Genomic DNA, 121,896 nt, shown 5'->3' on the forward strand with positions numbered 1-121,896 from the left:
CGATGGTCTCGTGTTGGCTGAATTTATGATTGTCACGATGTAACATCTGCCTAACAATGTTGGTACCGAATACCCATGTAAGGCGCACATGCTCCTTGGCTTTATTCCAGACTGCGGTGCCAGCACAGAGCGAGGCAGCTACGGCACGTTACCTCAAAGTACAGGGTGTACAGAAGTGGGGAACACTTTCAATTATTTACTTCATAAGAACCAAACATTGTACAGATATCATACATATGTCCTTCTGAAGAGAAACACTGAAAGTTTTTTAAGGATACCGCCACAGCGAAATTTGGTAATTTGCCGATAGTCAGCGCTTGTCGCAAACATGGGAGTTCGACAAAAACAAGTGTGCTACAGCTGTTCAACGGATGTTTCGAGCTAAGTACGTTAAGAAGCCACCAACAAGGAAGGCCATTCACTACTGGCACCACAAATTCGTTACGACGGGAGAGAACACGGGAAGCGACTGTCACAGTCGACGATGCCATGCTGGGACGGGTATGGCAGGAATTCGATAACTGTATTGACGTCTGCCGGGTCACTCATGGTTCGCACATCGAATATTTGTAAAAAATAAAAAATAAAAAAAGTTTCAGAGTTTCTCTTCAAAATGCAATATGTATGACATCTCTATAATGTTTAGTTCTTTTGCAATAAATAATTGAAAGTGTTCCCAGACTTTATATACACCCTGTACACCCAGAATGAATAAATGTATCGAGGCTTGGTATTCGCCAAGTTATAGCGGACAATACGGCGAGTTTCCGGGCGTTCGCAGGTAATTTTGATTGTTTATAGTTGTCGAATTACGACGCGACTTCGGTTTTACGGTTCAGTGCCTCAGTCTGTAAAAACGAAGTCATGGGATCGCTTTATCGTCGGTCTGTCTCTCCGTCCGACTGTTAAAAACCTTTTTTGTCAGGAACGGCCAACGGCCTTGCCACAGTGGATACACCGGTTCCAGTCAGATCACCGAAGTTAAGCGCTGTCGGGCGTGGCCGGCACTTGGATGGGTGACCATCCGGGTCGTCATGCGCTGTTGCCATTTTTCGGGGTGCACTCAGCCTCGTGATGCCAATTGAGGAGCTACTCGATCAAATAGTAGCGGCTCCGGTCAGAGGAAACCATCATAACGACCGGGACAGCGGTGTGCTGACCACACGCCCCTCCTATCCGCACCCTCAACTGAGGATGATACGGCGGTCGGATGGTCCCGATGGGCCACTTGTCGCCTGAAGACGGAGTGCTTTTTATTTTATCAGGAACAGTTAGACGTATTTAATTCAAATTTAATGAAACATATTAAGGTCTGTGGTCTCTTGGCAGTGTAAAATTTCAAGCTTTTAAGTCACTTCAACCAAACAGTACGACTGTTTGGATACCGTAAAACTCACTCATCAAAACCTATAGGGTGCTTCCCATTGACCTAGAATCATAAAATTTGGCAAGAAACAAGGTTTATCAATCAAATTGTAGTTATATCACATAAAAATACCTTTGGCCATTTCAACACACATTGCTTTCATCATCCATCAAGAGCATAACAGATGACCATTACTGTACGAAAACATAAAATGTAAGTTGCAGTCATGTTTTAGTAAGTAAATAAAAATGTTTTACTGTATCTTCTCTCTCTAGATACATAAACTGGAGTCCACTGCTCGCTTCTTTAGTATGTCCGAGATAGTTCGAGGAACTACTGTAGTGATTTTGATACAGTACTGGAATTCCAGGGACGAATGGATGAACTATCCATCCTGGGAATTGAGAATCTCAACGATTTTTGCGTGTTATCGATACTGGCAAGATATTCGTCCTGGGAATTCCAGATGTCTCGACTTCCTAAGATGTGTTGCTGCAGCAGTTATTGGAAGCCATCCCACTGGACATTAAGCGATCGACGTGGTACAAGCATGACGGATGTCCCTGCCGTTTCGTAACTGTAAATGACAGATCCTCTTAATAGAACACTTGCAGAGCAATAGAACGGTCGTTCAGGAAACGCAGATGGTCTGCACACTCTTCAAACTTACACTGCTATACCTTTAGCAAAAAACTAAGATGCCCGAATGCATGAAAACCCTTACAATACAGTTAACTCCAGATGAAATTCAGTATTTAGTATTGATTTTCCAGAATCACTGTATAGGGTACAGCAATGCCCAAGGTCAACATCTGGGGCACTTGGTATAACAGTTGTGACAATAGCACAGGAACTATACCTTAGTTTAAATGTTTGCTTACATTTTTGGTATAACAGGACAGACGTTTGTGGAACCTCCTCTCCTGACGGCGGGACAATGGTTTGTGGTGATTGATATGATTTGCTCATGTCCCATACACTTTATGTTGCTGAAGTTCTCTTCAAAGCTTCTTCCAAATTCCACAAAAATAATGTGCCATTCCACTAGAAAACAAACAAAGTCGATGTCGTAATTCGGCGACTAGTAACGATAAAAATTACTTGGGAATGTCAGGAAACGCACCATATTTTCCGCTATAACTTTGATAAAACCGCACCTCGAGGCATTCATTCGTTCAGGAGACATCTGAGGTGGTCTTTCTTCGGTGCCTCACCCTATAGATTTATTCCTGCATCGCCACTTAAGACGAATGGTCACTACTGACTGCACGGCAACCGCAGCATCAATTTGGGACAATACTGCATCCAGGGTGTCAAACAAGGCCATCAGAGAGATGGCTAAGAGCAAGGGTGACAATCACCAGGCGTTCTATCGCACCACATCATCATTTGACAGTCCAACTCTGGTTATCTAGCGAGAGGCCCAAATAGGAGGAGGAACGCTGGAAAAAATGTGACAGACGAGTCTCTGGCTAGGAGTCACTGATGGTCTCCAGAATGAATCACTCTGCAACGAAGAGTGTGCTGTTTTGAAACTTACTGGCGGATTAAAACAGTGTGCCAAACTGGGAGTCAAATACAGCATCTTGCCTTTTGCGGGCAACACTCTTGCCAACTGAATGCATGGTTTACTTCCATCAAAATTCACTCCTACTTTCCGAACTTCACAGAAACTCTCCTAGCACCGTTGGAAGAAGGGATACTATGGGAACATGGATTTGCCACAACCTAGAGGATTGTTTTCAGTCTTTCACCCTGCAGAGGAGCATGCGCTGTTTTGAAACTTTCAGACAGATTAAAACCGGCGGTAAGAACACTGCAGCGAAAGGCAAAGTTCTGGTTCCGAGTCACAGTTCCAGTCTGACAGTCAATGACGTCTGGTTTGTGGCGTGCTCAACTGCGCGGTCGTACAAGTCCCAATTTTTACACAGTCCAATTTTTTACACAATCAAATCGAGCCACTGTCACGAATGATGATGAAACGATGAGGACAACACAAACACCCAGTCCCCGGGCAGAGAGAATCCCCACCACGGCCGGAAATCGAACCCGGGACCCCGTGATCTAGTGGCAGCAACGCTAGCCACTAGACCACGAGCTGTCGGCTTCTGCCAGTTAAGTTTCTGTGATAGTCATCTCTGAGTTCCGTTCTTGTCAGAATTTTCTAGGCAGCGACATACAGCAGCCAATGAGACATTGTTGTTCAAAAAACTGTATGTGAAATCCTATGGGACTTAACTAAGCTTACACACTATTTGTCATCAGTCTACTGACTGGTTTGATGCGGCCCGCCACGAATTCCTTTCCTGTGCTAACCTCTTCATCTCAGAGTAGCACTTGCAACCTACGTCCTCAATTATTTGCTTGACGTATTCCAATCTCTGTCTTCCTCAACAGTTTTTGCCCTCTACAGCTCCCTCTAGTACCATGGAAGTCATTCCCTCATGTCTTAGCAGACGTCCTATCATCCTCTCCCTTCTCCTTATCAGTGTTTTCCACATATTCCTTTCCTCTCCGATTCTGCGTAGAACCTCCTCATTCCTTATCTTATCAGTCCACCTAATTTTCAACATTCGTCTATAGCACCACATCTCAAATGCTTCGATTTTCTGCTGTTCCGGTTTTCCCACAGTCCATGTTTCACTACCATACAATGCTGTAGTCCAGACGTACATCCTCAGAAATTTCTTCCTCAAATTAAGGCCGGTATTTGATATTAGTAGACTTCTCTTGGCCAGAAATGCCTTTTTTGCCATAGCGAGTCTGCTTTTGATGTCCTCCTTGCTCCGTCCGTCATTGGTTATTTTACTGCCTAGGTAGCAGAATTCCTTAACTTCATTGACTTCGTGACCATCAATCCTGATGTTAAGTTTCTCGCTGTTCTCATTTCTACTACTTCTCATTACCTTCGTCTTTCTCCGATTTACTCTCAAACCATACTGTGTACTCATTAGACTGTTCATTCCGTTCAGCAGATCATTTAATTCTTCTTCACTTTCACTCAGGATAGCAATGTCATCAGCGAATTGTATCATTGATATCCTTTCACCTTGTATTTTAATTCCACTCCTGAACCTTTCTTTTATTTCCATCATTGCTTCCTCGATGTACAGATTGAAGAGTAGGGGCGAAAAGCTACAGCCTTGTCTTACACCCTTCTTAATACGAGCACTTCGGGTCTTCGTAGTTACAGTTACTCCATAAAACATTGGCAAGGTTGGACGTTGCCTTTCTGCCAAGTAATAAACGTCTCTTCATTTAGTGACTGCAATCGCCAACAGCACAATTCTAAGACCCGAGATAACTGGACGTGGAAACTGTCTTTATTGTTTCTCCTCCTACATGCAATGAAGTTATAGGTGTAGTTCCACAATTTTCGTTTTCTTGACATTCAACATTAACCTACCCTATGCACTTTCTTCTTTCTCCTTCAATAACAGGACCATTAACTCTTCTTCACTTTCAGCCACCAGCATATTTAAGATTATTTACAATTATCCCAGCTATTTTAATTCCAGTCCTCCATCTAATCCGGCATTCCAGATAACGTCTTCTACAAACAGACTGAATAACGTGACAATACGCTACCCTATCGTACTCCTTTCTGAATATTGACCCATTTAGTTGCTCCTTGAACAGTTTTCACTGTGGCTTCTTAGTCATACATTTCGCATAAAGTAAATATGGTGATCTGGCACTCCCATGTTTCTCAGTACTTCCTGTAATTTACTGTTGTCTACACATAGATTCAATAATAATCAATAAAGCAGAGTTACAGCTCTTTCTAGAATTCTCTTGTCTTCTCCATAATCCAGCGGATGCTGGCAATTTAATCTCAGCTTCCTCTTTCTTTACGAAATCCAGCTTGTTCTTCGAATAGCTCTCGGTTTATATATTGGCGAAGTCTATTTTCTGAGATTTTAAGCATGACTTTGTTAGCATGTGAGATAAGTGCGACTGGTCGGTAATTCGAACACTCTTCAGAAATTCCCTTCTCTGGAATTGGGATGAATAATGAACTTTTTCAGTATTTTGGCCACTGTTAGTTTCTTCATTTTTACTGACATACAAGTAATGAGGGCAACACTTTCGCTGCATTCCCTTCAATAAGTTTGAACAATTCTGCTGTAATTCCATCATACCCACTAGCTTTGTTTCCACAATGTTTTCTTGGGCCCCACTCGACTTCACTTTCTAAAATATCTGGTTCTGGTCCTAAGATCACGAGGGTGTTTTCATCCACCAGGACACTGCAAGTGCACACACTTTTGACGTTGCCCGATGTATTCTCCCAAATTTTTTAATCCTTTGGGCAGGACAGCCAGTAGACAAGTGTGCGACCACGTCTGGTGCAGCCTATGTTGTCGGCAAGATTCCGTGACCAGTTGTGAAAGCAGCGTGAAGCATTACTCTTTAGACTCTTAACCGACACCTCTACGAACGTATGTAAGCACTATTGCAGGATTGCATGAAACCTAGGCGCATCCATAAGAATGCTCAAACTCTTCTCAGATAATCTTTCAGTAGGTCTATGAGCGTGTGGTTATGATTATATAGACTGCACTACGGATACAACTTAATTCTCGAGAGCCATAGCTTCGTGGTGTTCTTTTTCATTTTCCACTACAGTGTTGCGCTATCGGGCATACTCAATACACTTTTGCAGTTCACTAACTAAACTTGTAAGCGTTGAAGACTGAGCAGCAGTGAAGAAACCTATTCATCTGTGAGAATTTAAGAACTGTGTGTTTGACATTGACGAGACTTAATTATCTTTTTGTTACACAAGACCTAAGAACAACATTGCTATACCATGAACGAGGTTTTTAGTCTTTTTCAAGATCGTCAGCTATCTCCTCCACTAAAGTGTGGTGTGACAATTTTTATTTGCTATTTTGTTTGTGGTTTGCTACCAGGAAACGAAATCTACCTATACTAACTACTAATGGAAAATCCAGAATGGAATGTAACAATACTATGAAAAGGAAAGTTGCTACTCACCATATAGCGGAGATGCTGAGTCGCAGATAGGCAAAACAAAAAGTCTATCACAAATAAAGCTTTCGGCCATCAAGGTCTTCATCAACAACAGAGGGACACCCGCGGCGCGGTAAGGAGGAGGCTGGCGCGGGAGGGGGAGGGATAGTATGATGGGTGTGACAGACAGTGAAGTGCTGCAGGTTAGACGGAGGGCAGGGGAGAGGTGGGGATGGGGGCAAGTAGTGGAAAAGGAGAGAAGTAAAAAGACAGAGTGATGGTGGAATGATGGCTGTGTCATACTGGAATGGGAACAGGTGAGGGGCTGGGTGGGTGAGGACAGTAACTAACGAAGGTTGAGGCCAGGAGGATTACAGGAACGTAGGGTGTATTGCAGAGAGAGTTCCCACCTGCGCAATTTAGAAAAGCTGGTGTTGATGTAAAGGATCCAGATGGCGCAGGCTGTGAAGCAGTCAATGAAATGACAGATGTCATGTTTGGCAGCGTGTTCAGCAACAGGGTGGTCCACTTGTTTCTTGGCCACAGTTTGTCGGTGGCCATTCATGTGGACAGCCAGCTTGTTCGTTGTCATGCCCACATACAATACTCGCCATTAAAATTGCTACACCACGAAGATGACGTGCTACGGACGCGAAATTTAACCGACAGGAAGAAGAGGCTGTGATATGCAAATGATTAGTTTTTCAGAGCATTCACGTAATGTTGACGCCGGTGGCGACACCTAGAACGTGCTGACATGAGGAAAGTTTCCAACCGATTTCTCATACACAAACAGCAGTTGACGGGCGTTGCCTGGGGAAACGTTGTTGTGATGCCTCGTGTAAGGAGGAGAAATGCGTACCATCACGTTTCCGACTTTGATAAAGGTCGGATTGTAGCCTATCGCGATTGCTGTTTATCGTATCGAGACATTGATGCTCGAGTTCGTCGAGATCCAATGACTGTTAGCAGAATATGGAATGCCATGAAGAGCACAGGGTGCAGCCAACTGCAGGTGGTTGCTCACATCGGTACCAATGATGTGTGTCACTTTGGATTAGAAGAGATTATCTCTGGTTTCGAGCAGGTAACAGAAGTGGTAAAGGCTGCCAGTCTTGCTTGCAAGATGAAAGCAGAGCTCACCATTTGCAGCATAATAGACAGGACCGATTGCGGACCTCTGGTACAGAGCCGAGGCTGCAGATTCCTCGACTTGCACCAAAGGGTGGTTGGGTTTCGGATTCTGCTGAATAGGTCAGGTATCCACTATACACAGGAGGCGGCTACACGGGTAGCAGGGGCTGTGCGGCGTGAACTGGGCGGTTTTTAAGGTTAGAGGGTCTCGGGAAAACACATGAAGGGCTTCAATCACAATGGGTGCAGGTCGAACACAGGAAAAACATAGATACAGGAACCATTGGTATAACAGTTTTAAATTGTCGTAGCTGTGTTGGTAATAAAATAATAATAGGATCCTTTTACCGACCTCCCAATTCAGATAAAACAGTTGCTGAAAGGTTCAAAGAAAACTTGGGTTTGATTTCAAACACGTACCCGACTCATACGATTATAGTTGGTGGTGACATTAATTTACCTTCGATATGTTGGCGAAAATCATGTTTAATGCGGAGGTACGTATAAAACGTCATCCGAAATTGTGCTGAACGCATTCTCTGAAAATTATTTCGGGCAGTTAGTTCACGAGCCCACGCGAATAGTAAACGGTTGTGAAAACACACATGACCTCATGGCAACAACTATCTTGAGTTAATGGCGAGCATCAGAACCGATACAGGGATTAGTGAACACAGGGTTCTCGTAGGGAGTTAGAATATTCTAATTCCCAAAGCCTCCAAAAATAAACGAAAAGTATACCTATTCAAGAAAGCAGATAAAAATTCACTTCGCGCCTTCCTGAGAGACAAGCTCCACTCCTTCCAAATTAATAATATACGTGTAGACCAAATGTGGCTTTAACTCAAAGGAATAGTATCGACAGCAATTGAGAGATTTATACTGGATAAATTACCAAACGACGGAGCTCATCCTCCTTAGTACACAAAACGGGTCAGAACACTGTTGCAGAAACAACGAAACAGTTTTAAACAGACGCAAAATCCCCAAAATTGGCGATCTTTTGCAGAAGCTCGAAATTTAGTGCGTACTTCAATGAGAGATGCTTATAAAACAGTTTTCACAACGAAACTTTGTCTCGAAATCTGGCAAAAAATCCGAAGAGATTCTGGTCGTATGTGAAGTATGTTAGCGGCAGGAAACAATCAATGCCTTCTCTGCGCGATAGCATTGGAGATACTATCGAAGACAGTGCTGCCAAAGCAAGTTACTAAATACAGCCTTTCGAAATGCCTTCACAAAAGAAGACTAAGTAAATATTCCAGAATTCGAATCAAGAGCAGCTGCCAACATGAGTAACGTAGAAGTAAATATCCTCGGAGTAGTAAAGCAACTTAAACCACTTAATAAAAGCAAGTGTTCTGGTCCTGACTGTATACCAATTAGGTTCCTTTCGGAGTATGCTGATGCATTAGCTCCATACTTAATTATCATATATAACCGTTCGCTCGACGAAAGATCCGTACCCAAAGACTGGAAAGTTGCACAGGTCACACAAATATTCAAGAAAGGAAGTAGGAGTAATCTAATTAATTACAGGTCCATATCAGGATTTTGGCACATATATTGTGTTCGAATATTATGAATTACCTCGAAGAAAACAGTCTATTGACACACAGTCAACATGGGTTTGGAAAACATCGTTCTTGCGAAACACAACTAGCTATTTACTCGCATGAAGTGTTGAGTGCTTTTGACAAGGAATTTCAGATTGATTCCGTATTTCTGGATTTCCGGAAGGCTTTTGACACTGTACCACACAAGCGGCTTGTAGTGAAATTGCGTGCTTATGGAATATCGCCTCAGTTATGTGACTGGATTTGTGATTTCCTGTTAGAGAGGACACAGTTCGTAGTAATTGACGGAAAGTCATCGAGTAAAACAGAAGTGATTTCTGGCGTTCCCCAAGGTAGTGTTATAGGCCCTTTGCTGTTCCTTATCTATGTAAACGATTTGGGAGACAACCTGAGCAGCAGTCTTAGGTTGTTTTCAGATGATGCTGCCGTTTATCGACAAAAAAGTCATCAGAAGATCAAAACAAATTGCAAAACGATTTAGAAGAGAGATCTGAATGGTGCGAAAATTGGCAGTTGATCCTAAATAACGAAAAGTGTGAGGTCATCCACATGAGTGCTAAAAGGAATTCCTTAAACTTCGGTTACATGAAAAATCAGTCTAATCTAAAGGCCGTAAATTCAACTAAATACCTAGGAATTACAATTACGAACAACTTAAATTGGAAGGAACACACAGAAAACTAGTGGGAAAGGCTAACCAAAGACTGCGTTTTATTGGCAGGACACTTAGAAAATGTAACAGATCTACTAAGGAGACCGCCTTCACTACTGTCGTCCGTCCTCTTTTAGAATACTGTTGCGTGGTGTGGGATCCTTACCAGATAGTACTCACGGAGTACATCGAAAAAGTTCAAAGAAGGGCAGCACGTTTTGTATTATCGCGAAATATGGGAGAGGGGGTCACTGAAATGATACAGAATTTGAGCTGGACGTCATTGAAAGAAAGGCGTTTTTCGTTGCGACGGAATCTTCTCACTAAACTCCAATCACCAACTTTCTACTGCGAATGCGAAAACATTTTGTTGACACAGACCTAGATAGGGAGAAACGATCACCACGATAAAAGACGGGAAATCAGAGCTCGTACGCAAAGATTTGATTGTGTAAATCATGAAATTCTGCTAGACAAGCTCAAGTATTGTGGCATGAGTGGGACAGTGCACAAATGGTTTAATTCGTACCTAACTGGAAGAGTGCAGAAAGTTGAAATAAGTAGTTCTCATAACATGCAAAGATCAGCACATTCCTCAAACTGGGGAACTATCAAGAATGGGGTTCCACAAGGGTCAGTCTTAGGTCCTTTGTTGTTCTTAATATATATTAATGACTTGCCATTCTATATTCATGAAGAGGCAAAGTTACTTCTCTTTGCTGATGATACAAGTATAGTAATCACACCTGACAAACAAGAATTAACCGATGAAATTGTCAATACTGTCTTTCAGAAAATTACTAAGTGGTTCCTTGTAAACGGACTCTCACTGAATTTTGGTAAGACACAGTACATACAGTTCCATACAGGGAATGGTATGACGCCATTAATAAATACAGACCTTAATCAGAAGCATATAGCTAAGGTAGAATATTCCAAATTTTTAGGTGTGTCCATTGATGAGAGATTAAATTGGAAGAAAAACATTGATGATCTGCTGAAACGTTTGAGTTCAGCTACTTATGCAATAAGGGTCATTGCAAATTTTGGTGATAAACATCTTAGTAAATTAGCTTACTACGCCTCTTTTCACTCATTGCTTTCATATGGCATCATATTTTGGGGGAATTAATCACTGAGGAAAAAAGTATTTATTGCACAAAAGCGTGTAATCAGAATAATAGCTGGAGTCCACCCAAGATCATCCTGCAGACATTTATTTAAGGATCTAGGGATATTCACAGTAGCTTCTCAGTATATATACTCTCTTATGAAATTTGTTATTAACAACCAAACCCAATTCAAAAGTAATAGCAGTGTGCATAACTACAATACTAGGAGAAAGGATGATCTTCACTATTCAAGATTAAATCTAACTTTGGCACAGAAAGGGGTGAATTATACTGGCACTAAAGTCTTTGGTCACTTACCAAATAGTATCAAAAGTCTGACAGATAACCAACAAGTATTTAAGAAGAAATTAAAAGAATTTCTGAATGACAACTCCTTCTACTCCACAGAGGAATTTTTAGATATAAATTAAGAAAAAAAAAGAAAAATATTTAAAAAATAAAAAAATAAAAATAAAAAATAAAGAAAAACAAAAAACACAAAAAATAAAGTTGTTATATTAACTTAAGTATGTTGTTAAATTAACCTAATTATGTCATGTATTAGAAAATTCGACTCGTTCCACATCATTACGAAATATCGTATTCATGAGCCATGGAACTAGTATTAATCTAATCTAATCTAAAGATATACGTGTTCGTTCTTTCCGTGCGCTATACGAGATTGGAATAATAGACAATTGTGAAGGTGGTTCGATGAACCCTATGCCAGGCACTTAAATGATTTGCAGAGTAACCACGTAGACGTAGATGTCTCTTATCGAGGTCCGCGACCTAAAAAAAAAATCTGCACTACGCTTCGTAATACTAACAGAAGTATCTTGCAGAACTTGGGTATCAGCCCACACTGGTTATCAAACCAGAGCTTGCCGCTGTTGTTTCCTGTGACAAATGCTAGCACTTACCAGATGCATTGCGTATATTTCATTTGCATGGTTTCTTTTCTATACAGGGTAATTGTAACGGACTTTGATGCTGGTAGAGTGAGTCGAAAGTTATACGCGAAAATCTTTCTGATACTTCTGACAGTGGAATGCATATACTGGTACGGCTGATGCTAAGATTGTAGGATGGGCCTCTTTTGGAGGTTGTAGTATGGGCCAAAACAAAAAAATCTAATAAACATGGGTTCTAAGATGTATACGTCATTCGTCCAGTACACATGGGCTCTAAAATACAGGGGTGTTCAAAAAGAAAGAACAGATTTCGAACATTTATTGCTTCCAAACTACGAAGACAGAAACAATTCCAACAGTCCTGGGTTAGAAAAGTTCAAATTTTTATGCATTCAATGTGAGCACCAGGTGTTATACGACAAATATCAAAACTGTGGCTCATTTTCTGCCACACAAGCAGCAGCATGCCGATCGTTATCGAATTCACAGCTTCACCAATGCAATGTCCCAGACTTTCAAGAGTGTCAGGCATGGGGGGGGGGGGGGGGGGGGGGATTAAAATACGGTCTTTTGCGTAACCCCACAGATAAAAGTCGGTAGGCCTGGGAGGCCACTGGAGATGAAGTTCATCTTCTGCTCCTCCTCTTCCAGTCCAGTGTCCTGGAATGGTGTCACCCAGGTGACGTCGGACATGCTTAGGGAAATGCATAAAATTTTGGAATCTGTTCCTTGTTTTTGAGTAACCCTGTACATGCCTTCAATAAAAGAGATGTTTCACAGTAGTGAAGATAAACAAGAGCCCATAGCTCTTACATTATGCATTTTAGAGCGCATGTTTACTAGACTCACTTCCCTGCTTTGGTCCATATAACTACAGTTGTAGGTACAATTGTATTGGTGCATGTACCCCCTTGTCAGAGGTATTAGAATGATTTTCCCTTATAATTTTCGACTTACTTGTTTCCAGACCGGAGTGCCTTACTAGAGGTTAATACAGTCACTCTTTTCCATGATCCCTGAAAGTTTGTAACATGATCACTGAATCACCCTGTATACAGCAACTTTCTTTGGATTTAGTTAATTTCGTACAATAGGTCTTAGTCTTCCGCATTGTGCAAACTGTCGCACGTTGCGACAGAAAAGAGAGGTCATCGTGGAACACAGTTACGGGCTGTTTCAAAAACGGGAATGGGGGGGGGGGGGGGGGATGGCGGCAACCTGGGTTCTCCATTTGCCAGCGTCTTTATACGCTGTAGATATTATGCCACGTTATATTGCTGTTACCTACAATGGTTCAAATTTACGTTCACTGTTCTGAATAGGGAATAGTACCACATTCCCTGACGAACCAAGGTAGTTTTCCTCGATGGAACTGGCTTGTAGAGTCGCCACTGCTTCACTGCACCTGTCCTGCCGCTTCCAGCGATTCTCTAGTCGGCCAGTTTGTGAAAGCCGCAGGCCCAGTGTAGGTCATGGCAAGCATTAAACGAGGATTCCCGTGCCTGTCTCGACCACAGTAGCAGTTATTTAGTTCTCACTGCTAAATTGCCCATCGCGAGTAGGCAATTGGACTTTTTTTTTTTTTTTTTTTTTTTTTTTTTTTTTTTTTTTTTTTTTTTTTTTTTTTTTTGTTTTGCCGAAGAGTGAGCGATGAAGATAGACTATCATCGGATGTCTATACGACTTTATCCACTAATCATAGAGTCTACGACTTGTTTTCTTAGGCACGTCTGTAGGCCCCGAGTATGGTTTTATAGGGCTGACATCTAGCTAGAGGTGCAGTATTTTACGATCATTCTGATGCTGTGACCCCACCATCAACGATAGTAGGAATCACCTCTCTTTTCTACCTTCCCTTCTGTTGTATCGTTCCTAAAGTCTTAACTTCTGCCCGCCAAAGTAGCATACATTTTAGTACTAGCTGTAAATTTCTCCAAACTGTTATTTATGAAGTACTTCGTAATTGCCTATGACGCATTAATCGAATATTGTTTAATTGTGCCAAACTTTTATGATGCGATCGTGACAGGTAAGACACGTTTCAGAGTCACAATATAACAAATAAAGAAAGAAAGAAAGAAGGAAAGAAGGAAGGAAGGAAAGAACACGAACGAAATGTGTGTGATCCAGTTTTCTCCCCCAACACTGTGTATCTCGTAAGCTACCTCACATTCAAAGAGCAACGTATTTATTTCAGGAAATTTAACTAGAAAATTTCAATGAATTGTGCATCTTTCATGCTGGTCCCAAGGTATTATTAAGGTAGGATAACGCTTGTAGCACATAATACACAGAACCTTCCACAAATGGAGACTTCTCAATGTGTAACAATAAAAAGTACCTTCTGCTATGTACCTTCAGTAATTTACAGAGATTTAGATGTATAAGTTATTGAGATCACAACTAAGGCTTCAGCCTCGGCTGGATACCGTTTCAAACAATTATTTGATATCCAAAGGAATCCTTACATACACAGAATGAATAAAATTATTCGGGGACTAATGTCATTTAGGGTAATATTCTGCATCCAAAAGAAGTTTAATCCTCCTGTGGACATATGAATCTAAATGCTATGTGGTGGAAAGTCACGGCTCTAATTATTAGATTCTAGAGGAAACTGATTTAGAAAGTGTATTGAGTCACGTGAAACACGCGTCGTTCTCTCGACACACAGCGTTTGTATGCACCAAGGCTTGTAGATTCTAACTATTAAATTTCCCCATCCATGAAAGGTGATCAGTCCACAGTTTCAATTCGTATAATGAATTACAACTCACTTTAAATGTCGATCAAGGCATTAACTGCGTATAGGCATTAGTGATTACCCTTTTGATTCTGTCACAAGGATTAAACAAACGAGAAATGCTACGAAGCAATACGAGGCGAGGAAACATTAAATCGGATAAGGGCTACGGATCATAAAATTGTACTGGGTACAGTTTCCATCAATACTTTTCGGAAGGTTCATGTCAAACAACATGTTACTGGCCACATACAGTAGATCTTCCTTTGCTCCCTATTGCAATGGAGCACAAAGTAAAGTGGCTCATAAAAAGCACTGAGTATTCTTCTATGTGTCACGCGCAGTAGTTTTGAGTATGTGTTATTTAAACTTACTCGCATGTGCTCATTGTTTCTGTAATCCACTGCGGTGTCACAGAGACTCTGAAAACTCAGAGCCTGATGCCTCATCTGATTTTGGTTCCTGTGACATTTTGATAATCAGTCATTCTGAATTCCTCCAACATTTCCATCGAGCGAAGTGGCGCAGGGATTAGCACACTGGACTTGTCTTCGGGAGGTCGACGGATCAAATCCGCGTCCGGCTGTCAAGGTTTAGGTTTTCCCTGATTTCTCTAAATCGCTTATTGCAAATGACAGGAAGGTTCCTTCGAAAGGGTACTGCCGCTTTCCTTCTCCATCCTTCCCTAATCCGAGCTTGTGTACCGTCTCTAATGACCTCAATGTCGACGGGACATTAAACACTAATCTCCTCCTCCAACATTTTCCTATCTTCTGCCAAATGAAGGGACTTCTGTTCATTCATTCACACTTGGTAAGCAGATTTTTTTTGTCTTGTTCATACATGTTTTCCGTCACCTCTACGTACAGTAGTTTAAGAGTGAGATCAAACAAATTACGCTTTCTACTGGGCGATCATCAGGCAGTAACTAACATCCACAAAAAGGCAGTGTGGCCGCTAATCAGCTGTTACCCGATCATGGCCTCCTAAGGAGAAACAGGGCCATTTCGATAAGTTTTCCACGCAAAGTAACAAATCAATTGCCCTCTCTCCTCAAACTTTAATGCCATTCCTTGGGCTCTTGGTAGGACCTTTTAAAAATAATTCTAAATCCTAGTGAGCGTGGAAATGGGTTGTTTTCACTGCTTATGATACGACCTGTGTGTCCAAGTTTTACACATGCGCCTCTCTAGTGACCCAAGCAGTGCCTGGGACTTAAACTTGTCCTGCAATATAAAATTATTAGTAATTAACAAATATTAGTGGATAAAAACACAGTTTGTTTTACATCCTTAAAAAGATCTTTGTTTTCTTCTCAATCACTGACTGCAACGTCATTTTCATCGTTTTCTTGCAGGTAACTACATAATTTTCACATGTGCACCTCCAAATCTCTATGGGAGTTATGTAGCCTACAAACATTTTGTTTGTCTACAATTTCCATCCTCTCTTACCACTTTCTGAAGCCTTGCAACTATTAAAGTCACTGAAATATTTATTTTGTGCATATTTCGGTTTCATGTTACACAAGCAAAACTGTATTTAGCATCTTAAAACAGCAGGGTTACAAGTGCTGTAAAGTCTTTTATTCACTGGCAGACTTCAAATTTGGGAAGTTGCTGTAGTCATTGTAGGTCATAAAATGATAATGCAAATAGCTACTTTTAGCACCATCCAGACAATTCACACAACACAACAGAAAGTCCATCATCTCATTTGTGAGTATGCAGTACAGTTAAAGCAACACCGATAATGTCAACTCAGCTGCAAACTCTGAACTCAATCAAAATGTTTAATTTTGACAAGAAAACTTGCAAGGTCCGGGACATGCTAAGATTTCATATTCATGAGCTCAACACCATCTCATTATGGAAGGATGCTGACTCAAGTTTCGCAAACGGATGAAAACGCACAATATAATAATGGACGGACCGAGTGTCGTCATGAACCTAACGACAGCCGGTATAATGTGTGTGTGTGCGTGTGTAAGAGGAATTGGGGGGGGGGGGGGGGCGATGGTATGTGAATAAAAATATTCTTTCAAGTAATGATACGCTTGGGCCTTAACTTTCAATTGTTTTCTTTTTGTCTTAAACTGATATGCATAATATCATTGTAAGTTACGTGGATGAATAAGCAACTAACATCACAGGAAGCTCACACTTGCCAAAGAACATTTGTCTAAAGTAACACTTTCAATAAGTATACAAAATAACATACAGTAAGAACTATAGTTGCCAACTGTTTCCTGACATGGTTAACATTCAGCACAATTGAAACAAAAATGAAATTTCAAATATGCAAAAGCTAAAGAACATTTTTGAGGAATAAAAAACAAAATATTGGTTGATATGGACCCAAAAATTCTATCCCTGTCATTATTTGCAGTATATGTTACTATTCTTAGGAAGTTTATCACAGCAGAAACAGGTGACAAACTAGAGAACGGATAGTACCTACGGCCAAAGTCGGAGTGGGAAAAACTACTTTCCAACAGCAAACGCCCTACCAAAACATAGTGAGAACAAACCAATACACAATATAGCAGTACCTATCTGGTTGTTCGTTGCAAATGAAGGAACTATAAAGAACTGGATTAATAAAAGCAACAAATGTGAAGAAATCTGAAGAAAGCATAGAAAATCACTGTATAGTTTCCTTGGATATCTGCTGAACAATGGCTCACAATTTTCTTGAACTTTTCACTTCTATGAGAAAACCAGAGAACAATAGACACTACATTACAGTGGAGGAAGGAACAGAATGGAGCTACAGAATATATGCACAATATGAACATATTTCTTGAGAGATTAAAACTGTGCTGTTCCAGGACGAAAAACCCTGCATTTCACAAAGAATATACCCAGTGAAACTTCCTGGCAGATTAAAACTGTGTGCCCGACCGAGACTCGAACTCGGAACCTTTGCCTTTCGCGGGCAAGTGCTCTACCATCTGAGCTACCGAAGCACGACTCACGCCCGGTACTCACAGCTCTACTTCTGCCAGTACCTCGTCTCCTACCTTCCAAACTTTACAGAAGCTCTCCTGCGAACCTTGCAGAACTAGCACTCCTGAAAGAAAGGATATTGCGGAGACATGGTAGAGCACTTGCCCGCGAAAGGCAAAGGTTCCGAGTTCGAGTCTCGGTCGGGCACACAGTTTTAATCTGCCAGGAAGTTTCATATCAGCGCACACTCCGCTGCAGAGTGAAAATCTCATTCTGGAAACATCCCCCAGGCTGTGGCTAAGCCATGTCTCCGCAATATCCTTTCTTTCAGGAGTGCTAGTTCTGCAAGGTTCGCAGGAGAGCTTCTGTAAAGTTTGGAAGGTAGGAGACGAGGTACTGGCAGAAGTAAAGCTGTGAGTACCGGACGCGAGTCGTGCTTCGGTAGCTCAGTTGGTAGAGCACTTGCCCGCGAAAGGCAAAGGTTCCGAGTTCGAGTCTCGGTCGGGCACACAGTTTTAATCTGCCAGGAAGTTTCATATCAGCGCACACTCCGCTGCAGAGTGAAAATCTCATTCTGGAATATACCCAGTGATTGAAACTGTTATGTGGACTGTGGAGCTTTCCTGGATGCTCAACCTTTTAAAACCTCTCCACCCTATGCTCTAAACTCTTCACAAGTTATTCTACATACCTTTCTGGAACAGCACAATGTCCCCAAAACAAGTATTTCACTTTCCAGAACAGTGTACACTGTAGTGTTAGGTGAGAGTCTGGGTTCACATTCCTGTTCAGTGTGAAGTTTTTGTATGTCAAGAAGTTGAAGAGCTGTCTGAATTCACCTCAGTACCCCTTAAGGTGACTTAAGTAATTTCACAAGGCTGACAGTCTAACAAAGTATGGTTGAGAGCATATGGAGAGTTTGGAAAATAAGGAAAGAATGAAATAGTGAAATCTGGCTTAGAGCATGACTGGATATTCAGCATGAGACAGTTCTTCCTCCTCTTGGTGCCATTTCATTCCCAAATCACTTGAAATGCATTTCATTAAACTGACCATATATCGAAGAGGCCGAGTCATAGATAGGCACAACAAATAGACATCCTAGATTTTCCATTGTTTGATTTCATTAAACTGACTTACTCAGAACTGATTATAAACTTCTTTGAATCTGAACTGCTATTTGATATATTATACCACATTGGTTTGCCCCTCCCCTACTAGTTTTTTGTCTTAAAAGTGAAATTGGCAACACCAGTTCCCGCCTGATCAACGAAGCTAAGCAATGCTGGGTCCGGCTAGTACTTGAGTGGGCGAAGTTGTGACCAATTTAAAGAATCACACCAGGCCATAGTGCCACATGTCACTTTTTTGTCTTAAATGTTTTCTGCTTTCTTTTCAAGGCGGTACTACAAGAAAGTGTCCACTGCATATCTTTTACCACAAAAGCAAAAGGTTTTAGTGTGTGCAAAACCATATCATAGGAAAGTTTCACTTTGGGTTCAGTACCAGATTGTGGAAAATAAGTAAGACCAATAACTCTGAAAGAATTCGGGGCAAAGGGGGCCACTGACAAGAAAAGAAAAGCACCCAGACAACGTGGTCAGGTGTCACTGTAATTCATGTATGTAAATGATTCGAGCCACAGTTCTCTGTGACAGGTAGAACAGCCACCAGAGTGCATTAGTGTTGTTACCAGGGCTGTTACAGTATATAAGGGGTGTGAACAGCATCAGAGGTTGAGTCAGCACTGAAGGACATGGAGACACATCGGAGACAGCATTATCAGCACCTGACAGGTCGAAAGGGGACCTATTTGTGGATCTTCATTTGGCCAGCTGGTCGAATTGTGCAATATCTAGATATGAGGAGTATCTGAATTTGACAGTGGCTTATTGGGAATGCGAGGGCAACGTTTTGGTCGACCACGTCCGACTGCCACAAAGGAGCATCACTATATTGTGCACCTCCGATCCACATCTGCCCGCTGAGAACAAGTAATGGACTCCCTGCAAAGGTTTGCATCATCCAGTACCTTTGGTCGAAACTAGAGCAGGCAGACTACAGAATTACTGTCATGTGTAGGCTGCAGTGGGCACCGTAACACAAACGTGTGTTTGGAGGGGTGCCGTGATCACCACAGTCTTCTGATGAACAGCAATGCATTGTGTTCACCAACGAATCTTGATCATGGACAACTATTGTCAACAAGTATGGTGGCGACCTGGCGAAAGGTCCTATTTTTCTTATTTTTTGGAGTGACACGGCAGAGCACAATTTCAGGTTGTGGCTGGTAGTTACGGAGGCAACTGACGGCATATCTCACACTGTGCATCGTCATGCGTTACCTCTCGCGCAGCAGTATAGCAGGACAATGCTCGTCCACACGTGGCACGTGTCTCCATGAACTGTATGTGTGATGTTTAAGTACGCCCGTTGCCAGCAAGGATACCGTAATTCCCCAGGTAACATGTGGGACCAGTCAGTGCCTGCATCCAGGCCAGAGAGAGTGCTTCAGCATACTGATATGTGGGTTCATACTCCCATGCTCTTTGTAAATTTGACATGATATTGTAATCACCGAAATAAGATTACATACAGTCTCCATCCGTGAAGTTTCACTTTGTTTCCTCCTCCACTTCTGCGTGCTTCACTTTGTTAGGGAGGTCAAATTCGGTGACAATTCTTAAACATAAATTGCACTGAAATAACAGCAACCATTCACATTCATTAAATGAATTTTATTTCTTTCAAACGTGACAGGATTTTCAGTATCTCCTCCTTGTCTTGTAACAGTTTACAATCAGTGAGTGTTATTAATGCACACTTTGGTTGCAAAACATGATCAATTAACAATTTAATAGGAATAATAATTGCGTAAGATGACAGAAGTGAATATTGCGCCCCCCCCTCCCCCCCCCCAAAAAAAAGACCCACTTACTCTGTAAGTTGCTCATTTCCAGAATATGTTACAGTTAAGCACAACCTGCATCATACTTGTGTTCTAGTACACCCACTACATTACACTACAACGGGTGTGTCACCTGTGCAGTTCACAAGTGGAATTTTATTAAATAGTGTTCAAACTTGAGCAGACTCGTCAGCTATATGTACTTGCTGTCGATGCCCTAACACGGTGGTGCACAACAAAATGTGACTATCCAGAAACCAGTCAAAAGTGGTAATTGACAAGTTTTCTTTACTGCAATTTTACTACAGCACTTTCACACCATTGTAGTGCAACTTCACCTTTGATGTTAGTTAATTAGTCACTTTAATATATTTAGAGAAAAGACAACTTACTAAATATAATTAATATATCAACAAAAATAATAGATGTTTGAACATATAATGTTATCGTATTGATTTAAAATATCTACTCATCAAGTGGTGGCAGGAAAACCACATGAGGTTAAGTAAATGAGCAAGCTTTGGGAGTTAGTGGCTCCTCCTCCTGGCAGAAGGTTGAAGGGGAAGGATGGGGGATGAAGCAAAAGTAATGGCAAGATTTAGAAAATAGAGGGAGTTTGGAGAACTTGCTCAAAATCCTGGGTCATTCGAGATGTACCATCTGGTAAGTTTGCCATGACCCAGGGCATACACTAACTCCGAAAGCTTGCACTTTTACTTAACCTTTGTGTGTTTTCTCCTGCCACTGCTTGGTGAATAGATTTTTTTCTATACAATTTCATTATAATATAGTTAACACTATTTACAGTCATTTTCCACAATATGAACCACTCAATTTATTTTATAATCTTTTGTTTTAGTGTGAAAATTGACATGATGAAGAGGTTAACTGCACGAAACACACACTGAACGTAAGCAATCTGAAGATGTGTGAAATGCTTGACACTGCTTATCATAGAAGGAAAGTTCCAACAAGCAGCTGGTCCAAATGCCAATAATAAACAAGCAACTGGTTGGCATCATTCAGTATATTTGGAAAGCAAACAGTTTCTCCCTGTCTACACATTACTGCTCACTTCTGCCTACATTCATCAAATTGTTCATGACTAAGTTAATATTTTGGGATGATATGCACAAAAACTTTTTTTTCTTATTTCACTGAAACAATCTTGGTTGTCATTTTCTTTGTTCCATTAGGTACCACGATCACATGGAAGCTTTTGCTCTGAAGCTTTTTACTTCCCCCTCAACTACCAATCAAACTGCACAGTTCACAGAAAGAGGTATATTTAACAAACGAGGTAAATATTACACTTCTGAGAAATTTTTGTATATTGAAATTTTAGTGTTAGTAGTTAACACAAGCATTATAGCAGGAAATATAATGTCTTGTGTTTTGAAGCTGTTATCAATAGTGCTCTTTTGTAAGCTTAGTTCTCATACACTATAAATATTATAAAGCACTTTTTAAAGTACTAACAGTGTCTGTTCAATGAAAAAAAGGACGAAATATATTTTGTCCATAGCATTTAGAAATCACACTGGAACCTCTTAACATTACATCTATTTGCAACAAATGACAAAATTATATGTTCAGTATTACTAATAGTGTCAATTTGTTTCCACAATTATGAACAAGGTCTGCACCTATTCTACAAGATTTGTTTTCCATTAAAAACATCCATATTTGACAAGCAAGTGTCATTTGGTCATTATTTTCCTCGTTAAATAAATCTCGGGAACTAAATACATTCAATCTGACCACAAAGTTTGTTTCTGCAGTAATTATCTAACTCCTCTTATAAAGATATTAGATCTTATTGATATACCCACAGTGAAACTGTGTCAACTGATTGGTTCTTTCATACAATTTTTTAACTCTGTAATTGTTTTTTATGGCTATATACCTTTCCTAATGTTCATGTAACTTCTTGCTTGTTGTAACTTCGCATACGTCTGGTTTAGGGTATTATGATGTGAATAGTTGGTCCATCCCAAGTACAATGAATTTTTATAACTCAAAACGAGGTGATGCAGTGATCAAATTACTGAACTCACACTGACGAATTCGTAAACAACATGACATGAATGCCGGGATAGCTCTATTTTAAGCTTGATGTCAATTCATTAATCATCTCCACCCTACCTCAACAGTTTCTCTGTAACTAATTATCTCGGTCTATTTCCAACACTAAACTGTAAACACTTCTACCTATCATCATTGCACAATGTGTACTATTATTTTCCAACAACTCAAATAGCCATCCTCATATCCATGTACCGCACTTGACCATGCATCATCATGACGTGGTGGTCCTGTGCATCACATGGATCTGAGGATTGCCATTTGAGACAGTCAAAAATTGCGAGAGGGAAAAAAAAAAAAAAAACAGTCATCTATAGACAATAAAATTCTCACACTTTATACAATCTCTACTAATCTGCATCTTTTACGTAGCTCATTACGTCGAAACTGACACAAAACAAAATGAAGTTTTGAGTAATGTAATTCTAGTGGTTTACTATACAACGCCTCTTAACATTCAGCACTCAAAAAACATTTTCTTCACATTAAAATTGGTCTATCTAACACCTGTTGCAGAAAGAAGTTTTTTAACTGAAACAGGCTGATTGCCAAAATTTTCCATCAAGGATCAATTAGGTAATTTATCATCACTTCACTTTCTGTTATTAACCTATCACAGTAGTCCACGTACATTAACACAAGCTAGGGCAGTAGGACTGAAGACTTCATTTCAAAATTCCAAAAATGTGAAACACTTACCAAAAAATATTGTAGAAAATATTACATTGTACAAGTCCAAAGAGATAAATGTTACTCATTACTTAGAATTCTGGAGCACAAGTGTATCCCTAACGAACTGTCTGTCAATTAGAATAAAACTCTCGTCTTTATGCCTTTTCTGAATATGCGCTCCACACTATAAAAGAATGAACTGAAAAGACAAGTTAGCACTATTACAGCTGAGGCTGTACATCATACTGACAGTTGTAAAATCTCAGATGACATTCCTTAGAAAAAGATTATTTATATACGACCCTCAACGCATGAATTTGTGTAATACTCAGTGAATCAACTAGAGATGGATTCACACAACACGAAAGTAACCATCAAAAACAATAGTTTGATACAATCTAATTAACAACTTTGAAAATTAAATTAGACTCCTAAAATGAAATTTTCGATTTTCCATATTATGTCAATGTAAACAATTTTATTAAAGAATTCTTGGACATGTTTGTGCGTTTACAAAAAAATTGCATGCACAAGTGGTTCGACATATCCTTTATACTACCAAAATGTTTAGAATTCTTATTATGTGGGGCTACAGGATGAAATCAAAGATTTGGTGTGCAGCCAGAGATGTAACTGGCTAAAAAAAAAGCCACTATAAATTTTTACGAGATGCACCATGAACTTTCACTAAGCTAACATGAGCTGCATATTTTCACTCTTCTTAAAGTGATGTAATACATTAACAGCTTCACCAATACTATAATTTTATTTACTGTACTTTGAACACTGCTGTTGTCTTTTATTCTGTAACTTATAGCTCCTTGTTCCATATTTGACATAAAGTTATATATAAAGTGAATGGTTGCTGTACTAGTACAACAGCATATGATTGAGTATGTGAGATTCAATTTACAAATGGAACAGAAAAGGCAGTATCCTCTGCAATATACAGTACAATAGCTGTCATGGTACCCATGTTAAATTGTTAGTTTCAATACTACACAGACTTATTTCAGAGACGCCTCTAACCACACTATTCCAAACATAATTAGCATGTGGCAGAACAAAAATAGTTATTTGTTATGTCCAGATCCAGTATCGTAAATTCAGTTGCTTAGCAAGTAACAGCTTGGTGGAAATTTTAAAAAAAAGGGGGGGGGGGGGGGACGGCAGAGTTATGAAGTAGCTGTATATGCAAACTTCAACAGGGAAAAAAATATGCATTTCTTAAGATATTAAGAAAATTTAAGATGACCCTGAAAAACACAAACATCTTTCATATGCGTGCTCCCTTTCCCCGTCATACTAAATTCTTCTCAAGTTTTATATGGTTAAACAATTTAAAGGCAACAACATATCTTCACACCAGATAACAGGTCATCAGGTGAATGCAGCACTCCTATCTCTCAAAAGAATGTTTAGCTAGTAGTTTGTTGCTGTGTGGTGAATTCTGCACTGTGAGAGATGGTACTTTATGAAGGCACCAGCTGTTCTCACCTCTGTAATGCTAGGCTACACTCCAAATGGGGACACATTTGTACCTGTCATTCTCTTCTAAAAACTTTATGCACTTTTAATGTTATTGCTACCACTTCTTAACATCATACTAGTTGTGTTGCTTTATACAACTTATACTCCACTAAAGGATGTCATTGCTACTGTGCAGTAATAAAGGATAGCTTGCACTCCTTGAAGTGTAAGCTATGGCAAGATGGGGCAGGCTGATGCTATTAGCTGGTGAGTTGTGACAAACTACAGCTTGTACTTTGCATCACACATTTTTGATCACCCACTCTCAATGGTAGACCAAACATTAACAGAGCTACACATGCTACGTTTGGACAAGTCAGTTTTCTATGGTGTTGACATGTATATTGTGATATTGCTGTGTGCATAATGAGAATCTGAACACCCATATTAATTACTCAAATAACATATAAGCCAGCTATTCACCATTATTAACTACTTATCTCCGTGGACACCATTGCGAACTGACAATTGACAAGTAAACACACACACACACACACACACACACACACACACACACACACACACACACACACACACACACACACAGTAAACAAACAAACAAACACAGAGTGGCTGATGCTTTAAACAGATGTATTTTAAATAATATTTATACACTTGTAAGTCACGACAAAAATATATTGATATGACTCTGATGTATGATACATTCTAATTCAAGAAACAATAAAACACAGTAATCAAATACTTTGTAAAGTTTTTGGTGTTAAAGCTATGCTTCTGAAAACATATGGTCACATCTCAAAGTATAGGTTCATATTAAGTGAAGCTCTTTGTTACAGTCTTATTGTGCATCACGCTGTAAACTATATTTTTCCTGGGGCAATTTCTGCCAATCCTACAGCATAATTTTCAACGAGCTGCATTCGATATTCTACAAAAGCAGAATTAACTATATTCCATAGTTCGGCATTTTACTACAAAAATATTCATCATTTTTCATAACCTTTTAACATTTTAGTATATCATTTCCATATTATAGAGTTTAATAAAATATTTTCAATGTACACAGAAGTGTGCGCACAATATATGTAAAAACTATCAAAAATATAACAGCATTGTAGCTCAAGGTTATCATTAAACATTCATCAATTCTGCAAAAGCTGCAGAAGCGTATGATCTTTTCAAGAATGCACCTATTTATCCTTTCCAAGGAAAAGTTCGTGAAACTGGCTCTAACATGTGCACTGAGACTAGAGGATAAGGCACTGATTAATTGAAGCACTGTACATCAGCACAACAACACAATGTGTGACCCAGAGAATGGCCAAACTAAGTTAGGGCTAACATACGATCATTTACTGCAGTTTTTTTTTTACTTCTAATGCACTGCCACTGGAAACGTGCCCAAAGGCACTACCAAGAAACATGTTATGACTCCATATTCAGATAAGGAAGCATTAATAGACAATACTGATTCTATCCATACAGCTGTTTAAGACTATTGCAGTCTCGTCAAGGTGAGTGAATTTTATCAATAGCAGTGCACAATTCAACAAGTGCTACTTGTAAGTCACCTCACCTACATATGAGTTGGGCAAAAAACTTTTTGAGCCTTACTGAGAAAAATTATTAGGTTGAAAAGTTGGAAATCAAGAGTTGTTTTGACAGTCTGATCTTGAAATTACACCAGACTATGCAGTTCTTTGAGCTACACACAAAAAAATTATTTGCTTACTGCAGCTGAGTTCAGAATAACATCAGAGAGCAACAATTAAAATGCAAGCCCTCATCTTTAAAAATATATCTACAACACACAACAATGGAATGTTTACCACGACAAATATTGTCTTAAATGTTCATTAACTAATGCTTAACTGGAAACAATGTCAGAGACGATTCCAGTGCATAATGAAGATGGAACTGTAATTAGTGAAAAACCCAATTACTATTCAGTATAACTTAACTAAGCATTACATCCCAAACCAAATAAGAAATTTCCATTATTCAATGCAGCGAACTGGAATGTAGACGACCGTTAAAAATACACTAAAAATAAGTTCTTTCCTTCAGATCAGATTTTGTGCGGTTTTTGTTTCACTCTCATCAACAACTGATTGTCCACTCACAAAGTTTGCACTATTTCGAACTTCTTCTTGAAATCCATACTTTCCTTTTTCGGATCGTATTTTTTACGAGATGCAAGTTTCTCTCGCAGTTCCTTTGCTGACATGTTCAGATTAATCCCACTGTTAGCACTACTGCGCTCTAAAGTACTATTGTTACTTCCTGCCCCAGGAGATTTTGAATTTACCTCTTGCACTGTATTGGAATCATTTCCATGCTCGGAGACATGACTGCTACTACTTTTCCTGTCTGTTGACGGAGTAGTATTTGAACTTCCAGCATCACTTGATTTCTTGTCATTAGCGACTGCATCAATCTGACCATCTTCATTATTTCCAGACTTCTTCTCATCTGTATCATCTGAATTGTCTGCGTCTGGCATTGGTGTTTTCAGGTACTTAACATCGGGTGAACCGCTCTTAATAGTGATATTGTTTGCTTTGTAATATTTATCTGCTTCAGCATCAACTACCAAAAGTTTTGTTTCGTTGGGGATTGCCTTAATCCTCTGAACTACCTGCTTATGGTTTTCATTGGCAATATTTACACCATTGACCTCTATTATTCTATCACCTTCTTTCAGACCGGCGGCTTCAGCTGGTGAACCTTCGTCGACTTTGCCGATGTACTGTCCTGGCTTCCCCTTCTCAGCATGTAAGTTGAATCCATAACCATCGAAATGCTTCCACTGTATTATATGGCAAAGCCGCGCAACAGGTGTGTCGGATGACAGTGCTCCGTTAGACATCTTCAGACACCTGAAACCGAAGACGCATATTTAATTGTCAATAAATATATATCCTTCGCTGATAATATTGGCTTCTGTTGCTCACGAAATGCTGAACGCCGCTGAAATCACAGCTTACAATGACAACAGCAACTGAACATCAGCATTCTAAATTCCAATCATCAAGTACGTAGAACTTCGCCAGTCTGCATGTTATGTATTAAAATCGACAGCCTAATTACTACTTACTTTTCTGAAATTCAGCAAACGCTGCACAGCCTAGCACCAACGCGCTTCCACGACGTGAAGCAACCACTATTTCTAGTACAACTTGTGACATAAGTCTCCCGCTGCCATCTTAAGATATAACAATGTCGCCAACAAAGCAAGTCACTTGATCAACATAATACTAATCGTCAGGAACTAAGCCACGTCATGAGTAAAGTGCACTTATTAGACATACACGCGTTTTAATGCTGTTGTGGGCACACAAGAACTAAAGCTAACAATTTTACGCCATTAACATCTTACAAAGTGATTTTGCGACGTTGGTAGATCTTACTTACGCAACTGCTTGAGAAGCGACAGACTTCAGACATTTAACCTTCACTTCTGCGAATTTAACTACAATGATCTTTGTGTATCTAGAAGGGTATGTGTTTACCTATACCTGTTTCAATATCTTTGCCTCGATGTAAATACTTGTTGGCCTGTCACTTGACAGCCTTTGTGGTAGTTGGTAGTAACCATATGGTCATCTAATCGGTGAAACTATAGCGGTCTTTTCGAATTTGGCAAGGTCCACCCGTAAAAGTTCTGTTCGAAAGAAGCAAGCTGACATACAGATAAGTGCAAGAGTACTAAAATATGTATTTGTGCTATGGTGTAGCTTTTATTCTATTATGCGGAAGTGTTACAACCAGCGATCCGTCGAAGAGAACTGCACGTGTAAGTATGTCACTGTATAGATCTTGGTCACCTACTTCGACTTTATGGCGTGGTGTCTAGCGTCCATATGTATTATTTACTTCTTGAGATCACTTAATAACGTCTATAAACGTATAGCGTTCGTTGCGACGTAATTCTCTCGCAACATCCATTAAACATATGCTGAATCCGTTGTTATGTCACCAGCCACTATCGTCTAGAAATTGTATTTTAAAGCGAAATTTACACGTCATTAACCACTATTGTTGTTCCAACCTATGCAGTGGCTTTTGTTCATTTATATTTGTAAAAGCTCGCAGACAATGAATGCTAGTGTTCAAGATGAGTTCACTCATCCTCCTCAACCTGTATGCAGATGGTATATGAAAAGCTATTTTGTGAAATGATTCATGGTTGCCGAAATGATTTATTATTATTATGACCAGAAGATGAAAGACATGTTTGATAGAAAAAATGTACTTTCGCTGTGTCAGTTAGTATTGACAACCGACAGTTTATGGCACTATTTTTGTGTACACTTTTATACTCATTTCTCTCATAAATCTGTTTAATGCTAGTTAGAAACCCCTTGACTCAAATGAATATCACCAATAATGAAAGACGTTCTGTATATCTTTTAAAGTATTTAAATTTCTTACAGTTTTTAAATAATGCATATAATTATTTTTTAAACCCATCTACATATGACCACCCTTCTCTCTGGTTTACATTAATGTTTTGGCTTTAAATTTTAAAATAATAATCCTCTCTGCGTCGTTTTGCAGCGATTTAATGAACACAGAATTTATTCAGATTTGTATTGCCATGTTAACTTACGAAAGGGAAAAACTGCCTAATTTTCACATGTGACAATTTAGTTCCATATTGGAATGTGGAAAAGTTATGGATATGGCTTTAATCCATTAATATGGCTTAGATCTGCTGGAAATGGAAGTTTTTCTTTCTTTCAGGTATGCCTTGAATAAATAAACAATTCTGTAATGCACTCTGTTCACTAATTGTGAAGTATGGTTTTCTAGTCTAGTATAACCTCTGTGATTACACTAACAAAAACAAGATGCAGTTATATGCTCGTCCCAAAGTACTGGATATTTTCAATGAACCTGTAGAAACTCATCTAATCCATGCAACAAGGTTTACTTTGTGGTAAAATAGTGCCCAAGGTGCTGTAAGAAAAAAGTTCAGATGATAAAGGGAGAATGCTTAATTCAGGTGTAGTATGATGAACTTTTTTGTGACTTCCTTCATTCAGGATAATGCCTTCAGTTATAAAAATTTATTTCCTCACTATGGTTATCATATGGTCATTAGTTACTCTTTCCTTCTAATAAGCTAGAAGCACAGCAGGGAGATTTCTCAGCCTAACAGTGGAAATCTTTTTGTGGTTATTATAATTATTTTGTTATCAATGGAGAGACGTCTTCAGACGTTAAAGTAACCTCTGGCGTGCCACAGGGGAGTATTATGGGACCATTGCTTTTCACAATATATATAAATGACTTAGTAGATAGTGTCGGAAGTTCCATGCGGCTTTTCGCAGATGATGCTGTAGTATACAGAGAAGTTGCAGCATTAGAAAATTGTAGCGAAATGCAGGAAGATCTGCAGCGGATAGGCACTTGGTGCAGGGAGTGGCAACTGACCCTTAACATAGACAAATGTAATGTATTGCGAATACATAGAAAGAAGGATCCTTTATTGTATGATTATATGATAGCGGAACAAACACTGGTAGCAGTTACTTCTGTAAAATATCTGGGAGTATGCGTGCGGAGCGATTTGAAGTGGAATGATCATATAAAATTAATTGTTGGTAAGGCGGGTACCAGGTTGAGATTCATTGGGAGAGTGCTTAGAAAATGTAGTCCATCAACAAAGGAGGTGGCTTACAAAACACTCGTTCGACCTATACTTGAGTATTGCTCATCGGTGTGGGATCCGTACCAGATCGGTCTGACGGAGGAGATAGAGAAGATCCAAAGAAGAGCGGCGCGTTTCGTCACAGGGTTATTTGGTAACCGTGATAGCGTTACGGAGATGTTTAATAAACTCAAGTGGCAGACTCTGCAAGAGAGGCGCTCTGCATCGCGGTGTAGCTTGCTCGCCAGGTTTCGAGAGGGTGCGTTTCTGGATGAGGTATCGAATATATTGCTTCCCCCTACTTATACCTCCCGAGGAGATCACGAATGTAAAATTAGAGAGATTAGAGCGCGCACGGAGGCTTTCAGACAGTCGTTCTTCCCGCGAACCATACGCGACTGGAACAGGAAAGGGAGGTAATGACAGTGGCACGTAAAGTGCCCTCCGCCACACACCGTTGGGTGGCTTGCGGAGTATCAATGTAGATGTAGATGTAGAATGAAATATGCAGGTGTTTTTTTTACCTAATCCCCTTGCATGTTATTACAGTTTTTCAAAAGTTTTACCAGCAAGTGTATTCCAACTCCACAGTGTGATTTAAGTTCTTAAAATGCCCTTGTGCATTTACCATAACATCACCATCTAGCCATGAATTTCTTTGTGTTTAATAGTAGGTGGGTGTCATAGGTTATGTATTGTATGTTGTGGCCAGGGAACCTATCATTCAGTTCACTCTCGAAAAGGTTGACTGTTTTAAATTTCTGGGATTATAACTCGATAATAAATTCAGTTGGGAGGGGCATACCACAGAATTGCGTAAGTGCCTAAACAAGTCTCTATTTGCAGTGGGCATGATGTCAGATGTAGGAGATATATATAAAAAAACTTGCACACTTTGCTTACTTTCATTCTGTTATGCCATGTGGGGTTATATTCTGGAGCAACTCATCAAACCGAGCAAAAGTTTTTAGGGTGCAAAAGTGTTGATAAGAATCATTTGTGGTGCAAATTCAAGAACATCATGTAGAAACCTGTTGAAGGAACTTTGTGTTCTAACCACTGCTTCTCAGTATATTTATTCCTTAGTAAAATTTGTTGCAAGTAATATATCTCTATTTCCAACCAATAGCTCAATACATAGTATCAATACTAGGAACAAGAACAATCTAGGCTACATAAAGACTTAAAATCACTTACCTTGGTCCAAAAAGGGGTCCAATATTTAGGAACACACATTTTCAATAAATTGACAGCAACCATCAAAAATTTGGTTTCTGATAAAGCACAGTTTAACCAGAGTTTGAAAGTCTCCTCCTACTCTATAGATGAATATCTTAAGAGAGACTGTTAAGCCAGTTTAAGTAAAAATGTATATTAGATTTCAGTTTTGAAAGCATTTGGTCACATCAGTCAAGATTAGGTATTTTGTGTATGATAAATTTATTAATAGTGCATAACAATGTTTCATTCTGACAACATGTTAATTCTGTAAATATTGGCTGTCCCAGTTTACCACGATGTATTCTTCTGTTTTGACACTCTCCTGACAAAAGATCAGGGTAGTAAGTATTATATTCAAATGTTGTATGTTATACTTTCTGACACATTCCACACCCAGGAAAATCATCTCATTTTTTGGGTCTACGGATCGAAAACTGAATCTAATCTAATCTGTTGTGGAAAAATGTTTGGCAGATGCATTATCCTGAGGAAAGTTTTCTTTTTTTTCCAGATACAGTCTTCAATTTAGAAATGTTTTATCCAGATGATTTAAAAGTGTTTTGCGTGATTAGATAGTTACGATTTATCCTTTTAAAGGTAATCAAAATGAAGAATCTCTTTTTTCCATTCCAGAAAACAGTACCATACATGAAATAACTTCCCTGTCGTTGCAAGGACAGTGATTTCTGCCAACTGTGTGGACAGTCATTTGTGTGACTGGCTTGAAGTAAAATACCCAAATTTCATTCCCTGTAACATATTGGCATGTAGGATTTGAACTTTCTTCTACAAGGTTCAACCTTTAGTAAGAATTTAATTTTCTCATTTATTTGTGGTTGGTATGGTTAACCAAACGTTCACGTAACAACTCAAAAACAGTTATATAGAAGACCAAAACACTACACGTATTAATGTATTGAATGTATGATAAGGATTGTTGTTGTTTAATTGCCAACTGTCATTTTCGTTCACACTCTCTGTTGTTTGGAAGTTTTAATTATTGTTGGGGTATACATTTTGATGTCTGCATCTGCTATGGCGGAAGTTTGAAAAAATTTTACCATAAGGGCTAAGGTTATTTTTCAGGGGAATTTTAAAACTGCTATTTGGGAGTGTCTGTTACAGAAGTCTTGTTCTTCCTGTCACTGCACTCCACTAGTTCCCACTATATCTAACTTCAGACTATTCATTTCCAGTTTTAAATTCTCTAACCTCTGTACCTAATCAAAGGGTCTAACCTTCCATGCTCCGACCCATTGAGTGCCAGTTTTGTTTTTCCTAGCAATGAAATCATCCTAAGTAGGCTGCACCCAGAAATTGGAGTGGGGTACTGTTTTACTTCCAGAATATTTTACCCAAGATGATGCCATCGTCATTTAACTGTGCAGTACATATTCATCCCCTCAGGAAAAATAATTGCTCTAGTTTCTCCTTGCTTTCAGCCATTTACATTACAGCACAGCAAAATCATGTTGGCTTAAGTTACAAGGCCAAATCAATCGATTATGCAGACTTTAGCCCCTGCAGCTACTGAAAAGACTGCTGCCGCTCTTCAGAAACTACATGTTTTTGTGACCTCTCCACACCCATGCCTCAGTTGTGGTTGCACTTATTGTATGGCTGTCTCTATTGTTGAGGCATGCAAGCCACCTCAACTTGGCAAGGTCTGTCTTTAATGTATGATTTTAAAATATAAAGGGATTATAATTCTTGTAATCTAGGGACAGTGTGTGCACATTTTTCATGGCATGTGGACTCCCCTGCTCAAAATCTGTTGATGTTGGAAGACTTCAGTCAATCAATGATTTGTGTGGTGGATGCATCCACCTTTAGCAACCAAATATATTAGGTGCAGTAGTGCTGCAACAGTCATTGTTGATTGCTATGTTTTACAAGGTACGCAAATGGGGATTAGCAATCCTTTTGTGATACTTGAAGCAATCATGGCTGGATGGAAATGGTATTAATAAAAATTAAGTCATGGGCTGTCTGTGACTGTAAATTCTAGATTAGTGATATATTTTATTAATAAAACATATCCCTAACCTAGATAGTAATGTGTAATGTTCTTGGTGGGAGCTGGTCAGTACCCAGCATTTATTTGTCATCAGTATGGTGAGAACATTATCTTTTGGAAATTTGGTGGCACAATCTTTAGCTTGGACTATTTCAATGGACTTAGCAATAGCTAGTGTCCCATCAGACAGATTGGGTTATTTTAAGACTCCAGTATCTGTTTGTGGATGTAGTCCTCCACTGTCTGAGTGATCTGTTATGAGAGCTGTCTGGATATGATTGATTATACCCACACACAGTACAGACAAGTCAAGAACATTGACTAAAATCTTGCAGTGTAGGTTACCCACTGCAAATAAGAATGGCCTTATTGTTTTGTGGAACGGAAGAACCAGAACCACTCAGACATCACGTACACTCATCAGTCTTAATCCCTTGACCTACACACTATCACCCAATTGCCCAATGACACTCATGTAACACAAAGTGACAGTTTCTACATCCTCATGACACTTAACTCAATTTGATATTTTTTTTACTGCTTTCAAGCTCTTGTTGGATGAGTTTTCAAGGGTGTGGGATCTATATATTTTGGGAGGAGACTCCACTGTCGCACGTGTAGTCTCATTGGTAGATCTCCTGCCAACAAGGTCCTTATCTTTTATAAATTTTTGACATGAAATGTCAATTTTTTTGTTTAATTTTTTTTTTTTTACACTAAGTTTTGTAGGACCAAATGGAGGACCAAATCTCTAAGGTCATGGAACATGTCAGTACATGAAGTTACAACATAAAAGTAATAACAGATAAAAATAAAATGTTTATGAACCCAAAGAAAGTCAAGTCATACATTTAAGTAAACACAATCAACAATATAACATTAGAATTGGCTTAAATTTTCAAGGAACTCCTCAGCAGAATAGAGGGAATGACCCATGAAGAAACTCTTCAGTTTAGATTTGAAAACATGTGGATTACTGCTAAGATTTTTGAATTCTTTTTGTAGCTTATTGAAAATGGATGCAGCAGTATACTGCACACCTTTCTGGACAAGAGTTAAGGAAATCTGATCCAAATGCAGGTTGGATTTCTGATGAGTATTAACTGAGTGAAAGCTACTTACTCTTGGGAGTAAGCTGATGAAAAGTTGCCCCAAAATATAATACCATGTGACATAAGCGAATGAAAATAAGCAAAGTAGACTAATTTCCATGTTGAATGATCTCTTACTTCAGATACCGTTCTAATAGTAAAAGCACCAGCATTAAGTCTTTCCACGACAGTTTACTATCTAACGGAATGTCTAGAAATTTGAACTGTTCAGTTTCACTAATCATATGTAATAGTGCTTCTACTGTTTGAAGTCCATACTTGGTGTAATTCTGTTTCTTTTTCATACTGTTTTCGTTGTACAGAATATATTAATTATAAAATTCCATACCAAATGTGTAATTAAAGATTTTTTGGTACCTTTTCAAGTTTTTGCTCATAACAGGGAAACTGCTAATTTCTGATCTTAGCGGTCAGTATCATTCATTCTCCTGTTGTAATCATCAATACATTTTGGTTGGAAAGTGGGGTACCATTGACTTCTGTTGTGTTCAATTGTTTCTACACTTTCTTTGTAGAAGTGATACGAGCATCCAGTTTATCCTTGCACTTCAGTGCTAATATGCCGTTGCAACTTTTCATTACGGATTCCCTCTTTTGTAAATTTTGCTTTAGCGAAGCAAAATCTCCCATAATTATTTTTATTTATTTTTTTCTTTTGAAATCTGCTGTCTCAATGACATGCAGTGCATCTTCAACTGAAGTTGCAAACAGTTTTGGCAAAGAATACTAGTTATCCATGTACAAAATGTGTCCTTTGTTTAGTACTGACTTTGATAACTCCATCACAACTGTTTCAGATGCATTGTAAACAAGATCTGTTTTATCATTTTCTTAGTATATTTTAAATTTATAGCAATAGTTTGAAGCTGATTCTCACAGTTTGTAAAATTTTATCCCAAATCCTGTCCCCTTCGAAGGATTAAAATGTTTATTACACTTGCATTACTTAAATTTCATTAACAATTCATTGAATGCGATGTCCTCGCCCATTACTTATACTTCTCTGAATTTTTTATTAAAATAGTTTGCAGCAAGTTATGATCTTACATAATTTATCCATTGTGTCAGTCATTGTTATTTGCCAATTGTAAAATTCTTATGATTTACACATATTTTTTCAGTGGTATAGTTTTCCTTAAGTTTGGCGTTTCTGTGTCTTTTAGACCAGCTCAACTGAATTTTTTAGTTATTTAATTTTTACTTGAGCCATTATTATGCATAATTTAAAGAGTATTTGAACTTCTTTGTAACTGACAAGTATCCATGTCTCATTAATTTTGTTTCTTGAATTTTCATTGAACTTTGTTTGTTCTGCGTACCAATTCATTTCAACGACAGTATTATCCAAAACATATTGTCAAACATTATATACAAAAAATATATAACCCTCTTGTACTTCCACTTAACTCCTATAAAACTGATACTCTTTATGCCAACTGTCCGTTTATACTCCCAGATTTTTTGCTTTATTTTCTTCTTTCCAAATCTAATGCTTCAGTGGTAGATGATTGATACTGTCTTCATCATCTGTGTCATCTTCAGTGGTTTATTTTCTTGGGCATTTTTGAACAAGAAACAAAATACTGCTACCACCACTATCATTGTCGGAAGGATCTACCAAACCACTGTCTACAATAACAAAATTTTTGTTGCTACTATCATCGTTATTAGATGTTCTTTTTATTCGCATGATAGGTATATGGGTTGGTTAATTATTTTAGGGAGTTATGAAGAACACATGTGAATGCAATGAAGGAGTACTTGCAACTGAAGTTAGAGAATATCAAGAACTGTTGGACCAAGAGTCTGATTTGTGTTGTTGTTGTTGTTTGTCTTGAATGACATACAACGAGCCAGGCTCGTCTTGTTTACGTGTAGTCTGCATGAAACACCATGAGGCAAGCTCATGTTTATTGTTTATGTCCCAAATTCCTTAGTAAGAGTTTCACTCACGGTTGCAGATTTAGCAGTTAATACTAGAGCAGAGTAGCATGTATCTCATCATCTCAAGGGTTAATGAGGAGGTCCCATGTTGACCAGAAATAGATAGAAATTAATAATAATTTCAAAGCCACATAATTCTAAGAAATAGCCATGGCAGCAGTCAGATTCCATTATTTTATCATCTGTCAGTTAGTGACCAACATGTGAGGAGTTACCACTGCAATCCTCGTAGCCACTGCTGATTACCAGAAATGGAAGGAAACCAGGCAGGGCTAAAAAACAGGGACAATGTTGTAAGGTGCACAAGAATTTGTTTGGGAGTTGCTGCTATTTTTGCAATTTCAGTTGTTAGGCTTTCTTCGGGGATACAGGTTGATCACACTGCTAGTAGAGAATCTTACTTTTAGTCACAGTGAAAGTAGCCTATTGTCTTTAGTAGTCACAAAGTGAGCTTTACCTACATGACTTCTACTCCTCCTTTGCCCCCCCCCCCCCCCCCCCCCCAAAAAAAAAAAAATCTTAATTTCTTTCATAGATTTTCTTTTTCAGGATGTAATTAATTTTTGTAAACTGCCTGGTGTTTACCATTATTGTGCTCTATGGCAGTCTAAGGCTGTTACCTCATTTCCAGATTTTTCCATCAGTATTAATTTTCCCCCGTTTTGCCATTGCTCTGTTTTTTGCTTTCCCTTTTCTATTTCCACAAGGGCCCTACTCTTATTTTTCTTATGGCTACCTTTTTCTCGACATTTTAAATGTATTTATTCTCTTGTTTACATTTTTAGTTTTTTTTCCCTTCAGTCTTTCTTCTGCTACCTATTGTCAAACCACCTTGTATGTAATTCACAAATACATTGTGACAGTTGAAAATATGTGCTACACTTTGTCTTGAATCTGGTAATTCATTTGACTGGCTCCTGTTTCATTTACTGCTCTTTCATTCATACCATTTTATGATTCAGACTTGTTTCTTTTCTCTGCATTCGATCCTGCCTCTGTAACTTCCTGTGGTGAAATTTTCACGTATTGAGGTGGCACAATGTTTAAGGAAGTGAAATCGCATTTGAGTGGAGTGCGGATCCAAGCTTTGCTCTGCCTTATGACATCATCATTAAAGGAATATTAAACTACCTTCATTTTTCACTGTCTTTACAATCGTCCACTTGTTTCCTCCAGTTGGCCTTGTACTTGCATCACCCAGTTGCTTATATGTGTCAGTATTTTTACTGCTCCTTTCCGTATCGTCTCTTAGTTGATCACCAACAAACTAAAAAATACCAGGGGAATCCTTGTTGCAATAACTCCTCCCCACACACCATCCACCACTCGCTGCCCATTTGCCCCCAATTCTTTCACTCACATTGTGTTTCCAAGATACCACAGTGATTGAGGGTCATCAGGGATGTGCGGTATTACAAGTCACAAGGTTCTCTTTGTGATGGGATTTACAGAACACACAGTGTGTATGATAAATGGACTTTATCACAGTAATGTAGTGTGATAAACTGCTTTTGCAGATTACGTTAATAACTAGTTATCCTTAAAAAAGTGTATCTTATCCATGTCAGAGGCAATTAGCATACTCTATTTAAACTTAGAAACCTGCAAATTAGTGTCTTGTGTGTTTAACAGAAAACCCACTGAAACAATAATAAATTTAGACACACCACAATAAAAGAAGGCCGGAAACAAAATTTGTATTTCTGGACACAGTCTTCCTACTCATATACTTGCTTTAACTGATCAGCCAATTTCTTGCAGAACTGTAGAGATGGACTCATGTGAGTGAGTAGAAGGAAAGTTCAAATCACTGAGGGCGGTGCAGTGGTGAACCAAAAAAGGCTTGTAAAGCAAAAATCTACCACTTCATTTATCTCATCTGCAAAAACATGTGTATCAGCGATGAGTATTATATTGCATACAAAACACAATGCACCAGAAACTGAAACCTGCTGCCTAATACATTTTCTAAACATACGCTACTTGTAGTTTCTTCACTCTTCTTTAATCTTTTGTTGTAGGTTGCTTTCTTCCCCATGTTTACATTTTGCATTCTAATCTGATAACCTTTCCACATTTAAGAGTTACTTCACTTTGTTCCCTATTTACTATCTTTCCTCCTATGTTAACATGTTTATTTCCTTTGATTTGATTTATTTGCACTCTGTTACACCTTTCAAATGTAGTTTGTGTTTTTGATTGGTTAATTGCTGGTAATTCTTTAGCTATCTGTCAAACAAATAGTCAATTGACTGAAATTTTTGGACAGACACAACCTTCTTTTTTGTGATGCAGCAATAGGCTGCCAACTGTTTGTAATTTGTTGCAATACAAGGATAACTCTTGGCAGCTTACAAATTTACTTTTAGAAATTTTATTGCAGTTTTAAGATTTTCATTTGAATCACCTGTGTAGTTGAAACTTTCTGGCAGATTAAAACTGTGTGCCCGACCGAGACTCAAACTCGGGACCTTTGCCTTTCGCGGGCAAGTGCTCTACCATCTGAGCTACCGAAGCACGACAAATGCCCGGTCCTCACACCTTTACTTGTACCAGTATCTCGTCTCCTACCTTCCAAACTTTACAGAAGCTCTCCTGCGAGCTTCTGTAAAGTTTGGAAGGTAGGAGACGAGATACTGGCAGAAGTAAAGCTGTTAGGACGGGACGTGAGTCGTGCTTCGGTAGCTCAGATGGTAGAGCACTTGCCCGCGGAAGGCAAAGGTCCCGAGTTCGAGACTCGGTCGGGCACACAGTTTTAATCTGCCAGGAAGTTTCATATCAGCGCACACTCCACTGCAGAGTGAAAATCTCATTCTGGAAACCTGTGTAGTTATTTAACAAATATACTAATGAGTTGTGTTTTTATTGTTTAAAGCAGGGATACCAACCTTCATCACTGAGCAATGATGAAATTATCACTATTTCCAAACTGTCAAATACTACAAATTTTGAGGAAGTGCTTGATAGCATATTGATACCAAGAGTAGTTGGAACGCCGACCCATGAAGTAGTGAAATCAGTAAGTAGTCAGAAAATTGTTCTTATATAATTACTAACACTTTATTTTCTTTTTACACAACCATAAAATGTTGATTGGTGTCTGACTACACTAATCATCATAAGAACTGTAAGATAAAGCAGCAAAAGGATGATTGTGGTGACACACGCTCCTTTGCCATACTCGGCTTTGACATAGTGTTATATGTCATTATCACCACCATTTGCCACTTTATTTTATGATTCTGGTGATGGCAAACATAGGCCAATACCATTAAGTTTTGAAGCACTATGTTAATGAATTTAGTCACTTTCATTCTCAAATGACAAAATCTCATTCTTTCCAAAAAATTGCTTTTTGATGTGGGTACATGCGTACAGCATTGTTAAATAGGTTTTAAACATATACTTGTGTTGAATACCAATACTGATGTTATAAATGGCTGAAGTTCACTGAAAACTCTTAGAAATCCTGTACAAAAGTAGGGTTTGGGTAAAACAAGCCGATGTTATTTAAGTTTCTTACTTGACATGTACTGTTAATAATTTCTTCCCTAACCTGTTGTCCTAGACACCTTGAGTGCCAGGTGGGAGGGTTTGTGTACCCCAGTGACACCGAGGGCTATGCTGATGATAGCATAGACTCCGAGTATACGTTTGGGACCATCGTAGGGGATGGTGGAGTTATGTTTTGTATTTCAGGGAACATGGGCCTTGGCTTTACCAGCTGACTGTGTTTTATGTGCTGGTGGGATGTATGGCTGTTGAGGTAAAATAGTCTCTAGGAAGTAACTTCTGGTGTGCCTAATACTCTCCCCCATCCCTCCCGTTATCTAAGACTTGTTCAGGCAATTGTGACATTTGTTTGGGGTTTGACATTAAATTCCCTAGCAGATCATGGGATTCCAGTGGAATGACCTCAACTCGAATCTACTCCTGATGGGATGGGGGTGCTGTCAGAACTGCAGTAACAGAGCACTTGTCTACTGTAACACTTTCATTGTAATCAAGAGAGCAGAGGGAACCTTTGAAAATATCTTCGCTTTCTATTCGCAGTGGGTTGGAGGTTATTTCTGGATTCTTAAAAAGTGATGCAACAGTTTTAGTTGAAACTGTCATGCCCCATCAAATATCTAAACTTCTAGGATGGAAGATCTTAGGTGACTATCCTGTTGTGCCTGAATTGCATAACTTTTGTAAAGGCATATTTACCTACTCTGATATAATGGAAATGGACCGTGAGGAAATACGTGAAGAATGGAAAGACTTGTCAGTCATGGAAGTGCATAACTATATGGGAAGTGTCAACAGCACACGAGAAAAAACTGCTACCTTTATTTTAATCTTTAACACTCCAGAACTACCTGAACATATTCTTGCAGGCTATATCCATCATACGGTTCATGTGTTTGTTCCCAGCCCACTGCTAAGCTTTAAACACCCAAGATTTGGTCATACCACCACAGCATTTAACATGAGGGCTACATGTGAAAATTGTGGAGGCTCAGCTCACAAATCAGGTGATCCTTGTACACTTTCTCTGAAATGTATATACTGCTCTGGGGGTCATCCACCATAGTGCAGGAAGTGTGGAGCTTATAAAATTGAAAGGAAAAATCCATGAGTTGAAAATTAGCTGATACTTCCCCTGTGGTGAAGACAAAAGAGTTTTTAGTGCTATGTAACCTCCAGTGTTTACTATTTTGCCCTTAAAAAGCCAGTTGTAAAATGTGATGCCTATACGATAACCATGACCACAGAATGAAATACAAATAAATGCACTTGCCAGTATAACTGCGGGGAAAAAGCTGGTCTTGACCGCGGAACCATTCGGATGTCATCACTGAAGGACATTGAACCTTAGCCAATACGACATCAGGAGAGGTAGCATTCGGTAGTGGCAAGACTGTGGACATGATGGGTGTTGGTATAAACAACCATCTGTCCAATGGAGCATAAAATGTGATTCATCTGAAATAGCACCAGTCACCTCTCTGTGAACGTCCAGTTATGGTATTGGTGTGCAAATTATAGCCTTTGTGACTAGTAAACAGCAGTCAGCATGGGTGCACGAGCCAGGCACACACTGTGGAGACCCATATGCAGCAATGTTTACAGAATTTTCATTGAGGAGGTATTGTTGGTAGCCCCTTGATTCCTGTGCAGTCATTTGCTCAACAGTTGCATGTCTATTTGCCTCTACACATCTCTGCAGCCATTGTTCACCTGTCATCTGTGGCCTATGGTGCACCACAGTTGCTTCAGTTCGATTTTGGATTGTGCAGTTTTACCATGCATGGTATACCTTACCATGTTGGCATTCAAGTTGTTTATAATTTTAGCCATTTCAGAAATTCTTCCACTTCCGGCCAAAAGCGAATGATCATGCCCTTTAGGATGTCAGATAAATTGCTCTGTTTTTGCATTACGACAATGACTGCACTGTATTCTGTGACACTGAAACGCTTTATGTACCCTCCACTGCTAGTGCTGGCACAAGTTGGCTGAGAGTAGTTATTGCACATTGCCATTGAACATAGGCTGTAGTCGCATTAATGTGACTGGACTGTATGTATTGGTATGACTTCCAACCAGCTGTCCACCAAGATGAATGGGCACTGCCAAACTGTGGCCAAGAGCAAAGTGGACCACACTGTGGCACAGCTTGCAGCTCAATATAATATACTTGTTCTCAATGGCTGCTTCACGATTCAGGCCATATGGATCCTTGCCTTCACCACTGGCTTTTCTGAACTGTGAAGATGGTAGTTATCCGTACAACACATTCTCCACTCCTGAAATCATCTCAGCGTCAACCTGTGGTAACCTGTCCGGCAACAACCACCGAATGGTTTCTGCCCCTTCTGTCCCAAAGTCTCCTCCCAGTTAACATCACCTCACCCTCATTGTGTGCCGCTCTCTACCAACACGCCCACCGATCTTTCCCTTTCTTTGCTCTTCTCCTTTCCACTTTCTACTGCCCCCTCACCACCAATTTTCCAACACTTGCTCCATTGCTCAAGGTAGCCTTGTCATGCCACCGTCTAGTCCCTACAAGCTCTGCCAGGCAGCTTTCACTTCTCTCCCCCCCCCCCCCCCCCCCTGCCAGCACCCTGCTATCCCTCCCCCTTCCCAGCCCACTCCTGATTGCTGCTGCTGCTGCTGCTGCTGCTGGTGTGTGTGTGTGTGTGTGTGTGTGTGTGTGTGTGTGTGTGTGTGTGTGAGAGAGAAAGAGAGAGAGAGCACGTTTCACTGTGTGTCACTCAGTGTGTCATTTTACAGTGAGTAGCACTCTATCCTTTTCATAATAAGACTATGTGAAGTGTTTTATAAAAGTGAAACTTGTAAATACAGAGCTTCGTGTAAAAATATAACCCTATCACAAGAAAATAAAAGTGTAACAAACCTTTTCGAAGTAGCCAACACACTTAACATTTTCAGAGGTGTTGCAGATAATACCATAATATCAAACAGAAATAAGAATACCAAATCCAAAAGCAATAAAATGGCTTAAAAATCTCCATTCTGCAGACATTGATGGTGTCCTTGCAACAATTTTAATGAAAGTGTTCTAAACTTTGTTGAAAAACTTATATGCAGATGTGATCACTCACTTCAAGCAGACACTTTCCCTGATGTATTCAAAGCATGTAAGATAATTGCAATGCATAAAAGAAGCTGAGAGGGATGATGTACATAATGAAAGGTCCGTCACAATTTTCACAGAATTTAAAAAATATCGGAAAAAGTAAATAAAATGTGAAAGTAAACAAAATAAAATCCTATGCAATGAACAACATGGATTCAGAAATAAGAGATAAACTAGAACTGCCATTTATGAGTTATTAAATTGCATACTAAACCTGTAAAAATAAAGAACAGGAATCAATGGGAGTGTTTATTGATCTGTTGAAAGCTTATGACTTCGTGGCCCATGAGATTCTGCTGTCAAAGCTGGAAACATATGGTGTTCAGTGTTTGTCCAACAATTGGATCAGGTGCTTTCTGAGCAATCATAAGCAAGCAGCAAACATGCACACCAATGCTAATCATAAAACTATTTCTGGACAGTTATCAGATTATAATGTAATATAATATTGTTGATGTACCTCAAGGATCAGTAATGGGACTTGTTTGTACTGGGGCGCTATGTGGTTGCTTTTGAATTTTACTCCACCTACAATCTGTCATCTTGATGTGTGTGTGTCAATTTTATCTCATTTTTAATTGCTGTTCACTGTTACCGAATTTAATTCCTTTCGTTGTCCTGCTATGCGGTACCATGGAACTGTACCATCGCACTTCTCCTCGTTGCAGTGTGTGGATGCTGGAAGAGAGCTCCAGTGTGTCAAAGCTAGTAAATGACATAAACAGCTTAGCAGTAGTTCTTCTGTATTTTACACTCTGTTTTTCATATGTAGCTTCAGGTACAATGACTGAAAGAACACAGAATCAATTACTGACGTATGTTGATTACTCATCCAATTTGCAAGCCAAAGTCTGTTCTGATGAACAATGTCCAAATAATCTGACCCAGCATAGACAGTGAATGATACAATGTACTAGAATGCTAGTCCAGAATTTGGAGTGCAATCGTAACTCTCAATCGTTGGCGTTGGTAGGCAGTGTAACACAGTGAAGTGGGATGAACTGGCTATGGCAGGCTGCATGTTCATTTAAATAAGGCAGCTCGTAGAGTGAGCCTGGTGGTGGCCTAAGGCACGAATCGCTTCCAGCTTGTGATGGCTCACACGCTATTGGCCATATCTAAGTCAGCCTGTCTGGCCAGTCGATGAGTCTTCCCACCATGCTGTGGCTAATGTTGGTTGTTGTTGTTGTTGTTGTTGTTGTTACTGTTGTTAATAATAATAGTAATCCCAATCTCTTTGGCTGATTGGCTAAGGTAGAAGTAACCAGACACGGTGCTGTCACCGCTTAGACTGTCCCGCTTCTCATATCTGGCTAGAACGCGAAGTGTTCGTCACCGAGGTGGCAACATGGGTCTCAGTGACCATCAAAGTGCTATGGGATGGTCCAGATGTGGGCAACATCTATTTGCTCTAGCAACCTGGGGTCTTCTCCCGGTGCCGGGTCGTCCATGTCCCGCAATTGCTGCCAGCAGGCTTGGGTAAGAGTGTTCGGTGTGGGATTGCTGTTAGCTCCTAGGAGGCACAGCTCTGGGCACAGGGATAGGGTCGCTGAACTGTCACGGAGTCATCTCCACGTCCGGGATCCCTAGCAAGTTTGGTTCCTGACATGGCTCGGGAGCGAACTGGCTTACGTGAGACAGCTGCTGAGAGTCAGTGAAAGGTGACAGTAGGTTCTGCAGGGGCACTAGATGGGGATGAAAATGAAGGACAATGTAAGTCCAGAGGAGACATGGTGTTGTTGGTAGTGATAGGATGCCATATTTGGAGGCAGGGTGGATGGGCTTGAGGTTTAAGGGAAGCCGGTCACTAGTTGTGGAACTGGAAGTGGGATTGGTGCGTCCGTTGAAGGATGTCACCACAGCAAATGCGAAGCTCAGTGGAGCGGTGGCTAACCTCTTGGTCCCCCAACCGTGTGGTGAAGACCCCCTGCTCTCACAGACAAATGATGGTGGTTGAGGACCAGGGTACCTATCATCCAGACACCCGTGCACACCACTGGTGTGCCTGGCTGGTACCTGCTAGATGGCAGTGCCAGCAAGTGGTCGGGCCGTGACACTAGCAGATGAAAAAGGGTTCAGGGTTGGCGTTCGTGAAGGATTTCAACTGTACTTTTCTTGCCCATCGGCATGAGCCTGTACCAACTCAAGAACAGAAGTAGCACATCACCAGGTACTATTATTCGACATATTTTTTCATATGGGTTAAAAAGTGCATACCACACTCTGCCTCCCCATTCAGTTGGGCTTGGAAGGGGGAGACCGAATATGTCGGATCCATTATGAGTAAAGAAATACTCAAAGGCTTGACACTGGAACTGGTGCCCATTGTCGGAAACTGGAGTGTGAGGGAGGCTCTCAATCAAAAAACTTTGGAAAGAACAGTGATCACTTGTTCTGAGGTGGCAGGCTGACAGTTGACAGTGTAAGGGAAGAGAGAACATGTATCGATAATGATGAGCCAAATTGCGTCAAGAAATGGCCCTGCTAGGACTAAGTGGACTCGTTCCCATGGTGACGTGGCTGTCAGCCAAGTGGCGAATGTCTGGTGCAGAGCTGCTTGATGCGCTGCACAGTTGCAGCATGTTTGTATTATACTCTCGATGTCCTGACTAATCCCCAGCCAGTAGGCAAAACAGCAGTCTAAGGCTTTCGTTCTGTCAACTTCTGAATGTCCTTCATGGAGCAATTCCAGCATGCACTGGCGAAGTGTTGGTGGGGTTATGACTCAGGGTTGACATTACTCAGTATTCAAGAGTATTTCTCCATTCACTAACCACAGACCGTGTCTTAAAGAGAAATAATGACGCAGTTGTTCATTTCCTCTGCTCCGGCCAGCCTCGTAAGATGTACCTTTGTACTACCCGAAAAATGGGGTTTGCTCCTGTGTCCTTGGCAATTAATTCGCCGGTGAGTGTAAAATTATCTAAAGTCATCTGCAAGTCGTCGTCTAGTTAAAAACCCACGAGCTTATCCTGATCGAAATCAGTGTGAGGACAAATTGGCAATCAACATGAAACATCAGCACTGATTTGCATGGAGCTATTCCTAAAGTGTGTTACTTACTGATATTGGGATAAGAGATAAGAATAATGTGCATCTCTGGAGATGGGGAGAAGTTTGGTTTGGAATCTTGGCAGCTGAATCAAACAGTGCAACCAGCGGCTTGTGGTCAGTGGTGAGCTGAAAGGCATTTCCATAAAGATAAACATGAAACTCTTTTAGTGCCATCACAATTGCCAGTGCTTCTTTTTGTACTTGTGAATATCTCTGCTATACGGCATTCAGTGACTTGGCATAAAAGCGTTGTTCTGATGCGTCAACATTGTTTGTGGCCTGTCGTAAGAGGTGACTAAAAGGAGTCTCACACTTTTTGGCCCTATAAGTTTGGGTCTCATTTTATGGTTTGACCTGCCACTTTACAAATTCTACAGAAGTCCGGGCCATATGAGGAAGGATGCCTTATGTGGTGCATGAGTTATCCATAGTACCCTTAGATTCGATCTCCTGGACCTCTTGTCATGGCTTTGCATCTCCACCTGCAATTCAACTATTTGGGCGAGGACACTTTCCGGGGTATGTCATCTTCTGTTGTCTCCTGTCCTCTTTTGCTCCCATGACAATATTGGATTTCTCTGTGCCCAGTATCCAAGTATCCAGCACAGTAGCCAGTCCATTGTGGTAGGGGTGTCGTGTATCCATTTGGTGGTAGCTCCCTGACAACACAGGGATCACACTGCTGATTGATGCCTGAGCTGTAAACTCTCCACATATTTATCCAAAACTATCGCTATGTATTTTCCGTGTCGAAGTTGGTGCCTCCCATAGTTCCCCCCATACCCAGGAGAATGGGGTCCCACAGGGCTCTGTATTGAGTGTATCACTATTTTTGGTGGCCATTAATGGTTTAGCAGCAGCTGTAGTGCTGTCCGTCTCACACTCCCTGTATGCAGACGACTTCTGCATTTCATACTGCTCCACCAGCACTGGTGTTGCTGAGCGGTGGCTTCAGGGAGCCATCAACAAGGTGCAGTCATGGGCTCTCCACAAGGTGCAGTCATGGGCTCTCACCCACGGCTTCCAGTTTTCTGCCACCAAGTCATGTGTCATGCACTTCTGTCGGTGTCGTACCGTTCATCCGGAACCAGAACTTTACCTTCATGATGTTCCACTTACTGTAGTGGAGACATTTCGATTCTTAGGACTGGTTTTCAATGCCCAATAGACTTAGCCACTTCATCTTCGTCAGCTTAAGTGGAAGTGCTGCCAGCACCTCAATGCCCTCTGCTGCATGAGCAACACCAACTGGGGTGCAGATCGCTCTACTCTGCTGCAGCTGTATAAAGGCCTTGTTCCATCCCGCCTTGACTATGGGACTCTGATTTATGGTTCGGCAGTGCCCTCAGTGTTGCGTGCACTCGACCCAGTGCACCACTGTGGTGTTCCCCTAGCAACAGGAGCTTTTAGGACAAGTTCGGTGGCAAGCGTCCTTGTGGAGGCCAGAGTCCCTCCATTGCAGACCCGACGTGCATAACTGCTCACCAATTACGTTGCACACATTTGTAGTTCTCCTGAGCATCTGAATTACTGTCTCCTTTTTGCTCCCGGCAGTTCACTTCTCGCATTGGCAGCCCAGGTCAGGGCTAATGATTGCAGTTCACGTGCAATCCCTTCTGTATGAACTGGAGTCCTTTCCTTTACCACCTACCATCCAGATCTGTCCGCATAAACCTCCGTGGTGTACACCTAGGCTGCAGATTCTTCTGGACCTTTTGCATGGCCCTAAGGACTCTATTACTCCTGCCGCTCTCCACTGTCACTTCCTCTCGATTCTTGATGTGTTCTGGGGCTCTGAAGTGGTATACACTGATGGCTCGATGGCTGATGTTCATGTTGACTTCGCCTACGTCCACAGAGGCCATTTTGAACAGCATTCCTTGCCCGATGGTTGCAGTGGATCCACTGCAGAGCTGGTGGCCATCTCTCGTGCACTTCAGTATATTTGTTCATGCCCCGGGGAATCGTTTCTTCTGTGTACTGACTTCTTGAGCAGCCTACAAGCTATCAACCAGTGCTACCCTCGCCATCCTTTGGTACCATCCATCCAGGAGTCCATCTATGCCCTGGACCGGTCCCGTCGTTCAGTGGTGTTTGTTTGGCTTCAGGACATGTCGGCTTCCCAGGCAACAAACTTGCTGACAGGCTGGCTGAACAGGCTATGCGGAAACCGCTTCTGGAGATTGGCATCCCTGTAACTGATCTGCGATCCTTATTATGCCGCAAGGTTTTTCAGCTTTGGGAGATGGAATGGCATAATCTCAGTACACACAACAAACTGTGTGCCATTAAGGAGTCTTCGAATGTGTGGAAGACCTCCATGCGAGCGTCTCAGGGACTCTGTGGTCCTCTGCCGGCTCGGCATTGGCTGTATGTGGCTACCTCCTGCATCACGGGGACCCACCTCAGTGTCACTGTGGCTCATATATGACTGTCGTCCACATCTTGTTGGACTGCCCGCTTTTAGCCACTCTGTGGCAGACTTTTAACCTTCCCAGCACCCTACCCTATTTTTATCGTACCACCTACGAGTGGGTATTTAGCCTTCTCTGCTGCCGCCACCCTTTTTCCATTTTAACTCTGTTGCACTTTCTTTGCATTTGTTTGTCTTGGTGGTCGTCTTTTTCCTACATATGTTCCTCTCACCTTGTCTTTTTGTGGTGGACATTTTAATGTGTTGCAGAGTGGCTGACTCATCCTCTTTTATTATTGTGATCAGCCAGCCCAGACCATCTGCTCTGTGGTTTTAATACCTTCTTCTACTTTTTCCTTGTGGTGTACGTTTTCTCCATTTTTTGTTCGTTCCATTTATTTTCTTTTTAGGTGTGGTGTTGGGTGTTTTTGTACCTTGAGCCTTGCTTGCGTAAGGAAAAAAAAGACTGATGACCCTGTAGTTTGGTCCCTTTATACCCCAAACCAACCAACCAACCATCAGATTATATTCCTGTAAGAAGCCGAGACAGTGACTTCGCACTTTCATGGAAATTGCTGTGTGTTGTAGCTGACAATTTGGCACCGTGTGGGGGTCAGCTTTGGTAATCTCAATTGGACGTGCATTGGCCAACTAATCAGACTGTCTGTAGTCCCATTGACCACCTGTAGTTAGATGCCATTCCCTTAATTGTAAGATCAAAAAAAGGTTTGGCCAGTGACGAACTACTTTCCTCAATCTTCTTAACATCCGTAGGTGTGCTTTGCTGGGAAAAGGGACGATGCATGTTTGCTCTGCAGGCAGACACTATGTGCTCTCCTCAGTCGCAAAGATCACAAAAGTACCACCAGTATAGGCAGTCATCAAATTGATGTTTAATAAAACAATCAGGGTGTCGTTGGAAGTAGTCACCGGTTTCTGGACTTAGGTTGGAAAGTTCGCTTCCCTCATGGTCCCACATATAAAGCTTTTATAGGTCATGGTTGACTGCTGCTGTGTGTGCCCGTGTTTCTAACCATTTCCTGACACATTCAAAACTGTGTGTGAATGGGCAAGCGCGAGCACCTGTTCTAACATGGGATTAGTTAACTACAGGGCGTCATGTTGGAATTGTTTATCTGGGGCTGATTGAATGATCATATCTCGCACCATGTCATATGCGGCTCTGAAACTTCTTGCACTGATAAAATTCTACCTGTGCCAAAACAGCGTGGCATTGCTTCTGGTTTTAAGCATTGCCTACGCATACATTTCATCAAAAGTTAATGCTGTAGGCTCTGTCAGCAATGCTAATTGACTTAGCAGTTCATAAGTTTGGAGCTTGCACTACCAGAGAGAAAAAGTGATTTGATGGTGTCAGCATCTCCTACCTTGGAGGCTGCAAAGTGTTGGGAAATAGATTTTTAATATGAATCCCATTCCCCATTGGCTTCGTCACACAAAGGGAAAGGCAGTGGTTGCGCCTCCTGTAACAGGGCTTCAGTCATCATGATTTGCATTTGAGCCATAATCACTTTGTAGGTCTGTGCTTGCGCCTTCATCGGTTCCTTTTCCTGTGCCGTTATCTATTGGAGGAGCATTTGAACAAAATGAGTTGAATCCATTATTAGACTGCCACTTTCTGTGTTATGACTGAAAGAACATAGAAGTAGTTCCTGACACATCTTTATTACTCACACCACAAAAATAGAAGTCCAATTCATAAGCCAAAGTCTGTTCTGATAAACAGTGTCTGGATAGTCTGGCCAAGCATCGACAGTGAAGATCGAAACTTTTGATTTCTGATTTCGGTAATAGCATAGCACAGTGAAGGGAGGTGAACTGGCTGTAGCAGCATGTGAGTGCTCATTTAAATAGGGGCAGTCTTTACATTTGCGCCTGTGTGTGTGTGTGTGTGTGTGTGTGTGTGTGTGTGTGGTGGTGGCTGAAGGTGAGATCTGCTTCCACACTGTGATGTTTCACACTTTATCACCCATAACGAAGATGGCCTCTGTGGCCAGCCAGTGAATCTTCCCGGCATTCTGTGCCTAGTGGTGTTGTTGTTAATCTCTTTGTCAGATCAGCCAAAGTAGAAGTAGTTAGATAAAGTTCCTTGCTTGGTCTGTCTTGCTTCTCATATATGGCTGTGATGTGAAATAGCATTCAGTGCACATGCAATAGCTGCCAGCTAGCTGTAGTAGGAACGTAGAGCCAGAAGTGTCCTGGGGAGGGAACCGTCAACAGCTCCTATGATGTGCAGCTCTGGGTGCAGGGACAGTGTCACCAAACGGTGCCGGTGGCCATCTCTGATGGCAGTCCCTGCTTGGCAGCAGGCTGGCTGATAGGAGATGGCTCCTGGGACTCAGCAAATGGTGATGTCAGATCATGTATGTGCTTCACATGGGGATGGGCATTTTCCACTGAAAACAAAGGATAGTGTAACTCCAGAGGAGACATGGTGTTGTTGGGGGTGATAGGATTATGGATGTGGAGGCAAGGTGGAAGGGGCTGAGGCAGAAGAGAAGCTGTACACCAGTCATGGAACTGGGGCTGAGATCATCAGATCTGTTGAAGGATGTCACCACGGTTTAGGTAGAGCTGATTGGAGTCGCAGATGACTTCTCGGTCCCCCACCTAGATGGTGAAAACCTCCGCCCTTGCTGACGAATGGTGGGAACTAGGGTGCCTTTTGTCCAAACCCCGAAGCCCACACTGGTGTTTCCAGCTGGTATATGCTGGACGGCAGGGCTGGCGAATGGTTGGTCTGCGACACCACCAGATGATGGCATCTGTAAAGGACACATGGACCTGTACTCTTTCAAGAACAGAAGCAGCGCATCTTTGGTTGACTGTTCTTCCATGTATTTTTTTCTTTTGGGTTTTAAAAATGCATACTAGTCTCTCTACCTCCTCATTCAAGTGTGGTGGAAGAGGAGAGACCAAATGCGTCAGATCCAATGATGAGTGCAGAAATCCTTGGAAGCTTGGCTCCAGTAGTGTGGCCCATTGTCAGAAACTAGAGTGTGAAGGAGACCATCAAAATAACTTTGCAAAGGGCAGTGATCATTTGTTCTGACATGCTAGACTGACAGTTGACAATGTAAGGGACGTGAGAATATGCATCAATTATGATTAGCCACATGATGTTGAGAAACGGCCCAGCTAGATCAATGTGGACTCATTCCCATGGTGGGTGTAGCTGCCAGCCATGGGGCGAACATCTGGCGCCAAGCTGCTTGACGCATTACAGTGACAGCATATTTGTATCATACTTTCGATGTCCTAGCATATCCTCGGACTGTAGGCAAAACTGCAGGCTACAGCATTTTTTCTGGCAGCTCCCCATTGTCCTTGATGGAGCATTTTCAGCGTGCACTGTCAAGCGTTGGTGGGATTATGACTTATGATTGACATTGCTCAGTATTTGCCTCTTCGCAGCATCGACTCTGGCGATCCTCGTAAGATGTACTTTTGTAGTACCCAGAGTATGGAGTTTGCTTCAGTGTCCTTGTCAATTAACTCACTGGTGAGTGGAAAATTATTTAAGGTCAATTGCAAGTTATTTAAGGTCATTTGCAAGTCGTCATCAAGTTGAAAAATCTTGTGTTCGTCCTGATCAAAATTGGGATCAGTTGCAATAAATCATCAGCATTGGCATTGGTGAAGGTATTCCTGAAGCATTTGCATAGTGATATTGGGATACCTCTGGAGGCCATGAGGAGTTTTGTCCAGAATCTTGGCGGCCACATTGAACAGTGTGACCAGCAGCTTGTGGTCAGTGATATGTTGAAAGGTATTTTTGTAGAGATATAAATGATTTTTTTTTTCTGCAAACACAATTTCCAATGCTTCTTTCTGTATTTGCAAACATCTCTGCTTTGTGGCATTCAATAACTTGGACACAAAAGTGATGAGCTGTTCTGATCCGTTCAAATTTTTGTGGCCAAGTACTGCTCCCATGCCATGGTCTGAGATGTCGGCATCTCCTAAGAGTGGTTTCCCTGGCTGATAACGGCCCAAACATGGTGTGGACTGTAATTATAGTTTCACTGTCTGGCATGCGTGTTCACATTGATCAGACCAGATGAATGAAGTGCCTTTTTTACACAGCTGTTGCATTGGCCTTATGGCATATGCCACAGATCACAAGAACTTCCGGTAGTATGGTACTTGCCCTAAGTTGGCCTGAGAAGTGCGGCTGTAGCTTTTATTTGTTCATAGGTTGGTTGAACCCCTGTGGTGCAGATAATGTGGCTCAAGTATTCAATCTGTGATTTTAAAAAGTTGCACTTCAGTAAGTTGCAGCCTAGCCCATTTACCTGCAGGACCTGGAACAAGGTTTCAAAGTTCATTAAATTTTCTTCCAGTGTGGATCTAGTCATGATAATGTCCAAGTAGTGTATGCACGATGGCACGTTCTGAAGCAGCTGCTCCAAAACACGCTGGAAGATCATCAGTGGGCTGACAATGCCAAAGACCAATCTTTTAAATTTGAAGAGGCTCTGCAGGTATTTACCACTAGAATTTTTGCAGGACCTGTTCCCATAACCCTCCTGACCTCAGTCTTCATTAGTCATTGTTTTCACCCATCCAGCCCTTTCCCTGTTCCCATTGCAGCATTACACAGCCCTCATTCTACCATCGCACCCAGTCTTTTACTTCCCTCCTTTTCCTCTAACACCCCCCTCCCACCACCACCACCACCACCTCTCCCCCCACCTCCGCCTAACCTCCTGTCTGCACCTAGCTGCCCCACTCTCCACCTCGTCCCTGCACGCTCCCAGCAGCACTTTACCGTCCCCGACCGCTACTCTGCTACTCCTCCCCTTCGCCGACCCAGCCTTCTCCTTATTCCCACACGGTTGACTCTCCCATAATGCCCTGCTGTTTGCAGTCTGGCTCTAGCTGCCAGAGACTGTGGTCATGTGTGTGTTAGTTGTGTTTGCGTGCGAATGTGTGTGTGCTTGTGTGTATGTTGTCTACTTTTAACAAAGGCCTTGTTGACCGAAAGCTAACTTTCCGGCAGTCCTTTTGTTGTGCTTTTCTCAGACTCAGCATCTCCACTTATGGTGAGTAGCAACTATCCTTTTCATATATTGTTACGTTCCATCCTGGATTTTTCATTGTTAGACTCTGTGATTAGCCATCACAAAATGGCATTTTCTAAGCCTGTGGAGATCAGCTGCCCACACCCTGTATGACTAGTTAGGAAACTTCGTACACTGATAAAATTCTGCCCGTGCCAAAACAACATGATAATGCTGCTTTTAATACGCACTGAGGACTGTACAAATTTCGTCAAAAGTTAATGCTCTAGTCTCTCTCAACAGTCCTAATTTACCAAGCAGTTTATACATTTGAAGCATGACCCTTGAGAGAAAAAGTGAATTGATGGTGTCGGGATCTCTTATCTTAAAAGCTACAAAGTGCTGGCAGATAATTTTTTCATACAAATCCCATTCCTTGATGGTTTCATCATATGAAGGAAAAGGCAGTGGTTGCATCCGCCATTGCTGTAGCTGGGCTTCCGTCATTATGACTGCCTTGTATGTCTGAACTCTTAATTTTCCTGTGCATGCCTACACTTAACGACAGAGAGCAGCAGGGTTTGTTTAGAGCTGTCAGTACTAACAGAAAGCAACACTGTGTGAAATAACAACAAAAATCAACGTGGAATGTATGACAAATATATCCGTTACGACAGTGTGGCATTAATGTACTACAGCAGCAGGTGACTGATGGGAGTGCTTTTGCTAACAGCGTAATATCACCTGCAGTGCCTCTCCTGGACTTGTGACCAGATCAGTTGGACTGTAAATGAACGGAAGAATGAAAGACTGTGGCCTGGTCAGGTGAGTCCCAATTTAAGTTGCTAAGAGCTGATGGTAGGGTTTGTGTGTGGCGCAGACCCCGTGAAGCCACGAACCAAAGTTGCCAACAAGGCACTGTGCAAGTTGGTGGTTGCTTGCTAAAGGTTTAGGCTGTGCTCACATGGAATATGCTGTGGTCCAATTGAACTGATCATAGACTGGAAATAGTTATGTTTGGCTATGTGGAGACCATTGGCAGCCATTCATAGACTTCATGTTCCCAAACAACAATATCATGTCACTGGGCCACAATTGTTAGCAATTAGTATGAAGAACATTCTTGAAAATTCGAGCAAATGATTCGACCATCGTTGATCACCCACCGTGAATCCCATCGAAAATTTACCAAATTTTATGGGCTAGATGATGCTACTGACTATAAGATTGACCTCAATTTTTAAGCAGTTTGTTAAAAGAATAACATTTTTACCATTTTTATTATTAGATTCCAAAGCCAGCCTAAAAAAATGGTTAGTTTATAAAACTGAGGTGACCTTTAAAATCCGTGAAACTCATTGTCTGAACTTTCTTCTTCTTCTTCTTCTTCTTCTTTCTCTTTGTCACTTTAGTGGTGTGCTGTCCAGGTGTGCACTGTTGTTGCTGGTCTTATGCTCATATATGTTTGCTTTATGTGGGTGTGAACTCTCGTGTCATGACAGGCCCAACTGCCCCACATTTATGTTCCCATCATTATGTGGTGGCACCTGAAGGTGAAGCTTTAGGCTTCAAAGGCTTCAAAATTGGTCATGCAATACATTAAGAAATCACTGGCAACCCTTAAGTGGAATTTTTATTCTATAAATGTGTTCCTCAGTCGCAGATATTTGCGTGATCAAATATTTTGCTTTAAAGTAATATTTATGAAGTGTACTATGTAAATATTTAAATGTATGAAGCGTACTATTTGTAATTTTAAAAATGTATGCATAGAAATCACTTTTCTACCTGTATGTATATAAACTGACCTCTCCAGTGTGTTACGCATAAGCTGCTTTTGTATGCAACAGGACCAAAAAAATTTACAACACAGTTGAAACACACATAGTTGTAAGGAAACATTGTAGAGGAGGCTTTTATGCTGCAATGCATGTTTACTTGCAAGTAGTTGTCTGACCAAATTAGTCGTTCAGTAAAGATTATATGCTCTAGCAGCTAGTGGTGGTCCAGTATGAAACTATTTCAATATTTTGAAGCAGTGCAGCTCTGTCTCAGTACAATGCTGGTGCTGTGGTTTATAATTCATCTGGCAGAGAGCCACTACATAATTCAGCAGATATGCTGAGCCTGCTTTCTTCAAGGGTATATGGTAGCACAATAAGACTGCAAATAATGATACATTAAGGGCAAAAGATCCCTATTTTACACAAATATGTTACAGGTTAAATTGCTCCTAGTAGTTAATTTTAAAAGCATACAATCATTATTTTATTATAAAATATGGTGTATACATATATCGTGTGACTTGTTGTGTAATTAATTTATTCATAAGATGATTGCATTCCAGTTCCATAAAGCAAGGAAATAAAGAAAAATGCCACTGCAGTCTAGCAAAAATGACAAACTGGATCCAAAATGGGAGAGGGAGGGGGGGGGGGGGGGAAGTTAGTAGAAATGTTCTCTTTTTACATCTAGCTGTGCTAATGTAAGCAGTGGCATTTTCTTTATTTCCTTGCTTTATGGAACTGGAATGCAATCATCTTATGAATAAATTAATTACACAACAAGTCACACGATAGATATATATATATATACCATATTTTGTAATAAAATAATGATTGTATGCTTTTAAAATTAACTACTAGCAGCAATTTAACCTGTAACATATTTGTGTAAAATAGGGATCTTTTGCCCTTAATGTATCATTATTTGCAGTCTTATTGTGCTACCATATACCCTTGAAGAAAGCAAGCTCAGCATATGGGCTGAATTATGTAGTGGCTCTTTTAAACTTGAACATATAACACTGCCTGCAGAGACGTGTCATCAGTACAGAATTTCATATATTCATCCTACATACAGATCTGCCATCTTAACTAGCTTGGGCGTACTCATATGAATTACTTAGACTCTGTTGTGGAATTTAATACTGCAATGGTTTTGAAGTATCTGGATTTGTTGCCCTTATATTGGAACTTAACAGTTTCTTAAATCATGTTAATTGGAGCAACTTGGTTTGAGCCGATCTTCTTTGGTCTTGCAGGAGTTGTATTTGAACCTCGTGGAGGATCTGGGATAGTTCTTCACTCATTTTAAAATAAGAAAAGAAAACAACACATAGCATTTAACGCAAAGCAAAACAGAGTACATAAAACATTTGGTAATGGCTGCTGCAAATGCTTGCTGAGATTCACAATGCCATAAATGAGGTAGTGAAGGACATGCATGTTCTGGTATCTAAGAGAACCACAATTCAGAAACCCCCATAAAACTGCCATGTTATGGCTACATCATACCAAAGATTTGATGTTTGGAGCTGTCGTGGCTTATGGGTCAAGGAATTTTAATGTTGTAGGAAGATGACGCATTAGAATCCTACGTAGTATGTCTGATGCACTTCTCTTTTGCTCAGCTCTTTCCATTTTTATGCAATATGCTTTCTTCAAAATTGTATTGTGTGATTTAATTGAAGTCCTGATATGTCATAGAAAGCAGTGGAAGAGAGCAAAAGAACTCTTTGTTCAGATGAGTGAAAGTACAAAGAAGCGAATATATCAATGGTTATTCCAGGGGAGTCAGTTTTTTTGTAGATAGGTTGAAGATAATGTGTGAAACGTAGAGAGTTCGCATATAGTTTTATTATATTGGGACTGAAGATGGGTTCTTGAGGTTGTTGGAGGTAGAGTAAGTCAATGATGGTGGAACTGGAAGAAACTGGTTAGAAGTTGTGGGAGACGAAAGACAATAATGGGTTCTTGGGCTCTCAGAGTTGGGACTAATATCTGGGTAGCATCCTCAGATGATGTTGCAGCTGCTATTCAAACTGTAGAAGAGCAAGGGCCTCATTCTCAGACATGGGATGCAGGAAGTTATTTTCAGAGTTATTAGATTTTGCAAAAGGAGCTGAGGCAATTAAATAAGGTCTAGGTTAATCAGTACCCTGGAAAAATTTTAAATGTCACAAATACTGTGTGGGCTTTGATATTGTAATTATGCATGACTAAAAAGTTGAGGCAGGGAATGGAAAAAGGTATAGATATTTGTGGAAAGATTACTGGCATCAGAAGTAGAGATTATTATGGTTGGGAGTAGTTATTACACTGCCAGAAGGGAATGCTGCCAAAGATTGTCCATCTCAATCCAGCAGGCAGCAGCACCATCTTTGTTAAATTTAAATTCAGAATTTATTAATAATCTAGCAATAGTGCTCTAAAGTGCTGGCCATTTAACTGTTCTTGTATCAAAACTGATTCATAAAAAAGAAGTAAACAAAAAATACTTAATTGATCGATGATGATGGTGACTGAGCTCCATGGCTGTGGATTAAATTAATTGATGAAATACTGAAAGCAGCCAGAGGCTGGTTGCCTATGTTTCAAGTAATGACTGTAAGTGTTTCACTGTTAAAAATGCTTTGGTTGTGCACATCCACATTTGCAGGTACCTAATAGTCTTTAAGTGCTTGCTGTAATTTGTAGATTCAATCTATGTAATCTGTAATATGGTCCTATTCACAGATTTGATGAGTAATGAGTGTCTTTTTCAGTTTTTAGTGCAGACTATGACAAAACTAGGCTGGGATGTAGAAACTGACAAGTTCAAAGCAAATACGCCTGTATTTGGCTCTCTTACATTTGAAAATGTAATCGCAAGATTGAATCCGAGTGCTCACAGTTTCTTGACTTTAGCATGCCATTATGATTCAAAATATTTTCGTGAAGGAGAATTTTTGGGAGCTACAGATTCAGCAGTACCATGTGCGATGATGATAAATTTGGCATATACCATGCAGAAACAATTATCAAAACTAAAAGATAAGGTAAGTTTGATGTTGAAGTGCAAAGCACTATGTAGATGCTGTTGATGTCAATATCTTTATTCTCCAATTTTTCCAGGTTCTATAAAAATATTTAAATAAAAAAGCTTTGTTTATCTAAGTCATGTTACAGGGTTTTAGTTTTCATCTTCATTTCTGTGTGATAATACCAGTAAAAAGTAAATTTTATATGAAACTTGCTGCAATAAGCTAGGCTAGATTTGATTATTATTATTTGCAGTTAATATTGTCATTGCCTCTTCAGTGTGGGTTATATTGATATTGGAAATCTTTCATTGTCACAGTGCTGCCATTTTTATAGTTCTGATATAAAAATGACAGCACAACTCTCTTTCTCTCCATTTTAGCATAACTTAAATAATTGTGATTACCAGAGCTCTTACACGTAAGGTGACCAAATGAGTTTTAGTGCATGTCCTTTGTCCCTCTATGTCCTCCACCCCAGTGCTCTTAGGGTGGAGCTTTTATTGTGTTGCAGAGTGGCTGGCTTTTCCTTTTTATTTCTGTGGTCAATGAGCCACTGTAATCTGCTTCCTTGTTTAACTCTCTTCTAACTGTTTCTTGCATCTCTCTGTTATTTTCTTCTCCACTTTTGTTCCTTTTAGGGTTCATTGCCTTTCCTTAATTCTTGTGGTCTTCTTTTTTTGTGTTATATGTCTTGTCTGTTTTATTCTCACACTTGAGGCATTGTTTTATTAGGAACAAGGGAGCGATGACCTCGTAGTTCGGTCTCTTTCCCCCTCTTTTAAACCAATGAACCAACCATAAGGTGACCAAAATTTGTTATTTTGCATCGAATAAACAAACAGATAGATCCTACTCGGTTATTGTGGTAGCTTTGTATTATGATGGTAACTTTAGATAGCTGCGGAATGTGCAATGAATGTTGAAGTGATTTGATGAAAGTATTATGGTTATGAGATAGTAAAATTTCTCAGAAAATGGGATGTTTAAATGACTTATGGACGCTGGTGAGCAGGTACTCAGTGATTGCACAATTTTTGGTAAGGTACTTTTCATCACTATTGTTCAAGCATTGTGGATGAGAAGTTTGCTGTTTGAGAGTACATACTCCCTCAAGGATTTGTTGGTAACAACAGGGCACATTCAAAAGTAGGTGGAACATTCACACGTTTCATTATGCTCTCCCTCTTCTGGGTAGTATTTCCCATATGTTCCTTTATTTGCCACTCTGTGGAGAACCACCTCATTCCATATCTTATCCTCTGCCTAATTTTCAACATCCTTCTAAGGCACCACACCTTACATGTTTCGATTTTCTTCTTTCCTGATTTTCTCACTGTCCATGATTCACTACCAAGCAGTGCTGTACTTCAAACACACCTTCTCAGAAATTTCTTCCTCAAATTATGGCAGGTGTTTGATACTAGCAGACTTCTTTTGATCAGGAATGCCCTTTTGCCCGAGCTTATCTGCTTTTTAGGTTCGCCTTGCTTTGTCTGCCGTGTGTTGGTATGCTTCCATGATTTCAGAATTCCTTGACATTTTATGTTAAGTTTACCACTGATCTCATTTCTGATACTCCTCAGTACTCTCGTCTTTCTACAGTTTATTCTCAGTTCATGTTCTGTACTCATTAGGTTGTTCACTCCATTGAACAGGTCCTGTAATTCCTATCCACTTTTACTAAGGACGGCAGTGTCATCAGGGAATCTTATCATTGATATCCTTTTACCGTGTATTTTAAATTCCACTTTCATTTCGAACAATGGAAACTCCAGGGTGGAATAATGACAGTATTATGGAGAGGATAGTGGTGATGTTGAATCGTAGATCGGCACAACAAAATGACTGTCAAACAAGTAACACACACACACACACACACACACACACACACACACACAAAGAAACCACAACCACTGTCTCTGGGTGTCCATGCCAGACTGCAGAGAGCTGCGCATGATTGGAGAAGCAATCTGGGTGGTGGGGATAAGGATGAGTCTATGGTGGGCAGAGGGTGTAGGATAGCTGGGTAGGATGGGGGACACTAAAATGCTGCTTGTGGGAGCATACAGGGACAAGGTGGAGGGAGGGTAGGTCAGCTAGGTGCAGTTGGGTGGTTAGACAGTGGGCAGGGCCATGGGGTGCGGGGGAAGGGAGGGGGAGGTGGGGGGGCAGCGGAAAAGGAGAGAAGTAAAAATGCTTTGGGTTCGTTGATGGGTTAGAGATTGCATAGTGGTGGAGTGGGATCAGGGAATGGGATAGGTGGGTGATGGGCAATGAATAACAAAGTCTGAGGCCAAGAGGTTTACGGAACATAGGATATATATTGCAGGGAGAGTTCCCACTTAACACAATTCAGAAAAGCTGGTGTTGGTAGGAAGGATCCAAATGGCACACTGTGAAGAACACTGTGCTGGTAGGTGTGCGTAGCAACTGGGTGGTCCAGCTGTCTCTCGGACACAGTTTGTTGGTGGCTATCTGTGCTGATAGACAGCTTGTTTGTAGTCATGCCCCCATAGATCGCATCACAGTGGTTGCAGCTTAGCTTTTAGTTCACATGACTGGTTTCATGGGCAGTCGTGCCTTTGGTAGGATCGCTGACGCCTGTGACTGGATGGTAGTAAGTGGTGGTGGGAGGTTATATGGGACAGGTCTTGCATCTAAGTCTATTACAGGATATGAGCCATGAGGCAAGAGGTTGGGAGCAGGACTTATTTAGGAATGGTGGAGGATATTGTGTAGTTTTGGTGGGTGGCCAGTTACCACTGTGAGAGAGGTGGGAAGGATAGTGGGTAGGACATTCCTCATTTCATGACACAAAGAGAGGTAGTCAAAACCCTGGCAGAGAATGTGAATTGCTCCAGTCCTGGGTGGTACTGAGACACAAGGGGGATGCTTTGCAGCCAAACGTTGGGACATGGGGAGGTGGGGGGTGACTGGAGAGATAAGGTGTGGGAGATCTGTTTATGTACAAGGTTGGGAGGGTAATTACCATTTGTGAAGGCCTCAGTGAGACCTTTGGTATATTTAGAGGGGGACTGCTCATCGCTGCAGATGTGATGGCCATGGGTGGTTAGGCTGCATGGAAGGGGCTTCTTGGTGTGGAATGGGTGGAAGCTGTCAAAGTGGAGGTGTTGCTGGTGGTTGGTGGGTTTGATATGGGAAGGTACTAATGTAGCCGTCTTTGAGGTGGAGTTCAACATTGAGGAAGGTGGCTTCTGGGTTGAGAAGGACCAGGTGAAGCGAATGGGGAGATGATGTTCTGAAGGAATGTGAATAGGGTAGTGTGTCCTCACCCTCAATCCATTTCATGAAGATATCATCAGTGAATCTCAACCATGTGAATGGTTTGGGATTCTGGGTGGTTAGAAAGGTTTCCTGTAGATGGCCCCATGAATAGTTTGGCATAGGATGGTGCCATGTGGGTGACCATTGCTGTATCTCAGATTTGTTTAAGGGTGGTGCCTTCAAAAGGGGAGTAATTGTGAGTGAGAATATAATAGTCATGGTCACCAGGAAGGAGGTTGTAGTTTTGGAAATGGTCAGTCATTGGGAAAGATTGTGTTTGATTGTGGCTGGGCTATGGGCATTAGGGATGTTAGTGTAAAGGAAGGTGGCACCCTGTGGTAAAGGAAAGGGAACTGTGGAGAGTTAGTTGAGAAAATGGTTTGTATCCTTTGTGTGGGAGTGTAGGTTACGGGTAATAGGCTGAAGATGATGGTACAAGAGAGCAGAGGTTCTCTCAGTGAGGGCACAGTAACCGGCAACAATGGGTCACCCTGGGTGATTGGGTTTATGGACTTTAGGAAGCATGTAGAAGGTAGAAGTGCGGGGATTGGTAGAGGTGAGGGATAGGAGGGGAGGGGGGGGAGAGAGAGAGAGAGAGAGAGAGAGAGAGAGAGAGAGAGAGAGAGAGAGAGAGAGAAAGAAAATCTGGGGAGAGGTTGTAGGATGGGCCTAAGAATCTGTGGAGAGACTAATGATCCTGGTGAATTTCTGGAATGGGGTCACTATGGCAGGGTTTTGTAGGTGGATGAATCTGACACTGGGCAGAGTCCTTGTCCCAGGTAATTCTCGTGGTTCAAAAAAGTGGTGGAGCCTTTGTCAGTAGGTAGGATTATAAAATCGGGATCAGTTTTTAGGTAGTGGATTGTGGTTCTTTCTGTGGTTGTAAGGTTAGTTTGCATGTAGAGGGATTTGGGGGATGATGGTGAGACAAGGTCCAAAGTTATGAAATTCCGGAAAGTTAACAGGGAGTGATTTGGGTGCGTTGAGAATGGGTCAGGGTTAGATGGAGGAGTGAACCAAGTCAGACAGGGTTCAGCATTGGTGTTTAGTTGAATCTGATTGCCAGGGTGTAGGAACAGGAAGAAGGAGAGGGTCTTCAACAAGACCTGCATGATTGAATTTGGGAGTGGGGCAGAAGTTGAGGCCTTTGTAAAGGACCGATACTTGGGAGGGGTTAAGGCTTTTGAAGGAAAGGTTTTGGATTCTGTGTGGTAGTGAGAGGGAGCTTTTGAGTGTGGGGTAAATGTAGTAGTTCTGTGGGGCGGGGTTTATCAAGTATGAGAGGGGTGGGAGAGATTTGGAGGTTGTTGTAGAGGTGGTGGGTAGTGGTAGACCAAGGTGGGACAGGAGGTGAACAGGTAAGAGAGGTTTTTCCCCCTTTATCTATGTCGATGTATATGTAGGGGCAAAAGACTACATCCTTGTTGTACACGCTTTTTAATCTGAATACTTCATCATCGTTAATCCATTCTTATTGTTCCCTCTTGGTTCTTATGCATTGTACAGTATCTGCCTTTCCCTGTAGCTTACTTCTATTTTTCTCAGAATTTTGACATCTTGTACCATTTCACATTGTCGAATGTCATTTCTAACTTGAACAATGTGTCTTGATTTTCCTACGAATGTGTCTTGATTTTTATAAAATCTTTCTTCCATTATCAGTCCCATTGTCAGAACTGTTTTCTGATGGCTTACCTTCACAAAATCCAAGTTGATAGTCATCTAACAGAGCTCAATCAAGTTGATTATGCAAGAGTTCTCACTTTACCAGCTCTAGCTACTTTTGGGATTATGTGGACGATGTTTATTCCAGGTTTCTTATTGACTCATTTCCATTTAAGAATTCCTCTATGCCACAGAAGGAGTTTTAAGAAAAAACAACTTTAGCCTGCACTTGAAAACACTGTTGCTATCTGCTTTAATGCGTAGATTGTCAGACTTTGTAGTTACGTATTTCATCTTTTTCTGTGCATAAATTAGTTTCAGTAGTGGGTAGAGCAGCTCATTTTTCATCCTGTTTTTGTTTCGTGAATGTATCTGTTACTCTCAAGTTTGTGTCGATTGCTAACAACATTATCTTTATCATTCTGTAGATGTGCTGTGAGGCTCTGCTTGATATTCTCAATTTAATAAAATAATTTGTGGATAGATAAACAGTTAATTACCTAAATAAACACACCATGACTGCAACCAGAGTGAGCTCACTGGTACCATAGTAAAGTATTCGATGATTTGTTATCTGTACTCCTTAAATATTTATATTTTATCAAGAACTTCCTGTTTTGCTGTGTTAATAAAATTTGGAGTAATTTTGACATGAGAAAATCTATAAAGGTTATTGTGAACAACATGGCATGGAGTAGAAAAATAGAAGGGTGGTGTGAGTGCAACAGAGGGCGTGGGAAAACATCTCCTCAACACTTGTTCCTCTTCCTTCCCATCTTGAGATGCACCGCACTGCCCCCTCCCCCCAGGGGCCAGTAATCTATGCCCTACTCCCTACTTCCATTTATAGTCCACATTACACAATGTCTTTTATGAAGACTGAAGACTTGAGAGGAGCAGAGATTCCAATAATCATTCTAGTTTACTTAGCTTGTCATGTTGAGATGGCTCCAGTTCTTGTCTCGGGGTCTGAATCTTGAGGCTGAAAATGTCACATCTGGTCCTCATGTTTGGATTGAACTAAATAAATTTTAACATTATTGTTGCAGCATTTTTTTACGTAGATATATTTTCTCACATATTAGTATATCATACAGTATTTTGATTTTTCACGTTAATGAAGCCGAAATTACAGTGTTCACACAAAAATGCAAAAATAAATCTGATCACGACAGAGACATGATTACCACTCTTCCACTCTGCAGAAATAACAATATTCCAAAGGATTTACAGTTTTTCTTAACAAATGAATTCCTAATAATTTTGATTATTATTTCATAAATGAATCCAGAAATAAACATAGTAAACACTACATTGTTGCACAATTAATAATAAAATTTTAAGTGTGTCAATAATTTGTAATTTCATATATTTCTAAAAAAATAATTTTAACTATATATCAGAACTAGTACTTATCGATTATAACATCGAAACTAAAACATTCCACAAAGCAACACTTTCTCCAAAAAAAATTAGCTTGAAATATAACATACTACTTATAAATTTATACGAAAGTTTTCAGAAAAGCAAGTGAGATAATATTGATCTGTCCAGAATATGAAAAATAATACTGGTATTGGTAACTGCTGTTGAGGAAAAGTAATGCTCGAGGAGGATGTCCCCTTACAACATCCCCCTCATAATATGGAAACAGTGTGTTCACAGTATTTTTGTGACCTACTATAAGGTTTGCCAAATGGTGTACGAAATTATGCCAAAATATAGAATACAGATTGTCAAAGTTAAATTCTGAAATTACAAGAAAATTTTAGGTTGTATGGTCATCACTTCCCTATGAACATAAGTATAGGTTGGCTTATGAAGTACTGCAAAAGGTATACACGGAAATATATAGCATATGATAAATTTCTGATTACAACAGACAGAGCTCTTCTTTACAATCTGTCTATAGTCCAAATAAGTGTGAAACCTGAAATGGAAAAATTAACATATGGTAACAATTTCCAAAATTACAGACAAAACTGACATTAAGTTGCTCTAACATAGCTTCATACAGAATGGTCTAATCTAGTGTAATCTTTAAGTCTCTTTCAGTATTGCAATGAATAAGGTTTAAGTGTCTGTTAATGTCATGTAAAAATGAATAATAAAGTACTATAGAAAAATGTTACCATAACAACCTAATGTAAATGAACATATCACAAGTACAATCATAAAGTAGAATTCAGATGTATAGGAGTATCTGATACATAAAATATTATAGAAAAAGTAAGAAAATATCTACTATACAAGTCATAATCTATACATATATGAGTACATGACATTCAAATTTTCATATCTGTGAAACATTCTGTCCAAAAACAAATGATACAAAGACAAAACTACAACATTACAGCACTAAACTATAGATATAAGTGCAGAGGCAATGTTAAGTACTAGAATTACAAATTGCAAGTTTACATATATAAAGTCACACCTTCAAAATCACCAATAGAGAAGAAAAAAAATTCAGAGCCTAAGAGTACGATGAGTGAGCCGACTCGAAAAACTCAAATACGAGTACTGACCAGAAGAATACACTCAGTCACAAGTAGACGTATAGCACAAAATCAGTCAGGATATGTTGACTCATGAAAAGAGAAAATAATGGAAAAATATTAGGGCCTATGTTTACGATGTGGGGACCAACCCATGAATCTAAACCACATCAGGTACACACCAGCAGAAATGTCTAAACACAGCAAAATGAATAATGTTCATAATCATGTATCAGTATGTTCAATCATATGTAAAGAATAATAAGAGGAAGCACCTAGCCTCAATCAGTAGTTGCTCACTCTCCTTGAGTACAAGCACACAGTCCCGATGACCAGGGGTACCCAAAACAGATTTAAGCATGGGTTTGAACACAACTCAAGTTCCAATGAGATACAATAATGCAGTACATAGGATAAATACATATAATGAGAGTCATCAATTGCTTGGAATGATGACATAATTGAGTAGCATGAGGACAAAAATCAGTGTATGGAGTCAGAAATGTATACATCTTGTTATACAGTCTATACACAATTCATGATCACAAACATAAATGTCTTCCACACTATTTGCTTATTGTTCATACAAACTAACCAGTGTGCATAGAAACCTAGAAGATTCGTTTAAAATTGATTAAAAAAGTATTGAATGTTGATACAAGAAAATTCATTGAAATATATAACTAATAATCTAACAGTGCCTAATTTTATCAGATTTTGATAATTATTTGGAGTGTGGTTCATAGAACGTACTCCTGAACTTTTTAAGTTTTCACATTTGTGTTGAACATAACAAATCATCAGTCATATTACATCAACCTTTCACAGCATTATACTCAAGTCAAACAAGATTTAAAGTTAGGTACTGTATTCGGAAGGTAATCCCTACATGTATATGGAATAACACTGTCCATAGCAGTGACTTCTTTTCTAAACAAATAGTTCCTTGAAATTCATTAGATATAAGAATTTTGCATATAGAACAATTTCTTGGCTAACAATTTACAAGTTTCAGTCACAAGACTGATGTAGTTGACAAATGCTTGTGTACATTGCCTAGCACCTATGACCTCTTGAAATTCAACGGGACCAATGAGGGTGCAGCCTTACAGGAGTGTGGGAATGGATCCACCCACATGTTTTAGATTTTTCCCTAGATTTCCCATCACACACTCCAGTGGATAGGTAACTTCCTGTCTAGCTTTCGTGTCGAATCCTGATACATTGTTTAATGTACTAAGTGTGCTATTCAATACCACCCTGTCATCACATGGCATATGTTTTGCATATCTTATATTGAAAAAATTAGTGTTCGGGGTTTATGTCAGAATGGATTACAAAAATGTTCACACACATGGTACATTAATAAACAGAATTAAATGCAATAAAAAAAATTAGTAAGGTATTATACACGTGTATACTAAAGATATCTCAAACTAACATTAACTTAGCAATTAGCAGATTAAAAGACATTATGTACACAAGCAAGACAAGTTGGACTGCACTGACACAGCATCCGACAAATACCTACAACATGAGGTATGGACCATAGTCCACAGTGTACTGACATAAGAATTCTGTGTTTAACATACACATGTGTTTGGTTTGCATGTGTGAAATTGCAAGATACTATTCCTAATATTTACAGTACAAATGAATAAAACGAGTCTTCCCTCAATTTACCGCAACACCCATGACTTCACGCAAAATTGTTCCTGACAATTAAATTAAATCATTTTCTGCGGAGTACACAAGAATAATAATAATATTTAACACTAATAGCATTTTAAAATTAGAAATCTATCACTATATATGTAATCACATTGTCACATTTCAAAATTGTAGAAGGATCTACCCAAAATAGTCATATCATATGGCATATATGTATCAAAATCTAAAGCACAAATCTATTACATAACAGAATTACATGTTCTTTGAACCTGCAAATATAGTGTGGGATAGACTCAGTCAATAGATAAAACAGAACTTAAGAAATCGCATCATCTTGCATACTACATTCCTGACAATGGAGAAAGGAAAAAAAAGATACTTATGGATCATGTCTATAAGCTTCCAGTTCAGTGATATTGCATAATACAAACAACATCTTAGATTTAGGATACACAAGTCTGTATGAATTAGGATGCGAATTTTCAAGAATTTCGAATGATCGTATTTCTTTATCTCAGATGTCAACAGTTTAGATTTCTCTCCTTGGCTTTCACCAAACACAAAATGATCTACCTCAAAATTACAAAATCTGCCTCTACCATCATGTGTCTGCTTTCTCCTGTCGCCCTGCTTTTTCATTGTCTCCATGGCACACTCTTCGCTCTCTTGCAGTGATGGAATTTTACATAGTGGACAATATTCTTAGAAATAAAGTTAGTTGGTCTGTGATTGAACATGATTTCAAATGATGAAACACCCATTGAAAAATGTTGTAAGCTGTTATTATATCCTCAAAATCACTGACATAATCTATCCAACTGGTATGATTCTTACCAAAATATGTTCTAATCAGTCTTCCAATTTTCTCTCAAATATCTTTCTGCAGGATTACTCAATGGATGGTACACAAGTTAGAATATGCCTTATTTTTGCATGATCAACAAAATCTTTCCAAGCTTGTGATGTGTACTGAAAGCCATTGTAAGATGTTTTAGGAATACCCACCTTACAAAAATAAGTGTTTCCAAACGTAGTTTTCTTAAGAGGAAACTGCTTTATGAACTTCGGAGGCACATCAGTCACCACAAAAACATAACAAAATCCATTCTTAGACTTAGACAAAGGTCCATAGACATCCACAGACACGAGGCCTAGATTACTATTAGGCAGTGTGTTTTGTATTTGACCTCTACTTTGTTTGTTTACTTACCTTCACTCTTTGACATCTGTCACAGCTGACAATCTTCTTGACTCTCCTTCCTGTGTTATGGAAATAGATGTTTTCCTGAATCTTTTGTGATCATTTGGTTGATCCACAATGACCAAAACTCTCATGTGTATAAGTAATTAAAGTATCAATACATTGTTCCGACCATCACAGTTTCCAATCATCTGAGTCAGTCTTATGTCTCCTGAATAAAATACTCCTGTGTACCTTATAATATTGTTCAGACTTTTCTCCTTCTTTCTTACCCAACATGCTCTTAACCAGTTTCCAATTTTAATCATGATTTTGATACCTGTGGATGTCGTTACAAATTTTCAAGCTCACTTTTTTTTCCTCTTTTACACTTCTCGAGTACATAATTTTAAACTCTTTCTCTCCTTCTCCAAAATTGTTAGATGATCCACTCCCAAAAGCATCAGCAACTACATTGTCTGTACCCATAATGTATCTGATTTCATAAATGAATTGCTTTAAAAACAAGACCCAGCGAATAATTCGGTTTTGATACAGCTTACATTCCTGGAAATAACATAATGCTTTCTGATCAGTATGGATGATGCCTGATCAGTATGGATAATTCTTAAACTTGTTGAATGCCCAATGTATAGCCGAAAGTTATTTCTCAGTGTATGTCTTTTCAATCTTCTGCAATACTCTACTAGCAAATGCACGTGATCTATGTTCAGTAACATCTTCAACTTCAACCTCCTGAAATAAATGAGCACCCAAACCAACATCACTACCGTATGTCATAATACAAAAAGGAAGAGACAAATCCAGTCTGAACAATATCTGGCGTTGATGCAACTGTCCTTTGATCTCATCAAAAGCATGCTGAGATTCCTGATTCCAATCCCGAACAGTATTCTTCTTCAAGAGTTCACACAGGCAAGAAGCATTCAAAGCTTGGCCGCATGTCCTAAAAATTTTACTTCTTCCACACCAAATTTACACTTACCTATTTTCAAAGTCATACCTCCTTACCTCCTGATTTCACTTTTGGAAACACATCTCTTAACGGATCCAAATGTTGTTCTTATGTCCTTTCAGTGACCAGAATGTCATCAACATATATGATTAATTTTGGACTTGCTTCACTTCCCAAAACAGAATCCAGCTCTTATGAATTCAGCTACAGATACATTTAGCCCAAATGACATCACTTAGTATTGAAAACACTTAATTCCATACAAAAATGCAGTATACTTTCTACAATTAATTTCAAGTGGAATCTGGTGAAATCCAGAAGTCAAGTCAAAATTACACATGAATTTTACATAATCAAATTTGTGTAACAGCTCGTCCATGTTCTCAGGATGGTCATTCTCTCTGATAAGAAACTTATTAAGATGTCCAAAATAATTCTCACTCCACCATTTCTCTTACTTACCACAACCAATGGATTATTGTAAGCACTCCTACTTTTCTCACTTACTCCCCATGTTTCCATTTTCTGAATTTCTTTCTCAACGCCTTTCCTTTTGAAAATGGTATACTATATAGCTTGAGAAAGAAAGTTGATGATCACTAAGGGAAAGCATGATGCACTGATAGCCTTTCACTTTCCCTGGTTCACTGAAGACATTTCTAAACTCCTATAACAAATTTCTAAGTTGTTCCTTTTGTGGTAATTAAGAGATTTAGTTTCCCTCAATTTAGAATCTACTACACTTTCAAAATCCTGATCCTCAGTCTCATCAAAATTTATATTGTCACAAAACATTTTGTACTCACCTTGGTTCACAATGTTTTGCAAATAGTTACAATTTTTCCCACAGTTTAAAATAAAGAAGTTAGTTCTCACACAAGTATTACTTTTAGGTTTCAAAATAAGCAATTCTTTAGCACTCTGTGCAAAGCAAGCCTCGACTTTCACTAACCAATCCAAACCAAAATTATATTTTCTTCCATACTAGGGATCACTAGGCATCCATGTTTAAAGGTCTTGTCTTCTATACTAAAAGTACCTGAGATTTTACCAATTTGCTTTGCTTACCTGTAGCTCCTCTTATCTCTTTACACATACAATGGGCATTTCCACTAAATTCTTACAACACCTGACCTTGTCACTAAGTTATTCAGATATACTACAAATCAGGCTACCTGTATCAATCAAAATGTTGCCATCCCACTGATAAATCTTAATTTTAATGTAAGGACACTCAAAATCCAAATCATCGTCTCTGTTGTCAGACACTTCATGCAAAAGATCACTTTCAATTTCATCAAATGCTCCATTCACAGTCTTCACAAAGTTTTATCAACTTTACGAGTATCATAATATTACTTTGATTACTCATGTTGTGAGGTACAGATTGAACATAGTGGATAGATTCCATGCCGCAACTAACATCACTTGTTACAGAAGGAACACAGAACACATTGCCGTCAAAATTACGCTTCCTGGTTAGATCTTCTTTCAACTTCATTCCACCAATTGGGATACAAATTCTGACTAACCACAGCTATTTTATTTCAGAATGCACCTTTATCTAGGTTAGCATCAATCTGGTCCCATACAAACTTCAAAAAGTTTCCACCCTTATTCTCCAGACTCACAGATATCTCACCTTCACTGTTTGGATCATTACTCTGCATGACATTAATGAAAAACTGTTTACACTCACATGGGCATTCAACAATGCTGACTGGGATACATTTGGCTCTTCCGTTGCCCTTTATATCCTGCCATGTGGAAGTATTGATACATCTGTCTGTCCAGTGCACAACAGCAGCCACTCTGTCAGCATCAGATTTAGGGATTCCCTATTCCTTGGGATCCTCCTGATCGAAGTCAGTATCTTGGGTATCTTGGTAGACTTCAGAAATCACTGTGGCCATTAGAGATTGCCAATAGCTCTCCAATGCCATAAGCAACATCCATTGATGGAGCCCTCACTGCCTTTAAATGGCTCCTTGCCCAGCTCTGCCACCTAATAAAATGACTATTGGACCACTTACCCCTCCTCAAATGTTTGGGTAAGGGTTTGATGCCTCTATGGACATCAACCCATCACATGTGTACCTGATGTCTCCCTAAGTGGTGGTGTCTGTATAGACCCAGAAGCTGTCTATTATTCTCGAGCCTCTGTGTCTGAGAAACGTCAGCCTGCATTTCATGTCCTCAAACAGTAGGTGGAGCGAATTTACTTACCTTTGACTACACATCACCTGGAGCCATACAATGCCCTGTTCAGTGAGAGGGAATTCAGTTCGTCAGTGTCTTAGCCCTTTGCCCGGATGTGACTCCATGTCAAATGCTCAGTTACCTACCTGTGGATTACCAACTCGTGTCCTTATTATTTTCACCCAAATATGGTGTGAGGATAAGTTCCCATCCCAGTGGTGAAAAAGTGTGGTCATTCTCATTACTGAAACTGGGTAAACACACCCATGAGATGGACAGCTGTCACCTGATTAGTCTCAGTAATGTTCTTTGCAAGTCGCTCAGTTGTATGGTGGGCCAGCAGCTGTATTGATACCGATTCTCGGAGTCTTTTAGCTCCATCCAAGGGTGGTTTTTGCCAAGGCCATTCTACTGCTGACAACTTGGTCTGCCTGGAGTGTGTTACTGTGTCAACTTTTTCCGATTTCCACACCCTTATCACTGTTGCCTTTGATTTTCAAATGGCTTATGACACCACATAGCTTCATCACATCCTCCTTGCCATACTTGAGTGGGGTCCCAGGAGCCCACTCCCAATTTTTGTCCAGAACTTCTTGTCATACCGCACTTTCCAGGTTCGAGTCAGTGCTTCCCACAGTACCCCCATATACAACAGAATGAGATTCTGCAGGTCTGTTTATTTTGTGTGCCTTTTCTCTAGTGATGACAAATCGTCTAGTGGCAGCTGTGGGGTCTACAGTGTCACCCTCCCTGATTGCTGACAATTTTTGTTTTTACTATTGCTCCTCCACTGTGGTTATTGTTGAACGCAGACTGCAGGAAGCCTTGCGAAAGGCACAGTCCTAATCCCGCCCTTGGCTTCTGGTTTTCAGTGACCAAGATGTGTTATGCACTTCTCTTGCCATTGTATTGCCCATCCATAACCAGAACTCTTTGTCAGTGACCAGTTGCTCAATGTGGTGGAGCCTTATCGTTTTTCGGAACTGGTCTTCAATGGCCTGTTGATGTGTCTTCCCCATATTTGCCAACTTAAGGGAATGTGCTGGCCACGTCTTAACACTCTTCACTGTCTCAGTAACACCAGCTGGGATGCAGACCACCCTACAATTTCACGGATTAACGCAGTTTTTCGGACCGGTCTGGTATACATCCCACTCACAAAGGCTGGATCCCTCCACTGCAGGTCAGGCATGGCTGTTGCTCAACTATTTGACACACATTAGCTCCTCCCGTGAACATCCGAACTACTTTGTCCATTTTCCTGGTAGAGAGATTCATCTCCCTGAACAGAGACCCAGGACTTCAGTCACAAAAGCAGTTCACGCACAGTGTCTCTGTTCTGAACCCCAACTTCCCACACTGTCACCTCTTGTCAGGCAGCGGTTGCATATGTCCCCAAGACGTGTATCCTGGAGGTATTCCTTTCAAGCTCCTTGCAGTGCGGAGAGCAGTCGGGTTGCCCCTGACGTCATTGCAAGTAGCAGCAAAGGGACTCCAGGCCATGTGCAGCTCCCAAAGAACACTGAAGACTGGAACGTAGAGCTGACCAGAATGTCAACAAAAAATTCAATTGTTTCTCGTGTGAGAACGAGGTTGGTCAGTCCTACTTTACTGTATTTGTCTATGTTTATGAAGAAATAATAAATTGTTATTCCGTTTTTGAGGAATGTTGCTACTTCTTTAGTAGAGCAGTGCGATATGAAGCAAAAAAGTATTGTGCCTAGAATCAGTCAACATCTGGTACACTGAAGATGTAAGATAGTCGAAGATCCTCACACAGGTTGCCGTTGATAAATATCTGGGTTCAAGAGTTGTATACACTGACAACTCTACAGTCGACAAACAAATCAGTTTTGACTACATACACCGAACTATCAGTTTAATAAGTCACAGCTGCAAAATGCTAACGCGAGTTCTTTACAGACGAATGGAAAAACTGATAGAAGCCGACCTCGGGGAAGATCAGTTTGGATTCCGTAGAAATGTTGGAACACGTGAGGCAATACTGACCTTACGACTTATCTTAGAAGAAAGATTAAGAAAAGGCAATCCTACGTTTCTAGCATTTGTAGACTTAGAGAAAGCTTTTGACAATGTTAACTGGAATACTCTCTTTCAAGTTCTGAAGGTGGCAGGGGTAAAACACAGGGAGCGAAAGGCTATTTACAATTTGTACAGAGACCAGATGGCAGTTATAAGAGTGGAGGGGCATGAAAGGGAAGCAGTGGTTGGGAAAGGAGTGAAACAGGGTTGTAGCCTCTCCCCGATGTTATTCAATCTGTATATTGAGCAAGCAGTAAAGGAAACAAAAGAAAAATTGGGAGTAGGTATTAAAATTCATGGAGAAGAAGTAAAAACTTTGAGGTTCGCCGATGACATTGTAATTCTGTCAGAGACAGCAAAGGACTTGGAAGAGGAGTTGAACAGAATGGACAGTGTCTTGAAAGGAGGATATAAGATGAACATCAACAAAAGCAAAACGAGGATAATGGAATGTAGTCAAATTAAATCGGGTGATGCTGAGGGAATTAGATTAGGAAATCAGACACTTAAAGTAGTAAAGGAGTTTTGCTATTTGGGGAGCAAAATAACTGATGGTGGTCAAAGTAGAGAGGATATAAAATGTAGACTGGCAATGGCAAGGAAAGCATTTCTCAAGAAGAGAAATTTGTTAACATCGAGTATAGATTTAAGTGTCAGGAAGTCGTTTCTGAAAGTGTTTGTCTGGAGTGTAGCCATGTATGGAAGTGAAACATGGACGATAACTAGTTTGGACAAGAAGAGAATAGAAGCTTTCGAAATGTGGTGCTACAGAAGAATGCTGAAGATAAGGTGGGTAGATCACGTAACTAATGAGGAGGTATTGAATAGGATTGGGGAGAAGAGAAGTTTGTGGCACAACTTGACTAGAAGAAGGGATCGGTTGGTAGGACATGTTTTGAGGCATCGAGGGATCACAAATTTAGCATTGGAGGGCACCGTGGAGGGTAAAAATCGTAGAGGGAGACCAAGAGATGAATACACTAAGCAGATTCAGAAGGATGTAGGTTGCAGTAGGTACTGGGAGATGAAGAAGCTTGCACAGGATAGAGTAGCATGGAGAGCTGCATCAAACCAGTCTCAGGACTGAAGACCACAACAACAACAACAACAACAACATGCAAAGACCCCCCCCCCCCCCCCCCATGAACCATGGACCTTGCCGTTGGTGGGGAGGCTTGCGTGCCTCAGTGATACAGATAGCCGTACCGTAGGTGCAACCACAAAGGAGGGGTATCTGTTGAGAGGCCAGACAAACGTGTGGTTCCTGAAGAGGGGCAGCAGCCTTTTCAGTAGTTGCAAGGGCAACAGTCTGGATGATTGACTGATCTGGCCTTGTAACAATAACCAAAACGGCCTTGCTGTGCTGGTACTGCGAACGGCTGAAAGCAAGGGGAAACTACGGCCATAATTTTTCTCGAGGGCATGCAGCTTTACTGTATGATTAAATGATGATGGCGTCCTCTTGGGTAAAATATTCCGGAGGTAAAATAGTCCCCCATTCGGATCTCCGGGTGGGGACTACTCAAGAGGGTGTCGTTATCAGGAGTAAGAAAACTGGCGTTCTATGGATCGGAGCGTGGAATGTCAGATCCCTTAATCGGGCAGGTAGGTTAGAAAATTTAAAAAGGGAAATGGATAGGTTAAAGTTAGATATAGTGGGAATCAGTGAAGTTTGGTGGCAGGAGGAACAAGACTTCTGGTCAGGTGACTACAGGGTTATAAACACAAAATCAAGTAGGGGTAATGCAGGAGTAGGTTCAATAATTAACAGGAAAATAGGAATACGGGTAAGCTACTACAAACAGCATAGTGAACACATTATTGTGGCCAAGATAGATACGAAGCCCACACCTACTACAGTAGTACAAGTTTATATGCCAACAAGCTCTGCAGATGACGAAGAAATTGAAGAAATGTATGATGAAATAAAAGAAATTATTCAGTTAGTGAAGGGTGACAAAAATTTAATACTCATGGGTGACTGGAATTTGGTAGTAGGAAAAGGGAGAGAAGGATACGTAGTTGGTGAATATGGATTGGGGCTAAGAAATTAAAGAGGAAGCCGCCTGGTAGAATTTTGCACAGAGCACAACTTAATCATAGCTAACACTTGGTTCAAGAATCATAAAAGAAGGCTGTATACATGGAAGAAGCCTGGATATACTGACAGGTTTGAGATAGATTATATAATGGTAAGACAGAGATTTAGGAACCAGGTTTTAAATTGTAAGACATTTCCAGGAGCAGATGTGGACTCTGACCACAATCTATTGGTTATGACCTGTAGATTATAACTGACGAAACTGCAAAAAGGTGGGAATTTAAGGAGATGGGAGCTGGATAAACTGAAAGAACCAGAGGTTGTACAGAGTTTCTGGGAGAGCATAAGGGAACAATTGACAGGAATGGGGGAAAGAAATACAGTAGACGAAGAATGGGTAGCTTTGAGGGATGAAGTAGTGAAGGCAGCAGAGGACCAAGTAGGTAAAAAGACGAGGGCTAGTAGAAATCCTTGGGTAACAGAAGAAATATTGAATTTAATTGATGAAAGGAGAAAATATACAAATGTAGTAAATGAAGCAGGCAAAAAGGAATACAAATGTCTCAAAAATGAGATCGACAGGAAGTGCACAATGGCTAAGCAGGGATGGCTAGAGGACAAATGTAAGGATGTAGAGGCTTATCTTACTAGGGGTAAGATAGATGCTGCCTACAGGAAAATTAGAGAGACCTTTGGAGAAAAGAGAACCACTTGTATAAACATCAAGAGCTCAGATAGAAACCCAGTTCTAAGCAAAGAAGGGAAAGCAGGAAGGTGGAAGGAGTATATAGAGGGTCTATACAAGGGCGATGTACTTGAGGACAATATTATGGAAATGGAAGAGGATGTAGATGAGGATAAAATGGGAGATACGATACTGCGTGAAGAGTTTGACAGAGCACTGAAAGACCTGAGTCGAAACAAGGCCCCTGGAGTAGACAACATTCCATTAGAACTACTGACAGCCTTGGGAGAGCCAGTCCTGACAAAACTCTACCATCTGGTGAGCAAGATGTATGAGACAGGCAAAATACCCTCAGACTTCAAGAAGAATATAATAATTCCAATCCCAAAGAAAGCAGGTGTTGACAGATGTGAAAATTACCGAACTATCAGTTTAATAAGTCACAGCTGCAAAATACGAACGCGAATTCTTTACAGACGAATGGAAAAACTGGTAGAAGCGGACCTCGGGGAAGATCAGTTTGGATTCCGTAGAAATGTTGGAACACGTGAGGCAATACTAACCTTACGACTTATCTTAGAAGAAAGATTAAAAAAAGGGAAACCTATGTTTCTGGCATTTGTAGACTTAGAGAAAGCTTTTGACAATGTTAACTGGAATACTCTCTTTCAAATTCTGAAGGTGGCAGGGGTAAAATACAGGGAGCGAAAGGCTATTTACAATTTGTACAGAAACCAGATGGCAGTTATAAGAGTGGAGGGGCATGAAAGGGAAGCAGTGGTTGGGAAAGGAGTGAGACAGGGTTGTAGCCTCTCCCCGATGTTATTCAATCTGTATATTGAGCAAGCAGTAAAGGAAACAAAAGAAAAATTGGGAGTAGGTATTAAAATTCATGGAGAAGAAATAAAAACTTTGAGGCTCGCCGATGACATTGTAATTCTGTCAGAGACAGCAAAGGACTTGGAAGAGCAGTTGAACGGAATGGATAGTGTCTTGAAAGAAGGATATAAGATGAACATCAACAAAAGCAAAATGAGGATAATGGAATGTAGTTGAATTAAGTCAGGTGATGCTGAGGAAATTAGATTAGGAAATGAGATACTTAAAGTAGTAAAGGAGTTTCGCTATTTGGGGAGCAAAATAACTGATGATGGTCGAAGTAGAGAGGATATAAAATGTAGACTGGCAATGGCAAGGAAAGCATTTCTGAAGAAGAGAAATTTGTTAACATCGAGTATAGATTTAAGTGTCAGGAAGTCATTTCTGAAAGTATTTGTATGGAGTGTAGCCTTGTATGGAAGTGAACATTGGACGATAAATAGTTTGGACAAGAAGAGAATAGAAGCTTTTGAAATGTGGTGCTACAGAAGAATGCTGAAGATTAGATGGGTAGATCACATAACTAATGAGGAAGTATTGAATAGAATTGAGGAGAAGAGAAGTTTGTGGCACAACTTGACCAGAAGAAGGGATCGGTTGGTAGGACATGTTCTGAGGCATCAAGGGATCACCAATTTAGTATTGGAGGGCAGCGTGGAGGGTAAAAATCGTAGAGGGAGACCAAGAGATGAATACACTAAGCAGATTCAGAAGGATGTAGGTTGCAGTAGGTACTGGGAGATGAAGCAGCTTGCACAGGATAGTGTAGCATGGAGAGCTGCATCAAACCAGTCTCAGGACTGAAGACCACAACAACAACAACAACATGCAAAGTGCATTGAACTACGCTCCTTGCCAAATGGATGCAATGTATTCATTGCAGAATTGGTGGCCACTGCTCAAGCCCTCAGTTACGTTAATTCGTGCACCGGTGAGACGTTCTTAAATTGCAATGACTCTTTGAGTGATCTTCAGGCTATCAATCAGTGCTGCTCTCTTCACTCATTGGTCATTGGTTGTAACTATCCAGGATGACCTCTCTGACCTCCAGTAAGTTGGATGGACGGTCGTCTGTGTCTGGACTGAAGGTCATGTTGGAATGAACATGCTGACTAGTTGTCAAAGTTACCTACATATTGCCGACTTTGGAGGTGGGGGATATTGGAATCAGACCTTCAATTGACTCTGTGCTATCAGTTGTTGGTGGCTTTGAACATGGTTTGGTGTACTCTGGTTTCTCCCAACAAACTGCAACCAATAAAGGGGATCACAGCCATGTGGCAGTCTTCCCTTTGTGCTTCTCAGAGGGAATGCACCATTCTGTTGGCTTCACTTGACTGACTCTTGACCACATCCTACAATGTAAGGATCCGCCCCACAGCTTGTGTGATGCCTTTCTGACTGTGGTCCACATCCCTGATTTGGTCACCTTATGACAATATCTTAAGCTTGCTGATGCACTACCTTGGGTACTAGCAGAAGGTGTCAAAGCAGCTGATCTGGTTTTATGTTTTACCTGTGAATGTGGTTTCTGCTCTTCTCTGTGAAGTAGGGCACATTGGTCTCGTCGACCACTGGAGGAATTGGAGGATCCCCCATCACTTACTCCGAGCTGGGGGCCTATGGCTGACCTTGTTCGTTGGTTCAGCCTGGCTCCTGCCCTTCACACCTTTTTAATTATTCTTATTCTGTTACATCCATTGTTGATTTACTGTCATTGTTGTCGTTCCTGTTCTCTTTGCTGAGATTTTATAACTTGTCTGTGGAGCAGCTCACCCACCTTTACCCTCTTATCCCTCTCTCAATTCTACTTGCTCGTATCATTTTTATTGAGTCTCTGTTACAACCGTGTTCATCAGAATTTGTTCTTAGTGTTCTTTCTCTCTGAGGACACTTCCTGGCTTGACGTGTAGGATAGAAGGACTGATGAGTTTGTAGTTTGGTCCCTTTACCCCGTCTATCCAATCCATGCCCACCCCCTTGCCATAAGCTATGAAGAAAAAAGACTAGGTTAGATTGGATGGATGTCTTGTTTGATAGATCCTAGTGAAGTGATTGTCAAGAGTGTAGAACATATCATAAAATAAGAAAATATATTATCAAAAAGAAAGAGAAGGTGGTAGGGGGGACATTGTAATATCCCTGAGACAGATCCTAAATGAAATGGTCCTCATGGATGTTCAATAAGACAAAAAAACCTTCTAGTATTTACAGGTTTAATACTTACATCTGCTTTCATTTAATCTATCATTCACACAGTAGCTAGTTAGTTGGCTATTACAACCAAGTATTATCAAAAATTAAAGTAAATTATTCACTTCAGTGATCCTCAGTTAAGAACAGTTATGTACAAGATTTAAAATCAAACTTCCACTATTTACAGACTTAAAACTTACATCTGATTTCCATACATCCATCTTTCACACAGTACATAGTTACTTCGCTGTTACAACCAAGTATTGTCAAAAATTAAAGTACAATAAATTTTCATTAAAATGGTCTACTGCAGATGTTGAGAAATTCATGGATGGAATAGAAGGAATTGGCCACAAAAATAAATTATGTTTAAATTGTGCCTTGTCTGAAACTAAACTCTCAATGGTTGCTGGTAACTTATTGAAAGTACATGTTGCTGAATACTGGACACCTTTCTGGGCAAGAGTAAGTGATTTTAAATCTTTATATATATTGTTCTTATTCCTAGTATTGATACTGTGTACTAAGCAGTTAGTAGGAAAAAGGGATGTATTATTTACAACAAGCTTCATTAAGGAATAAATATACTTAGAAGCTGTGGTTAGTATGCCCAATTCTTTGAATAGGTTTCGACATGATGTTCTTGGATTTACACTGCACATTACTCTTACTGTACTCTAAAAAATGTTTTCTCGGTTTGTGGAGTTCCCCAAAATATGATACAATATGACATAATGGAGTGAAAATAAGCAAAATATGCCAGTATTTTTATATTTATATCTTCTATGTCTGACATCATTCACATTGCAAACACAGACTTGTGTAGGCACTTTAGCAGTTCGTTAGTATGTTGCTCCCAACTGAATTTATTATCTAGTTGTAATCCCAAGAATTTTACACTCTCAACTGTTATTTCCATGTCGTCATATTTTATACACGCACTACAAGGAAAACTCTTGGAAGTCCTGTACTGCATATAAGGGCCTTTTTAAAGTTTAATGACAGTGAATTGGCTATGAACCACTTATTAATGTCAGTAAAAATTTGATTAGCTGCCCTTTCTAAATTTATATTTGATTTACTATTTATTGCAATGTTTGTGTCATCTGCAAATAAGACAAACTTGGCATCTGGTAATGTAACAGATGACAGGTCATTAATATACACAAAAAAGAGTAGTGGACCTAGTATGGAATCTTGGGAACACCACATCTAATTTCTTCCCAGTCAAATGATGTCTGATTGCCTACCGCTCAAGTGTTACGTAATGACACCCTTTGTTTTGTATTAGTAAGATATGACTGAAACCACTTTGCAGCACTACCAGTGATGCCATAATATTTTAATTTACTTAAAAGAATGCTGTGATTCACACAGTCAAAAGTCCTTGACAGGTCACAGAATATGCCTGTTGCCTCTAATTTGTTGTCTAATGAATTAAGGACATTTTCACTGTAAGTGTAAATAGCCTTCTCAATATCAGAACCCGTAAGAAACCCAAACTGTGACTTTGACAGTATGTTACACTACTGGCCATTAAAATTGCTACACTAAGAAGAAAAGCAGATGAAAACGGGTATTCATTGGACAGATATATTATACTAGAACTGACATGTGATTACATTTTCACGCAATTTGGGTGCATAGATCCTGAGAAATCAGTACCCAGAACAACCAACTCTGGCCGTAATAACGGCCTTCATACGCCTGGGCATTGAGTCAAACAGAGCTTGGATGGCGCGAACAGGTACAGCTGCCCATGCAGCTTCAACACGATACCACAGTTCATCAAGAGTAGTGACTGGCGCATTGTGATGAGCCAGTTGCTCGGCCACTATTGGCCAGACGTTTTCAGTTGGTGAGAGATCTGGAGAATGTGCTGGGCAGGGCAGCAGTCGAACATTATCTGTATCCAGAAAGGCCCGTACAGGACATGCAACATGTGGCCGTGCATTATCCTGCTGAAATGTAGGGTTTCACAGGGATTGAATGAAGGGTAGAGCCACGGGTCGTAACACATCTGAAATGTAACATCCACTGTTCAAAGTACCGTCAATGCGAACAAGAGGTGACCAAGACGTGTAAGCAATGGCACCTTATACCATCATGCCGGGTGATACACCAGTATGGCGATGACGAATACACGCTTCCAATGTGCACTCACCACGATGTCGCCAAACACAGATGCGACCATCATGATGGTGTAAACAGAACCTGGATTCACCCGAAAAAATGATGTTGTGCCATTTGTGCACCCAAGTTTGTCGTTGAGTACACAATTGCAGGCGCTCCTGTCTGTGATGCAGCGTCAAGGGTAACCCCAGCCATGGTCTCCGAGCTGATAGTCCACACTGCTACAAATGTCATCGAACTGTTCGTACAGATGGTTGTTGTCTTGCAAACATCCCCATCTGTTGACTCAGGGATCGAGATGTGGCTGCAGGATCCGTTACAGCCATGCAGATAAGATGCCTTTCATCTCGACTGCTAGTGATACGAGGCCGTTGGGATCCAGCACGGCGTTTCATATTACCCTCCTGAACCCACTGATTCCATATTCTGCTAACAGTCATTGGATCTCGACCAACGTGAGCAGCAATGTCGCGATACGATAAACCGCAATCGCGATAGGATACAATCCGACCTTTATCAAAGTCGGAAACGTGATGGTACACATTTCTCCTCCTTACATGAGGCATCACAACAATGTTTCACCAGGCAAAGTCGGTCAACTGCTGTTTGTGTATGAGAAATCAGTTGGAAACTTTCCTCATGTCAGCACGTTGTAGATGTCGCCACCGGCTCCAGCCTTGTGTGAATGCTCTGAAAAGCTAATCATTTGCATATCACAACATCGTCTTCCTGTCGGTTAAATTTTGCGCCTGTAGCACGTCATCTTCGTGGTGTAGCAATTTTAATGGCCAGTAGTGTATTTTCACAAAGATGCTTAAGTAGATGCTTGAACATAACCTTTCCAAAGATTTTTGAAGAAGCTGGTAAAAGTGAGATTGGTTGGTAATTTGACGACATTTCTTTGTCCCCTTTCTTGTGGAGAGGTATAACTTCAGCATATTTAAGCCAGTCTGGGAATGTTCCTGTGGTAAGTGATTGAGTACACAAATAACTTAAGATATGTCTAAGCTCACATGAACACTCTTTTATAACTTTGTTTATATGTTATCATAACCAATAGAATGCTTGATTTCAAGGACTTTATGATGGATTCTATTTCTTTGAGTGAAGTAAGTGTCAGTTCCATTTACTGAGATTGCTTGACTGGTCTCAGATATTCCATTGCATTATTTACTGAACCTGACAACCCCATGCTATCAGTAACAGAGACAAAATACTTGTTTAAATAGTTTGCAACACAACGTGTTTGTTACCAGGGTTTCATTTATTTTTAGAGCTATTTGTTCCTTCCAATTTCTGGTCCTACCTGTCTCTGACTTAACTATATCCCATATTGTTTTTATTTTATTGCTGGATGTATTTATCTTCTTCTCATAATGCAGGTGTTTAGATTTCTGGATAACCTTCTTCTATATTTTGCAGTAATTTTTGTAATGAGCTATAATGCTAGTATCGAAGGTGTCCCTACATAGCAGATAGAGTTTCCTTTTTGTCTCGCATGATATCTTTATCCCTTGTGTGATCCATGGTTTCTTATTAGACTCCTGCTTAATTTGAGTTACCTTCAGGGGAAACAATTTTCAAATAAGGTGCTAACTTTATTAATGAATGTTTTGTATTTTCCATTTGTGTCTTAGATGCTGTAAACATCCATCCAATTAATTTCTTTGAGCAATCTCCTAAACTTCTCAGTTTTTGACTGTTTTATTGGCCTTCAGTACTCAGTTCTGATAGATGTTTTACCCTGACAATTTTCAAACTTTAATGTTAGGTGTTGCATGTCATGGTCAGACAGCCGATTTACTACTGGTTCTGTAATGAGGCTTTGTTGCCTAGAATTGTCTATAAAGATATTATCAATGGCAGTCTTAGAACATTTGTATACCGTAGTTGGGAAATTTACAGTATAAATTAAATTGAATGACAATGTAACTGATTTCAGTAACTGTTCACTGACAGTGTTTTTCAGGATATCTATATTAAAATCACCAGCAACCACTAGTTCTTTGTTTTTTTTTTTAATTTTAGATGAGATAATAAATCATCAAGACCATTTATAGACAGGTTGAAATTTCCTGAAGATGGTCTGTATATGGCTATTATTATAAAGGACATATTATGAAATCCTATCTCTGTTGCACATGCTTCTAAGTGCTGCTCTTAGCAAAATTTATTAATGTCAATATTCTTAAATTTAAAACTGTTTTTAACAAATGTGGCAACTCCTCCTTTCTTCATATTTTGTCTGCAGAAGTAAGAGGCTAACTTTAAATTCAGTAAGGTTTAACATGTCTATACCAGTGGTCACATGATATTCAGAGGGGCAAATTATATCAACTGGGTTCGATGACTCTAATTCATCAATGCACATAAGTAGTTCATTAATTTTACTTCTAAGCCCTCGAATATTTTGATGCACTAAAGATAGTTTGCATTTCACATTTACCGAGATGAAATTAGGTGGAAATAATATTTCTGCTGATTGCTGTAAATTTTTAACCAACAGCTGTGTTCACTGATCCAATGTGTCAGGATTATGCTGTTTGATTTCTTTCTCAAACTGACGGTTTGTTTCAATCAAGGATAAACTCTGTGCATATTGGCCCACCATGTTTTATGCAATTAATAGAAAGACATTGAATAGGAGAACATTTTAGATTAGAGCATATTAATAGGAGTACTACACTGTTCCCAAATGTGTAATGCAGGAAAACCTCTGTAGTTACATTTTTAGTGGGTCTGAAATATGAAATAAGCTATAAATCTGCAAAACACCAAAATACAGTGGTGGTGGACTGACTGAAGGCATTAACAGGTGTTCTGACGTCCGTGTACCCAAAATGGTTTCCTTGTGGGGTTAAAGGTACATGTGAGAGATCCCTACAACTACTGTTTTGTTATATGGTAGTGCTATTGGTAGTTTTCTTCTTTTTGTGGTTGATAGTGCATCATTATGAGGTCAGTTTATCAACGTGTAGTATGTTGAGTGTAGAACTCAAATGTCACGGCCAGTGTGCTCCTCTTGAATCATTTTTAATGTGCCTGTCCATGACACAATAGATGGTTTCCATTTATATCAACATCCCCATTGCCACTCTTAGCTGAGTATAGCTTTACCTAAGGAATATTCTATAGGAACTGTTCACTAAGCTGATTGAATCCATCCAAAGTAGTGTCAGCAGTGTAGGGTGAACATACATAAAATTAACTTTTAACTACTGCAAGTTTGATTAAATGTATGTATTTATGATATGCAACATTACTTTTTCTTATCAGTTTATGTGCAAGTAACTTACAGTTTTCTTTTTGTTTGTAATTTAGGAAGACATGAGTCTGATGTTTATTTTCTTTGATGGAGAAGAAGCTTTCCGTCACTGGAGCCCTACAGATTCAATTTATGGGGCAAGGCATTTGGCACAAAAGTGGGAACAGACACGGTCTCCAAGGAAAAGTGGTGCAAAAGAACTGGACAGAATTGTGAGTAATCCTAATCGTATATATTTTTTCAGATTACAGTTTTATAAAAATTTCTCCTGATACGCTTTGGTACGGCAGTCCAGTTCAATACTTTCTTTTTTTATCTTATGAGAATATAATTCTGGCAGCACCTGCTGACATTTGTCACTTATTGAATAAGTCATAAATAGTCAAAACCAACTGTTCTTCGAGCTGCAGGTACATTTGAACACTACTGTGCTTAATTAGGCATTGGTGGAAATGGCTCACAATTGTATTTCTGTATTTTATGAAAGAAAAAAAAATTTAAAATTCAAAATATATGCTTTAGACAGTTACATGCGAAGACCCCACTCCAGTTGAGTAACCTCGCCAAAAAGTTGCTACAAAATCAGAGAGAGCTTTATCTCAGATTTAAACAGCCAAAAAAAAAAGGCAAAAGAAAGTGTAACAAAAATAAAGAATCATTCCGTGAATTCAAAAGTAAGTCTGTCTGCTAATATGGTGGACAATTCCCAAAACTTTTATCTTTTGTAAACTCAATAACCTGATTGAAGTCACCTGTGCTCTCACACAGTGATCACACTGGCAATAAAATGCTGGAGAACACATTACACTGTCCAGTCACAATAATGTGACTACGTGGAGTGGTGCCGACTCCAGCACAGTCGCCAAGTGTGCTAAGTTTCTCAGTTGAGGATCCATTGTGCGAACAGCCTGACTGAAGAGGTCCCACAGATTCTTGACTGACTTCGCAAATCGCAAATGGCAAAGGGAGAACGGTAAACTCATCCAGGGTGATCTTCGAACTTTGCACGTACACTGCAAGCTGTGTGACATATTGCTTTGTCCTGCTGGTAGATACGATATGCTGAGGGATGGACATCATCCCTGAGGATAGATGCATACTTGTGTTGATCGACTGTGCCTTCCAGAATGATGAAATCTTACAGGAAATGCCAGGAAAACTTTCCCCAGACCATAACTGTCCCTCCTCCGGCCTGGACTCTTTGCTTTCAGATGTTTCACGCCATCCGCACCATCAATCGGATGAACCATAAGACACTATACATCGGAAAAGGTCACCTGTCTCCAGTCTGTGAACATCCAGTTGCAGTAGTGGCGTGCAAATTCCAACCTTCATCACCGACGAACAGGTTTCGGCACGGGTGCGTGAACCGGGCGCCTGCTGTGGAGGCCCGTACGCTGCAATGTTTGCTGAATGGTCATTGAGGAGAGGCTGTTGGCAGTCCCTCAGTTCATCTCGGTGGTCAGTTGCACGACTGTTCGCCCGCACACATCTCCGCAGCCATTGTTCACCCCTGTCACCTGTGGCCCGTGGTGCACCGTAGTTACCTCAGTGCTGGTTGTGTCGTGCCCTCTATACTTTAACCACAGTGGCATGTGAAAATGTACACACTTGGGCATTTTGAAAATGTTTCTATCCTTGGCCCAAAAGCCAATGATCATGCGCTTTTGGACATCAGATAAATCACTCCATTTCTGCATTACAATAACGACAACACTGTTTTCTGTGTCCCCTTGACAAGCTTTGTATACCCTGTACTGTTAGTGCTGCCGCCTGCCTTATGTGAGTGGTTACTGCACGTTGACATCAAACCTAGATGGTGATCACATTAATGTCACTTGACCGTGTAATACTAAAATACTGAATTACATCTTCTGATTTCCTTTCACCAAGGAATATGCATGTTTCCAGTTTTCAAGAACTCGTACAAACACCGAAATGCCACACATTGAGATAATATGATACTGATAACTCCTGAGTGGAATAAAAACAGTGGGAAGAATGTAGATACATCCACTCGCTGTGTAGTTAAGGCATTGACCGGTAGACAGGCACATAAAAAAGGTTAAAGTTGTAGCTAAGTATTTAGAAAATGTCAGTTCTCAGTGCAGACAAAGAAGCAAACGGAACACATCTTCACACATACACTATCAGCTATATAGTTAGGGGAGGAAGTGGCAGCAGGGGATTGCAATAGGAATACAGCACCTGCAACTCCTTCTGTTGCGGACAGGGAAGTTACATGTGGTAAATCGTGAAATGGAAGCTTGGACTGGGGGGGGGGGGATTGTGTGTTATGATTACACAACTTAGTGCACTTCCTTGCATGGCTGAGAGATCTTCTATTATTATTGTTCTGGCGGGTGCTCTTTGGAGATGGCTTACACCAGAATAGCAATGACAAAGACAAATTAGGAGGAAATATAAGGAAGCCTGCCATCATACTAGGGCAAATCCATAAGATTCATTATGTCATGTAAAATCTTTTTAAAAATTCAGTCCAAACAGATAATATTAAAATAAACTGGCAGAGAATGACAACTTAGAGATGTAATCTGATTGATGACAAACTTCCCTCATCAGAATATTAATTAGTGGAAACTAAGGAAAACTTTTTGTCAAAACTGTTCATTGCCATTTGTATTCTGTTGTGGACTGGCAAGACAGCCAATCCACAGTGACGGGTAACCGAAAGGCATGCGCTTAAACTCACGCAGGCTGGCGTGAGGTCTGAAACAGGATACGTAATGAATGCTATACAGAAAAGTACGTAGCTGCTGGAATACTTAACTTTAATCCACAATTGGTGAACATTGGTCTTGTTACTGTACATGCTTCATTAGATACATAGCAAAGGATAAATGGCGCCTTGCTAGGTCGTAGCAATTGACTTAGCTGAAGGCTATGCTAACTATCGTCTCGGCAAAGGAGAGCGTAATTCTCAGTGAACCTTTCCTAGCAACGTCGGCTGTACAACTGGGGCGAGTGCTAGTAAGTCTCTCTAGACCTGCCGTGTGGCGGCGCTCGGTCTGCAATCACTCATAGTGGCGACTCGCGGGTCCGACATATACTAGCGGACCGCAGCCGATTTAAAAGCTACCACCTAGCAAGTGTGGTGTCTGGCGGTGACACCACATATTCTGCTTAAAGACTGAGTTTAATGTTTGTTTCATGTACTTGTGAGTTAATACTGGAAAATTTAACAATTATATTACAGTATATAAGTGCAGGTAGGTGTGAGATCACAAATCCAAACTTATAGAGTTGATTCCTCTATCTGTCATAGGATCCTTTCTGTCAGTAATTGCAGCTTTTGCTCCCAGACAGTGATTTTTTGTATGTGGAAAACACTAGTTGACAGCATGGTTTGCAGCATGTTAAACTAGCCGCCTATAAATGGCGGAGTAAGCAAGTTCGAAGGTTGGAGGAAGACACAGGCATACCATTTTTCCATAGGATGATACCTAGCAACGCACTGATTTTCAGACCAGCCTTTGGGTTGAGGACAACCTTAGTTTCACAGTGTACAAACCCCACACCATAAAATCTGAACTGTTCATGGCAATGGTAACACTTGTTTACCCCCATTTCTGGTGATGGTGAAGGTGTAAATATGTTCAGGGTGCATACGACCCGGGACAACTGGGAGATTCGGGAAGAACTCGGGAATTTTTTCATCCGTGAGAAAATCGGGGAAAAAACTGGGAATTTTTTCGAATTCCAGGAATTTTCATTGTTTTAGTTTTCAGTTAGATTTTTGTAATTTTTGACTGGTAAGAACCAATATTCTAACAAAGAATGTTACTGTATCCCAGTACTGCAGAATAATACTGCAGCAATAAAACATGAACGAGAGAAGAAAGACGAAAATAAGACTTAAGTTGCAAACGAAATGCATCATATACAAAATGACAAAGCAGTGCTCATACAAGCGTCTTCCAAGAGCAAAAAGTGTCAAAGGCTTTAAGAGCACTTTGCAATGCTTCAGAACAATAAGTGGCCTCCGATGAGTGTGATGTTACAACTGTTTGTATTTGTTTGAGCAGTTGCGAGCGGACTCATGCGCATGCGCAGTTGAGTCACATATTTGTAGTACCTTTTCCTGCTTCTGGCTACATAAATGTTGCTGTTAGCTGTATAAACAGTAACATCAAGTGGCTAGATGCTACCCGTAAAAATTTTACTGGCGCGCCGAAGCTACCAGCTTCACGTATGTGCATCAGGCTCGGATCTAAGGGGTGGAGGAAAAACCGGGATATCTGCTCCGGGCGGCAAACTTGTTTCACGAAGCACCCAGCATCCAGCACACGTTGGTCTATTGTTTATTCATATGATTTTGAAACGCATCCCTGTTAGTTTTTGCATATTCTAAGTTGATTTTTGAATGCGTGCACAGTGTACATGATGTCTCTGCCAGGGCAATCCTCGTCACATCTAAAAGTAAACTTTTCAGTGGACAAAAGGTGACGGGACTATACGAGCTGAGCGGAATAATGCCAAACAGGCGAATGCCAATTGCTGTTTATGTGGTTGACTGGGTCTGGAATGATCAGCATTGTTATAATTACTAGCCAAAGCCATAGATTCAAACAGCCAGAGTGGAAATAAATGACTAATAACAGGTAGAAAGATTACATATTATCTTCTCAGTGTATGCAAGAAAATGAAATTTGGACAGAAAGTTTTCAGCCAGACTGTACACTAGTGAGGGCCAGTTGTACATTCCCCATCTAGTAGGCGCTTAAGTTCTATTCTGGGAGTATCGTGGAAAAGGCGTTGTACGAACACGTAATGACGCCTAACCGGAGAATAAATGCTGGGTAACTAAACCTGTGATTGTGGGAGGGTTAGTGAAGTTAACCAAAGAATAAGTTTTGACACTGGCAGGAATAGTTACAGAATTAGTGATGACAAGATTGTTTATTAGAACGAGGAAGGAGAAGAAACGGGGACATCACACAAATTATAGACGAATATGACGCTTCCAAATTTGTATAAAAATTTTGTACTACTACTTTTCAATCTCAAGCTTGAGAAGCTGGAGCCTATGAATGAAATGTGAAACTATTTCCTAACAGAAAGCTTTTTGCTTGTAGTAGGCGTAATAGGCATTTGATATTCGTACTTCGTGAATTATATTCTGTCGTATCATAAAAATGACCATTTGTTCCAAAAGAGTCTCATTTATTTGGTGTCTATTACAACTTGTGCAATATTAGACAGGTCTATTTTGTTTTATCTAGCACACAGTGACAAAATACACGTTATCAGCTCGAGAAACCACACCAGTCTTGGGTACTAATTTTATTAACAGCTTTTTCAGTATTAGACAATGACATTTCATTTTTTCGTGTTGCAAAACGTTTGACAAACTTTGGTGTAATAGTTCCTTCACAGAAAGAAAAGCACACCATGTAAAGCTGTAGCAATATTAGAGAGAACAATTTGCTAGGACTTTGGATTGAAGAAATGAGTAGTCTTGTTTGTGTCTTGTCTTTAGTGGTTTTATGTATCCTATGTTTAATTTTCTCACACATAACAGCAAGTTATTAGCTAATAGGCAATAAAGAGCGCAGATTTTCTGAAGAGTTCTTGTTCTCCCGGTTACAAGTAATCCCATCCACTATTAATTGCAAGGGGTGTGTTAAAAAAAAAAAAAAGGGGGGGGGGGATGTTAAAACGACTGACTGGAACCAGGTGAGGCACCACAGGACATTTTAATGTCTATAATGTCCTGAATATAGTTTGATGGCATCCATTACAGAGCAAAATACAGTGATGTGCGATGATGCGTGGCTCTGCACTTTGGCACACTTAAGACCAAATAACATGTCTTACATTTCTTCCTAGACATATGTTTTATGTATCAGACTCTTCAGAAAGATGTGCGCTACAAAATGAACATTTTTTGAAAAGTCTGTTTAATTTGTGGCGTTGTACCTCAAACGCTGGAGAGGGGGAGGGGGAGCCGCTATCTAGTATTGCCCCGGTTCGGAAATATCGTAGATCCGGGACTTGCACACAGAGTAGTTTGCATTGTAGTGGGGAGGTGGGCAGTCTCCATTTCTGCTGAGGCAGGCCATATTTGAAATGAATTGTTTAATTCCACACCATTGGCTAGTTTCAACTGTTCGTTGCATTTCACGTGCACATTTTCATTTTCTAGCACGTATGGCATTATGCCATAATAAAATACCTAACATGATAATGCAGTATTGGTAATCCAAGAAAATTTACATCCGAATCTGGACGTACAAATGTGTACTTTAAGCCGAATGGTGCATTTTAGTATGGTTCACGAAATTCCGATGCTCTTAGAGTATCCTCTGTTGTGTACTAACATATGGGCTTCGTGCGGCGTCGTAGCTGCGTAAGCACGGTGGCGCCTTTTATCTGGCGCTCTGTGGCAACTGCTGAAATGAACCTATTTCTAACAGTTGTTGGAAAATGTTGCGAATGGTGGTTTGAAAAGTGTTACTTTCAAAGCAAATTTGCTTTTACGCAAGATGAACTATGTGCGAGAATGTACAATGAATTTCTTAAATCACAGAGCATTTGACTCTCATTAAGAATCAACTCTTTGTGGACGACTATTAGAAGAATTTCGAGCCCAGGTGATCAGACATTTATGTTGTTATTAAAAATTTTACTGGCTCATTTGCATGATGTCAAAAAAGATCAAAATTATATGTGAAAACTTAGGTTCTCTTGCAGCTCATTAATCTGAGAGACCAATATTATACGTGAAATCTTTGCTTTTCTTGTAACAACACCATGTATATCAATTTAAACCATTAACTTTTCCTATTTGTGTGGTCGCGCTACTTAAAAATGATGTTGCTATTGGCTGACTACATGACGTGTCCTATGCTCTGAATATCCGCCGTCATCGACTGGCGAGATCACGTGACATGAGCTATGACTGGCTGCACATCGCAATCTCGATTTCATTGCTTCGGGTAGTAACATGTGGTGTTTCGTGGAATTCGAATTTATACTTTCGTCATACGAAAATGCAGCCTACATGTTGCTGCACATCACAGATCTCTCGAAAACGTGTTTTTTTTCCCCAAAGTTTCGTTTTGTAAAGTGCCGGGAAATTCTACACTGGTGTAGAACCGTAACAATTCAATGGTTTGATAAGTTTTACAGTTCCGAGGAAAAGCATACTGTCACTTAACACGGAAAAAGTGTATTTTCACCCCAGGAGAAAGGGTATTTTTAACCAGGAAATACGGGAATTTTTTTCTTTGTCCGCGTATACACCCTGATGTTACATGTGCGTGACAAAAAGAAGTGGTCTGTAGATGCTATTAGTCACTTATAAAGTAGTATTAATAGAAAAATTCCTTACTTCAGTACCTCAGGTTTGTAGAATATTGATAGATGATGTATTCATATAACTACCTTGAAGTTATGCTAGCATGAGAATTTTGTTAGATGATTATGCACAGTCAGTCTCATTATGTTACTTGCTCCATGTTCTGCTGAAAAACAAATAAAAAAAGATTGTGAGAAAACATTATTAGACTTTACAGTGAACACAATTTCTCAACTCTTAGCATTTCCCAATAGATTACTTTTCAATTATTTAAACCATTTATCGAATAAATAAATACCAATCAAGGAGAAAAAAATTATTCTGTGTGAGTGAATGTGTGTGTGTGTGTGTGTGTGTGTGTGTGTGTGTGTGTGTGTGTCCAAAACAAGAGAAAGATGTCTTCAAAATAGCTAAAGCTTTAAAAGTTAGTAAGATGTGGAAGCACTTTCACACTATAATTGGTACACAAAATATTAATAAATTTTTTAGAAAGAACATGTTATTTTTAATTGACAATTCAGGTAATAAAATGAAAACAATATGGAATAATGTTACGAATGACAGAGGCAGACCTTGAAGATTAAGGAGAATGGGAAGATGACAAAGTGTGGTTCATTTGTTGCAGACTATAATAGGGTGGTATAATTTTAAATAATACTCATTTTTCTTGGGAGTTTCAATGCAACCACTGAATAAAGTCTTTGGCTCGTCTGTGTCGTAGTTCTAGAGGCCCAGGGTGGATAATTTGTATACATGGAGAGCTGCATCAAACCAGTCTCAGGACTGAAGACCACAACAACAACAACAACAACAGTGTCAGGGTTGAGTTGAGCTGGTGGGTTGTCAGAATAATGACCAATGGTTGCCTGAGTAATTGTGATTATTAGTCATACATTTTATTGGAGACCAAACTACATCACTCATAGTGATGCTCTGCAGTGATAGTGCCTCTCTGGGTGCATTCTGACGACAGCGAGTGCAGCGGCGGAGGTGCAACAAGTGGGCAATGGACTATTTGATGCCAGTAGCTGTGCAGGAATGCTGAGATGTTGAGTCTGTGGCAGCAAATTTACCGTCTTGGCATGGCCCTGCAGCTCGAGGCAGGGCGTGCCATGATTCTTGTAGAGGAAGACAGCCCTCAGCAGCGGTGTCTGCCACTGTGAGCGGAGGCGTGCAGCTTCATTATGTCAACCCAGTCACAGATGGTTAAACAGCTGCACCACCCTGGTCTCGAGCAGCTGCCCTCCAGGGCAGAAGATCAGTTTCAGTTGGAGTGAGCCCAGCAGTGACTGATCGGCTGTAAGCCGCTGGGTCCATTGTGATGGACTTCGAACCAGCAGTAAGCCTTTTGGTGACGGAGGGAAAGTCGTGTATTGGCTGCTTGTAGCTAACAATGTTGCCTGGCGTAGACCTCCCGTTATAGATGATGCTGCCAGACTGAGATCTCTTCAGCTAAATATGGATGTGTATGTTGGTTTGGGTCTACTTGTTTTGCCAAAGCACTGCTTCCAACCACTTATGCCAAAACAACCCATCTTGGAGGTGTACTAACTGGCAGGCTGATGCTGCAGTTGGACTGTCTTTCTGGTGTATCGATGTTACTAAGTTGCTGGCTACTGGTTTGGCCTGCTCTGTTGAAGTTGGCCAGTGGTGTTTCTCAATATGATCATAGGGGTCATAGTCACTACGATTCCTGTCTGTCCCTCTCAACGACAATTAAATTAAATCTCACTGAAATACAAAACCAGGAAAATAAGTTTGTTAGTTTGGATACATACTGTACAAATGATGTGCCCCGACAACGTGATTATTAAACAAAAATTGCCACTACTTGTAAATGAATTATGTACATTCAGCAGTGGACTGGTCAAGAATGACCTATTGCTGTTGTATTTTTGACCTGAATATGACACGAGCCCCCATATAGAGTTGCAAAATGTTTATAAATTTAAAGGAAACTGTTCGTAAATGTGCCACTGACCTATCTGTAAGTTCACAGAATTAAGAAACTTGAAAAATATAAGTTTAACTCTGTGAAATAATCCTAACCTAACCTAACTCAAAGAGCAAACCAGCTCTGTGCTCGAATAACATATTCCAACCAAGGCTGCCTTCTATAGAGATAACATCTGGCTTTCCCCTTAATTGTAACAAGCAATTTGTGTAGTTGTTCACCAGTACAAATTACAACTTAATACACTTATGTGCTGTCTTAAAACTAATGATATAAAATGTGCACACCAAGATGCTGATTAAAATGATACATTATAATACATTTTAGGATGAATATTTTAAAAACAATTTTTGTGTAAATATGACTGTATTTAGTCTTAGTGAATTGTACCTTGGACATGTACTGAATACATATATGTGGCACATCATTGTCATAGGAAATCAGCTGCTCTTTCTACTAATGTCATCCAAAGTTATGTAGCTATAATGGGATTGAAGTTATGGGAAAAGTGTTGAAAAAATTATTTAATTAACCAAATCATCAATTAAACCCTGAAAATTTACGATCTATATGTTGCATATGATGTGTGGTTGCATTCTCCAGCACACGATGCAATCTGTTTTGTATAATTATCTATGCAGACTTTAATTAAGCACTAGTTCAAATGTTTCTTATCAGCTAATTAAGTGCATAAATAAACATGTGGGTAGATCAATCAACTTGTCTTGACAAGTGCTTTCATTTGGTCTTATCTGTGGCTTAGTCAGATTAAGTGTTATTACATTTGTTGCAGTAAGTCATTACAAATTTCTTTTCCATTAATTAATTAATTAAATACTTCATATCCATAAGCAGACTACACTAAAATAATTGTCTCATTAAGCTCTTTTAATTTAATGGATTGTAATTTCTTGTACTTTTAGTTGTTTGTGTCACAAGTGCTTAATTGTGTATTACTAAAACTTTTTGCTAACTGTTAATGACATTTGTGGTATTATTTTTTTATTTTTTTTTACGTCAAGTTCCGTAGGATCAAATCTCCAAGGTTATGGAACATAAAAGTAATAACAGATAAAAATAAAATGTTTGTGAACCTGAAAAAGTCAAGTCGTAAGTTTAAGTAAACGCAATCAACAACACAACAAGAATAAGCTTAATTTTTCAAGGAACTCCTCAACAGAGTAGGAGTAGTGACCCATGAAGAAACTCTTCAGTTTTGATTTGAAAGTGTGTGGATACTGCTAAGATTTTTGAGTTCGAGTGGTAGTTTATTGAAAATAGGTGCAGCAGTATACTGCACACCTTTCTGCACAAGAGTTAAGGAAGTCCAATCCAAATGCAGGTTTGATTTCTGCCAAGTGTTAACTGAATGAAAGCAGCTTATTCTTGGGAATAAGCTAATATTGTTAACAAGAAATGACATAAGGAATATATATATAAAAACAAAGATGATTTGACTTACCAAATGAAAGTGCTGGCAGGTCGACAGACACACAAACAACCACAAACATACACACAAAATTCAAGCTTTTGCAACAAACTGCTGCCTCATCAGGAAAGAGGGAAGGAGAGGGAAAGACGAAAGGAAGTGGGTTTTAAGGGAGAGGGTAAGGAGTCATTCCAATCCCGGGAGCGGAAAGACTTACCTTAGGGGGAAAAAAGGACGGGTATACACTCGCACACACACACACATATCCATCCACACATATACAGACACAAGCAGACATTTAAATATTTGTCATCAGTGATTTAATTATTGACTCAATCTCCCCCTTGACTGTATTACAGAGGAGTATTTGAGACATCAATCTCTGAAAGGCATTTGCCAATAAAGTTATATGATTCCCTGTAGAAACTAATTTTTTATTTAATTCACCAGCAATGCTCAGACAATGATTGTTAAATACTGTACATATATCTGATTTATCAGAAACAGAAATATTTTTACTATGAACTGACATATTGTCGGCCTTGTGCTGCTGACCAGACACATCCTTCCCAACTGATCGTATGGTTTTAATTTTATCCTGTGAATTAGCTATTCTGTTTGCATACCACATACTCTGTGCCTTCCTAATAACATTTTTAAGCACCTTACAGTACTGTTTTTAATGGGCTACTGTAGCTTGATTTTGAACATTTTGATACAATTCCCACTTTGTTCTACATGATATTCTCATCCCACTAGTCAGCCACTCGGGCTGCCTTTTACTGCTAGTACCCCGTTCTGAATGTTCTAATGGAAAGCAACTCTCAAAGAGCATGAGAAATGTGTTTAAGGAAAGCATTATATTTATCATCTATGTTATCGGCACTATAAACATCCTGCTCTCTTGGTCCTTGACTAGGTTTAAAAAACTCTATTCCTGTTGGATTAACTTTCCTACATAGATTGTAATTATATGTGACATTTGTTTGAGTACAAAGGCCTTTTGGTGTTAAAATTTGTGCATCATGGTCTGAAAGGCCATCTAGTAATGAAGAACGAGTAAAAATATTGTCTATGGCTGCACCCTAGTTGGAAAAAAAACAGTCTGCATCAGATCATATGATTTTAGGAGATCTATCAACATCCTTTTTCTTGCACCATCATATACAACTAATTTCTGGTACTTCCTACAAAGTGAGTCAAGAACCCTCTCTAGTTTGAGCAGAAATGCTCTGAAGTCAGAGTTAGGGGACCTATAAACAACAACAATTAGAAGTTTAGTTTCACTAAATTCAACTGCCCCTGCACACCATTGAAATATCTGTCCAGTGCAGTACTGCCATGATATGTCTGTGAACTCAAATGGAATACCTTTTTTTACGTACATAGCCACTCCCTCACTCCGCAAGAAACTCCTCGAAAAACAGCCAGCTGATCTGTATCCTGGTAAGGGAGGCCTCTGAATTGTCAAATTATTTAAGTAGTGCTCCGATATACCAATAATTTCAGAGTCAACATCTACAAGCAGTTCACTAACTTTATCTCTACAACCTCTTATATTTTGATGAAATATGCTAGTTCCTTCCCTACTTGGAAACATGATGTCCACTGAAGGTGAGCCCTGTTAGAGGGATTTCCTTTAAGCAGGTATACCTATCAGCTGACTTCAATCCAGAAAAGATGCAGCTCTAACACCAACTCCTACAGAAATTTTTCCATGAGTGATCCTACCACCACCCACCACACTGTCACCTATAAGCTTTGCCAGTCTCCCCTACCCATACCTATGGAGGTGCAGGCCATGCCTAGTGAAACCCGATCTACTGATAGACTCAACTGGCACCACTTAAATGTGACCCATGTCCTCTACCATCAGCACCTTCTCCAGCCCCATATTAACACACCTAACAGTCGCATCAGGATGAGGCCCATCATGACGCTGAAACAGTTGCACGAAATGCACATTAGAGCCACCAATTGGAGTAGCTATCTTTTCCAGATGACCACCTACATCGTATTCCTCGTCCCTATCAAGACTGTTCCCCACTCCACCCACTATCACTACCTGATCCTCGTCCGAAAATTCCTACATAGCTCCCCCATGCTGTCAGTCACCTGAGCCAACCCTGCGCTAGGCTTCACAATGCAGGTGACCTTGTTCTTTCTGTTAAGACTTTGCAGCTGACCTAGGCCTCTTTACTGCTGATGTCTACTGCATGCTCCCTACATCTACAGATACAAGAGGCTTCTCTCCACTCAACTCTGACAGGTGGTCAAATCTATTGCATATACGTAAAGTGTAACTGTCTGAATACCACCTCCTAGTAGCTGCCTTCTTGCCATTTCCAGTTCCCATTCCCCACCACCCTTCACCCTCCTCAACCTACCTGGTTCCTTCTTTAGACGTTGTAATAGCACCTGAAGGGCACAGATCTTACACTCCTGCTCCTCTATCAACTTATTTCTACTACATATAAGATGAACATCAACAAAAGCAAAACGAGGATAATGGAATGTAGTCGAATTAAGTCGGGTGATGCTGAGGGAATTACATGAGACACTTAAAGTAGTAAAGGAGTTTAGCTATTTGGGGAGCAAAATAACTGATGATGGTCTAGGTAGAGAAGATATAAAATGTAGACTGGCAATGGCAAGGAAAGCGTTTCTGAAGAATAGAAATTTGTTAACATCAAGTATAGATTTAAGTGTCAGGAAGTCGTTTCTGAAAGTATTTGTATGGAGTGTAGCCATGTATGGAAGTGAAACATGGACAATAAATAGTTTGGACAGGAAGAGAATAGAAGCTTTCGAAATGTGGTGCTACAGAGGAATGCTGAAGATTAGGTGGGTAGATCACATAACTAATGAGGAGTTTGTGGCACAACTTGACGAGAAGAAGGGACCGGTTGGTAGGACATGTTCTGAGGCATCAAGGGATCACAAATTTAGCATTGGAGGCCAGCGTGGGGGGTAAAAATCGTAGAGAGAGACCAAGAGATGAATACACTAAGCAGATTCAGAAGGATGTAGGTTGCAGTAGGTACTGGGAGATGAAGATACTTGCACAGGATAGGGTAGCATGGAGAGCTGCATCAAACCAGTCTCAGGACTGAAGACCACAACAACAACAACAACAATTCTGCATTCCCAAGAGAGGATCTCGCTAGAATGCCCAATGGCTTCCCCACTGCATTCTCCACAATGAAAGTACCTTGAACAAATCCCACGCCATAACCCACTGCTCACAAACCTACGACAGAGCCCACACTTCTTACTCATGGTAAAATTTTACAGTTAATGAAAAAAACTATAAGCCTATGTTACCAAAGTTCAGTTACACCAGTAGAACTATTTACAGAACTAACAATAGTGGTCTCAAAATTCTCTGTCTACTAAGAAAGCAACTACTTCTATTAATACTGCTACACATTAACTAATACCAATACAACAAAACTTCACAACATTACTAGCTAAAACGAAAAATTCAAGCAGTCACTGGAACACTCAGCGAAGTTAAAAACACTGAATGAAAATTTTACTGAAATATTTCACTAGAAACAATAATAAACGTCAGCTGAAAACTAAAGCACGAAATTTACTAAACAACTTCAATGCACAGAAAACTCTTAAACACAGTGAGTGAATGTTTGCAAAAGTTGATTAAATTGTTATTTCACCACAAATAGCACAAAACGCCACTGAAAACTATTAAATTTAATAACTCTATAACAGTGCACAAATAAGTTTGTCAGTACTTAGCTTTATAACTGCTACAGCTGCAGCTGCACGCCGCATAATGTAAACACACTACTGAGTTGTGAGGCTTGGATGAACAATGTAAGCACACTCACGAATAACAGACCACTCGAGTCAATAACACAGGAAGGAAGACTGAGATTAATGGAAATCCACTAATAAGTTACTTTTACAGCAAATATTAACACAAATAAACTTTAAAATAAGTAACTGAAGACTAAAACTTTATAAAATATTGACGAGCAATTTCAACAGTAGTCCAGCAATCATGCCTGGTTGCTGGCAAATCTGACAGAAGCATATGGGTCCTGCCGCTACCGCCACATTCCATTGACACACCCATCAGCCTGCTGGCAAATGCCAGAACATTGCACAGATGAACGGCCATGTGCTCAAACCATAACAAACCACCTCAGATCTCGTTTCAGTCTTTCATGCCATGAGACATTTTTAATAATCATCTTTTAAGAGAAGTTGAGAAAATTAATGCTAGTAATTTAGAAGAGAAAATTAAGCAGTACCCTGCAGGAATGGCACAGAGAAATTAAAATTTATCTCCCACCACTTTCTCAAATAAGGATAATCATAAGGACAATCAAAAGTAAATATTTTATGTGCAACACAATTGCAGAAATCTCCTTCCTGTGATACTCTTCACTTCTCTTCAGTGAAATTTTCACACTGACCTGAAGTCTTATGAAACTTCCATGTTCCATATTTGTCTTGTATGTAATCTATGTAACAAGTAAAACAAACTTACCTAACTAACTCAGAGACGATAATAGTGGATTTTGTTAATTGTGTGCTTTGTTGTTTACAGGATGTATTGGTCTTGCTTGATTTATTGGGTGCTCCTGATCCTGTATTCTACTGTTATTTTTCGAACACCGAACAGTATTACCGACACATTGCAAGTACAGAGGAACGCCTAGCTGCTTTGAAACAACTACAGAGATACTCGAATGGGAAGCCTGAACAACGTTATTTCCAACTCATGTCTACTGCATCAGGGATTGAGGATGACCACATTCCTTTCTTAATAAGAGGTAATAGAGCGTAGCCATCATCTGATAAACACAGTGGACAACAGTGTCTTCACATTTATTTATGTACGCATTATTTAATATAACAACACAAAATGTACCAAAGCATTGCAGTTAATAATGAGTCATAACTGAAACAGTTAATTATAGTTGTATGTTTGTATGTGCAGATATAAATTCTTAATGTTAGCAATGAAAACAACTGGTGGTTGTGGTAGTAGTTTTAGTAGTAGTAGTAATCATTGTCTTCAGTCCAAAGACAGATTGATGCAGCTCTCCATGCTAGCGTATCCTGTGCAACCTTTTGATCTCTGAATAACTACTCCCACCACCATCCTTTTGAACCTGTTTGCTGTATTCCTCTCTTTCGCTCCCTTGATGTCTGATGATATGTCCTATCAATCTATTCTGTCTTTTAGTCAAGATGTGTCACAAATTTATTTTCTCTATATCCTCATTAATTACACGTTGTACCCATCAAATCTTCAGCATTCTTCTGTAGCACTATATTTCGAAAACCTCTATTCTCTTTTTGTCTTAAATGCTTATTGACGTCACTTCCGTACCAGGCTGCATTCCACGGAAGTACCTTCAGAAAAGACATCTAACAGTTAAATTTATATTAGATGTTAACAAATTCCTGTTTTTCAGAAATGCTTTCCGTGCTATATTCAGTCTACACTTTGCATCCTCTTCAATTCAGCCATTATTTGTTATTTTAAGAATGTGAAAGTTTTGTCTAGGAATTCTGTGAATAGTGTTGTGATTTGGAATCTCCTTGCCTCACTCCCCTTTGTCATGAATTTCCCACTATCCTGATGGAGTCTAATGGAAGCTGCAGCATTGAAACAGGCATGGGTTGGACAAGAATATGAAAACACCATAAACACAACACATTGTCGTGCCTAATATGATGTAGGAAACTCGTTGACATTCAAAACAGCTCTGTCATTTCAGAACGGATAAATGCAGGTTCTTTTGGTTTTGCCTTATACCATTCTCCCTATAAAATAGTGGCAAGTGCAGGTAATGTGGTGGAGGTAGATAGCGATTACACAGCCTTCTCTCCAAATTAGACCACAAAGGCTCAGTAATATTGAGATATGAGCCTTTGTGGTCTGGAGGTGAGGGGAGATGCGACAGTACATCTTCGTACCAGCAAAAACAGATCTGGACAGTGCGACCTGAGTGAACTAGGCTCTGTCATCTTGGAACACAGCATCACCATTGAGGAACAAACACTGTACCGTGGGATGGACCTGATGGGTGAAAGCAGTTACCTCATCCTTAGCAGTAATGCAACCTTGCAGAGTAACAGTGGGGCCCATGGAATACCATGATAAGGTTGCCCAGTCGTCACCGAACCCACACCTTGTTTCAGTAAAATCGACCAGAATTTCGAAACGATGTGAAAGAAGCCTCATCCGACCATGTGACTTCCTTCCATTGCTGTACTGTCCAGGTTTTATGGCTTCAGCACCATGTATTCTGTTACTGGTATTTATATCACTGCTGAGTGGTTTTGTAATTCCAGCTCACCCTGGAATTCCCAGTTTATAGTGCTCCCTTCATGGTGCATCAAGCTGACAGGGTTCACGAGTGCAACATTCAGTTCTGCAGTGACTTTCACAGATTTTGTCCGTGTATCCTTTGTCATAGTCTTCTTCAGTGACAGTCTATCAAAATCACTTGAGCCACCCTTTTGTTCACATTGTAACTTAGCAAATGCTTTTCTGTTTACCCTCTACTGGGTATAAATCTTAGATAGGAGCCTCTTAAGACACCAAACACTTCGTCTCCTTTGGTTATGGAAGCAGCCACACACCATAAGGGCACCAACAATTTACGCAGATTTGAATACACTTAGCTCTTACATAAAGCACACACAACTACTCAGAACACTCTTCTGACCACATCTGGCACTTCCATTGTATATGACATTGAACAGTGTCATTCATGGTGTAACCTGCATGCTTGGCTAGCATTTGCATTTATGTTCAAGCATCCATTGGTAGCGGTGTGTCCATGTTATCTATATTTTTTTGAAAACCTTCTTTCTTCAGGGCTGCTAGTACAGACGTAGGTACGGGCTTAACCCACATTGAATCCCATGCAGTATGAGAATTCACATTCTTTACTCCATTCTAGTCTTTAATGTAGTTCTCAGCCTATAAATAATCATTTTACTATGTCTACATAAAAGCCATTTTTTTCCTTTGATTAATTAAAATACATGGTGGTTCTGTGCTGCTATAGAAAATTGTAGTGATTGTTTTGCACGTTATGTGGAGGAGAAAGGCCTGATTTGTTTTGTTTGCATCCCTTCTTGTGAAGTAGAATAATTACAGCATGCCTTTCCTTTTTCCATACTTTCACTGCCTTTGTGCACCTCATCTGACATTATCTTCAGAATGTTGTTGTTATTAATAATTCAAAAAAATGGCTCTGAGCACTATGGGACTTAACATCTATGGTCATCAGTCCCCTAGAACTTAGAACTACTTAAACCTAACTAACCTAAGGACATCACACAACACCCAGTCATCACGAGGCAGAGAAAATCCCTGACCCCACCGGGAATCGAACCCGGGCGCGGGAAGCGAGAACGCTACTGCACGACCACGAGCTGCGGATGTTTAATAATTCATTACGTGCGTATTTTATTCGCCCATTGAACTGTACACTCACTTCAAGTAATTGTGCAATGCTTATATAATTTACTCTGTGTCATTAGTTACTGTGCCATTTTCCATCTTAACTTATGGAATGTGTTAGTTTTTTCTCCTCATGCTACTGTTGTTTTCAGTAGTTTCCCTTACTGAATTTTCAATTCATCTTCCCACATTGTTCCAATGTGATTTTCTTGTACCTGCCTCGTATTGTATATTGACTCCTTTAGCAATATGATTATTTTTCAGGACCATTCACATAATTCTTCAAGCTTTGTGCAACAAATTTTTAGCAATTGCAATCTTCACACCAATCATTAGTCGGTTCAGTCCTACATGTTCATTATTTTCCAGCATAAGAATCTTCAGCACTACTTCAATGTAAATTTTAGGCTCTTGTAACTTCAAGTAATCTGTGCATATCATCCATACTGGCATTGCATGGCATTGTATTTATTCAATGTTTGTGTGCAAATTTAGATGATCTGTAGAATTTGGTTTTCAGTTCTGTTGCAGATAACTGCACTCCTTAATAGCCTGCCATTGAATGTGTGATAGTTATAGCACATTATTAACATAATACTTTAAAAATAAGTATAATTAATACACTTGTAACACATACTGTGCAGAAATTGGAGTGTGTCTGAATACACACTGTAAATGTTTTTGGTGTAGTGAACCATTTATCAAAGCTAAAGACTAAAAGTAAAATGTGTTAGGTATGAAATTCTGTGAATTTTTAATTTACTAGAGTTATAGTTAAAACTATTCATAAAAATTACATTTAAGTTGAAAAATTGATTTGTGAATTGAAAAACAGAGCATACAAAAAAGCTTCCTTGGATTCAACTTTTGCTATGAACAACAAATTACGCTCTTTTATGACAGTAATGTTACATTTTTGTGAGTATTTAGAGTCCCAGCGCTTTCTGCAGCCAATAAAAAAAACGTAATTTCAGTCCAAAATCATTTATCCATTGTAACATTTAAAATCTGTATTTTTAAATAACGCAACGACAAAATAGTGAATATCACTGGGTTTCTTGAGATATGGTATTAGTCAGCTTTTCTCCCACACCACCTCCCAGAGAGAAATACATTGAAAAGTCACTGAAATGTATCTTGCTTTAAGTCATTAAAATATATATATATATATATATCAATATAATGTGCGTGTGTGCGAGTGTATACCTGTCCTTTTTTCCCCCTAAGGTAAGTCTTTCCGCTCCCGGGATTGGAATGACTCCTTACCCTCTCCCTTAAAACCCACTTCCTTTCGTCTTCCCCTCTCCTTCCCTCTTTCCTGATGAGGCAACAGTTTGTTGCGAAAGCTTGAATTTTGTGTGTATGTTTGTGTTTGTTTGTGTGTCTATCGACCTGCCAGCGCTTTTGTTCGGTAAGTCACCTCATCTTTGTTTTCATATATATATATATATATATATATATATATATATATATTTTTTTACATTTTCTTCAAATATTTGCAGTATAGTAAAAATAACTTTTTATTACAGGTGTACGCATACTACATATAATACCGCGTGCCTTTCCTGAAGTCTGGCACACATTCCGTGATAACCGCAATGCTATTGACTTCAGCACCGTAGACAATCTGAACAAAATGTTGCGACTTTTTGTGGCAGAAAGTTTGCATATGATTGACTTGTAAATATATACACTGCTCATACTATTACTTGTAAATAATTATCTATTGTACAAACACATGGCCAGGAGTCTTCAAATATAACTATTTTGCTTTTACAACAAATGTTGCATTCTTTCTCATAATTTTGGAATCTTGTTGGCATGGGGCAACTTTTCCTCTAAAAATCTTGTGTGTCTAGTACATATTTAGACCCAGATAACAGTATCACCCACAAATGAAACAAATCACCCATTGTAAGATTTCAGAACCATCACCCACCAACTGTGTGAAAACAAATACAACATTTTTAATGTAAATTTTTTGCACTGACAATTTTTGACTGCTGTAAAATTTGACCCAAGCTGTTCACACTAGGAGAATAATCTCTGACAATGGAAATGGAAGTCAGTAGAGCATGAGAGACTTTTAGTCTTGTGTAACTTCTGTGGAACACATGTGTTACATTCCAGGATGAAAAAAGTGAAACGCAGAAATGAACAAACACATTTGTAGGATAAATATGAGTGAGTGATAAAATATATTGAGGCAGATCAATGGTAATTTTAGCTCTCATATTCTGTGGTATAGAATTTTTAATTTTTTCATAAAAATGTAGAGAAAGGTAGGTATGGTATTATGCCTATCTGGATATAATTGGAAAGATGGTGTTTGTATTGTTCTGGCTGAATACTTAGATAGTTACTTATTATCCAAACTTACAGCGGTATGTATATTTACCTACTGCACTCTTGGCATTTATGGAGCCTGTAAATTCAAAAACTGAAGATCATCAAACAACTGCGTGCATTATACAGGGTGATTCAAAAAGAATACCACAACTTTAGGAATTTAAAACTCTGCAACGACAAAAGGCAGAGCTAAGCACTATCTGTCGGCGAATTAAGGGAGCTATAAAGTTTCATTTAGTTGTACATTTGTTCGCTTGAGGCGCTGTTGACTAGGCGTCAGCGTCAGTTGATGCTAAGATGGCGACCGCTCAACAGAAAGCTTTTTGTGTTATTGAGTACGGCAGAAGTGAATCGACGACAGTTGTTCAGCGTGCATTTCGAACGAAGTATGGTGTTAAACCTCCTGATAGGTGGTGTATTAAACGTTGGTATAAACAGTTTACAGAGAATGGGTGTTTGTGCAAAGGGAAAAGTTCTGGACGGCCGAGAACGAGTGATGAAAATGTAGCACGCATCCAGCAAGCATTTGTTCGCAGCCCAGGAAAATCGACTCGCAGAGCTAGCAGAGAGCTGAAAATTCCACAATCAACTGTATGGAGAGTCCTACGAAAAAGGTTAGTTATGAAACCTTATCGTCTGAAATTGGTTCAAGCACTGTCTGCAGCTGATAAGATTAAAAGAATCGATTTCTGTGATTTTATCCTTGCTCAAATGTAAACAGATGAATCTTTCATTTCAAAGATTGCGTTTAGTGATGAAGCAACTTTCCACACTAACGGGAAAGTCAACCGTCACAATGTCTGTATATGGGGCACTGAGAATCCGCGGGAAACAACTCAGTATGAACGTGACTCGCCTAAGGTGAACGTTTCCTGTGCCATTTCAGCCAATAAAGTTTTTGGTCCCTTTTTCTTCGAAGGTGCTACTGTAACTGGACTACAGTATCTGGAGATGTTAGAGAATTGGCTGTTCCCTCAGCTCGAACAAGAAGCACAACAATTCATATTTCAGCAGGATGGGGCGCCACCACATTGGCACTTATCTGTCCGTAACTACCTGAACGTCAACTACCCGAGGCGATGGATCGGCCGCCAGGCAGCCCGTGACAGAGCACTTCATCACTGGCCTCCAAGAAGCCCTGATCTTACCCCCTGCGATTTTTTTCTTATGGGGGTATGTTAAGGATATGGTGTTTCGGCCACCTCTCCCAGCCACCATTGATGATTTGAAACGAGAAATATCAGCAGCTATCCAAAGTGTTACGCCTGATATGCTACAGAGAGTGTGGAACGAGTTGGAGTATCGGGTTGATATTGCTCGTGTGTCTGGAGGGGGCCATATTGAACATCTCTGAACTTGTTTTTGAGTGAAAAAAAACCTTTTTAAATACTCTTTGTAATGATGTATAACAGAAGGTTATATTATGTTTCTTTCATTAAATACACATTTTTAAAGTTGCGGTATGCTTTTTGAATCACCCTGTATTATTTACCTGCACAGGTTTTTTTCACTTTGTTTGTACCTAATTAGGATGTCCCCTGGCCTGTTTTGTTTTGGCTGCTTCAGAAAGTACTTTTTAGCTTTAGTCAGTTACTTCTTTTCTGGATAATTTGCACAGTAATTCATTATGATGTGGAACTTGGCACTTCAGCTTCAAGACAACAAATATATGTTTCAGGTATGTCAATGGCTATGTATTATATGTCAGTATTATATTTATAACATCAACTATGGTCTTTGTACCAAGCTTGTTAATTGACAACAAACTTAACAACGGACTAAATGTATTGTGAGGCAGATGCACTCTAAAGAATTCTTTAAAACTGCTTTGGGTATGGATACCACATATTCTTGAGCAATAAATATTTTCATTTTGTAATAAAGAATGATAGTTAACATGAATGCACAACAACAAAAATTTTCAAGCCCCATTTAGTTGCTTGGTTTTTCATCCTTGCTTTACTATGTATTGGAGTGTTACACTGTTGTGGTATTGCACTTCATGTACATTCTGTCACCTGGTTGCATATGTGAGCCAACTTTACCTTATGAGTAATTTGCGGTCGCCATTCTTGAATTTAATTGCTTTAGCAGACATGCTATGCAGTGGCACTAAACAACACTTTGTGAGTTGTTCTGCTTTAGCATTTGGGCTGGGTGCTGGAAAAGAGCTCTGATCTATTTAAGCTGCTGAAATTACACAGTCAGATTTGTGGTAATTCTTCTATACTGCAACAGCAATGTTTCAACTTTACTTTTGCTTTTACTATTTCACGTGAAACAGATTGCTCATAACTTGTGGCTCACAATAGATCATACCATGTATATGCAACACTTTGGCATTAGAGATGGAATGATTGTTCTCATCACTATTCCTTAGTTGTTCCATCATTTACATTCTTGCCAGCATCCCTTTCCTCTTTGACTTCCACGGCAACGCCAAGCTACAAGTCCAGAATGTAAGTGGCCTCCACAGTGGAGATGCACATTCGCCGCCATGCATTGCCAATATGCTTAGATGAGTTCCTTTTCCATCTGTCTTCATGTACATCAAATAAAGGTGCACATAGTATGATGTTCCATACTTAACTTCAGCCTAAACTATGGTTTCAGTTTCCACAAACATCTTTAGCCAGCTTAAGAGGAGACAAGTGAAACACACTACGCCATAGAAAACCATGTTACACCACAGATACTCTCACTGAGATGAAAGATTTCCTGTAATCCATCTTTCTTAATTAACTGCAACATTGCATAACATTAAAAACAAGTATTCTTTAAATAACATTATGAGAGAAGGAAAGTTGCTACTCACCATATAGCGGAGATGCTGAGCCGCGATAGGCCCAATAAAGATTCGCACAATCATAGCTTTCGGCCATTAAGGCCTTTGTCAGCAGTACACACACACACACACACACACACACACACACACACACACACACACACACACACACACACACCAGCGCGCGCTACTTGCGCACACATCTGCAGTCTCAGAGAGCTGAAACTACACTGCGAGCAGCAGCACCAGTGCATGATGGGAGTGGTGGACAGTGAAGTGTTGCAGTTTAGACGGAGGGTAGGAGAGAAAGGGGGAGGGGTTAAGTAGCGGAAAGGAGAGAAATAAACAGAAATTAAAAGACTGGGTGTGGCGGTGAAATGACGACTGTGCAGTGCTGGAATGGGAACAGGGAGGGGGCTGGATGGGTGAGGACAGTGACAGTCACTGCACAGTCGTCATTTCACCGCCACACCCAGTCTTTTAATTTCTCTCTCTCTCTCTCTCTCTCTCTCTCTCTTTTTATATTCCTTTCCGCTACTTACCCCCCCCCCCTCCCACCTCTGCACCTTCTCTCCTACCCTCCGTCTAACCATCTAAACTGCAGCACTTCACTGTCCACCACTCCCACCAAACTATCCCTCCCCCCTCCCGCCCCAGCCTCCTCCTACCCCCACCCAGTCGCCACTCCCATCATGCACTGGTGCTGCTGCTCGTAGTGTAGTTTCAGCTCTCTGAAACTGCAGATGTGTGTGCAAGTTGCGCGCACGTGAGTGTGTGTGTGTGTGTGTGTGTGTGTGTGTGTGTGTGTTGGTGTGTGTGTACTGCTGACAAAGGCCTTAATGGCTGAAACCTATAACTGTGTGAATCTTTTTATTATGCCTATCGCAGCTCAGCATCTCCGCTATATGGTGAGTAGCAACTTTCCTTCTCTGGTATTGTTACAGTCCATCTTGGGTTTTCCATTATTCTTTAAATAACAGTAGATTTTCAAGTTATTTCAATGAACTTTTTTTCCGAAAATTTAAAATTCCTTAAGACATAATCTAATTTAATTTTTGAAAATAAATAACCATCAAGCAATTTAGCATACACATAGGATAGAGTTATACTTCACAAAATATTTGTGTATGTCCAACTGATCAAATCCTTTGTTCATTACAACCTATAATACAGTAAATGGTTTTTCGATTTTGCATTTTATTGTTGCCTTTGTATGGGATTTCTGTACACATTGTTCCCTTTTCATAGAGAAAATATGAGAAGCAGTTGAACTGTTTAATGAGGTTATATTGTGGTTACTGGAATTAACTACCTTTATTTTTCTTTCTTTCTTTCTTTCTTTTGCTGATCACAAAAGCAAAAAAGTACCTCCAATTTACTAAAAAATTGTTTAGGTTTCTCTTTACCATAAGGAGTTACATGCTGAGCTTTTTATTTACACCACTCTGTACAGTCTCAAACCTCAGATTTGTGATAAGTCAAAGGTGTGGAAATATGAAAGCAGGGAAACAGTGGTGCCCAGGTAATTCTATATAACTATTTTGGAGAACACACTAAACATGTGACTGACAGTCACTCTACAGCTTCTTACCTCTTTAAGAGCTGTGCTTACACTCTGTTCTGTGGGCAGATACTGTGTGATTACCTTTTTAGCTCTTCAATGTGAATGTCCCTTTATTCACCCCTCTACAAAAAAAAAAAAAAAAAAAAAAAGTTAGTCATTCCTTCTGTGAATTCACTTGACCTAGGCATAGACCATCGCTTCCAAGTGGCTGCCTGCCCTTACCATTCCTGTACATGCAAAGAATTGGCTGCACACCATATCTTGAGTCTATAAAAGCATACACAGCCTCTGACCCTTGTCGTAACACTCTTTGATGGAATTTCCCCTGTAACATATAAAGTCTACTCAGTTGCTCCCATATAAGTTTCATGACTCCTCATTTATAACTTCTATCTACACTTCTTGCAATGCTATTCTACAAGGGCTATTTAGAAAGTACGGAATGTTTCAATCTGACGCCACTAGGGGCGTGCCAATCGCTTCTATTTTGGCATGTACGTACTCGGCAGCTCAGTCGGCATCTATCCGTGACAGCGGGAACATCCCCGCGCATCTGGTGTTTTCGATTTTTGAATTTGAAATGTGCACTGCAATCAAAAATCCCACCAGTTGTGAGGTGCAGTCTGTGATAAGGTTTTTGCTGGCAGAAAAGCTAAAACCTATAAAAATTTATCATGAACTGTGTATCAGGTTGGATTGAGGGAGGACATAGAAGCAACTCAGAGGCGGGCTGCTAGATTTGTTACTGGTAGGTTTGATCATCATGTGAGTGTTACGGAAATGCTTTAGGAACTCGGGTGGGAATGTCTGGAGGAAAGGAGGCATTCTTTTCGTGAATCGCTACTGAGGAAATTTAGAGAACCAGCATTTGAGGCTGGCTTCAGTACAATTTTACTGCCGTCGACTTACATTTCGCTGAAAGACCACAAAGATAAGATAAGAGAGATTAGGGCTCGTACAGAGGCATATAGGCAGTCATTTTTCCCTCGTTCTGTTTGGGAGTGGAACAGGGAGAGAAGATGCCAGTTGTGGTACGAGGTACCCTCCGCCACGCACCGTATGGTGGATTGCAGAGTAAGTATGTATGTAGATATAGATGTAGAAACAACGTAATGAGAATGTTCCATCCGCAAATGGATTCGGTTTAAAAATGGCCGAACCAGTATTCATGATGAAGAAAAGAGTGGACGCCCGAGCATTGTGACTGACGATCTTGTCGCTAAAGTTGATGAAATGATTTGTGAAAACCATCGTTTCACAATAACGGAGCTTTTGCTTTCTTTTCCATAAGTTTCACAAACTTTGTTGTTTGAAATGGTCACTCAAAAGCTAGGCTACCACAAATTTTGTTTTTGTACAACAATGCCCGACCTCACACGGCAAATTACACTAAAGAACTCCTTAATTCATTCAAATGGGAAATTTTCCCTCATCTGCCCTACAGCCCCGATCTTGCACCAAGCGACTTCCACTTGTTTCCCAAGATGAAGAACGGGCTTGCAACGCAGCACTTTGATGACGACGCAGAACTCCAGGCAAGTGTGACTCACTGGCTGAAGTCTCAGGCGGCAGAATTTTATGACGGAAGTCTTTCAAAGCTTGTCCACCGCTACGATAATTGCCTCAATTTGTTTGGTGACTATGTGGAAAAATAGAATATCAGGCACTCTTTCAGATGTATATAATAAAATGTATTTCTTGTACTTAGTTGTTTTTTAATGCCAAAACGTTCCTTACTTTCTGAATAGCCCTCGTAACAATGGATGTATGTTCCACATCTCCTCCTAAACCACTTGGCCGATTTCAAACAAACTTGAAACACACATCCCTTACCGTCAAACAACAATCACTGTGGGGGCAAGAACCTCCTAACTGCCATAGCTCAGGGGATATGACGTCATAAGCAGAGAAATGTGAACAACTGACGCATCATGCATGACATTTAAATTTATTACTTCTGTGCTACTAACACCATTCACAATAAATTTCACAGACCCTATCCATACATGCTGCTAAATGCACCGAGAAAATTATATCGTGGTACCACACACAGTTCACAAGATACTATGTAATAAACAAGGAGCTGCCCGAAAAAATGCTGCATCATGCTTGAAGTTTTAACTCATTTATTCTTTATTCTTAAGACACTCCTACAGACAAGTCAACTTAAGGACATGCCTGACAAAGTAGTTCTTTCTCAAAATTGGTTTTTAACAAAAAAACTGTTCTGGAAGATTATCTGATGATATTTGCCAGATTACAAACAAACTTAAATTCACAACTCAAATTACAACTTGTTAGTAATAAAAGAATGACTAAGCTGTCCCAAGTCTATTGGCAGACTCACCCTTCACTTTTTTCAACACTCTTAGGTCAGCATTGACCATTGTAATGGTATTTTTTCATGAAGGGGCTCCATGATGTGACGCACGACGCTGTAGACTCTGTGGCTACTTGTGATGATATGGTTTCATCATAAGATGGTCTTTCTTCAATGGACGACGCCACAAGAGCGCCTCTAACAAAAAATCCAAACACAACAAACCCAGAATCAGTTCAGTGCTCTTGACAAACCCTAACAACATAACTTAAACTTAATTGCCTACCAAATAAGCACAATCTCTCAATTATATCAGCTATTATGGGGAAATTGTCTCACAAACTCCCAAATTATTAACTCATATCTCTGTACCCTTGCATCTGCCACACTTGTAATTGAGTAATCATAGTAATTTGTGATTAACTTAGTGTAACGACTATAGTATAATTACGTTGTTGACCTTACATATAATTTGAATCACATCATATATAGTGAACCCATCTTATCATGATTTGCTTTCCATCCATACTTAAAAGCAATTCCAGTCGAATGTACGGTATTAGCATTAGAATCCAGCATGTGCTTACTAATTGTGTAGCAGTCCCTTAACTTTACTTTATCCATATTTTCTCAATGAATACTACAGTGTAACATTCTATACCAAACTATACTATTCGAAACTATCCTATCAGTGTTGGAAATTTCCTGGGTTGGCAGTGCCTCAGACTAACTGTGGTAACAGTTTTGACAAATGGGAAAGGGGAAGAGGGAAGAGCTCATGCAATGGAGCTGTTGAATGGTGGAAATGGGGAAGATAAACTGGTACCCCAAGAGGGGAAGTAAGAAAGGAAAAGAAGGTTGGAATGCATCCAGAACTCAGAACCCAAAGAAGCTACATGACTTTGTAACTTATCAGTCTGAACAGTCATCCAAGACTGGTTTTCTGTCACTGGAAGAAGGAACACTGTCTGACAATGCTGAAAACTGGCTGAAAGGAATACAAGAAGAGGTACAATCACTTAATGAGAATCACATATGGGAGTCTGCTGTCTCACCTTCAGATCAGAAGCCAATAAATGCAAAATGGGTGATTAAAACAAAGAAAGATTTGGATGGCCACATTGTACACTATAAAGCTTGGCTAGTAATAAATGGTTGTGCTCAGAAGCAAGGCCTGGAGTATGGTGAAACATATGCACCAGTTATAACTCATTCAGATATTTATTTGCCATAGCTGCTGTGGGCTTTCAAAAAAATAATAGTAATGATGGTGTGGTGTGTGGCCCTCCACTACGTACCCACTGCCTCAGTGTAGAAATATTAAAAGTTTTGGCTAGTCTCGTTGTCTAGGGGCTGGGATACATAGTTGCCGCATTACAAGCCAAATACTGCCGAGTCTACAGTATACAAGATGAATATACACATGAATCGAATGGTCGAAGGTTCTATCACTCAGCAATCACGAATGTAATGTAGAAATTTATAAATAAAAGATTGCAATAAATAAAATTTGCATGTACTATCTTAACGACTTTAAATGATGAGTATGCTAGTAGAAGTGCTTTTGAGAATGTGGTATATTTCTGCAAAACACTTATTGGTGTCGATGGTCCAGCAATTAAATAAAATATAAGTTAAATAACAGGGAAACAATAGATTCCTACTGCATGTAATTAGTTATGAATGATAACATAACTCTTGAGATATTCACTTCTAAACACATACTACGTCTTCACTGCACAAGCCACGGAAATCTCACAAGTTCATAAGTCCACACTCCGAAGTATTTCCATCTCTTGCGACCACGTGCAAACTGCTCCACACTCCAAATCTCTCTCACAACCGTGCGTCCCTTGTGCCATATTCCAGCACCTCCCGTGTCCTGTACCGTACTCTCCAGCACTGCCGCACTGCCAGAACCAGCTCTCCATTCACTACAGTAGTTGCCTCCCTTAGTAATGAGCACTGTGATTGGCTAGAGCGCTCCCACCATGTGTCCAAGCCAATGAACACACACAAACATATTGAAACACATACCAAATACTGAATTTACATATAAATAACTTGAAATTAAATAAATATTTCTACGGCTGAACCATAAACATGCTCTAACACACATTATTAAATCCATAAACAAATCAAATAAACCTATATCAAAGGAATAGCAAGCAGTAGGTAGGCTAGTAGCCTAGTGTGTCTGATTTCTAAAACACAGTGAATATTTAACCAATTTCTTCATGAATATTATATATCGGATATAAACAAAGACATAGATGAATCAATATATTTATAAGCATGCTGCTACCGTATCTTCATTTAACTGTGGAGTACTTATGGCCTGACAAGATCGATAGTAATCCACCACTTTGACCTCCAATAACTCACGTACTATTTAAGTTACATGCCTTTAATTCATATCAATTTAGATTTACACTAATAGCTTTCTAAAGACACACAGATCGATGAAATCGGATGAACTGTTTAGATTTTGGAAATTCGTTGCTGGGTGTTACTTGTATAATTTACCATCAGATACTAAACTTCAAACTAATAAAGATATTGAAAATCTGACTGCACCATCAGAATTGTCGTGCAAATAATGGTAATATACATGTTTCTTTTTGAGGTATCATGATTCATCTGGCTACTATTAATTTGTATACGAACTGTGAAATATCTGCCATTAAGGTTTCACAAAGTCCGCTGTCTTTGGCACTCCCTACGTACAAGTCTCTTTCATCAACACAGTGTCACCAAGGAATTCCCAGCCGTGCGGCCGATGGACCATGTGCTGGGGCTACCCCTCTTGTAACGGCCAATATACGGCACCACGCAGCTGGCCTGCCGAACTCCGGCTAGCCGAGCGGCCATGCCAAATCCGAACTTAGAATATTTTCAGGGTGCCACACTCGCTCATTACCTCAAACTACTAAACCCGATCCTTACATTGATCATCTAGATGTTGTCACAGCTTATATGAAGAGATTCATGTGAAAGTTACAGAAGGCAATGAAAGATACTGCTGTTAAAAAGACTGAAGAAGGCGGTTCACGGATCAAGGTGGTTGTTGCTGGAACTTGAAATTAGACAGTGTATACTGCTGAATCCAAGCTTCACAAGATCAACAGCTGACCTTGTGTCGTTTACAAAAATCAGGGTTCAGGCATTTTAATAGCTCCTGTTTATGTGGACAATGTGCTAATTTTCAGCAACAATTCACAAGAAGTAAGTTTTCAAAAACAGTTTAACAGAAAAAATTAAGCTAAAAGATCTTGTTGAAGCTACAAATTGTTCACGTATCTGAATTTCTTGGAACCACAAAGAAGGCTATCTATGGATGGAGCATACACACTGTGAGGAGAAAATTCTCAACAGATTTCATACGATAGGGTGTATGTAAACCAATATCTATGCCACTTGACAGTAACCAAGTGCACACTCATGACAAGTCCAAAAACAGAACAGGAACAAGAATGTTGTTGTTATTGAAGATTTAGGTTTTGGCTTATAAAAAGTAATTTTTTTCAGTTACTTTCATTCTTGACACTTTCACAAACAAGTTACGCTTAGCTTCTGAGCCGCATGCGGCAACAACGTAACTATACCAGCCGTGCCTCCCACACCGCGTAAGATGTTTAACCTAACTACCGCCACACACCTCGTGCCTCACATCTCTCAGGTGCTTTCTGCATACAGTGTTAAAATGCTCCATGGGTCTGAACTTTTACAGCGTTCACTGCTTCAGGTTCCATCTGTGTTGTACCAACGCACGTCTGACAACACATCCATGCCAGCCGCGCACTTTTGATCTCGTATGCCGCTCACAGAGATGGGGCGCATCTGCTTGATCAATCAAGCATTGTACATCTCCGTGCCTGACACGATGGGGTTTGAGCCACACAGCACCGCACTTCCACCACTGCCTCATCAGTATAGTGCACTGGCCAAGGTGTATACTCCGTACCATGTGACATCTGCACCATCCAACTTTCATGCTACCGCATTGCCGCCAGACAGACATTTCCAAGAAATGCAGCAACTGCATACTACATGCTGTGTTGTTCCTGCACTGGGCGCGTCAGTCGACACTGTGCCCTGGATGGTCCCACATGTACAATCCACAGACAGTCTCGACACCACCCTGCCTAATTTTAGACTGCCACCATTTTGTACCAACCTTCCAGCAGTATGGTTCACTCTATGCTAGTGCTTGATGTCTGCCCAAGGGATTGTTGATGGCAACATGAGATTTCTGATCTTACTCAGCCACCTCAGTGATGACGTGGACATAAACCGTGACCTATTCCTGGCAGCACCCGCTCACAGCAAGTACGAAACGACTAAGGCTTTGTTGCTCTGGCACCTTTCATGCTCCCCAGAACAGCAACTACACGTAGTATTGCACAAAGAAACTTTCGGAGACAATCTGCCAGCCTCACTCTGGCGACGCCTGTGTGTGGAGATTGATCCTACTCTGATGCATGATTTCACGCTCTGGACACTGGGGCTTTTGAAACTTCCCACACACATCCACACCACAGTGCTGTCACACAAGGATGACTCCTTGATGCCAAGCTTCACCTCGCAGACCGAGTTCACACCCTGGTGCTGCAATGTACTCTCATAAGCAGCTGCTGAGCCATCAGCAAGGCCATTGCCCCATTTGGCTACGAGGCAAATGAGGCTAACTGACTACCGCCAATCCAGCACTGGGCCCCTCCCACCGCCACACCATGTGACCTTCACAGTGCCAACGAACAACAATCACTAAACAATACAGCAAATACGATCACCTCCCTGACCCGCTGCCCTGCCCCAGCACTGTTTACAGATGCCATTCCAGAGACAACGCTGTCCACTGTTCCACAGCTAATTCAGGCAGGAGGCTAGCAACTGCAGAGTGCCTTGTGCTTACCCAAACGAGTACAGAGGCCGCTTGCCCTAGATGCACCAGGCCATTCTACAACCACAAGATGCCATAATCAACCACACCTAAACAGTTCTGCCACTTCATATCGCCCTTCTGATAGCTCACACTTATTTGTTTACAACCATCTGACACAAATCTACTTCCCTGTTAACACAGCCTCTGTCATCAGCATCCTCCCGCTATTTCGAGCACGAACTATTCTCTCATTGTCATTGCAGTTTCTGGCACCGCCTCAATCACTTTGGACTTAGGGGCGGAGAGTCACATGCACTGGGCTTTCCTCGTTGCCAAGCCAGTCCTGGGAGCACACTTTCTGCATAACTGTCAAGTGCTTCCTGATCCCGCTTACAGTTTGTTATTATGCTGTGGCAGTCAGCAGCCAATCACTGGAGTTGTCAGCAAAGCTCTCCCCAAACACTCCCATCTATCTCCCACCTCTTCATCACAAGGAGGTACACCACTGGACCACCTCCTAAAGTGCTTAGCACTCTTCCGTGAACTTTGCTCTCTGATGTACACTATTCTTCGCTACACACCACAAATGGCATCAAAAGATGCAAAAAACATGGATCTTCAGCAGTGCACTGTTGACACTGCAGCATCACTTCACGCTTCCAAGCACAACCCTGCTGTCCTACAATGTTCGCAACAGCCACACCACACATCTGCCTCTTCAGAGGATGCCACCGTACTTCCAGAGCCTCTCTGCAAGAAATCAGAACAGGTTAGTGAAGTGCTATATCTAACTTCAGTGCATGATTCTGATGGTATATTCACCACTCCACCCAGTGAGCCTGCTCTACTAAGTGGTGTGCTTTCGGCCACAGCTGTGCACCCTACTATCAGGTTCAAAAATGGCTCTGAGCACTATGGGACTCAACTGCTGTGGTCATAAGTCCCCTAGAACTTAGAACTACTTAAACCTAACTAACCTAAGGACATCACACACATCCATGCCCGAGGCAGGATTCGAACCTGCGACCGTAGCGGTCGCGCGGTTCCAGACTGTAGCCCCCAGAACCGCTCGGCCACTCCGGCCGGCCTACTATCAGGAAACATGCAGTTTGTGCTGTTCACTATGGTACTGTTTCGTTGTATAAATACCACACCTGCCCCACCTGTCCGACGTAGTCCTTGACACCTCCCTCCCCACAAACTTAGAGTGATGAAGGCCACCGTAGACACGCTAATGGAGGCAAGCATTGCCCGCCCATCAGACAGTCCCTAGGTGTCTCCTATAAAGCTCAAATGTTAGCTGGCACCAAAATACTCAGCATTATTCACTACAAAACAGCATACCTCCAGATTCCCATGGCAGAAGAGGACATACTGAAGACAGTGATCACTACACTTTTGTACATGCCTCACACGTTAAAAAATGCCTCACAAATGTGGCAACGTTTTATTGATAAAGTTCTGTTCAGTCTACCATTTTGTTATGCCTGCATATATGACATCCTCACATTCTTCCCATCAGCGGAAGAGCACGAGGCTTACAACAAGTCCTTGTGGGACTAGTGTCCCGTGGAGTCATCATTAACAAAAACAAATGTCAGTTACAGCAAGCCCACGTGACATTTGTCAGCCAACACGTAGACACCCTAGACCCTAGGCATCCCTCGACACCAGAGAAGACAGACCAGATACGACTCTTGCCACCTCTCTCCACATACTGAGGGTTATGCAGATTCTTAGGTATCATAAATTTCTACAGGACACACATCCCACAAACAGTTGAGACTCTCCTTCCTCTGACCGAAGTACTGAACACTGCATGGGAAGAATACTGTAGTAAGATGCAGCCTCGAATGGACACATCCTACGCAACCCACTTTTGATAAAAATCAGAGATGACTTACCACGTGTGACTAAAGTGGCTCATAGTCTCTTGATGCCCAACTTATTACAACAATGGACATGAGCGACCTCACTATCAGTGCTGTGTTACGAGGAGATAACTGGCGTTCCCTAGCCTCGGCAGTTTTCCTCTTGTAAACTTTCATACATACAGCATAAGTGGTCAACCTGTCATTGTGAGCTATTCCCATGTATATGAGGCAGTCCACTACTTCTGAGAAGAGATATAGGGCAGACCTTTCACTGTTTACATGGATCACTGTCTCCTGGTTGGCTGACATACTATGCAACCCATCTGAGGACTCCTCCCCCAGGTGTTTTCAATACCTGAATTTCACTTCACAGTTCACGAGCAACATTCGCTGCGTCGAAGCCACTGACAACATCGTCGCAGACTATTGGTTGCGCATTTCCTCTTCCTCCGCCTGGCTCGATTATGACTGGATTGCCGAGGTGCAAGACTCGGATCAACAATTGCAGAATCTCCTTCATGACCCAGACACAGGCCTCAAACTTAAGCAACATACCTTCCATTGCTTCACCAAACCAGTTTGGTGTGACGTGTCCCACGACTGGGTCCGACCACTTATAGCGAAATCTTTTCATCAACAGATCTTTTGAATCTCATCAACAATTCTCACACACCCTGTGGTAGAGCCCTCTGTATGTTTAGTGGCAGAACATTTTGTGTGGCCCCATGCGTAGAAAGACTGCCACATGATCCAGAGTGTGCATTCCATGGCAAAAGAGCAAAACTGGCCGCTGTGCTGTCACTTGTGTGGCCAGTGATGTGGAACTGGATGTTGTGGAATTGTAAAGAGTATTCATGTGGCAAGAACTCTAGTGACAAGGTTGTGGTCTCTGTGTTGCATGATCAAACTCAACTGAAAAAGAGATTTTCAATTTTTGAGGCAGTGCTATTGCTTCATTCTCTCGTTTCCTTACCTTTTTAACTTCTCAGTATCATCATTAATTCGCATGTATGGGATATTCTTGTTTCTATTTTTTTCTCATCGGATTATTGTCTTAAAGACTCTGTGACCTTGTCTAATGTTAGACACATCCCTTTTGCTTTCAAATATTTGTCCCTGTTTATCCTGTACATGAATCCCTGGATCTGAGAGCTAATGTTCCTGTTACCTTTGATTTAATTACACCACTCTGTTAAGTAAACATGAGTTTCCACTACTTTATTTAATTATTAGAGATGTTTTTGTCACTTAAGTTTATTACCAACAAATTTTAATCTCCTTGAGGACTGAAAAACTTGGTCTCGTGCTTCCAGTGTCTTAACTAACACTATAAGCATGTCTCACGCTCACTCCACTGTAATCTTGTATAATTTGTCTGACATGTTATTAATTGTGATAGCTACAGTAGTTAACTGTGTGCATGACCGAGGGAAGGGGGGGGGGGAGGAAGAGGGGGGGGGGAGAGAGCAGAGAGAGAGAGAGTGAGAGAGAGAGAGAAAACCACCTTTCCCATTGTAGATTTGTAGTGATTATGCAATTATGAGTTCATGGGAGGCTCAGGACTGTACATCAATTGATTAAAATGTCTATGAATTTAATCCATTTATTTATACATTGAAAGTAATCTTCCCAAACCAACTGAAACCGTCAATAACTTGCCTAAGTGGAGGTCCACCGAATGGTAGGAGCACAGTAATTTTTGTGATCAACAATCATTTCATTCATAACATACACAAGATGATGTAAATCTGCACCAGTTTCCGGGACCTTTAGTTTCAAATTTAAGCTAAGGAAACGGGACAGTAGCCCTCCTGCAGTCACAGAACTGATGCCACCCCAGGACAACCAACCTGCATGTTGGACGGGCCGAACTGTCCCTTACAGAAAGCCATAGCAAAATCTTTGCCACCACTAGTCAAGTTGCTATAGGTAGCTTTTTCTAGTAAAGGAAGTGCAGTGTCCAAGTAACAAAACCACTGAGGGCTGCCCTCTGACTCAGTCCCAGTTCTTGCTACGAACCACTTCATGACTAGCAGTGGTTGTCACCATTTTCATGATAAATGTGTTGGTTTCCACCAGCAACCATACATTTCTATGTTCAGCTTTCATTAAGATATTTGTGGTTGAATTCTCATAGCAAATCCTACCATGATTAAGATGCAAATACTCTGTTTTCACCCTAAGAAACCAGCATTATAGTTTTATCAATATAAGAACGATAATCCTTTTTATTTTACGCCGTTCCTGTCTGCATGCTTGCATTATGTATCTACTCATTTGGACTGATGACTCTTGTGCCACACAGTAATGAAAGCCAGAGTTAGCCAAGGAAGCAACTGATTCCAGCTCATTACATTTGTTGGGAATCCTAAATAAAGGAGATTCATCTCTGATTTGCTTATCGATACTTTCTGTAGGGACTGAACTAATTATTTCTTGTTTCTATGTGTTTTCATGCACCTTTGCCTTGGTCCACAGCAGACACGTGGATCACTGTGTAGTCCAAATTCCCATTTCTTTTTTAAGTAGACTGTCTCACATTTCTGTGTCACCAAGAATACTGTCGCAGAAGAAGCTGAGTAGCACCGTCACTGTGGTGTAGCGGTTATGGTACTAGACTGTTGCATGGAGAGTCACGAATTCAAAACTTACCTGAGCTGTAAAATATTAATTTCTATATTCAGTTTGAGGAGATTCTAGAAGTATCCACAAATATCAAGAATCATTGTACTGTAATGTTCTGTAACTGTATATATACCGTGTATGTTCTGGCCAG

The 121,896-nt window shown here is 40.2% G+C and overlaps 2 protein-coding genes and 1 pseudogene across 5 annotated transcripts; 2 read left to right on the forward strand and 1 right to left on the reverse strand.

The window, feature by feature from the left end:
• Positions 1-930: 930 nt before the first annotated feature.
• Positions 931-1,048, forward strand: LOC126458918 (5S ribosomal RNA; annotated as a pseudogene).
• Positions 1,049-25,192: 24,144 nt separating this feature from the next.
• LOC126458585 (Na(+)/H(+) exchange regulatory cofactor NHE-RF1) lies at positions 25,193-28,064 on the reverse strand. Of its 2 annotated transcripts, none has more exons than XM_050095724.1 (2): positions 27,994-28,064; positions 25,193-27,458 (listed from the first exon to the last, which is right to left on the reverse strand). In XM_050095724.1, exon 2 carries the CDS (start codon positions 27,446-27,448, stop codon positions 26,699-26,701), a length of 750 nt encoding a protein of 249 aa, XP_049951681.1. In that variant the 5' UTR covers positions 27,449-27,458; positions 27,994-28,064; the 3' UTR covers positions 25,193-26,698. The 2 variants fall into 2 exon arrangements, with proteins under 2 accessions (XP_049951681.1, XP_049951680.1); XM_050095723.1 differs by lacking the exon at positions 27,994-28,064 and adding an exon at positions 27,677-27,951.
• A 26-nt stretch (positions 28,065-28,090) lies between these two features.
• LOC126458584 (glutaminyl-peptide cyclotransferase-like) lies at positions 28,091-105,126 on the forward strand. 3 transcript variants are annotated; one of them, XM_050095720.1, is made up of 6 exons: positions 28,091-28,375; positions 39,405-39,548; positions 58,213-58,485; positions 85,243-85,398; positions 100,467-100,692; positions 104,873-105,126. In XM_050095720.1, the coding sequence occupies exons 1-6, from the start codon at positions 28,295-28,297 to the stop codon at positions 105,025-105,027; spliced, it is 1,035 nt and encodes a 344-aa protein (XP_049951677.1). In that variant the 5' UTR covers positions 28,091-28,294; the 3' UTR covers positions 105,028-105,126. The 3 variants fall into 3 exon arrangements, with proteins under 3 accessions (XP_049951677.1, XP_049951679.1, XP_049951678.1); XM_050095722.1 differs by having other exon boundaries at positions 28,093-28,375; positions 39,408-39,548; XM_050095721.1 differs by lacking the exon at positions 28,091-28,375 and adding an exon at positions 29,159-29,325.
• Positions 105,127-121,896: the final 16,770 nt, after the last annotated feature.

This window comes from Schistocerca serialis, chromosome 2 (genome assembly GCF_023864345.2).
Source record: "Schistocerca serialis cubense isolate TAMUIC-IGC-003099 chromosome 2, iqSchSeri2.2, whole genome shotgun sequence".
In the NCBI taxonomy this organism is placed as follows: Eukaryota; Metazoa; Arthropoda; class Insecta; order Orthoptera; family Acrididae; genus Schistocerca; species Schistocerca serialis.

Excerpts from the sequence above, each read along its gene's own strand:
- LOC126458585 (XM_050095724.1), bottom strand. The coding sequence starts at position 27,448 with ATGTCTAACGGAGCACTGTCATCCGACACACCTGTTGCGCGGCTTTGC.
- LOC126458584 (XM_050095720.1), top strand. The coding sequence starts at position 28,295 with ATGTATTTGTGCTATGGTGTAGCTTTTATTCTATTATGCGGAAGTGTT. Across the intron at positions 28,376-39,404 it reads CGTCGAAGAGAACTGCACGT|CAGGGATACCAACCTTCATC; the intron begins GTAAGTATGTCA and ends TATTGTTTAAAG. Across the intron at positions 58,486-85,242 it reads TATCAAAACTAAAAGATAAG|GAAGACATGAGTCTGATGTT; the intron begins GTAAGTTTGATG and ends TTTGTAATTTAG.